General features: G+C 38.5%; 1 protein-coding gene across 3 annotated transcripts; it reads right to left on the bottom strand.

The window, feature by feature from the left end:
- Positions 1 to 17,147: 17,147 nt before the first annotated feature.
- Positions 17,148 to 81,363, bottom strand: zbbx (zinc finger, B-box domain containing). 3 transcript variants are annotated; one of them, XM_067419608.1, is made up of 19 exons: positions 81,326 to 81,363; positions 79,736 to 79,852; positions 79,357 to 79,470; positions 72,483 to 72,573; positions 72,209 to 72,260; positions 67,567 to 67,679; positions 64,866 to 64,961; positions 59,348 to 59,536; positions 58,742 to 58,895; positions 55,355 to 55,466; positions 37,628 to 37,731; positions 35,702 to 35,820; positions 35,498 to 35,559; positions 34,590 to 35,255; positions 34,366 to 34,493; positions 33,208 to 33,431; positions 29,367 to 29,526; positions 21,244 to 21,402; positions 17,149 to 17,760 (listed from the first exon to the last, which is right to left on the bottom strand). In XM_067419608.1, exons 2-19 carry the CDS (start codon positions 79,795 to 79,797, stop codon positions 17,516 to 17,518), a joined length of 2,850 nt encoding a protein of 949 aa, XP_067275709.1. In that variant the 5' UTR covers positions 79,798 to 79,852; positions 81,326 to 81,363; the 3' UTR covers positions 17,149 to 17,515. The 3 variants fall into 3 exon arrangements, with proteins under 3 accessions (XP_067275707.1, XP_067275708.1, XP_067275709.1); XM_067419606.1 differs by having other exon boundaries at positions 17,148 to 17,760; positions 34,366 to 35,255; XM_067419607.1 differs by having other exon boundaries at positions 17,148 to 17,760; positions 34,366 to 35,255; positions 79,741 to 79,852; positions 81,326 to 81,353.
- Between the last annotated feature and the right edge of the window lie 62,816 nt (positions 81,364 to 144,179).

Below are 144,179 nucleotides of genomic sequence, written 5' to 3' on the forward strand. Positions count from 1 at the left end.
TCAATGGAAAGATTTGTTGACGCATGTTTGTAGGTCCTGCATCCTGATAGACGCGATTTCGACTCATTCGTGCTAAAGAGGCGAACTGAGTGTCTTGCGAGTGATTTTATCTGGTGCTTTTTGTGCATTCACACGTTTGAAGAGAATTCGCACTTGACACCCGAGCTGAAAAATCTAAACTTTGGTGTCTGTTCGCTCCGCGTTTAACCAATCAGGAACCTGCTTGCTGCTGACATGTGGTGAAGTGATGTGATAAAAGGGGGCAGGCCCGATCGGAGTCACTCATTCAACATGGAGGAACTATTTCGCTTCAAACCGGCGCTTTATACACATGAGTTCAAAATGTTCAAGAAGTGAATTGGATGCTCAATTCGCATTCGGTGTTACAGCATAAGAGGTTTATGTTTAAGAGGTTTGGCTGACAAAGTACCTTTTAAGAATAATAAATAATGGTGGATTCAATATTTGATAAAGACATTTTATGTAGCCATTGTAAACAAAGCCCCACTGAATTCAAGCACCATCTTCTCAGCACTGACTCTTTTCTGCCTGCCTGATGTCCCTCAAAATGAGGATTCTTTTTTTCTTCTCTCTCTCTCTCTCTCTCTCATTCTCTCTCTCTCTCTCTCTCTCTCTCTCTCTCTCTCTCTCTCTCTCTCTCTCTCTCTCTCTCTCTCTCTCTCTCTCTCTCTCTCTCTCTGTCTCTCTCTCTCTCTCTCTCTCTCTCTCTCTCTTTCTCTCTCTCTCTCTCTCCTCCGGCGGGACCACTTATGTCAGTGCTAATGGCTTCCTGTCTGCTCTCAGTGACCGGTGCTGGATTCTTTCTCTGTAGGGGAAATCCCACTGCTTTCCATCCTTCATTTGCACGCTGTTGCTTTGTACATGTTCTTTCATCTTTCCTTCCTCCAGAACTCTCATGAACCCTGTCAAGCCATAAGCAGTTAATTAGAGAAGTTGAAGCAGCAATTGGATTCTAGACATTTAACAGATATTTTACCGGTGACAAAAGCAACACGCTGCGCACTTTCCCAGCCCGAGGTAAAGCGTCCAGCTCCAGGGCGCAGTGGTGATGGAGGATTCCACCAGTCTGTGAATATCTGAAAACTGCAGTTTTTATGAAATCAAACTGACTGAGCGGATCTCTCTGCAGTTCGCAAAACCTTAAAGGGAGTGTATGTAAGATTGTGGCTAAAACTGGTACTGCAATCACTTTCATATTACTGTAGAGTGGTGTACCCCCTCCTCCCCTCTCCCCCTTGCCAGATAGGCTGCAGGATCCAGGAACGTTTGTAGCTGAAGTTGTGGTAACTAGAGCAGATCTGGCAACCCGTATGCCGAAACACTACTGATAGCGTGATTGGTCGATAGGTTGAGGGTGGAGCTTCAGGCCAAAACACAACATGTCAACATCAATACCAGTTGAGGGCTGCAACAACAACTTTTAAATGACAGTATCCTGGCAGGACTACTTTTGTCAATGATATAAGTATTTGGAATTAGCATATGTCTAATGACATATCAGGGCCATTTTATGATTCACTGAAATAAATTTCGGACATACAGCTCCTTTAATCACAGAGAAAGGTAGAGTTTTGACTTTCAGGAGGGTAGAGATAGTGCTCTAATCACAGCCTGGGGATCAATCTGAGGTCATCAGAAGGCCCACAGCAAGAGCATTCTTGATGAAGATCTGCTCCTCTTCATCTGTGTGACCCTGTCAATACTCACGCCACATCAAAGAGAGAGACTTTGAGCCGCACCATGTTACGCTCCTGGCGTTTTAAGAACACGGAGCTCCCATTGAAAACAATTCGAAAAATACGCCAGCTGCGTGAAGAAACACTTTGGTGGACACGCTGCCTAATGCATGCTTTTTTATCAACATTTGAATGTGGGTACGTTGCATAAAAAAAGCTACATTTTGAACACTTTAAAAAAGCTGAGAACATCAGATTTTTATCAAAGACTTCATCCAGATCGACATCAGAATGATGATCAAAGCATTGATGGAGTAGATCAAGTCGACCAACACCCCCAAAGCTTCACAGTCCTACACCTCGTCCTGGGTTGACATTTTATTTGGTAACATTATAGGCAGTTTTAATTTGTATGCTGTTTAATGCAGATGACATATGCATGTTTGCATATGATATAGTTTGTTTCTGCTTCTGACATTTCTTTCTTGATATTTCTTCATCAGTGCATACGTGCGTGCGTGCGTGCGTGCGTGTGTGTGTGTGTGAACAAAAAGGTTCTTAGTGGCGTCCAGACGCTGGTGGCTCAAAGCCTCATCTCTCGCTTTGATGTGGCATGAGTACTGACAGGGTCACACAGATGAAGAGGAGGAGATCTCTGTCAAGAATGCTCTTGCTATAGGGCTTCCGATGAATTTATTTACAATGGCTATGTAAAATTATGTTATCAAATAAAGAATCCATATTTTTTGCCCTAATTTTTCTTTAAAAAAGGGACTTTGTCAGTCAAACCTCTTAAACACAAACAGAGGCATAACATATTTACTTTAATATTTTAACGACACATTCACATATTAATGGTTCTGTGATGGGTTTTTAATGGTCACATGACATTCATAAAACAGATCAAATATTTCATTTTTTCAACTAAGTGTTTATTTTGATGTTTTTATTTAAACTAAATATTTGGGTTGCACATATGTTAGGCTTCCTCTTCTTCTATTATTAAATTATTCACTTTCAAACGGTCAAATCCTCAAGCTTTTATTTAGTTGACTGGGAATCTACTATAGTAGCATCTACTGCTGGAAAAGAATAACTTTTACTAGCTATTATGAAGGATTTAACTATTCATCCCATGAAGCCAAGATACAAAATTAACTTTTCTAAACATGCAATCTAAATTTGGTTATATAATTCTGCAATTCTGAGGTGTGCATTTGATGGACACTTAACTATTTGTGAAGCCACAGGAGATTTTTGAATTGAAGTGAACGCAACGGACGCCGGTAGGTCACGTGACAGTAACAACATGGCGGATGTCGTACGGCTGAATTTCATTAATATATTCTATCCAACCTGCATTTTGGTTTATAGGCACTTTCATTCAAAAAGACTGAAACGAGTCATTTCAAATCATAAGAGAAATCAACTTTCTCTTCAGCTTTTGATATAAAAGGTCATGGTAATTTAAGAATATCTTGTAAGTTTCAGAGCTGAAAACGTCCTTGTTAGTCAAAGAAAAGCTTTTATAGACACCAGGCATAGAAAACGATATTGTCTCGCACTAAAAATGCAGAGGGAGATGGCAAGATATTGTTTTCAACAAATTATTACTTAGTAACTAATTCCACAATTTTTTGCAACCCGTTCTCACTCCCAAGGCGTCAAAATCCGAAGCATGGTCAAGTGCCTTCCGCGTCACAATTAAGACGCTAAAGGTGCCCCTGGGCGTCATTTTGCGACGCGCTGGGTGCTCCATTCATTACAATGATAAACCTTTGGCGTCATAAACAGACGCATTTAATTCTTTGCGTTTATAAAAGCAGACATGATTTTATTAATATTTAAAGGCTACTTTCATATTTTGGAGCAACTAACTCCACTCCTACCCTAAACCTACCCAAATCTAAACAATATAAAACACATAACAGGCAAGTAAATGTACAGTCACAGGTATTTATTGCAAAAACTGACCAAAGCAGTATAAAAGTATTAACTCATGTTGCATTCCAAGTCTTCTGAAGTCATACGATATCTTCATGTGAAGAACAGAGTCGATCTTGATGTTTTAATCGCTGAAATGATGATCCCGCTGCCCCGTGAACAAACTCATTCATATCTCATTCAAATAATTCAAAAGACTCCTGAGCATGACGCAATCGGTCACAAGACACACGAGAGCCAATGACATTTTACAATCAATGCTGACGTAATGACGCAATTGGTCACAAGACATACGAGAGCCAATGCAATTTCACTATGAAATCTCACGTAACGGGCGCCAATATTTGAAATTTGATTGTGTTTGTTGATGATCTTCTGCGGATGGAGATGCTGATCGCTTTTGGGGATTTTCTTCATACAAATCAATCGTTTGGCCTCGGAAAACTTGGATTATTTAACTTTTTTGAATAACTCGTGGATGCAGTCGTATGTTATATATCCTGTGTTTTATATCATGTTCAGACAAATGGGTAGGTTTAGGGATGGGATGGGGTTGGGTTACATGTTAAGCATGTCTAAATAGCGTAAATAAAATAAATGTAAAAAAAAATTATGCTTGCTGATTAAATTGAAAAACACACTCCAACATGTCATAATGGCAAAATTATAAACTAATACAATTTCACCATGACGATAACATACCCAGCGCGTCTGTGTATGACGCCAAAGGTTTCTCACTGAAATGAATGGAACCCAGCGCGTCGAAACATGACGCCTTGGGGCACCTTTAGCGTCTTTATTGTGACGCGAAAGGCACTTGACCATGCTTCGGTTTTTGACGCCTTGGGAGTGAGAATGGGTTGTTTTTTTATGTTCACTCAATTTTGTTCTAGAAATTGTTAGCTGAATTATTATTTTTTAATTGGCTCAAACTTGACTTCAACATTAAAATGTACGTTTGCTCAATTCTTTTTAAAGTTAATTGAATTAATAATTTTTAGTTGGCTCAAACTTGACTTTAACTTTAAAATGTACGTTTACTCAACCTGTTTTTATAATTAATTCAACTAAAACGTTTTAATTAGGGGTTTCATTTTTATATGGTTTTAATTGTTACTAGAAATTGCAGTGGAACTAGTTAGAACATGTTATAGCGAGGATAAAAACAAATGAAAACACATTGTATTATCTGCATTTGTCATACAAACAATACATTTTCAGAAGAATTCATTTCAAATTTCTTTAAATATTAAAAAAGTGACCAAAGCCCTTGTCAATTTTCTTTAATGTCTTTAATGCACCTTTAGTTTTGAAAATACACACACAGTCAAAGTAGACACAGTGGAGCATTCTTGCTACTTGTTTCAGCTGGTAAAGGGATAGTTCACCAAAAATGAGATTTCTGTCATCATTTACACACCCTCATGTTGTTCAAATCCTGTATACTTTGCTTTCTTCTGCTGAACACAAAATAAGATATTTGGAAGAATGTTTGTAACAAAGCATATAGAGCAACTGTTCACTACCATAGTATTTCCCCCCTCTACTATGGTAGTGAATGGTTCAGTTTCTCAGATAATGACCACGAGGCATAGGTACCATATATAACATTTATTGAACAATCAAAGAAACAATCAAAGTAGTCGTTTAAAATGTATTTCAATGAACCACATGACAGAGGGAGAATTCCACCGACAGCGCGCAACACCCCCGGCTGAAAAAAACAATAAACAGACATTTTCTCGATTTCATTTACTATATATCCCATTAATAATTCACTGGAATGTGCGAAGAATATATTTTTCTCCTCAAATCCGGAGGTCTCTTTCCAGGTTTGTTTTCACAGGTACATACAATTTATTATCTGTCAAAATGACGGAAATCACTTTGAAATAGTATCACACAATGCTGAAGTTAATAAACATTTTTGATTAAGGCAATATGTTACATGTATATGTATATTACTACAGTGATATTTAACTTGTCTGTTATTGCTGTGGAAAGTATTGTACTTTTGGGGTTATTCGTGGTCTGTTGAAAGTACCTTGTTGAGGCTTTTACACTTTTGAATTTCCTTTTAATGTTCTATGGTTGAAGGGTGAGTCGAATAATGTCATCTCATTGTGCAGTATAAAAAAGGTATTATTGCGTTCATAGAGCGAGCATTTCAATGATGTTTTAGAGCTTAACAGAAATTACATAATTCGTGCAAAGCATCATAGGGAGTAGGAATAAAGTGGATAGTAAATATTATATAGAGCTTTTTTTTTTTTTTAACAGTCGCAAAGTCAAATGTAGTACATACTCAAACACTACATGATTCTGACAGTCCTTGTAAATATTGAAATATTATGAGGACAAAGAAATATTTCAATCTCTGCACTCTTCCTGGGCCACTAATCCAATAATTACTGGCATTGATCATGTGACTCTTTGTACAGATGGACAGATCTTGCATTAAAGCCCAACATTCTCTTTGGATCATCTCAAATCATGCTCGAGAACATGATCATCATCGGGTTTTGATCATGTCAGCTCCAGTGTTGCTGTCCTTAAAGCAAAACAAACGCATCCTAATGTTTTCAATTCCGCTTCAAACTTGCTGTTTCTTTATGCAAAACATAATTTCTCACTTGAATTTGGAGTGAAATAACCAGGACATTTCGTCTCAGTTTTCACGAGATTCACCCACACACACATGCTCTTGCTGCCCTGACATGAAAGAAACATGAGTGAAGTGCGACATAGAATGTTCTTGTCTGTGCACATTGTTTACAGAAAGCGAGAGAGAAAATGCTAGAGGTAAGAGTAAAGATATATTGTGTGTGGCAGAGTGCATGTCAAGCTCAGAGCTCTGGTCAGTCTGAAAGAGCATTGATAGACGAGATGTTTCATACTCCTGTACACACACACACACACACACACATACTCTGTGTTTAGTAGGCCTTATAATCCCGTTACAGCACCATACAGCACACTGCGCTACAAAAGCAAAGCAGCAGTCAGCCTCCAGCAGAGATTTGTCTCTCTAATCGTACACAAATACACATATACACAACCGAGGCTCACAGATAAGGCCGTTTTGCAGGCAATTCTTGAGCCATGGCGGAAATACAAAACACTTCCCAAAAATATGCCACAGCCTTTAGACATGCTAATATTACATTACACACATAATGTTGACAGGAAAGGTAAAGCAACACTGCTGGAGGACCAATGTGTGCCATCTATACCAGCAACAAACAAACAAATAACTCTTAAATTATTGCTCAGAGCAAGCCGTCATGGTTTACAAGTAATGCTTTAATAAAAGGCTCATAGCAAGCTTGATATTTAAGAAGGAGAATGATGTTGGCAACAGAGGGGGGAGGTATTTGGTAAATCTTGCACCTAGCTTCCTACCTAGACCACATTTTAGGGTATTTTACTGAAGACTGACTTCTACCATACCTCATTTTTAGCATGGCATTAACCCTGATGCATAAGGCATCACCAGAATTATCTGCAACAGGTTTATAAAAAAATAAAAATAGTGTTTTCTGTTTGTGTTTTAAAGTCTATAAAAGTGCATCTATCTATCATAAACTGTCTAACTGTCGCATGTGCGTTCACGAGAGACTGGCATTCCAGTGTAGGACGCTCCAGTCAGAATATGCTAGTTCTTGTGAGAACCAAGTTTTGTTTTGCTCCATCCTCTGCACTTCCACGTTCGTAACTGGACACACATATATATATATATATATATATATATATATATATATATATATATATATATATATATATATATATATATATATAAAACTCTGATTGTATTCGTCTGAAAGATGATTGTCATACAGGGTGAGTAAATGATGGGCTTGGGGTGAACTATCACGAGAGCTGTGGTAAGTGCGTCCGCGGCATACATTCACAGTGCGTGTTCAGTCTGGCACGTTTTCAGCTCATGCCTTTGGAAGCTTAACTTTCATAGGAATTCATTTGAAAAGTTGAAATACTCACTTTGCCACGCACAGCTCTGTTTACATGAATGCCTGCAGCTGAGCACTCCCGTCAAGTGCGATCCCACCCACCATGGACGGGTTGAGAACATTTGGAAATAGCTCCTTCTACTGGCTGTAGTCTTTATCCCCTGGCCAAAAAATCCTCAGATGATGCAAAATGACTATATTTGCGTCATCGGGGGATTTTTTTCCAGAAATAAAATACGTAAAACGCTCGTCTCAGGCGGATATGGGAAGGGGGAAGCATGATCATTCGAATATACTCCAGGGTTCCAACTGATACAAAGCCATATGCTAATCCCTGAAGTAACCCTTTAATGTCAATATTTATTGCACAACATAATTCAGGAATTTAGTCTGATTCAAGGGGAATCATAATGATCCTGACGGGACGAGAGGAGGAGCTGGGGTGGAGGAGGTTAAAAGAGCTCTAGAAAATGCAATAGCTGCTGATAATACTGAAGCAAGCTTATTATAGACATCATATTCCTTTCCTATAGGTAGAAGTGATCAGCTGACAGTCAGTTAATGCAAGCTTGACTAATGTGACCTGCCAGAACTGGCTGGCAGGTCATTATGACTGACGTGATTTATAATGTTACAACATTTTTCTTTTTTTTTCGAACTTTTTGTACCTCAAAGAAACCTGAAATAAATGTATCACAGTTTCCATAAACATTACAGGAATAGATCACACCAAAAATAAAAATTATATTATTTTTACTTACTCTTAAATTGTTCCAAACCTTTATAAATTTCTTTGTTCTGCTGAACACAAAGGAAGTTTTTTTTTTTTTTTTTTGAAGAATGTTGCTAAACAAAAAGATCTGGGGCCACATTGACTCGAGCCCCATTGAAAAATATATGGCAGAATTTTATTTTTTGTGAACTGCCCCTTTAAGCAGGGCAACTATTTTTCAGACATCAGCAAATTATCATGTTAGAGTGATGTCATCATGTCTGAATCACTTTTCTTGTGTAGCTTTGCCTTCTAAGATTATATTTTAAAAATATATTCACATTGAAAATGTTTGTTTTAAACATTCATATTTCACATTATTACTGTTTTTACTGTATTTTTGATAAAATAAATGCAGCCTTGGTGAGCTCTTTCTTATGCCAAACTTTTGAATGGTAGTACACATTATACTAAACACTCCAATTCAACTGTTTAACCATTAAAAAAATTGGAAAAACATTAAAAACTGTTGGGTGCAGATAATTCAACTGACACAACCTCAGAAAATACAACTTTCCAAAATGATGATTATTAATATATAAATAAATATATATATATATATATATATATATATATATATATATATATATATATATATATATATATATATATATATATATATATATATATATATATATATATATATATATATATATGCAACCATTTTAAGGAAAGATGTCCACTCAAGGTTTCTTTCCTTCTGCATGTCATTAAATACACAAATATAGTCAGTAATCCTGGAAGTAGCTGGATTTACATGTGTGTGCGCGTGGGAGCTGCACCTCTGCGGTGGGTCTCGGCAGTTGGGTTTGTGTGTAAGCGTATAAGTGTGTCTGTTCACCTACGGGATGTGAATGAATGCTGAAATAAGCAAATTAATCAAGGCTGAACGCGTGTGCTGGGCTAGAGAGGGTTTTTTTAATGAGTCTGCAGACTGAACTCTAATGAGCTGACTCTAATAAGGGGATCTAATGAGCGAGTTGCCACGGTAGCAGGTACCCAGCGCATGGTGTGTGCTGTTTTGCGGACACGTGCATCTCTGAATCTCTCGTCACACAGACATAAGTGTGTGCTAGGGAAAAATCAGAACATATTAATGTCAGAGGTAACACATTAAAAGGACTATCATTAATCGTTCATTAAAGTTATCAACAAACATTCGCACTGATGCATGCACATTAAATATTTGCATTAAATGACAGTTCATTCACGTTTTTGTTTCTTTTATTGTTTTGTTTTAAATAAATGCTGGTCTTTTGAACTTTATATTCATAAAAGAATCCTGGAAATAAAAGGGAAAAAAGTATCACGGTTGCTTGAACTGCTTTCAACTTTTATAATTCAGTCAGGACCACTTTGAGAATGAAATTTATTGACAATCTTTGGATTTGGCGAAAGGCTTAGGCTCCAAGGTGCTCGAGCTGCCACATTAAACAGCTTGAAATACATATTGAGACACAAATCCCCAAGCCTTCATAATAACCAAACGCTTCTTAGCACATATTACAGAAGGAGATACAATGATAACATAAAAAGAGTTTCTACACGGAATCCAATACCCAGTTATGAAGATGCTAGGAGGTGAAGGAGGTGGAGGAGGGTATAAACGTCTGTGCGACAGACTGAGGAACATGTGTTTGAATGAGCTTAAATACTAAAGTTGATTAGGTGCTCGAGCTGCCATACTAGACATCTTGAGATACATCCTTGAGACACAAATCCCCCAAACACAATAATGCTGTCGAATTCAATGTGTCAGGTTGATTTTATAACTATTTGACAGCGTGCGTACCTCAAGAGGTTGCTAGTTAGTCTTCATTTTCTGAATCTAATCATGTGTGATCAGAGGACATATAGAAACAAGACTATACTTAATACATAGGAACTCTTAATTTATTGACAAACTAAGTGGTGGAACATTATAATTATTAAGTAGTGATCATAACAGGTTGAGTCTATAGGTTGAAGTGACTCATGGATTTCTGTGCTTGCAAAATCAAGCATCTGCGTTAGTTCAGGCAGGCCACGTAGTGAAGCTCGGCTATCAGCTGAATGGAAAAATTCTAACCCCGTCCATATCAGCTGATCCAATTCCTATGCACTCAATTGCAGGAAGGCACATGTATGGTCAAAAGAGAGAGAGGTAACTCAAATCCACAGCCCTTTATTTACAGATATAGTATTGTAATGGGAATATATGATCTTGGAGAGTTTTACCTGCTGAGTGTCGAAACCGAATGCGACGCGAGTTTGACTGCTGAACGGAGAATGATGATTGACAGCTGCAGCGGAGGGAAGACGAGTTTCCATCAACTTTAATTTAACGATGGAAATAATATTAATATAATATCCTCGTCCTGCACATTCAGCTATGGAAGTGACCTTGACAAGCTTTAGATGACCTTGTACCAGCAAATCATAATAATAATTATAATAATTCATTACATTTATATAGCGCTTTTCTAGGCACTCAAAGCGCTTTACATAGAAGGGGGAATCTCCTCAACCACCACCAATGTGCAGCATTCACTTGGATGATGCGACGGCAGCCATATTGCGCCAGAACGCTCACCACACACCAGCCGATTGGTGGAGAGGAGACAGAGTGATTAAGCCAATCAGGATATGGGGAAGATTAGGAGGCCATGATGGACAGAGGCCAGTGGGCAAATTTGGCCAGGATGCCGGGGTTACACCCCTACTCTTTATCGAAGAACATCCTCGGATTTTTAATGACCACAAAGAGTCAGGACCTCGGTTTAACGTCTCATCCGAAGGACGGTGCTCTTTGACAGTACAGTGTCCCCATCACTATGCTGGGGCGTTAGGATCCACACAGACCACAGGTTGAGCACCCCCTGCTGGCCTCACTAACACCTCTACCAGCAGCTACTTGGTTTTCCCAGTTGGTCTCCCATCCAGGTACTGACCAGGCTCAGCCCTGCTTAGCTTCAGTGGGAAACCAGTCTTAGGCTACAGGGTGATATGGCTGCTGGTAATATAAAAATAATATAAAAGTGATTGCTGCAGGATCATGTGACGATATATTTCTAATTATTTAATTATCACGACAGGCCAATTCTGAGCAATTGTCTGCCTGTCTGAGTTTTGTCGACAGCCGTCATGTAATTCTCTATGCAGGAAAAACCCTGTATAACATTATAAACCAGCAATACCTTACAGTGATCTCACCAGAACTTTGCAAGTAAGACGGGAAGGCACAGTGCCGAACTCTGATCTCTGGTGTTGGTTCCACGGCACGCTGCTTTCTAACCTACCTCCTCCTTAACTGTGTTTAACTCAATCAATCGCCAGTGTCGCGTGATTTCAGCAGTTTGGCATGCGATCCGAATCATTGATTGATTCACTGATTCATTGCCGTTTGAATCTTTATTTAAGGTTTGAACACAAACAAGGAAGAGAAGACAATGCTGAATCAAGTCATAGTTTTTGTTATTTTTGACCAAAATGTATTTTCGATGCTTCAAGAGATTCTAATTAACTAACTGATGTCAAATATGAACTACTTTAATGATGTTTTTATTCCCTTTCTGGACATGGACACTATAGTGTGTATACACTTGGATACGCTCTCAGACTAAATATAAAATATCTTAAACTGTTTTCCGAAGATGAACGGAGGTCTTACGGGCGTGGAATGACATTAGGGTGAGTCATTAATGACATCAATTTCATTTTTGGGTGAAGTAACCCTTTAACTAAGCACCTCTGCCGGCAGTTTTAATGATCGAAAAAAAGGGTGCGAATGAAATAAAGCTGTTGATACTCTTTAACTCCATTAATAGAATGAGGATAAGAAAGCTTTGTTATTAAACCTTTTTCCAGAGTATTTTCGCATTGCTTTGCCAATAAGATTAATACGAAACGTATTAAGGGACTGATCATGTAACCTTTATCTAATTACTTTGCTAATAAACTATCTACAATATTGGGACATTGCAGATTGGACAATGCTACATGTATAGATAAGGGAGGAAAAGACACTAAAACAGCAAAAAAAAAAGCCCTTCAGCAACAGATAGCTCACAAAATATTGATAGTTCCCATTTGTGTTGTTAGCAGTAGATGGCAGAGCTTCTATTGTTTCTTGAAATGACTGTTTCTTCTAGGACAAACAGAGTGACTTGTCTTTGGGTGACTGTCATCTATAATAGCTATGAACATGAATACATTTACAGTTAGATCGATTACAAACATTTTCATTATAGCGAAAACAAAGCGGTGTAAAAACTGCCGTTTTCACCACCTGATAACTTTCCCCAAAATCCGGCTTGGAAGTAGTGCCAGCTGAGATAGATAGTTTAAGACACAAGAAAGAAATTTGAGAAAATTAACCTCATAGCGAACATAAAGGGTAGAGTGACCAGTGAAGTGCCTGCTGATTAAAGCTATCTCGACAACTAACCAGTCCATTCTTTGGCTGAAACGCTGAATGGCAGCTTTGGCAAATAAAGAATTGTGATATTCTTAAAACAGCGTGCCACTATAAGCAATAGCTAGATCTGAAATGATTGCAAGGTCGGTGTCTAGTTCTTGCATTCTTTCAGGTTGAATTTTTACAAATTACTTCTCTGAACACTCCAAAAGTTAAATTCAGTCATTGTAAGGCTCTTAGAGAGTCTAGGGTCACTTTCTTTTAGTATCACAGATATTTTACCACAGTCTACAGCTCATTTTACGTTTAATTCAGAGCATAACAAGATCTTTACTAAATTATTATTTTTACCAGCCAGAATTTGAATCTTTAACTGACGCGTGATTGCTGTGGCTGGTGGGAAGAATGGCACCTGTGTCAACTGTGAGTAGATTCCTGAAGCATTCAGAATTGGAGATAAAGTGGTATGTTGCTGGTTCTCAAGCGCTTGTAGCCTTACATCCATATTAGATAAGGCATTTTGAATAGAAGATAAGGCGGTTAGGACTGGGTCGTTAGGCTGAGGACGATATGCAGAATGCTTTGTTTTTTTGGAGATATGCCCTAAAAGATGCTCAATTTACTCTTCCTTTTTTGCACCGCTTTCCGTCCGGAAGGTCGTGGAGACTTCTGAAGGTGGAAAATGCTTTTGTTCTGGTTTCTGAGAAGAGTTGGAATAGATCCTCATGCCTGGCATTTGGCATAATCTGAATATTTCAGTTATATAGTGCAGGAAGAATTTTCTTGATAGGGCAATCATTGCAGCTAATTTGGAGCTTATCTTGGAGGTGGTTGGGCTTCTATGGATATTTCATCAATGTCAAAGTGGTTGGATTGAGTTTCCTTGGACATGTCCATGGAGAGGATGGCATATTCTTCCATATCAGAGCAGGCCTTTGTCACACGAAGAAAGGTGAGGAATAAGAATTTAATTAGTCGCATGTATGCTGTGGGACTGATTGTGATCTCTAGGGTGTTACTGTCTATGCGACAGACTGATGAACGTTTTTGAATGAGCTTAAATACTATAGTTGATTAGAGTGTGTGGAGTAATAAATCAGTGAGCGTCAGTGGTCTGCCTGAAATATGCTTAAATCCCATTCGACCACTCAAGCTCTATTAATTAGAAATGTTTCTTGAGCAGCAAATCAGCATATTATAATGATTTCTGAAGAATCATGTGACACTGAAGACTGGAGTAATGATGCTGAAAATTCAGCTTTGCCATCACAGGAAAAAAATTACATTTTAAAAGTATATTCAAATAGAAAATGTATTACTGTAAGCTTTCAATGTAATGTTAATTGGTGAGCATAAGACACTTTTTTTTTTTTATTCACAAAAATTAAAAAATCTAGTATACTATACAACCCGATTCCAAAAAAGTTGGGACACTGTACTAATTGTGAATAAAAACACAATGCAATGATATGGAAATTTCAAACTTTAATATTTTATTCAGAATACAACATAGATGACATATCAAATGTTTAAATTTAGAAAATATATAATTTTAAGGGGAAAACTAAGTTGATTTTAAATGGCATCAACACATCTCAAAAAAGTTGGGACAAGGCCATGTTTACCGCTGTGTGGCATCCCCTCTACTATTTATAATAGTCTGCAAACATCTGGGGACTGAGGAGACAAGTTGCTCAAGTTTAGGAAAAGGAATGCTATCCCATTCTTGTCTAATACAGGCTTCTAATTGCTCAACTGTCTTCTTTGTCACAGCTTCATCTTTATTATGCGGCAAATGTTTTCTATGTGTGAAATATCTGGACTTGCAGGCTGGCCATTTCAGTTTCATGCCTCTTTGGGATAGAACCACGAGGCGTCGTTCACTTGCAGAATTGCAAGCTTCTGGAGTGTGTGTGAACAAGCGAGTTTAGGTACATTGATGCAGAGCCAGTGGTTACTTGGTAGGCGAGCACCAGTGCCTTGAATTTGATGCGAGTGGCCATTGGCAGCCACTGCAAACTAATAAAGAGAGGGCGTGATGTGTGCTCTCTTCGGCTCCTTAAAGACCACTCTAGCCGCTGCATTCTGGATCAGCTGCAAGGGTTTGACAGTACATGCTGGAAGGCCAGCTAGAAGAGCATTACAATAGTCCAGTCTGGAGAGAACAAGAGCTTGGACCTCCTGGGCCTGTTCTAATAGAAAGGATCTAATCTTCCTAATGTTGTACAAGGAAAATCTGCAGGACTGGGCTGTTGCAGTAATGTGGTTAGTGAAGTTTAACTGGTCATCAATGACAACTCCAAGTTTCCTGGCTGTCCTGGAAGGAGTTATGGTTAATGAACCAAGCTGAATGGAGAAATTTTGATGAAGTGCTGGGTTGGTTGAGAAAACAAGTAAATCTGTCTTTGCAAGATTAAATTGAAGGTGATGCTCCTTCATCCAGCCAGAAATGTCTGTCAGGCAGGCAGCGATACGAAAACCAACTGTAGGATGAAATGAGAAGTAGAGTTGAGTGTCATCAGCATAGCAGTGATATGAGAAGCCGTGTTTCTGAATGACAGATCCTAATGATGACATGTAGATGGAGAAGAGAAGTGGCCCAGGCACTGAGCCCTGAGGAGCGCCAGTAGCTAGATGATTTGACTTAGACACTTCACCTCTCCATGACACCCTGTAGGACCTACCTGAGAGGTAAGACTTGAACCACTGGAGAGCAGTTCCTGAGATGCCCATCTTCTTAAGAGTTGACAGGAGGATCTGGTCGTTAACTGTGTCAAAAGCAGCAGACAGATCGAGCAAGATCAATGCTGAGGATTTGGAAGATGTTTTTGCCATTCTCAGTGCTTCAGTAAATGAGAGTAATGCAGTCTCAGTCGAGTGGCTGCTTTTGAAGCTGGACTGGTTGTTGTCCAGTTGAAGAAACATAGAGAGTTAGTTGTACACAACTCGTTCAAGTGTCTTTGCAATGAAAGGCAGAAGGGATACCGGTCTGTAGTTTTCTAAAAGGGCAGGATTCAGAGAGGGTTTCTTAAGCAGTGGGGTTACCCGAGCCTGCTTAAATGCTGTGGGAAAGGTACCAGTGTGAAGAGAAGTGTTGATCATGTTAGTGAGTGCAGGAGTAATTGAAGAAGAAATGGCCTGAAGGAGGGGAGTGGGGATAGGATCAAGCGGACAGGTAGTAGGGTGATTGAAAAGGATGAGTTTAGAGATTTCTGCATAGGAGAGCAGAGAGAAGGATGGGATCATGTGTGTGTTAGTGTGTGTGTTAGTTGTTGAGGTGTGCGTATCAGTTTGTGGTGAGGAGAACTGGCTGCTGATGAAGGATGGTTTTTTTGTTAAAAAAAAAAAAAAATGCTGCAGTCATCAGCTGTAAGACTGATGAAGGAGGGGGAGGAGGACAAAGAAAAGAGGAGAATGTTTTGAAGAGTGTGCGAATTTTCCAAAAAGAACTTCAAATTTTGATTAATCTGACCACCGAACAGTTTTTCACTTTGCCACAGTCGATTTTAAATGAGCATTGGCCCAGAGAAAATGACTGCCCTTCTGGGTCATGTTTAAATACGGCTTCTTTTTTGACCTCTAGAGTTTTAGCCGGCAACGGCGAATGTATGTGATGCAGTGCTGTCTAAGGGCCCGAAGATCAGAGGCATCTGGTATGGTTTTCCGGCCTTGTCCCTTACGCACAGATTGTTCCAGATTCTCTGAATTTTTGGATGATATTATGCACTGTAGATGATGATAACTTCAAATTCTTTGCAAATTTTTCTCTGAGAAACTCCTTTCTGATATTGCTCCACTATTTTTCGCCGCAGTATTGGGGGAATTGGTGATCCTCTGCCCATCTTGACACCATTCATGCTACACGATTGCAAAGTTGACTTGTGTTATTAACAATATCATAAATCATAAATATCAACAACTACAAAAAACTCAGTTTTACCCCAGTATGTTTCTTCTGTGAGTTTATATTGCTGCTCAATTGTTTTGATTTCTCCACGAATCTCTCTCTCACAAAAAGACAGGCAGTGCGAGCCTCAACGCTCATCAATCGCTGTTTACATTGAATATAATAAAAACAACAAAAAAATCTGAATCATTCTTGCGTTTCTGGTTATTTTTATATATTATTTGTCCCATTTGTCCCAGACAAAGAATGCCAAGCCCTTGGCTTAGGCTACAGACAGCACTGTATTCTCCTGTGACCAATAGTTTGTCTGTATGTGTATTCAGAGGCAGTGAGCAACGGCCTTGAAATATAATAAATAACTATGTTAATGCGCGATAAAATAATTGTTGGCGTTAAATAATAAATGCGTTAACGCGATAATAACGAATTAACTTGCCCAGCCCTACATGTTTTTTACTCAGTACCACAACAGTAAGTTTCAGAATTCATATACAATTTTTTAAACATTTTTATTTTTGAAAATGCAGCATTGAAAGCCCTTAACAACAGTTTCCCATATAATTAAAGAAATCTTATTAATTTAACTAATATGTCTGGAGGTGTTATTCTAATAATCTGCATCAAATACTGGCTATTAATGTTAATAATATTATAGACTAACTATAGCTACAGATCTAACTTTCATATCTTCTTGTCCTTTATTTATATTACACTAAATTTATTTGAAAATTTGAAATATATTAATAACTGATGTTACATATATGCTGTATATATGAATAAAAAATTGAAATCCTTAATTTGTATAACTGCAGTCCAGACAAGTCAAAGTCACTAAGTCAAAGAGTCACCCTGATCTAATGGTGTAGTGCTCATATTTCTGAACTCTTCTTCAAGGCATTCTAGAGCCAAGCAATTCTCTTCATCCTCATCAGAGTCCTGGAGGTCGAGCTGCTCCACAGTCTGGACGTCCCTGATCTCCTGGGCGGCACGAGACAACGGGAAGTTGGATGAGTCAGGACGACGAGACTCTATGCTCGGGGGCCGAAAAGAGATGGGAGAACATCTGTGTATAGTGCCTAAAATAAATAATAAGAAATGGATGAGAAAACAAGAAGAAATGTAAGAGAAACAATAAGAAAAAGGCTGCTAACACACCCTCTGATTTGAGGAGTCATTCATGGCTGTAGCCCAACTAGGATGAGTTACGCATAAAAGTTGAATAATTACGGTTAGTAATTTGTTTGTTCAGATTTCAAACCAAAAATGAGTACAGTAAGAGTGATAGTTGTCTAGCAAATACAACTAATAATTGAGGATAGCAAGAAAAATAGAGATGATGGGAGAGAGAAAGAGAGAGATGTTAAAGCGAGTGACAGAAAAGCAGACATGCGTAGACAGCGCTGGGATGGGTGGCTTAAGTTAGTCGGGTCAGAATTATTTACTGTCACACGCTGGCCTAATCAGCTTCGATCAAACAGAGCTTTAAATGCTCTCTGATCCAGCATATCACAATAATACACTTACACACTTTTCTTTCTTCCATGTGACTTTTTCAGTATTTCCTAGCTTCTACCTACCTAGCCTACCTTTTGTCTTGTCTGATCTTTCACTTGCTGATAGTCAACTAAACTGGTTGGATGGCTGTTTTCACAGAACATTACTCAGCTAACATTATAGTAAGGGTTAGGGTCATCCTTTTGAATCAGTTCACCAAAGACATGATATGTTCATTTATTTAGTGACTCATTTCGTAGGTTGCATCATTACTCCTGTAAGTGGCAACCAGTGAGTGTTTTTTTTCTCCATAAAATGAGTCAAATGAATTAACTCATAACATTTGTTTAAAAATAGTGTTAAAGTATCATAAACATTTAATCTCGATGAATTATATGAGCAGTTGTACTATTTTGTCAGCTTCTGGGCTTGACTTTATCAAGCAATAAAAAAAGACATAATTTGGCAAAGTAAATGAATAATGAGTCATTTATCAAGTTGATATAACTCAAAAATATGGATCAGTAAATACACAAATTTTGGGGATAGTGCATAAATGTCTTTGCTGTCACTTGTGGTCAATTTAATCCATGCCAAATAAAATTATGTATTTAACCCTTATCATTCCCTCTGGTCATTTTGACCCGAAACTAATTTAAAAAAAAGTTCATCAGAGTGGTCTAAGACCCTTGTCGCACTTGAACCACGGATGCACTTTCTTTCTTTTTTACTGTATTTGAGGAGTTTTGTGGTTGAAATAAAAGTAAAAAAGGTTTCTAGAAGCTTAAAGTATAATTAAGTATAATTTTAAGACTTCAGGTCATTTTGACCCACAAGGGAAGGATTTGTTTCAAAGTACAAGGGAGGGATGAGGGTTAAATAATTTTACTCACCGTAAACAGGTAGTGTAGAAGCGAACAAGAATGATTCATTCACCTAAAATATTCATTTAAAAACAAATAAAATGCCCAGATGACATACTGTAGCAGGAGTGATTGTGTATTAGCTGATATCGCTTCCACACGATTTGGTCTCGGGAGCCGACAGCTTTGAGTGTCACCCGATGCACAAGGCTCATTCTAGCGTGCCTAACCTGACACAAGTATATGAGACAAAAAGAGAATGTAGGGAGAGAGCGAAAGAGAAAAGCAGGCAAGAGAGCATGGACGGATATCTGAAGCTTTGATTTGCACCAGCCGAAATCACAGCTGTCATGCTGTTAAACAGATTATTTTTCCCTCCTCTGCAGACCTGCAAGTGATGAGCCGAGAGACAGAGAGCAAGATATGTCGAGAGGTAGAGAAAGCAAGACTGATAAACCGAGCTAGCTAGCTGAGCTGAGCTGAGCTGAGAGATTGAGGAGCGCGCCGTTGGACGCATTCCCTGCACTCCCGCATGCGGCAACCCACGGTAATCTCTTTATGAAGCCTCAGCCGCGTGTGCTGGCGCAGAAAGCTCAGGAATCAGCTCGGCTTTAATTACGGGCGCGAGCCAATAAATCAAGCCATTGCCGAGCAATAGCGCAACTCTTCCACAGCCTTGTCATTGATGTCCCGTTGGCCATAACGCCGTGTCCGAAGGGTTGGCGGACACTCTGTAAATGATCGTTTAGTCACGGCAAAGATACGACATCAAAAAGGCTCAACATTTTTAACACAGATTTAGCTGTATAAGTCTGGATTAAGTCTGCACGCAGAAGAGAAAGGGGAGAGCTGAAGGTTTTATTTTACTCTGACTGTTTTCTAGTGTATGACAAGGGCCTACATGTGGTAAATAGACCATATGAACATATTTATATGTTTGATACCTTCCCTTGATGGATAGTTCACCAAAAAAATGTTGTCATTGTTTACACATCAGTATGTTTTTCAAACTAATTTGAGTTTAGAGCACACAAAAAAAAGAAATGGTGCTGTCCATTTAATGGAAGCAGACAGTGACCAGGGGCTTTCAAAATTAAAGTGTTAGTTTACTCAAAAATGAAATTTCTGTCATTAATTACTCGCGTTCATGTCATTCCAAACCAGTAAGACCTTCGTTCATCTTCAGAACACAAATTAAGATATTTTTGATGAAATCAGAGAGCTCTCTGACCCCTCTATATAGCAATATAATTAACATTTTAAGGCCTAGAAAGGTAGTAAAGACATTGTTAAAATAGTCCATGTGACTCCAGTGTCCAACCTTAATTTAATGAAGTGACAAGAATACTTTTTGTGAACAAAAACAAACAAAAAGAATGACTTTATTCAACAAATTTGTTCTAGCCTGTGCCAGTCTCCTGCGCAATTTATTTTGTAAGCATTGCATGCATGTGTGTGACGATGATACAGGACTTGCACTTTATTTACATTGTAAACTGCATAGGAGAATGGCACAGGCTAAAACAAAATTGTTGAATAAAGCCGCTATTTTTGTATTAATCAATCAATTAAAGTTGAACCACTGGAGTCACATTGACTATTTTAGTTTTCTACCTTTCTGGGCCTTGAAAGTGTTAATTATATTGCCGACTATGGAGGGGTCAGAGAGCTCTCGGATTTCAGGGAAAATACTTTAATTTGTGTTCCGAAGAAAAACGAAGGTCTTACAGGGGTGGAACGATATGAGGGTGAATAATTAATGACAGAATTTTCATTTTTAAGTGAACTAACCCTTTAAAACAGGATGAAAAAGCGCCATAAAAGTAGTTAAGATGACTTGTGCATTATATTATTATAAAAGATTAATTTTAAATCTCATTTGGGATTCCACTTGTTCAAACTTTGGGGTCAGTAGTTAGATTTGTATTTAAAATTTTCTAGCAAGGACTAATTAAATTGATCAAACGTGACAGTAAAGACATTTTTTTTTCAATTTTTAGATTTATATTTCAAATACATGTCGTTCTTTTGAACTTTCTATTCATCAAAGAGTCCTGAAAAAAATTTATCATGGTTTCCACAAAAAATGATTAAGTCACAGAACAAAGTTATGTTCTTTACAGCGCCTTTTTCATTCACATCTAATTAAATCTGGTGTCTATGCACATGTCTATTGTTGTACAAGAAATGAAGGGTAACCACCTGAGAAGCACAGCCTCTGTGATGACATTCTGCCATGGCGTGGTGTGAATGAACGAGGGGTGCTACTGACGGGTGCACTGTTCACCAGAGCAGTGACCAGCACTTTGTCTGCGTGATGCTGAAGACTGCTGCTAGATCTCCACGACTCCTGCCCTGCAACTACAGTACCGAGAAAAATTATCCAAGAAAACAAACAATGAGATCTCCACACAGCAAGACAACAATCATCATGTACTTTAGTCTTGAAGGTGAGTCATGGTCAGAATTAACATACAGTTTACAAGAAGGTCTATGTGTTTCTATACATCACAGCTCTACATGTTCACACTGAATGTGTAACCTTCTAACAACATCTCAAGCAGACTCAGATTAGAGATGCTCAACATCAGAAGAATTTTTGTGCCAGTAAATATAAGTTGGCCCTTCTTTTACAAAACTTACATGTCACACACAGTTTGTGTGCATGCTATGCACCAGCTATCTGACCTCGGCATCCACTTCTCTTTGTCACCGTCAACTAAGATTAAGGTAAATATTAGGGTCAACTTTATTTTTGGTAGTCTACTTTAGTACCTTTGAAACTGCATGTCAACTAACTATCATTCATTTGCAAATACTCATAACTCTCAGTTGGCAAGCACTTGCAAAGTTACTCATAGGACCATCAAAACAGAATTAACAGAAATTAAGCAGATAGTCTACCAATACTCTAATGACTCGTAATTGACATATACAGTCAAACCAAAAATGTTAAAGGTGTCTGAATACCTTTTGGTTTAACTGTAGTTGCGAAGTAGATTGTCTAAAGTGGAGACAATATTATATGGTAGTATTTGATATCATAATAAATCATTAACTTTCACAATTCGAGCTGACTGAAAATAGTCTGCATCATGTTTTTGGAACTTTTGGATGCTAAATAAAAAGAAAACTATTAGGCCATTTGTTTTATTCTTTGCATTTTAACATTATTTCCATGACATTTAAGTCTAATTTCTTTCTAAATTCTTTGATAGAATATATATATATATTTTTTTTGGCATTACAGTAATGAGAATTTTGTGGGACAATGTGGTAAATTGTTCTTTGACACAATGTTAATTATTAATGCTAGCCTAATGCAAATAGGCTTTGTTTTCTTCTAAAGTTCAAAATTCAAAAACTGTATCTATCAGCCAGTAATAGAAATGTGTCTTAAAGGGATCCCCTGGTGTTGAGACTTGTATGGCTTAATATAACATAAATGATGTCTCTTACTGAATTATGTAGTAGAAAACCCATGAAAGATCTACGTTATTTAAAAAATCGATTTTATATTTGGACCATGGGCGGCGCCATTTTGTTTGCGTTCTAGGTTGATGACGTAGAGTGGTTGAACTCCTCAATCAGCTGGCGTTACCCGTAGCTATTTTTACCACAACGCAACTCGAAAATTGTTTCAGAGTTAAACAAAACCAATGAATTGCTTTGTAATTGTACTTAAAACACACTCAAACATACATGTGCACACAAACTCACCTACACAAACAGATCGGCGGCCGGGCACACACACCTGACAGACTGCGTTGTGTCAATCGAGATGTTGGGCTGCTCAGTCTCCATGACAGGGGCTGAATCCGAAATCGACCCCCTATACCCTGAAATAGGGCATTATTTGAAGGGACGGCCATTTGTAGTGTTGTCCGACATCATAGTGGACATGTTCGAGTGCAGTCATTCAGTCTCACGTTGCACCGCAGTGTACAGCTGATTTACAACAGCTGTCCGACTTCACGCACCCAAACATACATGTGGACACAAACTCTCTCGCTCACACAGACTCACACACACCCCAACAGATCGGCGCGAACACACACACACACACACACACACACACATATGAGGCGCGAACAGATCGGCGCGAACACTGCCTAATGTATCCAGCAGAGGGAAAAATCTAGGTAGGATGATGGGATAAGTTAACGTGAGGAAGAGAGGCAGGATGTTTTGGTGATGATGCATGGGATTGGTTTGTGCATTAAAGTTTGAGCACGCTCAGTGAATTAACCTCAATCTTTAAACTTTCACTTTTAAGACACAAATTACTTTCTCTACTTTTGTTCACTAATACAACTTGAAGGAGTGAATGAAGATGATCGAGTGCGTGAAGTCGGACAGCTGTTGTGTGTAAATCTGCTGTACACTCGTTATTGCGGTGAACGTGAGACTGAATGACTGCACTCGAACATGTCCCTATGGTGTCGGACAACACTACAAATGGCCGTCCCTTCAAATAATGCCCTATTTCAAGGTATAGGGGGTCGATTTCGGATTCAGCCCCTGTCGTGGAGACTGAGCAGCCCAACATCTCGATTGAGAGAGCGCAGTCTGTCAGGTGTGTGTGCCCGGCCGCCGATCTGTTTGTGACTTGTGTAGGTGAGTTTGTGTGCACATGTATGTTTGAGTGTGTTTTAAGTACAATTACAAAGCAATTCATTGGTTTTGTTTAACTCTGAAACAATTTTCGAGTTGCGTTGTGGTAAAAATAGCTACGGGTAATGCCAGCTGATTGAGGAGTTCAACCAATCTACGTCATCAACCTAGAACGCAAACAAAATGGCGCCGCCCATGGTCCAAATATAAAATCGATTTTTTAAAATAACGTAGATCTTTCATGAGACATCATTTATGTTATATTAAGCCATACAAGTCTCAACACCAGGGGATCCCTTTAAGTTAGGTTAAAAGGGCTCACACACAATGCAAATCACACACATCAAAACACGATTAGTCAAAAGAAAACGTGCTTTTTGAATGTATCAAACAAAACTTAAAAGATCCAAAAAAAAGTCATAAAGGCATCGTAAAAATAAATAATCGAGTCCAAATCCAAGTCTTCTGAAGAGACACGAATGATGGGTTATGATGAACAGATTTACAATGACGCACATGTAGTAAACACAGACGTTTAGATGATTGTGTGATGCACGGAAACAACGGGAGTATATGAGTATGACAACAAGGATGAGGTAAACATTTACAGTTTGATAGCTGTCATGTTGATACTCTTTCTTGCATTGTTCATCTGAAATGCATGCAGTGACGGAATGGCGCTCCTCAAAGTAAAAGCTCAAACAACATTTAAAGCAGCTAGCACTTAGTGAAAGCGCAAACAGTGGGAGACGCAGGAGAAGATATAATGCCTGTATTTGGAAGCGCTAGTAATGCGTGAGGGGAAAAAAGGAAATGATACGGAGTTTCAGTGACAGTAGAGTATTATATTCTAGCCTAGAAATCTAGACACGCCCTAGCAGCAGCAAATCTAATCTGCCGCGAGTATCGTCTAGCAACTCTTAATACACATCTGAGCTGTAAAAACCAAACTCTGGTCAGGCCAATCACATTGTGTATAGAGTCGGTGGGCGGGGCTTAACATTATGATGGCAGAGTTGCGCTTGCCTGCTACTAGTAAGCACAGACGCTGGCGAATGGCGGTCTTTCGAATCAGCTTTGACTGCGAATCTGGAAGACTTGGAGTTAAGCTTTTCTCTGAGAAAAGAACGAAGAACGGCACTGAAGTCATTCTTAAAAAGGGAAGATGTGTTCAGAGTTTTGCCGACCAGATACAGCAAATATTTAATCTTCACGTTGCTCTGGTTGGTTGTATCGCTATCCTATCGCGTGCAGAGGGAGTTTGAAAGACAACCGTTTATCCTGCCCCTCGGATTGAGCCCTGTCAATGGTGAGTTTCCAGACCAAACATCTTGATGTGGGTCTGGGTTTGTGAGGCAAATTATATCCATTTTGCCGAGATACATTTATGTGCCCAAGTGTAAATTAAATTGTTCTGATAAATCATACAGTTTATTTACACACAGCGCGTGTTCTCCAGGTTGTGCTTACCAGGTTGTTTATTAAAGCAGAAATCTGGCATTTTATGTTTATCCCTCTGCCATTGTATGCTACCGTAACAAAGCACATATGTGACAAATAACATTACACATAGGGTTGGGTATCATTTGTTTTCACGATACTGGTGTCAAACCGGTACTTTTAAAACGGTACCCGTGCCTAAACGGTGCCTCAACCGATACCGCCACAAAACGACAGTTACAGCCCTAACAACAGCAAAGTAGTCTGTATTCTTGGTATTCTACAAACCAGCTTCAGTTCAACATTATTTTGCAGAAATATGACCATATTCCCTGGCTAAATATTTTGGAACGAATCACCTTATTGTTTCCATGGCAATGAGCCGTCCTCTCACATGACACACAGCAGCTGCAATAGCGCTGTATGACAGCTCAGCTGTATCAGTTTTATTTAGTTTCTTTTTTATTCAAAATTTTCACAAACTTGTTACCTATGTCATGAACTATCTGATATTCTGATTTTCAAATATGTGTAAGTGAATGTGATTTGCCATTTAAAACCCTTATAATGATCATGTTAGTTTCTAAAAATTCGGATTAAAAAAAAATATCTTAATTTGTGTTCCGAAGATGAACAAAGGTCTTGCGGGTGTCGAACGACATTAGGGTAAGTATTAAATGACAGAATTTTCATTTTTGGACAAACTAACCTTTTAAGATATTCTTTGAGAAAAGAACAAAGAACGGCACTGAAATCCTTCTTAAGAAGGGAAGATGTGTTCGGAGTTTTGCCGTCTGGATACGCGAAAGTCTAATCTATCAACATAGCTCTGCTTCACGTTGTTCTGGTTGGTTGTAGCTCTTTCCAATTGTGTGCAGAGGAAGTTTGAAAGACAACCGTTTATCCCACCCCTCGAATTGAGCCCTGTCAATGGTGAGTTCCCAGACCAAACATCTTGATGTGGGTCTGGCTTGTCAGGCTAATGGAACAGTGTTCTGAAGTGAACATCATGGTAACCCACTTGTAATTAATCAAGTGGGTTGATTCATTGCAAAACTCGCAGCGAGACCCATGCCGCAGTGAACGCACCCTCCTCGAAGAGCACCCTTCGGGATCCGCCAAGCCTTCCAGAGTCGCGGCCAAAGCTGATTCAAAAGACTGCCGTTCAACAGCTTCTGTGTTTACAAGTAGCACGCAACTCTGCTGTAATTATGTGAAGCCCGACTCTATACAAGATGTTATTGGCCTGACCAGAGTTTGTTTTTTCCAGCTCAGAAGTCTATTGAGAGTTGCTAGACTACACTCGTGGCAAATTAGATTTGCTGCCACTAGGGCATTCGGGTTACTACATCCTTCTAAAGGAATTACTAATTATTTGGAACAGTATTCAAAAGTGAAAATCATGGTAATGACTCAAGTATTACTATATCCATTAGAAGTGATTGCTATCCAAAAACCAGCCCTAAGCTTTTGCTGGAAAACCACACACCCCAGACTGCAGACAGTGATGGTTTGAAGGTTAAACATGTGTGCCTTCTATTGCCATCTTAAGCGCCCGCTGTAATTAAGCCTTTTTCCGACCGATTGGCGCTGCTCCTGTCAGTGCACATCAGGGATTGCAGATGCACAGACAGGCCGATAAAAACAAGTCAACTGTGACAGAAAAAAATTATGAGAAAAAGAAAAGACTTTGCAGGAAAATGATGAAGAGACTTATCAGCCAATGAAAACAGAGATGACAGAGACGGAACTGAAACAGGGACTTATTTGTCCTCTGTTTTCATTAACCTTGAAGCTCAATGAACCAAACATATGCTTCATTTTTAACGGTATATTAGATCAAAACTGCCTTTTGCATATTTAGATACTGCCTACTCAAATAAAGGCTTTAAATTTAGCTGTTTAAAAAGAAATATTAGTGTTTACAGTCGGGCTAATGGCCTCGCCAAGGTAGAACATTAACACTGAGGAGTTAAATGATAATTCCAGAAAATAATGAATGTATAAGAGAGAGGCATATTTTACACTCATCTTTAAGCTAGCAGCTCTCTTCAGTGACCAATCCATCTATGTATGGAATAATTAGGTATCTAAATAACACTCGCTGCAGAAAATGCACTGTTAAGAGAGATGGCTGTGGTTTTCATTAACGTGTGGTCATATATTATTGTTGGAACCATGCAAGTGCCGCATTCCAAGTGTTTTATCTCTATTATTAGAGCATAATGGATGTATTTGTATAGGTAAGGATGTAAAGAGCAGTAAATGTTTTAACTAACATCTAGAATTGCATTTGCAGTAAATGTGCATTTAGGAGGCATGATTTGGAGTGTGTACACTACTGTTCAAAAGAATATCTAGATGTAGGGAAGAAGTTGAATAAGCCCAATTTTTCTCTGCACCCAAGTAGCAGTGCTTCGCCTGTGCTTCCCCATAATATAGTCCCAAATCAATATCTGCCTAGGAAATTGCCTAGTCTTAATCTGCATCACTTTTTGTACTCGTTGTGAATACGCAGGCCACAAGAAGTAATTAGGTGGGTGTTGTTGTTTTTTTTTATCACTTTTACTCGAGACATGCTAGCTGGCAACATAAGATTCCATTCATTATGCTAAGCTAAGCTAGTGGCGGCCCTGCCAAACTAAAACAATGCATGCACTGAGACAAAAATGCATATGCCCTCATATCTAAATGTAGGAAAGAAGTTGAATAAGCCCTATTTTAAAAAATGGTGGAGTGTTCCTTTAATAAATATCCTGGCCTTCCAAGCTTTCTAATGGCAGTGAAAGGGCCCCACGGGTTTGAAGCTCAAAAAAGTGCATCCATCCATCATAAAGGTACTCCACACGGCTCTGGGGGATTAATAACACCTAGGGTGGCTTGAGGGTGAGTAAATCATGGGATAATTTTTGTTTTAAAGTGAACTAATCCTTTAAGAGTAAAGGCAACCCAACCCAACAATCTCAAGTGTAATGTGAAGTTAATAATTATACACTGTTTAATAATAGGGCAGAGAACTGGCACCCCATCTGAGCCTGGTTTCTCCCAAGGTTTATTTTTCTTCATCATGCCCTGATGGAGTTTTGGTTCCTTGCCACTGTCGCCTTTCGCTTGGCTTGCTCAGTTTGGGACACTAAAATTATGATCCAAGTTAATCAACTAAATACACAAATTAAATTTATTAATTAGGTCATATTTAATTCCATAAACTATCCAAATAAAACTAGCCAAATCAAATGTTGTTGCAATATTGTCCTGTATAAGGCGAGACACTACAGGTGAATAGAGTTTTTTTTTTATTTTTTATTACAAGATATCACTATGAGACTTTTCCAGTTGATTACTGGCATAAACATAAGAAAAAAAATGTATAACAAATTTTGTATATTTGTAATAATGTTTTAATATGCAAATGAGGCCTTGTATACTTAAATATACGCTCATTTGCATATATTTCCAAAAGCTAAATCTGGAAATTGGAAAGGACCAGGCTTTAAAGTTTTGCATTGTATAATTGCATACATTTCCCCCAACCTAAAAACAAAATATATACAGTATTCACTTAATTTATATCAGCAGTGTGTAACATTTAAAACACTTGTGAAATTAATAAATTAATAAATTATTAATAGCAAAAGCCTTAAGCTGAAGAGAAATACCTTAACAAACACACCTCATAACAGTCACAAAAACAGCAAAAAACTGTCCCTGTTTGCTGTATGTCCATCTTTAACTATTTGAATCTAATTCTGACAGGGTTTCGTCATCTAATCTCTTGTTGTTTACTTTCTTTTTATCATCTCTTGCTACTTTGTCCTTTCTGTGAACGTTTATGAGCTTATTTTGGCATTGTCTGCATTTTCTCTCAGGCGGAGAATACACAAGGAAGCGGCGGCACGTATGACGTAGTGTGAAATTCACATCGGCCAATCAGATGTGATTTTCGGCTGCAAACTTTCGCGGTTGGTTAGTTTAACAAAGGAAATGCCCATATTTGGATTAGATAGTCTCATACACAGTGCTGAGAGCTTTATAATGATACCAGGCATGACATGTTTCTTTGAATGGAGACGGCACGGGAGCTCGCGTTAGAATAACTTTTGATGATTTCGGGTAGAACTCTAAAGGCGCAAGTTGACAAAAGGTCCAAGCCGATTGACTGACTTAATATAATTTCTACTTTTAAAAGGCCTATATCTTGCCCTCTAATCCTCAGCTATATATGGCTTTGTTTTGTCAGAACAGAGCCTTAATTTTGTTTTTCTACATACTGAGAGAACTATCTGTGTGGTCCTGCTCTTCTCTAGCGATTTGAGCTGGAGCTGGACTGTGTTGCAGGACTCCAGGATACAGCCCCAGAGTGAGGAACCCTTCTAGATCTTGGTACTGCCCCGAGTGGATGTGCTGTCGCTGGGATATAGAATGGAGGGCCTGTGGGAGAAAAAAAAAAAAGTCAGAATGTAATTTTCATTAATAGGTCAATGATGCAATTCATACATTGCAACCAATGCTACATTTATGCGATCAAAAATTTAGTGAAAACAGGGTAGCAATTTATTTACAGTCTTGTTCCCCATGTAGATACTATGTACTCATTACAGTAATTGCAATAACTGGGTGACAACTAGGAACCAACGCTGAAAGTTAATTCATGAAATGTCTTCACTACTAAATATTCCACAGTCAACTGTTAGTGGTATTATAACAAAGTGGAAGTAATTGGGAACAACAGCAACTCAGCCACGAAGTGGTAGGCCATGTAAAATCAGAGCAGAGTCAGCGCATACTGAGGCACACAGTGCACAGAAGTCACCAACTTTTTGCAGAGTCAATAACTACAGACATTCCAAACTTCACATGGCCTTCAGATTAGCTCAAGAACAGTGTGTAGAGAGCTTCATACAATGGGTTTCCATGGCCGAGCAGCTGCAACCAAGTCTAACATCACCTAGTGATGCAGTGTTGTATAGCTCCATGCTAAACCCCACAGATTAAGAATAGGATGTCATTAAAGTTAATGTGCATGTAAAGGCAGGGGTCCCAAAAGGCATGGACTGGCACAAAGATGTTAGCAGCAGATCCTTCAAGTCCAGTAGGTTGCAAGGTGAAGCCATCTTGGATCTACCCATCTAATCCACCCAGACCTTAATATAGTATGTGGCCTTGTTAGGAGATGATCAGTGTTATTTGCTTCACCAGTGACTGGTCATAATGCATTGGCTCATCAGTGTGTATATATAATATTTTTTTTAAACTGAAAGAAAATGAGAAACAATTATGTTTTGATTGAGTCCCAGTTGGTGTCTTTTAAATGGAAAACGAGGTAGCGGAAAAAAGAATCGGCGGGTGGTAATTAAGAACATAAATTTTCTGATCTTCAGACAAATGAGCAGAGATAAGGCCACATTCTGATCAGACATTTAATTTCAGGTGTTTAATACAATTCATTTTCTTTTCTCTCTCGCCGTTAAACTCTTGATAGTCTATTTGCAACTGACTTGATGGCTTTGTTTCCTCTCGTCCCTCATCAACTGAGTGGATATGAGAGCAGTTGGTGCCTTTCTGCTATTACCTCTTAACACAGCTTGCAATTACATTACATATGAGTAATATCTAATTGATCGAGTCTTTGGTATCCGAGAGTTTCCTAGCAAGACGATTCAATATTAACAGTATTCTTTTTATAGTTCTCATATTCGCTCTCTCTATAAAAGGCCAAATCACACTGCACCGACAGTTCCAAGATTATAGCACGTCACTTCTCAGACATTCTAAATCCGATTCAAAATGTTAAATCGGTTAAAACAAGCTCCGACAGACGCCAAAGAGACTCCAACAGGGGTAACACACTGATCCGAAAAAACCTGACAAAGTGTCTGTTGCTGTATGTCGGCGCTGTGTGAATTGGCCTTAATCATTTCAACAGTCTGGGAAAGCTCAAGTTTTTCACTACATCAGTGTTGTTGCAATAACCCCATTAATGTCATTAATATCAGTATTTAATGTACAAAATAATTCCGGAATTTAGTCTGATTCAAGGGGAATCGGAATACCAGATCCTGACAGGATGAGAGGAGGAGCTGGGGATGGAGAAGGAGAAGGGAAAATGAGCTCTGGAGAATGTGACGTAGCTTATACAGCTCTGGAGAAAAATTAAGAGACCACTTAACACTGATAAATCCATGTTAAGTGGTCTCTTAATTTTTTCCAGAGCTGTATACTGTGATAGACATTGTATTCCTATAGATATGATCAGCTCATGACCATCAGCTATGGTCAGCTGATGCAAGCTTGACTAATGTGACCTGCCAGAACTGAACATTATCATGCCTACATCGGCTATACACTACCAAAAGTTGGGAACAGTAAGGTTGCTTTTCTTCTTTTTGTTCTTTTATTCAGTTTATCAAAATTGACTGTACAGCCAATTATAATGCTATGAATGTTTTGAATGTTGATTTTTTTTTTTTTTTTTTTTTTTTTTATCAAATAACTGCAGCGTTCATGGGCATAAGAGACTTCTTAAAAAAAAAAAAAAAAACAGATGACAACAAGCAATAATAACAGAACAAAATTATTTAAAACAAGAGCCGGAGCAAATACTTTACATTGTATCTGCAATTTTATATTGAATCTACCTGTGAAATTAGTAACACTTCCGTGGCTTAAGGGGCCTAAAGTGTACCAAGAAAACACCAGTAGCCTGAACAGTGGTAACAAGGCATGGACCATGTTCTCATTCTGTTTATGCCAAATTCTGAATATCTCAACAGAAATCGAGACTCATCAGACCAGGCATCATTTTTCCAGTCTTCAACTGTCCAATTTTGGCAAATTGAAGCATCTTTTTCCTATTTGTAGTGGAGCTAAGAATGAGCCTTGAAATCTGGACGCACCCTAGCGGCAGCAAATCTAATCTGTCCGCGAGTGTCGTCTAGCAACTCTCAATACCCTTCTGAGCTGTAATCGCCAAACTCTTGCCGGGCCAATCACATCGTGTATAGAGTCGGTGGGCAAGGCCATAATGGCGACGGCCGAGTTGCTTTTGTGTTTGGTGGTAGCGCTATCCTTTTGCGTGCAGAGGGAGTTTAAAAGACATCTTGATGTGGATCTGGCTTGTCAGGATAGAGATGAGTGGTACCCGGTGGAGTCTTCTGCTGTTGTAGCCCATCGGCCTCAATGTTGTGGATTCACAAATGCTTTGCTGCGTAACGAGTGGTTATTTCAGTCAAAGTTAGCCTGACAAGCCAGACCCACATAGAGATGTTTGGTCTGGAAACTCACCATTGACAGGGCTCAATCCGAGGGGCGGGATAAACGGTTGTCTTTCAAACTCCATCTGCATGCAATAGGATAGTGCTACAACCAACCAGAGCAACGTGAAGCAGAGCTAGTTGAAGCTAGTAAACAAGTGAAGATTAAACATTCGCTGTATCCGGTCGGCAAAACTCCGAACACATCTTCCCTTTTTAAGAATGACTTCAGTGCCTTTCTTCGTTCTTTTCTCAGAGAAAAGCTTAACTCCAAGTCTTTCAGAGTCGCGGCCAAAGCTGAATCGAAAGGCCGCTGTACGCCAGCGTCTGTGTTTACTAGTAGCACGCAAGCGCAACTCCGCCGTCATTATGTTAAGCCCCGTCCACCGACTCTATACACGATGTGATTTGCCTGACCAGAGTTTGGTTTTTACAGCTCAGAAGTGTATTGAGAGTTGCTAGATGACAATCGCGACAGATTAGATTTGCTGCCGCTAGGATGCGTCTAGATTTCTAGGCTACTGACCTCTAGCATCAACCAGGCATTTTCGCCCACAGGACTCCCGCATACTGGATGTTTTTCCCTTTTCACACCATTCTTGTAAACCCTAGGTAAACCCCCAAGAATTCACAAAAAAATGGTTATGCATGAAAATCCCAGTAACTAAGCAGATTGTGAAATACTTAGCCTGTCTGGCACCAACAACCATGCAGAGCTCAAAATTACTTAAATCACCTTTCTTTCCCATTCTGACATTCAGTTTGGAGTTCAGGAGATTGTATTGACCAGGAAATAATAGTTAATAGTTAATAATTAATAGTTTTGGAGGTTAACCTGTTACAAGTAACTAAAGTTCACCTGCGAAAATCCTGTAACCAGAAACGGTTCTGTGTTGTCGTGCTCCGACTTTAAGAGGCTTGGGAAAGTGAAATGAGGGTCTGTGGGAGGGGTCGTGGTGGGACATGGAGAGGAAACATCATCCTTTTGTTCTTCTAAATCTGTGATTCGTTTCAGTTCTTCATCAGATGAGTCTTCCTCACTGGGCACCAGGCAATCTTCACATGTCATTTCCTCTTCTGAATCTGAGCAGTGACAAATAATGAGAGAGGAGAAACCGTGAGGACAGGAGGAGAGAAAACATTGAGGCAGAGAAGCGAAGTTCCAGCAGGAGGCCGGCAGTGAGGATGCAAACATGCGCCCTTATCTAATGCTCGCAGCGAGCCGCCTGGACATGGTCTAGCAGATCTTGTGTGTTTCTCTTCCCTGCTTCCCGTCTGCTGCCTCCTGCATTAATAATGCTTATCCTCCACAGCTTGAAGTTTCCATCACTCTGCTAGTCAGCAAATACCGCAGAAACAACCACTGTGTGAATGAAGGGTGATGTCTGCACTGGTGTTTTTTCATAATCATTACTCTCTGATGCAGATGTACTGGACCCCAAGGGATGCTGGAAATCAGGTTCTTGTCATTTAGAAATAAAAATTTTATATTTATTCAATATTTGATTCGGCTTGGTCAATCATGCATTCGGCTTTCAAATATTTTGTACAAATAAGGTATCTGATTTCCTTTAAAGCTGTGCTAGTTTCATGTCTCTCTTGTCACTCTACTATCTCTTTATTCTTAGCAACAGAACTCAAGCTTTTAAGACTACTTTAAAACTTCTCACCAGGCTTTCTCATGCTAGCATCAAAGTTTTTTTTATGAACTTTTTTTATCTAGTTGCTGAATTTTAAATTATGATTTTAAATTATTTATTAAATTATTTAATATACAGTGGTGTCAATTTTTGCAATGGTTAAATGGTAAAGGCCTTTACATTCTGTCTAAAAAAAACCTGGAAAAATCAATGCAGCATGCAGATTCAAGTGGCTTATTGCTATTAAAAATATTTAAATCACTAATCATTACATAGGACAATGTATAATTACACAAGAAAACTAAATAACAAATAGACAGTTATTTTTGTTGTTCAGTTAACATTAATAAAAATCTACCAATAGAAGTTATACTAACCTGACATGTTCAGCTGTAGGGAGAGAACTGTAGCTTTGGGTGTCCTCCGTGAGCCCTTTAACCATTTCGAGGGCTGGGGTGAATTGTGCCCTTCAGTATGAGAGGATTCGACCCCTGGTGTAGAGGACCTGATGGACACATGCATAGTAGGTGTACCCCTATCTGAGACTAAACTAAACTTTACAGATTCTCTAGGTAACTGCCTTAATGAAGGAACTGCAGACCTTGAGGAAGTAATGGCACTTTCTGGAGACAGCTGAGCTAAATTTGTTTCAGCATCTGGTGTTGAATGTGCAGATCTAGATTGGATTGGATGGACTGGAGAGGATACAGGTCTAGACCTTGGAGAAGGAGAGTCTGGAGGTTTTGGATTTTGTTTAGGGATGAGGAGAAAGGCAGGAGAATGACTTTGAGAAGACCTAGCAGATGGTAAACTAGCAGGAGAGGGGCTGACACTAGAAATATGGTCCTCAAAGTCTGGAAGAGTTCTATTCAATTTGTTTTTTGTTGGTTGAAGCTCTAAGGATTTGCCCTGTTGTGCTTTAGAAAACCTTGTCTGTGGGCTTGGTTTTGGAGAGTCACTCAGTTCCACTTTCTGGCCTCCTTTTCGTGAATTCGACAGAAATTGTTCTGAGGTAGTTGAAAAGTGCTGTGATCTCTGAAGGCTCATTTGAAGTGGAGAATAGCTTTCAGATCTTGGCAATGATGATGTGAATTTTTCAGTCTCTTGTGACGGAAGCCATATTTCATGAGAAGACTTGATATTTATGTCAGAATTACTTTCCTGGAACAATCCTTTGGTCATCACGGAGAGGGACGGTGTGGAAGTCAAAACTGAATGTCCAAATTCTCCTCCTCCAGAAAAATCTTCATTTTCAGCAACCGCAAACCTTTAGGAAGAAAAAAGAGACATAGGCCTAAATAGCATCTTACTGCCTACTAAAGCCTACTGCCACTGTTTACAGCCTTATTTTAATTCCAGTTGTGAATGATACAAATGTCTACATGACACTGTATGTGTCAGTTTTGAATTTGAGAAATATATTCTTGCTTAAGGACGACACTCCTACTGTAAACTTTTCTGTTGTTTCCTTTCAAGAAAAGTTTTTCACCTTGATCTTTTGTTTCTTACATTTTGCTCGTATTTCCCTGCTTGACTCCAAAGGATCTGTACGTTTCAGCGTCTCCAACCATCTGGAAAAATTAAAGCATAAAAAAGACAGGAGAAATGGAAAAGAAGGAATGATAAGTGTATGGAAACATCATTGAGGTGTCATTCGCTGGCAATCGTCTAGCAATCCATTACAAAGACTGGGATGGTGGGGTTCATAATTACCTCATCTAACTCTACGATGCTTAAACAGGATTCTGCAGGGCTGTCCACTTTCCCAGCATCCTCAGCAAGACCGCTTGCGAAGAGAGAGTTTAAGTATTTGTGCAACTCCTTCCGCTCTGCTGCAAATCAGAGATGCAGTAAAACAGATTTATGTTTAATAAAACTAAATCAGCTCAATATTCAGAATGGCCTTATTGCAGTAAATATGTGTATTTATTCATAACACAGATCGCCAGCTAAGAGCTTTGTGAAGATTCATGAACCAGTATTCGACTGGGGAGTAGGGCAGGAGGTTTTATTCATTAGGATTTGACTGGATAGTGTAAAATAGACATTTCAAACCAGAATTCAAATATATCATTAATAATAAAAGATGTAACATTTCTGCATTATACAATGGAAAAATTGCTGCATTCAGTCCATGCCCCCCCCCCCCAATGCACCAAAAATGTAAATAAAACATTCCTCTTATTTTCTGAATAAATATCCCATCTGTGCAAATATCATATTAATTAAAGAAAAAAAAAATATTTTCATAATATTTCTTCAAAATACACTACCATTTAAAGATTTGAACATGACCTTTGAATTTGACATTCTTAAATATTTTGAAATAAAAAAAAGTTTTAATAATATTTCACAGTATTACTTACTGTCAATAAATGGTGTATACTGACATACAAATAAATGCAGCATTGATGACCATAAGAGACGGTATTGTGTTAACAGTAATGAATAATATATGTAGGAACTGTGGATGCACCAGACTGAATCTTCCAGATAATTTGTTCAAACATAATTGTGCTTATACATTTGATATCTTAAACTGCTGATATACGTTACCTAGCTGTTAAATAGAGTTTGACTATTGTGTGAATATTAATATCCACTGCAGAGTTAATAGTTACAGCCCGTTCAAATGAAAGCTGGATGATTCATTTGCTGTCTTTCAAAATTCCCTACGAATGAATGAATTAATGAATTTGACCTAAATAGACCTGTTTCCCTTATACAGAGTAAATATATATATATAAATGTATAATATATTTTTCTAGTGATGTAAACAGGGCTGTGCAAGAGGGGAAACAATTATAGAAACCAATTACTTAATCATCTTATCAAAATCTTGCCATACATTATTAACTGCATATTATGTTGCAGTGAGAAAATTTTCACATTACAGAAGTGAACTGCTTTGGAAATGCTGTTTTATGTCTTTAAATGTAGGATGAGTTAAGATAAGCTGTCAGCGGACTGAACAGGTGAACAGTTATTATAACTCAAATCAGACAAATGCTCCGAATAACGCCTTTGCATTTAAAGAAGTTATAAGTGTTTTGGGGTGTGAGCATCAGGGATGTGGGCTTTAGAAAAGATGCAACAGGCTGGTGCAGATGAAGAGAGACGGCGCTCATCATGAGGCTGCTTGGGAAAAGCTGAATGTGGTCAGTTCTTTGACAGCTGTGATCAACTGGCCTCCCAGCAGCACCTAGAAACTTCTCTCAATCAGCTGTCGGAGTGCTCTGTCAGACGATCGCCCTCCCTCCAGTGTAATAAGAGCAGTGTGATTACCCTTCAGGGACGCGGTGATGGATCCGAGCTGCCAGCTGTGAGAGGAGAGCTGCCCTCCGCACTGACTCTCACAGCTCAATTCTACAACTTTTTGAAAAGAGTGCAGTTGTATTGGTCTTTGTGAATCACACTTGCCGGCATGTACATGACCAGTCACCCACCACTATTTGCCCGAACTAGGTACGATACGACATACCAGCGACAAAATACATATATAGTTTTGCATATATAGTTATAATTTTGCACAATTAATCAACATCAAGAAAAAAATTATATATGCAAAATATGCATTTATACTATATTTGTGTGTGCGTGCGTGCATGCGTGCATGCGTGACGATGAAACAGGTCCCACCTGCCAGTTGTCGGCTCAATTCATCCGTCTCTTCAGGTGAAGGTGTGGTTGGCTCTGGCTTGGGTTGGACCACAGACCTGGGGTGAAATTCTTCAATTTGTCCTCTGAGAGAGAGAAAATAATGCTGTTCCCAGTAAATCACACTCAGAAATTTGAGGATAATTAATCAGACTCCCTTTCCTCAATGGTGCAACTATAAATAAACAGCATTTCAGCACAGCACAGCACTTTAGTAATAGCTTTAACCAACTCTGAAAAAAATGTGGGAAAATATTACCAACCAATAATGTAATAGCCTAACATGTTTCACTTCTTTTCAATTTTCATGATCACATCGATAAAATTAAGTCCTATCCTATATTATTTTAGGAATATGTAAAACTATGCATTCTGAAAAACAGCTAGTTGGTGTGCTGCCTGGTTAAGTAGTCTTTGTCAGACTGTTTTTAACACTAACCTTGTCAGTGTTAGTCAGGCTGTAAAATAGAACAGTTTTGGATAATCTTCTCCAAATACAACTCAATTTGTTAGTGAAATATTGATGCTAAACAGCCCTTCAATAGAGTAACTTATGATATACTATAATTTATTTGTATAAGAAATATTAAATCATTTTATAAAGATTTTTCTTGATTCCAGAATAAATATCTAAACATCCTAGAAACAAAATACATTTTGATAAGATGATAGATTTGAACTAACAGCATTGACTAATAATAGTTTTAATAATAATTATGATAAGAGTAAAATTACCTTTTGAGGATCTGTTGACAGAAATGCAACATAAATATGTTTTCAGTGGTGTATAAAGACCAGGGCCTGGTTCCCCAAAACATTCTTATCGCTAAGTAGTTCTTAACCTATTCCTTAACCTCTCTCTTAACCCTATGATTCCCGCAAAGTTTGTACGCTAAGTATATCTTATGTAAGTCACACTTTCGTATGGGTTGGTCTGGACCATTCATAGCGCTCTCTTAGCATTGTTTAAGCTCAAGATGCTAGTCGCCGCCACTGTGCAGCAGTCTTTAGAAATCGGCGCAGTACAGTACAAAATAAAAACAATGATTTTATGTTATGGACATTTTAAGACTAATAATAAAATATGTTTGCAATGGATACAGGCCTATTTATGAAGTTGACTTTATTTGGTATCAGAACTAATATGGTGGTAATTAGGCTATTTTGTAATGTCATTAAAGCGTTTAAATTGGCAATCACTTTAGATAATTAACATCTCAATTTGGCTCTAAATGGCTAAGATCTATAAATGGGTAAGCATGGTGGTGTCCAGTAAGAAACCAAGTATGGCAGTGATACAACGTATCCTTCTATTAAATCAAAGACGATGCCGGCCACGGAGACATTTAGTCCATGTCAATGTCTTTATTCGACAAAACTTAAGCCCTTTTGACATTTTGCCTGACATGGCTATATAAAAAAAATAATTGCCTCCCAGGTGTGTTGTCCATTTCAGTTATTTGAACTCAAAATCAACGCAAAATAACAATGTGTTAAAATGACACATGATGTGTTAAGTAGTTTAACACAATACATTGGGACAGCGGCTTTGTTAAGTCATTCTTAGAGGCAGCGTGTTAAGAAGCTTCCTAAGAGACACTTCGGGGAACATACTTAGGAACATAAACAACTTTGGTAAGATATATCTTTTCGAGTCTTCTTAGCGGGCTAAGAGTGAGCGTTATCGAGAAACCGGGCCCTGGTTTTTATTACCTTAGAATGAGCCATTTCTATCTACATACACCACAGGTCCCCTTACAGTGAAGTTTCCATTTTGCGCTGTCATGTTTCTACAGTAGCCCTAAACTTACAAACTGCTCTACAGAGCGCTAGCTACTCTCTGCTGTCTCATGACATCTTTGTACTGCGTCGGCCACCGTAGCTTCTCTATGTGTGCTTTGAATGGGAGATGTGAGCGGTGGGATGGTAGCAATTCACAACCTCACCGCTAGATGTTGCAAAAATGTACACAGTGCACTTTTAATAAATATACTCTACAGTATACACCACCATTTAAAAGTTTGGGGTAAGTAATATTTCTAAATGTATTCGAAATAAGTATTTTATGCTCACCAAAGCTGCATTTATTTGATCAAAACTATAGTAAAAAAACTATAGTGTTTTAATTTTAAATAACTGTTTTGTATTTGAATATATTTTAACATCTAATTTATTCCTTTGATGCAAAGCTGATCTTTCAGCAGCAATTACTCTAACATTTCTTGTAATTATCAATGTTGAAACTAGTTTTTGCTTTTTAATGCCAAGTTCTAGATGGCTAGAGCTGATATAACTCTATTTGTTACCGATCACATCGTTATAGCGCAGCTGGTTTGGCCAATGAGCTTGGTGCTAAATGTTTAAATACTTGGCATTGTCTGCTTTTAGCAGTCTGCAATGGGTTTTCAGAAACCCTCCACCTGTATAGATTTGCTGCAGGAGTTATTTCATGTGTGTTATATGTGTACCTGCCAAGCGGCAACCTCCCCCAGTTTCTGTTGAAGCCAATACGTAAGTAACTAGGGACAGGCTCCAGAAGGGAGAAGAATCTCATTGAGCCCTATGTTAAAATACCCAACTTTACAGCCGAAAAAAAAAAAACATATTTACAGCCTGGTACAAATTGTGTTTTGGTCTATACGGCTAATTGTGCCCTTCATGACAACTGTGAGGGGGATGATTTTTTATTTTTTTTTATAACTCATTCATTTACATTATATAAAGCCGTAAAGCTCTGCATAATTAAGGCATGGTCACTTTGATTAAAAGGTGGATAGCCATTTATCCGCTGTCTGTTAGTCGTCCCCTCAGCTCCACCCACATTCCGCCTCTTTGCCCATTTTCTGTTATCCGGGCGTGACACGATGACGCGTTGCAAAGATGCCTCTACTTTATGCTTCAAAACTGCTCTTCACAATCCTACGGGTGATGTCACCGACGCTATATATTTTTTTTACAGTCTATAGTACTTGTTCTGCAATAATCAATGTCAGCAGCAGTGTAGCAGATCTATTCCAAGACAAAAAAAAATTAACATTGCCATATCCATTACCATTGCCATTATACATTATGAAAGTTAAATGTGAATGCAACAGAGCATACAAACAATGTATGCATAAAAGGAAAGCAACATCATTTAAATCCAATGACAAATGAAAAAGGCTAAAGGAAGTTGATGACCCAGACTTTCTGTTTGTGAGAATCTCAGCTTAGCCAAATTCCCCTGACCCTCAGGTTTAGTCCTTTAAACCTTTTCTTTCCTTTTACCGGTGATTTACCATACAAACGCATTAGCAGAAAAGCCATCAGCCCCCTGTCTTCCCAAACACTTCTCTCTCTCTCTCTCTCTCTTTCGTTGTGCTCTCGTTTCCTTTCCTGAAGCCAACTCTTGCTGCCTCAGCAGCACAACCTGCTTTCCTCATTGTGTGTGTGTTTGTGAGCGTATGAAGGGATTAGACTCCCCTATCACACACTCCATTCCTCCAGAGTGTGAGCTGCAGCCCTGGGCCACACGTCTGCCCTCCTCCCACATAACCCAAACACACACATACATACACACATGCATGCTTGAAAAATCCAGCTTCCTGTTCCGTGATTCTTCACACACCAGGCCTCAAAAGAAGGCAATTTAATGGATTCACAATTAGACCCTTCTTGAATAGCCGACCTAAATACCGCCACTGCCACAGATACCATAACACTCCAGAAGCTCGAAATGCGGTTCAAAGCGCTTAGAAGGGTTTACAGATACTGTGTTTGAGTGTTTTGCACGCTTTTGTCAGGCTTTCTCATTTCGTAGGCGAGCATCAACATTTTTTTGGGGGGGCAGAACTGTTTATTGGCTCTGTTTCAAAACTTAGTGTGTGGCCTACAAAGGTAGTTGTCAGTGATGCACGGGTCAATGTAGGGCTGGGCGATATGGAGCAAAAAATATATTTTTATTTTATAATAATATTTTGCTACATCTCGATATACGATATATATCTCGATATCTTTACAGGAAAAATAACCCCCTTAAAAACTACAGCAAAAACAAATATGCCAAATATCATAAAGTCATAATATTTTTATTGAAGTGCAAAGAGGTAGTCAGTTCATGTAGGAACAATGTGCTTTTGACATAAAAAAAAACTCCCTGATTACATAAATAATAATAATTTAACTGTAAAATAAAATAAATAATAGCCTACATATAGCTTAATTCCTTTCATTTCATGCCTTCAAAACATGAATCAAAGACTCCCTTTTTTTACAGTTAAAGTAAACAGTAAGCATTTTGCAGAAAGATTGGGGCATGACTGAGATATAAATAAACTGATTTTGTCATAACAACACTTCCTGTTAAATTTGTATCAAAATTCAAACAGTAGGCTAGATGTCGCGCTCTTTAATAATATAAAGTGTGAGCGCCTCATAATGCAGATCATGTAGGCTACACGTGAGGCAAACTTCCCTTCTTTTCCAGTTACAGAACGAAATATGAACTTCAGAAGGTAGGCTATATGATACAGTACAACTTACAGAAGAGCACTGTGTCTCAGGACACCCGGGATGTCGCGTCTTTCCCTCTTGGTTAAAACATGCATAGATTCATCATACTCCCGTGAAAAAGCTGACAAAATAATAATAATTATGATATTGCAATAATTGTTTAATGTTTTTAAATAATATGCGATCATTTTGACATTTTAACCCAAAAACCATGCGATCAGTTAGACACAAATCATAAACTGACATGATTGCGACTGAGAGTTCGTCTCGCACCAATAATGTCAGTCACCTGACTGTGGGTGAAACTTGCGATTTGAACTATGATGAACATTAATATTTCTTTATGAATTTTAGCAAGCAGTTGTGTTAGAAGGAAAATCGTGGTCTCTAAACTAAGTCTTAAACAACGCACACGCTTGTCAACATGATGACTAATCCTAACCTGGTTGTGGACGCCGCCGTGTTCAATGAGACAACACGCGAGGAGAGGGGGAACAAAAGCGAGGAGGCGGGAGGCGCGCGAGCACAACACAGAGAAGGCAAACATGCAAAGTGGCGGAATCAGAATTAAATATAAACAATATATCAATATATACGATATGTCCAAATCCATATCGAGTTTAAAAAATATCTCGATATATTTAAAATATCGAGATATCGCCCACCCGTAGGTCAATGTATAAAAAACCCGCACCCGACCAATGTTTTCAGCAAACCCGCCCGCAAATCGGACCGCAAAAAAGAAAATATTGTAGCGTTTCCCGACCCGCTTCCTGGCCCACATTTTTTAAAAGTAGTAAATGCTCACTGGCATAATATCTATTAATCCAGCCTTTGGAGGAGAAATGTTTCAGGCCCTGACGTGCGCTCAGAGGTGCGACGGCGAGAGCAGCAGTTCTTGAGGCGGCCCACCATTGTCCATTTCAGCTGTCTAGATGCATATTATTGATGAACGCGATGTTTATGTTTCGACCCTGCTTGGAGAATTCATCAGCAGCTCAACTGAGAGAGAGCCCACTTTTGGAAAAGTGTGAAAGCCCTTAGGAGCGCAAAGTCCCAAACTGTTCTTTTTCTGAATGCTGTATGATATAGCCTAGTGTTGTGTAATAAAGGCTTGATTTATTCATTTATTTTGTTTCGTTTTCTTAACAACTAAGATGCTTCATGTGTTTATCCAGTATAATCGAAGTTTGCGTCTCTCCCCCGACTTTCCCAAAAAAAATCCTGATCGTTTTTGGATCAACCCACGCATCACTGGTAGCTGTCTTCAAAGTCAGCACACTAACTCTTGTGTACAAAGAATTTTGTGTAAATGACTGATCTGGAATGTTCTATACAGAATTATTTTAGTATTATTGACTTAAATTAAATAAAACATTTACATTTTCTTTATTAAAGGTGCACTATGCAGTATTTATTCAGTAAAATATCCGAAGACCACTAGGTCATTTTTATATATTTTGTTCAGTTGAGTTACATACAAGCAGCTGGCGAGCAAACGCACAGAATAATTTCATAACCATAGACTGTAAAAAAAATATGGACGTAGTGTCTGTGACGTCACCAATAGGATTCCGAAGAGCAGTTTTGAAGCGTAAAGTAGAGACGAGCTGGCCATCATCGTGCGTCACACCCGGATTACAGAAAATGGGCAGAGGCGGGACGTGGGCAGAGCTGAAGTGACGCAATGACCAACAGACAGCAGATAAATGGCTATCCACCTGTCACTCAAAGTGACCAGGACCTTAATTAAGCAAAAATGTAAGGCTTTATATAATTTAAACGAATAAGTTATAAATAAAAAAATCACCCTCCCTCACAGTTGTCATGAAGGGCAAAATTAGCCAAACAGACCAAAACCACATTTTGTACCAGGCTTGAAATCGTTTTTTTTTTTTTTTTTCTGCTGTAAAGGTGGGAATAACTAACTCAAACTAAACTTATTTTTAAAACGAACACCTGAAATGAAATCATCGTGATGATACCTGCCTTCAGTGACATAAACTAACTTTGGGGGGAAAATTTTGAAGCGTAATTTTATTATTTAGTTTGCCTCGCGTCCATTAGAAATCACAGAGGGGCGGCTATACTGGGACCGGTCACCGGGGGGCGATCGAGGCCCGAAAGCTTCAGTAAATGAGAGGGAGACTCAGGCTTGGTATCCATCAACATGTTTTTTGCCCGAGTCCTATCCCGGTTCTTTTCAACCAGTGTGAGGTGAAGATCACATGTCCAAGATCACAAATCCAAGATCACAAGATTTTGAGTGCAAACTTGGAGTCATCAAACAGCACCTTTGTTTTGAATAGGCACCCTCTAGTGGACATTTTTTTATGTTTTAAGCTTTCAAAGTTTCAAAGTTTTTAAGTAATTTGTGTGTTTTTTAACATTTCTGTTCAGCTTAATTTATTTTAATTTCAGGTTAAGTCATTTTAATACTTCAACTAAGTTTAAGTGTTATAAGCTTATGTATTTCATCTAATATTTATATTTTATTTCTGCTTTATTTAAATACAAAATACAGTAAAATTACATTTATCTCACTTAATTAATTTCTGATTATTTCATTGAGTTTGTGGCAATGCATTCTGGGACTGCATTCTCCGCTTTAGAATACCAAAATAAGGATCTTAGCATGTTGCTGCCTACCATTTGAAACAGTATTCATGTGAAGTGTGCCTATGATGCCTTAAAATGGTCACAGCTCACAAGGTTTTGGAAAAGTGTGTGTGTGTGTGTGTGTGTGTGTGTGTGTGTGTGTGTGTGTGTGTGTGTGTGTGTGTGTGTGTGTGTGTGTGTGTGTGTGTGTGTGTGTGTGTGTGTGTGTGTGTGTGTGTGTGTGTGTGTGTGTGTGTGTGTGTGTGTGTGTGTGTGTGTGTGTGTACTTGTCTACCTATCTAACAGGGGACCTTGGCGTCGTTACACACTCACCAACAGGGGACCTCTGAGCCAAGAGGGGACATTTTTCAAGTCCCCTGTTGGTCATGCATTAAATCATGTTAAAATGAAGTAAAACACTAAAGAAATGCTCTGGTGATTTTTTTAATGTTTGACCAAGTAGGGACCTACAGGTGTGTGTGTTTAAATCATGTTAAAATCAAGAAAAAACACTCTGGTGAATTTTTAAAAATTTTGACCAAGAGGGGACCTAAGAGTGTGTGAGTGTTTAAGGCCATGCTCAGCAGCTCCCCTGTAGGCTGGAGCAGGAACTGTAATAGCCCTTAAACACACGTCGTTCACACACACACACACTCCTCTATTGTTTGAATGGCCTGCTGTCCTCTGACTCTAGAGCTTCTGTTTAACAGGCTGCTTACTAAAGGAACAAACATCATATAGATTATATCTCTTTACTAAATACCCTGACTAGTTTCAAACTTTGCATTACTTACTAAAATGAAATTAAATACTACAGGATCCAAGAAAAAAAGGATTAAAAAATCTAAACAACCAGGATGTAATTAGAAATACATCTGCCATCAAAATGTGTGTGTCTTCAGTTTCTACAAATAAATATTGTAAATACCATCCATCATGGCCGTGGACAGATATACATACATATATATATATATATATATATATATATATATATATATATATATATATATATATATATATATATATATATATATATATATATAAAACATTTTAATGAGAGTAGCCTATATTTACTGAAAAATAATGCATTATTTTATTTATCAAAAAAAAAAAAAAAAGGTACGGTAAATGGGAAAAACTTTGCATCTTAAGTTCTTTTAAACAAGTGTTAACATAGACATTATTAAAAAAAATTTATGTTAGCCAAGTATTTGTAAAAATAATGTGTGACTTTTGGCCCATATAAAAGGCCCATCTTACCACCTTATACATTTATGAGTTTTTTAAACTAACCCCTTTTGATTTATTTATGATTTACAAAATGATTCAGGGTCCCCTGTTAGATAGTAAATCACGATGTCTGTGTTTGCTGTGACATTTCTTATCATCACAAACACACTGCAAAGATTTAGAGATTTAGATTTTTTACCGCAATACCTGAGTTTAAAGGGTTAAATCAAGCAGAAATATCTCTCTAATGTATTAATTGCAGGTCATTATTGAATAGTGATTACGTTAAACACACACTGACTCAAGTCCCCTGTTAGATAGTAAATCACGACGCCTGTGTGTTTGCTGTGACATTTCTTGCTGTCATAAACACAGTGCAAAGATTTAGAGTTTTTACAGCAATACCTGAGTTTGAAGGGTTAAATCAAGCAGAAATAGCTCTCTAATGTATTAATTGCAGATCATTATTGAATAGTGATTACGTTACACACACACTGACTCAGGTCCCCTGTTAGATAGTAAATCACGACGCCTGTCTGTTTGCTGTGACATTTCTTATCATCACAAACACACTGTAAAGATTTAGAGTTTTTACAGCAATAACTGAGTTTAAAGGGTTAAATCAAGCAGAAATATATCTCGAATGTATTAATTGCAGGTCACTATTGAATAGTGATTACGTTACACACACACTGACTCAGGTCCCCTGTTAGATAGTAAATCACGACGCCTGTCTGTTTGCTGTGACATTTCTTATCATCACAAACACACTGTAAAGATTTAGAGTTTTTACAGCAATAACTGAGTTTAAAGAGTTAAATCAAGCAGAAATAGCTCTCTAATGTATTAATTGCAGGTCACTATTGAATAGTGATTACGTTACACACACACTGACTCAGGTCCCCTGTTAGATAGTAAATCACGACGCCTGTGTGTTTGCTGTGACATTTCTTATCATCACAAACTCACTGTAAAGATTTAGAGTTTTTACAGCAATAACTGAGTTTAAAGAGTTAAATCAAGCAGAAATAGCTCTCTAATGTATTAATTGCAGGTCATTATTGAATAGTGATTACGTTACACACACACTGACTCAGGTCCCCTGTTAGATAGTAAATCACGACGCCTGTGTGTTTGCTGTGACATTTCTTGCTGTCATAAACACACTGTAAAGATTTAGAGTTTTTACAGCAATACCTGAGTTTAAAGAGTTAAATCAAGCAGAAATATATCTCGAATGTATTAATTGCAGGTCATTATTGAATACTGAATATGTTACACACACATTGACTCAGGTCCCCTGTTAGATAGTAAATCACGACGCCTGTGTGTTTGCTGTGACATTTCTTATCATCATAAACACAGTGCAACGATTTAGAGTTTTTACAGCAATACCTGAGTTTAAAGGGTTAAATCAAGCAGAAATAGCACTCTAATGTATTAATTGCAGGTCATTATTGAATAGTGATTACGTTACACACACACTGACTCAAGTCCCCTGTTAGATAGTAAATCACGACGCCTGTGTGTTTGCTGTGACATTTCTTGCTGTCATAAACACACTGTAAAGATTTAGAGTTTTTACAGCAATACCTGAGTTTAAAGGGTTAAATCAAGCAGAAATATCTCTCTAATGTATTAAATGCAGGTCACTATTGAATAGTGAATAGTAAACTCAAAATTTTAAGGCAACCAGGTTACTTACTTTTTTAAGTTAAACCAACAAAAAACAACCTTTTTTTTTACAGTGCATATTTAAATATTTATAGACTAAAATACTAGCTTTCGGTTTACAGTGCTACACGAATCAACTTGCGCTTAAAGGACAACTCCGGTGAGAAATGACCCTAGGGGTAATTAACAGATGGTTACCGAGTAGATCGTTCTCTGGGATGCGGTTTCATGAAAATCGAATGTAAAGAGTTTAATCTCTAAACACAGATTAGCTTATAATGTTTGTCTATGGGGCATGGAATAAGTGAAATTAAATCGCTAGCTAATACGACTAACAAGGCTCAAAATAGCCTCACACTAACACGGCAGCATGATGAGGGTCCCTACATGCAAACTGAAGCATTGAGAACTTTGTAAGAGTACAAACAGTTTAATAAGAATATACTTTATAAAGACAGTCCATTATGCGTTCACGGACAGCAGCCATCTTGGAAAACAGTCTCGATGACTAGAGCCACGAACGCTGTGCTAAGTGAGCTGGTCGATAGGAATTAAGTTTGTGAAATCTAATTACATGGAGTTTTTTTTTTCTCTCTCTCTACTGCGTTCAGTGCTTTCTTCCGGAAACAATGGCCCATATGAGATTCCAAGTCACAGTTCATCACTTAGCACAGCGTTCGTCGCTCAAATCTGTTTTTAGAGATAAAACTCTTTACATTTGATTTTCATGAAAACGCATCCCACAGAAGATCTACTCGGTAACCACCATCTGTTAATTACTCTGAGGGTCATTTCTCACCGGAGTTGTCCTTTAAAGAGTAACCCTTCTTTACCCATGAATCCTTGACGTATGTGCACTGACAAACACTGAAGAGAGAAGATAGAGCTAAACAAAACTTTTCATAATAACACTAAAACACAATTTCTTTCAATAAAAATAGTTAGCTTAGTCTATAAAGTTTAAAATATGGACATTGTTCTTACACAAACGTGCCACTTTGCTTCAGAGGGCCTTTTTTTGCTTCAGAAGGCTCTTCATTACTCACGTGCTATATTCATGAACATCTGAAGCACACGCCCAAAAGCTGTATCTCTGACAGTCCACGAATGCTAAACTGAGCTCTCTTTCAGGACTTCTTACTCTTAAGTGGACAAATTAATACAAAATTATTAAAAAAAAATAGGAAGTATCCCAGTAAACATAGTTGCTAATGTTAGGTTCAGTTAAGTGAACATACACTTTGAGAAAAAAAAAAAACACTTTTTTTTTTTTTTTTTTTTTTTTTTTTTACAGTGAGGACAATACACTGTTATATTACAACTACTGACAGGCCATCCCAAAAAGCACTGTTTATTTCATGTGGATCATATCTTTTGTATTTATTTGTGCTTTCACTTGTAATGTGTTTGGGCTAGTGGTTTAGATGTGCTCTTGAAATTGGAATAGAGAATAGTGTGTGTGTTGAGTTTGCTGCTCAACCCCCCACCAGTAATTTACATTTCAATGCATGAATACTCTCACAGGTGAGACACAGAACCTCACTACTGTTACCTATGTCCTAGACCAAATACACTGCCAAAAATAAATTGAAATTACATGATGAAATGAAATTACAATCGCTAGGACACATTTACCAATCTTTAGGAGAACTGAGTGAGGAGTTTATACATTTGCTAACCAACTTTCAGCTTCACAGCATTTAATTTTACATTTACAAATCAACTCACTCTTCCAGAGCACTGGCAGCACAGGTTTACATCAACACTAACATCAGGAACATTATAGAATTAAAATGACTTTACAAAACTAGAATGACACTGTACTGCTATAATTCACTGCATACTTACATTACAGTACAACATTATTCCTAAGTTTCCTCTTTTGAATGGATGGTAATGGCCTAACACTTGTGTTGGTGTTCAGTTTCATCAAAGTTGCTTTGATAGTGTTTGATTTTTTTAGCAGGATAAATTACATTACAGTATTACTGTATACATGTTGTAAATTGCTGTCTCATTCAGTTTTGTATTATGTTATTGTTTTGTCCATAAGTTAAACACTTTTGAAAACAGCATGTAATGATGTGCAAATTGGCCTGTAGAACAAAGTTTTGATTGTGTTTGTGTCAAAGTGAGCAAAGAATTCAGGTAAATCGAAAGATGTTGCCATTGAATGCGTTTGTGCTAAAGCAGTGTTGATCCACAGCTAAGCTGTGATATAAAATTTCCTTTTATGAAACATTTCTCAATAATAACTTTAATAGTCCCTTTTTCAAAACTCTTCACACAGCGATCACAACTTCAGTCTGTGCAAGCTAAACTGTGGATCATTGGCACTTGATTTGAGACATGAATTAAGTGTTTTGTTGTTTTTTGTGGATTTTGAATGTGAAATAACTGCTGTGAAGCAGAAAGTTGGTTTGTAGAACTGTGTGAAGGATTTTGAAAATGACCAAAGTATTGAGAAATGTGTCCTATAGCGATTGTAAAAACTGTAATTTAGTTTAATTTGACAGGTCAAATCCCAGCATCTTCTCTAGTTTATTTGAGAAGGGTTCTGCCACATTGGTATATTGAGCTCTATTGGCCTGTGGTTCACAAACTGGTTTTTCAAGTCTTCCCTTATTGAAATGTAAATTGTGAGTGGGGGGTTGAGGGGGTTGAGGAGAGAAACACACAGGCGTCGTGATTTACTATCTAACAGGGGACCTGAGTCAGTGTGTGTGTAACATATTCACTATTCAATAGTGACCTGCATTTAATACATTAGAGAGCTATTTCTGCTTGATTTAACCCTTTAAACTCAGGTATTGCTGTAAAAACTCTAAATCTTTGCAGTGTGTTTGTGATTATAAGAAATGTCACAGCAAACACACAGGCGTCGTGATTTACTATCTAACAGGGGACCTGAGTCAGTGTGTGTGTAACATAATCACTATTCAATAATGACCTGCAATGAATACATCAGAGAGCTATTTCTGCTTGATTTAACTGTTTAAACTCAGTTATTGCTGTAAAAACTCTAAATCTTTGCAGTGTGTTTGTGATGATAAGAAATGTCACAGCAAACACACAGGCGTCGTTATTTACTATCTAACAGGGGACCTGAGTCAGTGTGTGTGTAACGTAATCACTATTCAATAATGACCTGCAATTAATACATTAGAGAGCTATTTCTGCTTAATTTAACCCTTTAAACTCAGTTATTGCTGTAAAAAATCTAAATCTTTAAAGTGTGTTTTTGGTGATAAGAAATGTCACAGCAAACACACAGGCGTCGTGATTTACTATCTAACAGGGGACCTGAGTCAGTGTGTGTGTAACATAATCACTATTCAATAATGACCTGCAATGAATACATCAGAGAGCTATTTCTGCTTGATTTAACTGTTTAAACTCAGTTATTGCTGTAAAAACTCTAAATCTTTGCAGTGTGTTTGTGATGATAAGAAATGTCACAGCAAACACACAGGCGTCGTTATTTACTATCTAACAGGGGACCTGAGTCAGTGTGTGTGTAACGTAATCACTATTCAATAATGACCTGCAATTAATACATTAGAGAGCTATTTCTGCTTAATTTAACCCTTTAAACTCAGTTATTGCTGTAAAAAATCTAAATCTTTAAAGTGTGTTTTTGGTGATAAGAAATGTCACAGCAAACACACAGGCGTCGTGATTTACTATCTAACAGGGGACCTGAGTCAGTGTGTGTGTAACGTAATCACTATTCAATAATGACCTGCAATTAATACATTAGAGAGCTATTTATGCTTGATTTAACCCTTTAAACTCAGTTATTGCTGTAAAAACTCTAAATCTTTAAAGTGTGTTTTTGGTGATAAGAAATGTCACAGCAAACACACAGGCGTCGTGATTTACTATCTAACAGGGGACCTGAGTCAGTGTGTGTGTAACGTAATCACTATTCAATAATGACCTGCAATTAATACATTAGAGAGCTATTTCTGCTTGATTTAACTGTTTAAACTCAGGTATTGCTGTAAAAACTCTAAATCTTTACAGTGTGTTTGTGATAATAAGAAATGTCACAGCAAACACACAGGCGTCGTGATTTACTATCTAACAGGGGACCTGAGTCAGTGTATGTGTAACGTAATCACTATTCAATAATGACCTGCAATTAATACATTAGAGAGCTATCTCTGCTTGATTTAACCCTTTAAACTCAGTTATTGCTGTAAAAAATCTAAATATTTAAAGTGTGTTTTTGGTGATAAGAAATGTCACAGCAAACACACAGGTGTCGTTATTTACTATCTAACAGGGGACCTGAGTCAGTGTGTGTGTAACGTAATCACTATTCAATAATGACCTGCAATTAATACATTAGAGAGCTATTTCTGCTTGATTTAACCCTTCAAACTCAGGTATTGGTGTAAAAACTCTAAATCTTTACAGTGTGTTTATGACAGCAAGAAATATCACAGCAAACACACAGGCGTCGTGATTTACTATCTAACAGGGGACCTGAGTCAGTGTGTGTGTAACGTAATCACTATTCAATAATGACCTGCATTTAATACATTAGAGGGCTATTTCTGCTTGATTTAACCCTTCAAACTCAGGTATTGCTGTAAAAACTCTAAATCTTTGCAGTGTGTTTGTGATGATAAGAAATGTCACAGCAAACACACAGGCGTCGTGATTTACTATCTAACAGGGGACCTGAGTCAATGTGTGTGTAACATATTCAGTATTCAATAATGACCTGCAATTAATACATTAGAGAGCTATTTCTGCTTGATTTAACTCTTTAAACTCAGTTATTGCTGTAAAAACTCTAAATCTTTGCAGTGTGTTTGTGATGATAAGAAATGTCACAGCAAACACACAGGCGTCGTAATTTACTATCTAACAGGGGACTTGAGTCAGTGTGTGTGTAACGTAATCACTATTCAATAATGACCTGCAATTATATCATTAGAGAGCTATTTATGCTTGATTTAACCCTTTAAACTCAGGTATTGCTGTAAAAACTCTAAATCTTTACAGTGTGTTTATGACAGCAAGAAATGTCACAGCAAACACACAGGCGTCGTGATTTACTATCTAACAGGGGACCTGAGTCAGTGTGTGTGTAACGTAATCACTATTCAATAATGACCTGCATTTAATAGATTAGAGGGCTATTTCTGCTTGATTTAACCCTTCAAACTCAGGTATTGCTGTAAAATCTCTAAATCTTTGCAGTGTGTTTGTGATGATAAGAAATGTCACAGCAAACACACAGGCGTCGTGATTTACTATCTAACAGGGGACCTGAGTCAATGTGTGTGTAACATATTCAGTATTCAATAATGACCTGCAATTAATACATTAGAGAGCTATTTCTGCTTGATTTAACTCTTTAAACTCAGTTATTGCTGTAAAAACTCTAAATCTTTGCAGTGTGTTTGTGATGATAAGAAATGTCACAGCAAACACACAGGCGTCGTGATTTACTATCTAACAGGGGACCTGAGTCAATGTGTGTGTAACGTAATCACTATTCAATAATGACCTGCATTTAATACATTAGAGAGATATTTCTGCTTGATTTAACCCTTTAAACTCAGGTATTGCTGTAAAAACTCTAAATCTTTACAGTGTGTCTGTGATGATAAGAAATGTCACAGCAAACACACAGGCGTCGTGATTTACTATCTAACAGGGGACTTGAGTCAGTGTGTGTGTAACATATTCAGTATTCAATAATGACCTGCAATTAATACATTAGAGAGCTATTTCTGCTTGATTTAACTCTTTAAACTCAGTTATTGCTGTAAAAACTCTAAATCTTTGCAGTGTGTTTGTGATGATAAGAAATGTCACAGCAAACACACAGGCGTCGTGATTTACTATCTAACAGGGGACCTGAGTCAGTGTGTGTGTAACGTAATCACTATTCAATAATGACCTGCAATTAATACATTAGAGAGCTATTTATTCTTGATTTAACCCTTTAAACTCAGGTATTGCTGTAAAAACTCTAAATATTTACAGTGTGTTTGTGTTGATAAGAAATGTCACAGCAAACACACAGGCGTCGTGATTTACTATCTAACAGGGGACCTGAGTCAGTGTGTGTGTAACGTAATCACTATTCAATAATGACCTGCAATTAATACATTAGAGAGCTATTTATGCTTGATTTAACCCTTTAAACTCAGGTATTGCTGTAAAAACTCTAAATCTTTGCAGTGTGTTTGTGATGATAAGAAATGTCACAGCAAACACACAGGCGTCGTGATTTACTATCTAACAGGGGACCTTATAACCCTAAAGAACAATTTCTGCTTGTCCAGTCCTTGATTTATTTTATTTTTGTAATTGGTGCAAGAAATAAAATCTCACTCTTAAAATCTCAAGAAAAAATTATTTGGGGGGGGGGGGGGGGGTTTAGAGAGTAGAAACTATATTTGAATAGGCAGCTAATACAATCAGGCACAAATGTAAATACATTGGTGTACCTGACAATAATCTTAAATGAGAGATGTGGACTGATCATATACTGTAATTATGAAGACACAACAGAGAATGAATTTCTTAAAGAAATGACTTTCCTGTAATGTATTAGGTGTTATGTCTAAGGTATATTGTGTTATTTATGTGTGCATATTGTGATACCAGATGCCTGTGTAAACAAGTTAACTTATTTTAATGTGTTGACTAACATACGAAAGCACAAGAAGACTTGTGGACTAACTAAGTATAGTGTGTTACTTGATGTTACATCTTGTAACTTTATTGCGACTGTGTAATAAATATATTTAAAAATAAGCTTCAAAATAAATGGCATTAAAGTATATTTTAGGTTACAAATAAATACTTCTCAGTACATTCAAAAGAACACAGTTATTATAAAAAGACATATTATTACTCGACACATTATATAGTCTGTACGAAGCTTAACTGCATTTAATATAATTTAAAAAACAATGTTATTTATTTGTAAAGACATGTAATGGTGGAGATGGCATATATATATATATATATATATATATATATATATATATATATATATATATATATATATATATATATATATATATATATATATATATATATATATATATATATATATATATATATATATAATGAAGACAGACTTGACTGCCAGCTCACTTCACATTCACACACACACACACACAGCTCCACTGCAGACTAATGTAGGTCCCCTGTTGGATAGGTAGACATCGGTCACACACACACACACACAGCTCCATTAGAGTCTATGGAGGTCCCCTGTTGGATAGGTAGACATCATTCAGGTCCCCTCTTGGCATGTTTTTAAAAAAATAAAAAAAATCTCATTTGAAGTTATATTGTGAATAAGGACCTTAAAAGAAAATTTTGTATGTCATTTTTGTTTCTTCAAAATGACTAGAAACACAGGTCCCCTCTTGGATAGTGTAGAGTGATAGTCCCCTCTTGGTAATATAGACGTGTATGTGTGTGTGTGTGTGTGTGTGTGTTTGAGGATCATTTTACAAAGTAAAACAATACCACAAAACTGCTTTGGTGCTGATTAGCTCAATAAATTCCAGCGACTTAAGAACAACTTAAAGGTGAGGCTGTGTAATTAGCAACCATAAGTCATTAACTGATCTTAAATGGACCTTAATTGGGACCTGGGAAGGTAAATGAAGCTTGTAATGCTCTTATTCAATTTGTGTCTGTCCGGTTATAAAGTGTGAAGTGACAAGCACTAACCTGCGGTGTTTTTTCAGGAGGAGTTTCTCCATGTAACTCAGAGTGTCCTCCTTGAACTCTACGTGAATTGACTCATGGGATCCTCTCTCTGTTTGCGTTTCCATCACGGACACTAGAAAGAGAAAAGACACAAATCAGATCTTGATTCCGAACTGTGTGCATACAGAACAGGATAGTAGCCATATTTAGCTGAAGTATGTATAACCCGATTAAATACTACCATCCAGCAAACCACTAAAGAATTTATATTAAACACAGACACAAGAGAAAAAGCTGTCTGGTGCAGAATTCAAGCAGTACTATTGACATAATTCTGTCTTTGTTTTGAGAGTTATTTTTTCTGTATTGTGAGGATATAAAGGCCGGTTAGACTTCAGTGCATTTGAAACCCCCTTAACACAGCAGTCATTATCACAGTGAGCGCAAGCCAAGCAGCACTGCAGCGTGTGAGACTCCTGCTAGCCAAGTACAGAAAAGAAAAGCGAGAGAGGAATAAACTCAATGAGTCTGACACAAGATAAAGGAGTAACTTTAGTTTGCTGCAGTATGATCTGAACATTAAAAAGGGTTAGTTCACCCAAAAATGATAATTCTGTCATTAAATACTCATCCTCATGGCGCTCCAAACCCGTAAGGCCTTCGAACAAGTGAAAATATTTTTGATGAAATCCAAGAGCTTTCTGACCCCTTTTAGACTGTAACGTCTAAGGCCCTGTTTCAAGGCCCAGAAAGGTAGTAAAGACATTGTTAAAATAGTCCATGTGACTCCAGTGGTTCAACCTTAATGTTATGAAGTGACGAGAATACTTTGTGCGCAAACAAAATCTAAAATAATGGCTTTATTTAACATTTTCTTATCTTACGCGTCAGTCCCCTATGATGTTCAAGTTGTAAACAGTGCAGTGCCTCTGGGTTCTACGTCAGAACGCCACCGACTCCTGCATCAGCAACACACGCGTATTTCGTGGTGCTCACTTGAACAGTGACAGAGACTTGAATTTCTTCTCACTTCATTATACATGAAGGTTGAAACACTGTAGTCGCATGGATTATTTTAACAATGTCTTTACTAATTTCTGGGCCTTTAAAGGTGCCATGTGTAAAAATTGAGGTAAAAATATCAAAAAAATGACCTACACGCATTAAAAGAATGAGAAGAAATAAGGGCGATGATGTCATTAAAAAAAATGTCAAGTTATAGTGCTGCAGAGATATCAACCTGAATTAGCAGTAGCATTACTAGCCCCGGCCCGTCAGGTAATCGGCCATGGGAGGCGGTATGCGGGCAACATAACCACCAGCCAACCTGGCGTACTTGAACCTGATGTCAATCGTGTGGAAAGTACAGCCCACTACTTCATTTCAGTTCAGGGAAGAGAGCAGACGGATGCCCGAAGCCCTTGGCCCCTTGAATGTATCTGATATGATAAAAATAGCTGTTTTTACCTGACCAGAAAAAGCGGAAGTGTGTCCCGTGACCGTCCTGTCATAATAAAAGTCCCAGTACTCGCAAACCGTTTAGAATAGGCGCCGTCCAGTGGACGAAAAGTTGCATAGTGCACTTTTAAAGTGGTAATAAAGTTGCAGTCTATGGAGGGGTAAGAGAGCACTTGAATTTCTATAAAAATATCTTAAAGGAATACTCCACCGCTTTTTCATATTAAACTGTTATTCCCTTAACTAAAAAGAGTTGATACATACTACTCTCGTCTTATCTCTCTGACACGCGGTGACGATCTGATAGCATTTAGCTTAGCCCACTAAGCCCAGTTCATTCAATATGGTACCAAACAGAGATCAAGTTAGAAGCGACCAAACACTCCACATTTCCGCTATTTAAATACAGTTGCACGAATAGTTGAACCATCAAGTATGATGACATAAAATAAAACGTGGTGCTTTTCTAAGCGGATTAAAAAGGAGAACTATAATGTATGGCGGAATAGCACTTCTGAGAGTATTTCGCCGAGTCGAAATACTCTCAGAAGTGCTATTCCAACATACATTATAGTACTCCTTTTTAATTGCACTTTTAAGTGTACGCACTGAGACGAGAGAGGTATGTATCAAATTGTCTTAGTTAAGGGAATAATATAGTTTAATACGAAAAAACCTGTTCTTACAAGTTTGGAACGACATGAGGGTAAGTAATACATTTAAAAAATAAAAATAAAATAAAAATTTGGGTGAGCTAACCCTTTAAATGAATGTAAGAACAGTTGTTTAATTCAAATTTACCCCCCAACAATATGTACATAAAAGATATGTTAGGAACACCTTCCGTTAACAAACATTTTCTGACATGCTACAGAGACAGAGACACTCCACACATGTTATTGTCCCTGTCTGTGTGAAATAAAATTATTTTGATTACAAATTGTATGTGTTTAAAGCCACCTTATGATGTTTTAGTTCTCTGGTTTACTATATATTTGGCTGTTGGCAAGTTGACTGGAAATTATGTTTTTGCAAGGGTAAACATGGAAAGTGATAAGATTAGATGGCATTCATCACTGCATAAAGGACACATATTTATATATTCCTAAACCATAGGAGGCAGTAAACAGTATATACTAATCTAGTATTTGAATTCATACGGAGCTAAAAACATCAGAGGAGTAGAGTGTGTGGAAACTACACGTCTGCTTTCATTTAGCAACAAACACCTCCTCTGCATCCAGTGGTTCTTGACTAATATCCCTAACAGATTGAATTCTTGTGACCTGGCATCATCATTCAAGTTTATTCAAATAATTTCTCAAACTCATTGTGTCATAAATTTTAAAATCAGAGGCAATTCTGCAAACTCTAGACAGCACCTGGAAACACACACGCGTCGTCACAGAGCACATGTTTGTCATGCATATGTAGTTACCTGGCAACCAATCAGTGGCCCTGTCACACTTGCGGCGTGCGTTATTTCAGTCAATGCCACACATGAGAATGTTTTATGAGAGACTGTTTGTGTGTGTGTGTTCTGACAGCCTGTCACAGAATACACGTGGCAGCTCAAAAAAACCTGACGGTATGTCACTTTATTACTGTTGTTTGACTGTAGCATATCCACACAGACTCGGTGTGTGTGTGTGTGTGTGTGTGTGTGTGTGTGTGACACAAATGTGTATAATGACATGAGTATGACATAGGTATTACAAGGAGAGGGTGAAATATGAGCACATTACCCATGTCCCCATTTTTCAAAAGGCTTATAAATCATACATGATGAGTTTTTTTGAGAAAGTAAAAATGCAGAATGTTTCCTGTAATGAATAGGTTTAGGGGCAGGGGCAGTGTAAGGTGATAGAAAATGCGGTTTGTACAGTATAAAAACCCTTTCGCCTATGGAATGTCCAACATTTCACAAAAACAAACGTGTGTGTGTCTGACCTGGTCTCTGCCCTCTGTCTCTCCACTCTTTCAGAGCTTCCTGGAAAGACCTGGCTGACTGCTCTTCATCAAAGCATCCTCCCAGCAGAGAGCTGTCCTCTTCCTCATCAGCCTCCTCGTCCTCCAAGTCAACACCGTCATTCACAAACAACACCTGAGGCGAGACACAGAGAGTGAGAGGAGGAGACTAAATTAAATGGAGCACATGGTCAAGTGTCCATACTGTACAGACAGCTGAGAGCAGATTTGTATTCGAACAGCTACTTCCCTCCACCCAACAAAAACTTACCAATAAAACTGTAATGAATAATGTACACAGTTATAATACATTATAATAATTATCTATTCATTGTTACAGCTTTAGAAAGGTGCATTGAAACATATGAGACCAATTTCAGAGGGAACAAAGAATCTGCAAACAGCATAATGCTTTTTGACTTAAAAACTAATTCTGAAAAAAATATAATGCTTTTAAATGTACATTATTAATACCTATGTAATGCCTTATACATTTCTAAACGCAGAAACAAGCAAAAATCATGTAAAAGATGTATAAGTCTGATTATAAGGACTTTGACGTACAATCCAAAACAATCAGAGACTAACCTGTGTGTGGTGTATTTGGTTATCAGACATGGGCTGAAGGCTCCTAGGAGCTGATCTTTCCTCTACGGCTTCTATTTCATCAGTGGATTTGGAGGATGCACCTCGTGCAAGTTGACTCTCCTCACTGCTTACCTGCTGCTGGAGGCGACCCAACACATCCCGAGTGCTGACAGGGGTCTGGAGCTCTGCCTGGAGGATGAAACATAGATTTCAAACAGACCTTTAATTCAAAGTGCACAAATGCATCCTGTTAATGACTCGGCTAATGTACTGATGCAACCAAATGAATGCACTCTCCCTATAGGTAAAGCATTCATCCAGATCATTAAATAAATATCCTGTGTTCAAAACAAGCTTTATAGACAGCATCTGTGGAGATGAATGAAAATTTCAATGAAAGTATCAGCTATCCGTTCGTAGAAACTAGCAAAACACGTAAACAATAATGCAGTTACAATGTAATGCAGGACATGCTGGGAAATGTTTTTACACTTTTCTTTTCGAAATGACAGCCACTATTAAATAAGTCATATTACAGAAGTTAAATGGTTAGAAAAAAAGCCATTCATATCGATTTTTAGGCTTTCGGTGAGAAAAAATAGCACTTACAGCTGGCTTGGTAGGATTTATTTAAGTCCATCGTATATTGCCAACATTAACAAATATCTCTAAATGTGCAAATGAATAATAACCCAGAAAAAAAAAAAGTGTGGTTAAATCAGGTAGCCTAATTAACCCCAAAACCGATAGCCAGTCAACTAATTTCTCTTTATGACATCCTGTCCTTAAGATAACATTGTTAGCGGCCATCATGGTGGTAAGGGCTGCTGAATAATGCTTTTTCTTTCCACATCAGTTAAGACTAGAGTAAACATTAGCAAATTAATTAGTTTATCTCTGCATATCGATAGTTTATGTTTGCAGACAATAGCAAGCAATAGGAAACTATCAATAGGGAAAGAAGTGCATGCTATTTGAAAACAGAGATAAAAGAGAACGAATCAAAAGCAGAAGGGGAAAGACAGACGAAGACAAACCAAGATAGCAAAGTACAAACCCGAGGATGAAAACATTCATATTTGTTCTCTTGTCCCCCATGGAAGCAAATTAAACAGGATTAGGATGCATAAAGCTGCATTAGAGCCGGGCATAGTTAAATACAATTCTCAGTTTCTTGCCAGGAAAGAGCAAAGTTGTGACTGCTCTCTCTTTCTCAGCTTTTCTCTTTCCTTCACTTAGCTCTTACCTTCTTTGGCGGCACTGTAAGCCTGTAGCTCAATCATGGTGCTGGGATCACCAAGGTCATGGCTCACGCATGAACAGATCAAATGTGTGCCTTCAATGCAATGCAAGTCACTTTGGATAGTGTAAATTTACATAAATAACTAATTAGGTTTATGAATAAAACCTATGGATCCTTCTGTTTCTCCTCCATCTGGACGTGTTTGCTTGTGTTTGTGTATCTACTTCAACGTCTTCCAGCATGCTGCCAGCATGCTGCATGACTGGATGTAAACATGAGGACAGATGTGAAGGGCTTATGTGGGCCACTCAAGGTCACCCTCTCCCAGGAAGAGCCAATCACCACACTTTGCCAGCATACCTGCAGTATCCAATAATTGGAGAAACTCACACGCGCCAAACAACTGACACACACATGATGATAGCTATACATATTTATATGTTACGTGTGGGGTGCTTTTGGTCATGTGGTCATTGTGAGGTATATGTTTCCTGTTTGCCCTGGGGTTAGCACTTAAACTTGCAAAGGAGGCCATAATGAGCGGATTTCTCCCTGTAGACTCAACACAGTCTGAATGGCTCAGAGGTTCAAGTTAAAATGTGACTTACATGATTATTAATGGATCTTACTATATAAATGTGCAGCTAAAGATCAGATACCTACTGCTGTTTATTCGAGTGGCTGGTTTGGGAGAGTATAGTACAGTTGTTCAAAAGTGAGATTTAAAAAAAAAAATTAAAAGAAGTATTTTATGCTCACCAAGGCTTTTTATAAAAAATATAATAATATAATACAAAATATTATTACAATTTAAAATGATATATTTTAAAATATAATTAATTCCTGTGATGGAAATGCTGAATTTTCTTCAATGTCACATGATCCTTCAGATATTATTCTAATATGCTGATTTAGTGATCAATTTTGTATTATTAATATCAATGTTTTAAACCGTGATACACCATTCAAAACAATTCATCCTTTAATTTAGCCAGAACTTTTATCATTTTAGAATTATTATAAAGACATTTATGTAACAAAATATGTCTATATTGTAGTAATATTTCACAATATTACTTTATTTACTGTATTTTTGTTTCAATAAACACAGCATTGGTGAGCATAAGAAATTGTTATAAAAATGTTTTTAAATCTTAATGATTCTAAATTTTTGACCAGTATAGTGTTTGTTGGTTTTCTTTTCTTGCAAGAAATGTACTAATTACAGTTATTCATGGTTTTGTACACAGAAGTTAGTGTAATTAGTGTCAACCTTCAATTCATTACCAATTAAGTAACCGTAGTTCGGAGTGAGAATGGGTTGTACTATAATATTAAAATCACATAAAGCTTAAAGGAAAATTTAATGAGAACAGTTATTTTTACATGCACACAGTTAATTTAATGGGTACAAAGAGAAATAAAGAAAAAGAAAAACTATTATTATGATGCTTATTAGTAGTGTTTGAGCAAGGCACCTAACCCCAAATTACTCTGTGTGTGTGTGTGTGTGTGTGTGTGTGTGTGTGTGTGTGTGTGTGTGTGTGTGTGTGTGTGTGTGTGTGTGTGTGTGTGTGTGTGTGTGTGTGTGTGTGTGTGTGTGTGTGTGTGTGTGTGTGTGTGTGTGTGTGTGTTTTCACTACTCACTGCTCCTTATGTGCGCGCACTAACTTGGATAGGAATGCAGAGCACAAATTTTGAGTATGGGTTTAACCCAGCATTTTTTAGAGTGTAGTGGCTGTATTTATGATTTTTCAGCCATTTTGCCTAAAAATATCTTAATATGTCTTTAATTGCTCAATGTTGCTGTTGGTCTGATGCTCCCAGCCATGTTGACATGACTTGTCATGTATACCTTGTGGTTGTCCCCAACAATTGCAGCTTGCAGCTATATTTTACTTTTGTATTGTTATTGTATTTATATTGTATTTTATTGCAACACTAGAGGCCAGCTTCGGTTTCAATAGCAATGCACCATACACTACGATATGTGTTCTAAAATCAGCTTAAATTAGTTTTCATAACCTCCAAAAGATGTGAAATCTGTCAACTCTGACTGCCGAAATCCTCAAACTGGAGGAGATTTCAACAACTATTGTCGAATCATCCAGATAGGGCAAACATTTTAACAAAAGTCATGTATTGTATTCCAGCCTTAGGGTGCTGCTGTGTTCACACTTTTTCTTAAGCTGTTTTACATAATAATCCTATGGAGTAAACCGTGTTTTCCAAAAAATTGTGAGCACGTTTTTAAGCGCCAACATCGACATCTTTTTCTTCAGCTCAGTGCATCTTTTCAAGTTCAAAAAAGTTAAACTTTTCTGATAAAAAACATCAAGCGCCTTTTTTCCAAGCTGACCAATGACAAGCGAGTTTTTTAAGGCCTGACTCATTTCCATAACAACAGAATTCTCCATTATTTGTGAGGAAAAAAAATTCATAAAATTCACAAAAATGTGATTTTCTTGAGCTTTTTGTTCAAAATGAATATTTCTTCATGAAACGTACCCATACTCAAGCTTTGATAAAAAAGAATGCATTTTTTTGTTTGTTTAAAAGAAGAGGGTCAGCTCTTTCTTTTGATATATTGCATGCTCAGATATTAATTAAACAAAATATTCTATGGGCTATTACATTTTTGTGAAAATGGTACAAAACCCTGGTGGTGGCTGGCAACTTTTTTTTAAACACTGGCTGGGAAAGAGTTAACAGCAGTAGCAGGTCTTCAAACTGACTTTTGTTAAGTCTAAAATATGCTGCAAACCGCACATCATCTAACCAGAGCTCCTGGACTCAATTATTGTAAGCACCATACTGTTTTCTTCCCCATATAATGCTGCGCACCCACAAACGTCGTTGTGAACCAACATTCTCCCCGGTGACGTCAAAAGCCAACGCAAGAGCAAACTTTCTCTCTCTCAACATTTTGTATCTGCACCACACAGCACTCTTGTTGCTGCTGTTGTTATAACAACAAAAGATGCCCTCGGCTGCTATAGGAACTAAACCCTGACAGCTTATTTTTTGTTGTTATTTTTTTCTAAAAGAGCGCTCTTTTCAAATTGTTCTTGTCAAAAACACGTCAAGTGTGAACACAGCCTTAAGCAACCACCTAGGACACCCTAGTAACTGCATACAAACACCCTAGCAACCTCAGATGTCCTTAAAGTACCTAGCAACACCCTAGCATCCACATAGCAATACACTGCAACCACTTTAACCACCTTAGCAACTGCATAGCAATGACCTGGCAACCATTTAAAACAGCTTAAGCCCCGGGTATACTTCAATTTCCGCATCCGGTCGTGTCCCTACAGCTTTTTAAAGAATACTTAACCATGGATGGTTGCAGATGGCAGAGTAAAAAAAAATTGGTTTATACTCAACCAGTACCAGCACGGTATCAAAAACTGGGCTGCATGCGGACAGGATATGCGGACGTCCGTTAACCCTCCTGATGACGATAATTACATTATGCAGGCAGTGCGCATTAATTGAATTGGCCACAGAGGAAGTTGATTTGAAATTGGAATGACAGAAAGAGGAATTTTCTAGACTACAATTCAAAGAACTAAAAAAAGAAATAAACAAATAAATGATTCTAATCTCATTCATAAATATACAAAATGTATATACAATAGAATCTGTAAGGCATAATAAAACTCAATCCCAAAGAAGGCAGGTAAGTCAACATAAAAATGTATCTTTGACTTTTTTCTTTCTTTTTTGTTAATAAAAACACATGCTCGGGTTAAAATGAATGTTTTTGAATCTAAGAAAGGCATGTAACTGCTAAGAATGACTAAGGTTTGTGTGTGTTTTGCTAACAGGACTGCAATGGTCCCTACAACACCTCTCCTCTGGCACTGATGGTCCGATCCGGTGTAATGATGGATGTATTGACCGCCTGATTAAAGTTTCAATCAAACACCTCACCATGGGGCCGCTCAAGTCTCTAAAACAAACTCCAGCTGACGAGAGCGAGTGTGTGTGAACACACATCAGCTGTCCTTCGTGCTGTGTCTGTTTATGTGGCTGCTCTCTATCCCAGGAACAGGTGTGTGTAATCAGAGCTGGGTTACAGTGAGCAGATTGTCCACTAATGGTGACCAGAGTTCTGCGTTTCTGAGAAATGGAATGGAGGAGGAAGACGGAATCTGCTCAGTGACGGGGTTTGTGCCTAGCACTGCTGTGGGCGTGTGTAGGTGTGTGTGTGTGTGTGTGTGTGTGTGTGGTTGTGTGGGAAGGACGAAGGTTGCCAGAACACCTCCTCACCTGTACGGGAACCATGCGATGGCGCTTTAGTGCCCCCTTCTGGTGGAATCTGACAAAGCAGCCCACACAATAATCCTCTCCACATTCTGAACACATCTGAAACAGATCAAAAACAATTAAATAAACCCTGGGTACGTACGGCAAGGTATATTTACTCCAAAAACTTTATTATCAGCAAAAATATTTAAATATCTTGCACTTTTTGCTCAACAGGATACATATTAAAATGGAGAGAAGGGAGTTGCACATATCTTAAGGGAGCTCATTATTTTGTTACCGATTGTAAATGAGTGCAGAAGGCGATAAGAAAATCCTTTTGATGGACAGACGGGCAAAGAGACAGACGGCATATCGGCACATGAATTTAAAAGAAGGTCGATCAAACCCATAGCTGAAGAGCCACTTGTAAATGAATCTACCCAGCAATGCAGTCTTGATTAATTCGGTCTGAATGTCTGCATGGCCTCTCTGTATGATGATGCAGCACTTCAGCTTGAGAGATACACAATGCTTGGAAGAGTTTGAATTTATTTAGACAGAATCTGGACGTTTATATACACGCACAGTAGGCATATGTGAATATTCTAGCAGCCATATCCCCCTGTAGCCCAAGACTGGTTTCCCACTGAAGCTAAGCAAGGCTGAGCCTAGTCAGTACCTGGATGGGAGACCAACTGCAAAAACTAGGTTGTTGCTGGTAGAGGTGTTAGTGAGGCCAGCAGGGGGCACTCACCCTGTTGGTCTGTGTGGGTCCTAAAGGCCCAGTATAGTGATGGGGACACTATACTGACAAAGACCACTGTCCTTCGGATGAGACGTTAAACCGAGGTCCTGACTCTTTGTGGTCATTAAAAATCCCTGAATGCCCTTCAGAAAAAGAGTAGGGGTGTAACCCTGGCCTCCAAATTTGCCCAATCTGTCAATCATAGCCTCCTAATCACCCCCCTCTCCTGATTGGCTAAATCTCTTGCTCTCCTCTCCACCAATCAGCTGCTGTGTGGTGGGTGTTCTGGCGCAATATGGCTGCCGACGCACATTGGTGGTGGTTAAGGAGATTCCCCCTTTCCATGTAAAGCGCTTTGAGAACCCGGAAAAAGCGATATATAAATGTAACAAATTATTATTATATTCTGTATGCATTAAACACAACCTATTGTCCCACAATGCAATGTATCAAGACTTGTTTAACATAAAATTTAACATTAAACAATAAGAATGCAGCATGATATAGTCTGTTATTGTATACATAAAACTATTTGAAATCACTTTTGTTAATTAAAACAATGCTGAAATAAAATCTAATATTATTATTAAATGAAAAATGTGTTTTTGCAACTAACTGAAATAAAATAAGTTGGCATGATGTATGAAATATACTCATATATTATTTAAAAAAAAGAAGGCAGACAGTATCCAGTTTGCAGTACATAGTGCATTTCATTCTGAACAAAACAACAGATTTCAGCTCAACTTTAGTTCCTGTGGGTTCCTCTGGGGCCGTGTGAGTGAGCATGGAGGGAACCCTTAGGAAACTTTGGCTCTACACATCCATAAATACACTGATACAGACACACACCCCGGACATTCACATTAACACACTTGCTGTCTTTGACAGCCAAATGCCTCCGTGCAAATTCCATAGGTACATGTCCCCTCGAGACTTTCTGTCTCAAAGCACTGAAGTCCCCTTCACATACACACAGACAGTGCATAAAAAATACCAAATCTCCCAGAGGTGACAGGGTCCCCTTTAATACAGCCACACAAGCACGCACACAAGCACGCACACACACACACACACACACACAGAGTGAATAAAGAAAAGGGTAAATACAGTGCTGCTCTGTGAATCTACAGCTGTGCCCATTACCGGCTCTTTTAATGGCCACATAAAAAAGGTCTCATTTCAGCACGACACAGCTGAAATAAATTACAGCAGCACAGTGCTGGACAGCAGCGGCATTCTCCCCAACTGATTTTTAAGAGGGCTTCAGGACTATAGAATCTGCAGTTCATGTCTATTTTGCTAAAAAAATCATGTCGGATGAGTAGGAATATATTTGCACAGAGTACCATACAGAGTAGTAAGTGTGAACCATCCTTTGTGTCATGCACTTGGTCTTGCAGAGCCAGATGCTTAACTATCTGTATAAAGACAGGCCCCCCTTTAGTTTATTCTGGTTGAGAAGATGACCGATACATCTGAATAGGGATGGTTCACATTAAGGATACCGAACATTTTTTACAAAAAATAATAATTGAATTGGCATGGCATGTCCCCATGAAGATTTCAAAAAGCCCTGTTTCATATCTGTAGTTCAAGCATGTAGAATGATGTAGAAATACATCATTTTAGTTTCTCAAGGATATCTTGATTATTTCCTTCAAAGTAGCTCAAAGACAACTATTGAATGGCTTTTTAAAGGATTAATCTCTATGAACCTTGCAAACTTCTGCAAATCAGCATATTACAGTGATTTATGAAGGCCCGTGACACTGAAGTCTAGAGTAATGATGCTGAAAATCCAGCTTTACTATCACAGGAATAAATTACATTACTGTTTTTTACTGATTTTTTGGATAAATAAATGTAGCTTTGGTGAGAAAAAGGAACCTCTGAGACATGGTGCATGATGAATGAAATGGATGAATAGCTTGGGATTAAAAAATGGTTAACGTAACAGAAGGGATGAAAGCTCACCAGTCCGGCCAGTTGAACTTCACACTGTCCACAGACTTTTCCCCTCAGTTTAAGCTTCCTGTCAGTGCCATGTGCCTTGCTGGATGGTTCCGTTTTTACCTGCTTCTGAACTTCTGCATTTATACAAACACACACAAAGTTCAGAACTCTACACATGAGTACTCTAATAGTGCAAAACTTGTGGGTAAAATAGTTTTGCCGTACATTTTTAATTACGGTAGATGGAGCCATTTTTATCAAAACTTTGCAGTACTGAAAAAAAATAATGCATAACCGACATTGGTAACACTTTAGTATGGGAACACATATTCACTATTGACTTTTGCCTCAATAAACTCCTAATTTACTGCTTATTAATAGTTAGTTAGGTAGTTATTGTAGCATTTAAGTTTAGGTATTGGGTAGGATTAAGGGATATAGAATAAGGTCATGAAGAATAATTAATTAATATGTGCTTTATAAGTACTAATAAACAGCCAATATACTAGTAATATGCATGCTAATAAGCAACTAGTTATTAGTTAACAACTGAACCCTAAATATAGCTAAATATAGGTACTGTAGACAGCTAAATATTTTACATTATATTGTGTTAAATAGGGATATTTTTCTAACAAAAACCCAAAGATTCACTTCAGTAGGCCATTATTAACCACCTGGAGACAATATAGATTAGTTGCATAAACTTAGCCACTATGTTAAAATATGTGTTATGGCTCTTAAGCACTAATTTGTCCAACTAGCAATTAGTCCAAATGTCTGTAAAGTAGGGATGTCAACGATTAATCGATGATCGATTAATTGTCGATAAGACATTTGATCGATAAGACTTATCGATCATCGATTAAGCAGGGTCATGCCCATACGGAAATGTAATATATGTACATATATGTCCCTATATCCGAGTAGTGATGTCATATATGTTTCATATAAGGCAATACATTATTAGCGCATATATATATTCTCATGATATATGAAGATATAGGTTTATACCATGTATGAAATACCCATATAATAATTATTATATATACATATATTAAAATTATTTATATGATGATTTTTTATATGGTACTGTATGTTAATGCCATATATGTAAACAATATATGTCGAATTTATATATGTAAGTTTATTTAAACATAATATATGCAAACATTCAGTATGCTTGTATAGGAGTTTATATGGATTTATATAGTGGTGTTTGAATCCTGGCATTTCTTAATTTGGTTTTGGTTCAGGCTTCGGACATTAAAAGCTCCATGTGTGTTTTTCTCCCCGTTGTAAGTGTACAGTTTGAGCATTCACTTGGTCTCGTGTGAGCATCTAGTTTTGCTTGGGCAGTATACACTCTTTTGTCCATGTGTTTAGGGTTGTTTGTTTAGCATGCGGCTTGTGCTCATGGCGTGAACTTTCATGTTTTGTTCTGTGTAGCATGTAACGGTTACTCTGGTACATGGGTGACATTTTTCATCCTGTCCTCTAGAGGGCAACAGAGGGAGGAAGTGGTTTTAAGGTTACGAGTAGCATAGAGGAGAGGCATGGCAGTGGAGCATGGGTGAAAATGCCTGGAATCACATTGTGTTTGAGAGTTAAGTGAATTGTACATTCTAATGCTTCACAATCTTGTTCAAATGCACATTTGTATGTACCCATAAAAATGTTAATTCATAGTGTTTGGAAGTTTGCAGAGAAGCTCACAGAGGACTCTGTTATGGGGCTTGAGTGCACTGATACCTACTTCTTACCTGTGTTGGATTGTGCCAGTGCCTAATCTAGGATTTAGGATTGTATATCTTCATTGCCTGCTGGGACTGGGACTTCTACAACACTCAAGAGACTTGCATTGCAGACTGTATATCCTTTTCCCTCTACGACATTTTGAATTGTTTGGTACTGTTTTTTGTTTGTGTATCACTAGTATTTTGGGTTTGGAATTGATTTACTGTTATTAGTTTACTTATAGTGTTGAGCTTTGATATTGACAATGCTGTCTTGGATTTCCATCCATGTGCTAATTGTTACTATGTTATCTCATTCAGTGGTTAAATAGATACAATTTATTTTCACTCCCTCATTGAGAATCTTACAGTTAGTTTGAACACAAACTATTGGCAAAAGTGAATTCCCGTTTTTTTGAGGATTTCTTATTGTATAAAAAACTAAGGCAAGCCAGTTACAAGCATGAAGGGGTTTGATTGTTTCGATTGTTTATTTTTGAAGTCTAATAAAAAGCCCATTAACCTCTGCACCCTTGAGTCCTTCATCTCCTGCCTCAATAAGTAACATTATAAATATTTTATATTTTAAATGTCATTTGTTTTATACATAGTATAGATTTTAAGACTCTACGACATTTGACAGTGATAATGATTTGTCACATATATAATTTAAACATATATAATATGTGGACTAAAGATATATGTCAATATATGGAATTTCTGATGCTGTGCATATATGTGCATTTATGTTTTTACTCTATATGAGCATATTAGGATATTTCATATATGAGACCTATGTGTCAATATATGTATTATACATACATTAACATATATAATATATGGGATACATTTATATGTCAATATATGGAATTGTTCCAATTTCTAATATGTTTCATATATGTTTTTACTTTATATATCACATATATCGCATATATTGATATTTCATATATAGACATATATTACATTTCCGTATGGGCATGCGCGTGCGTGCGGCTCAAACGCGAAACGGGAGGAAAAATGAAGCGAGCGTGCCACCGGTCTACTACCAGAGTCCATTTTACTGCTGGAGTTACACCTTCATCATGACTGCAAGTTTGCATGTGCATTCGCAGCCTTTTGTTTTGTGCAAATGTAAGTTGTAACATTGTGTTTATTTTGTGCAGGCCTATCTAGCTGATTTATCTCATAATGATGCATTTGGTTAATAATTAACGTTAGAGGCGAGCGGTAGTAAAAGCGTGGCGGTGATCAGCTTCAGCGTGCAGCTCCAACAGCAATGCACAGCTAATAATGACTATGATTGGGACTGTCATATTACACAACATTAATGAGAACACTATTGTAATAAAACATTGTGATTGTTAAGTATTTGGGTTTATTTGCCGTGTGTTTCATTGCGTTGATCCAGGAGGAGCGCGTGCACAACATGAGTCACGCACTCTGACTCGCGCAGTAACTTAGTTCAAGTTCACTTGTGCATTCGCATCAGATTGTGCTGAAGTAATTTGTAATATTACATTTATTTTGTAACGTTATATATGTGATCAATCATATAGGATGCGTTTCTTTTAGCAAAATAAAACGCACTAGCAAATGGCTTCAGTCAGTGATGGCTACCGGTTTTCATGCAGTGCTTCGGCTTTAGCGCATACAGAGCAATGCATAATAACGATGATTGGGACTGTCATATTATATAACAGAAATGAGAACACTATTTTAATAAATGGATGTAAAGTCATTGGGTTTAGGTGCGTTCAGAGGGTTGTTCCTTGAGCACGTCTCCCATTCTGAATATGAATATCAGCAACTCAATTCAAGTTCACTTGTGCATTCGCATCATTTTGTGAAGATATATAATTTGTAATATTTTGTTAACTTTATATAAATCTGATTAATCTCATATAGGAAGCTTTTTGTTGAGTTAAATAATGCGCTAGCAAAGAGCTTCAGTATAGTGTTGATTCAGTGCATCCGCTTCAGCTTGCGCAGTGCAAACAGCAACGCACGACTAATAATAACTATGTTTGGGACTGTCACACTACATAACATTAATGAAAACAATATTTTAATAAATCGTTTTGAATTAATTGGGTTTAGGTGACGTTTCAGCACGTTGTTCTTGGAAGAGCGTCCACACATTCTGGAAAACCGATCTGAGGCGGCGTTCGTGTTGTATTACAGGTTATTTGGTTATTAAATAAGTCAGCATTGGACATCCTGTCGGCTATAAGCCACTGCTGTAGACGTATATTTCAGTATTATGGTTAACGATTAATCGATTAATTGATCGTTAATTTAAATGACTATCCATCATGGGAATTTGTGAAAATTGACACCCCTACTTTAAAGTAAATGTCTTACTTTTCTCATTCAAATTGAATCGATCTACCATTTTATGTAACTGATTTTAAAAAAGTCAGGACCAGTCTTAAAGAAAGAAAATGTATGACTTGCTTTTAAAACTAGTTTAAGTGGTTTATGCAACCGGCCCCTGGAGTACTTTTATAATGGATGCACTTTTTGGGGCTTCCAATTTTGGGCTGCCATTCACTGCCATTATAATGCTTGGAAGAGCCAGGAAATGTTTTAATATAACTCTGATTGTATTCATTTGAAAGAAGGAAGTTATATACACCAAGGATGGCTTGAGAGTGAGCAAATGAAGTGGAACTTTTCATTTTCGGGTGAACTATCCTTTTAAAAGCAATATTTATGCTATTGTTTGAAACAAGCTTTGTGTCATGAACTAGTTAGTTTGCTAACTAGAGTTTGGAACAGAGTTAGAGACAATTTTCTGAAATGAGTTCTCAGACAAAAAGAAGGGATATGAATCTAACACTTAACTATACTTGAGTCCAAGTGATACATTTGGGAAAAAAAGGAGTTCAAAAACAAGCTAAACACATCTCAGATTCCAGTCCACCCACCTGGCACAGACTCATCCTTCAGCACTCTAATCTTCATCTTGCCTGGAGAGAGCTGCCCGAAAAAAACATATTTCAAATACCACATTATCATTAAAACCACCAGTGAATCGTTCAAGCGGTTAATTCTAGAAAGTGCGTCCAAGGATTTGGACCATCACTGGCATGAATGAAGGTAAAGTCGCCTGATTAACAGGATCTTAAACAGATAGACAGGCTGACAGAGATTATTTGTGTGTTAGCATGAAAAGATGATGTCTGATGAGAAAAGGCTTACTCTGTGAGGTGCGTTCTCCTTGTTAGTCTTGACTCTTTGAAAAGCAGGGGCGAGAGCTTGTGCAGAACGCCAGTGAGAAGCTCCCATCTTCCTGTGTGTAATATCACAGAAAGTTGTTCAGTTCAAGACAGAACTGCATCATTTAGAGTAATTAATACTATTACATTAAGGCCTAAGTATTAAAATCCAGTGCTTCCACATCTGTGCTACGGACAGCAAAGCAAAAAATGTTTGCTTGATAGATAATAAAACATGCTAAAATTCCCACAGACAAGAAACCACATCTTGACGCCATTCTACACCATTTTACCATTGTGGCAGTGTCTTTCACACAGATAAGCACCATCTTTTCATTGGAATGTTAATATATAAATAAAAAAGAGAGAAACAACTCCGAACAAGACCACTTTCTGATTGGTAAACTTTTAATTAAGCACATATCAACTGATGAAAAACAAACACAAACAGTACATGAAAGCTTTTGCCCTACATAATTCACACAGATACACAGACGGAGGTCGACTTCATTTGTTTTCTGATTTGTTGTTTTGGTTGCCACATCAAATCAACAGTCTAAATAATTCACGACGTGATTGCGGGGGAGGCCGTTTGTTTAGGGTGGGTTGTCATGTTGGCGTAGAGCCGCAAGCCTGAGTGTGTTCAAAGGATTGAAATGTATGTTATGCGTGTCTGCTTGTACGATATAATTTTTCAAGAACTAAAGAAGAATCGTTCTCTCTCATGTTGGAGCCACTCTGAGGTTGCGAATCTGTTTGGATGGCTGCCTGAAAAATTCTGAAAAAATGAGACCGTTTCCATATCTAAATCCTGAAGAAATGTGTATTTGGTAACAGGTCATGTGACATTACCACAGAACTGCTTGAGCTCAATGTGTTTTCCCATTCTCAGAGAAAGTATCTTAAATACCTAAACCAAAGTATGAGCAATAGGAAAAGTCATGAATAGATCATGCCTAATCATGCTAAAAATATATAGCTCAGCAGCTCCACTTAAATCCATCTCATATCATAAAAGACAGAGAAAGTCAGAGACTTTGGAAGGGGCCAGCCGAGAGAGAGGACACTTCCTCTGCGTGCTGTCCACTCTCATTAAGGGCTGTTTATGTGCTGGCCTTTATCAGTCTGATGGAGACGGGCGTTTGGGATAGGGATTAACCGCGCTCAAGCCTGCCTGTCAGCATTATGGGGAAACGCACAAGCAACGTGGCAGTTGTGCTAACAACTGGCGGATTACCATCGGGCGCACACACTGAGTGCCAACCAACAAGACAAACACTTATCTCCTGTCAGGGTCACAGACATCCAACTCTTCTGCTACTCGAGTACATTGTGTGGCGGTAGTGGGACAGGTGAGAGGTTAAACTACTGCACATTTGTTAAATCAAATTAAAATGTAATTTATTCTTGTGGTGTCAAAGCTGAAATTTCAGCATTTCAGCACACAAATGATCCTTGAGAAAGCATTAATATAAATTTGCTGCTAAAGAAACATTTATTATTATCAAATGTTGATTATTTTTTTTAAGCATTTAATTTAATTGAAATCTTTTGTAATGTTATAAGCAGTCTTGGAGTAATGCATTACATTTAACTCGAGTTACATGATCAGATTACTTTTTTCAGGTAACTAGTAAAGTAATGCATTACTTTTACATTTACAAAATATCTGAGCTTCTTTTTTTCAAATAAGTAACGCAAGTTACATTGTTTTCCCATTTATTGTCTGTCAGCCCTCTTGTCCCTGTTTTGAGGAATCGGGAGTAAGGTGCTGTGTTAAAACATAATATTTCTAGACTAAATGTGGGCATGTATTTACTAATCTCATTTGCACAAAAAAAACTAAAAAGATTCAGTGTTACTCAAAATGAATAAAAACTGTGAAATGCAAATTTAGAAAATGATTAAAATGATAATTCAATAGGTTAAATAAAACAAATATTAGTATGCATTTAAGCTTACTTTATTGACCAATGTATGTGCTGCTGACCTTCGATGATTCAGTAAAACAATAAGTAAAAGTGACTTTAGATTTATTAATTTTTTTAATCAGTGATGTGAATGTTGCACTTTCTTCTCCTGCATGTTATTCTTCTGCAATCCATAATGGCAGTACAGCTATAGGTTAGTTTAAGCAGTGCCCTTTTCTGAACATGCTTACATTTTCATTTCCTTCAGCCTTATTATTTAAATGTAGGTGTGAAAAGGCCTTTACATTTGCCAAAAAAATACAACTGTTTTTTTTTTTTTTTTTTTTTAAACCCAGTCCAGGAAAGAAAAAGTAATGCAAAAGTAACGTAACACAATATTGTAATGTTGTAATTACTTTTCAAATTACCTTTCCCCAACACTGATTATATACAGTAAATTTCCCTTGGACCAATTTAACACGTACTTGTTGATAAAAAGTATCAATTTCCTAAAAAATAAATGTCTTACTGACCCCAAATATACTGATGCCCAACCTCTGAAAGGACAGAAAACAAAAAAGGATAAAAAAAGCTCATTTTGTAAGCACAGCTTACACCGAACAGAAGGCCAGAGCCTATCGGCGCTCATCTACTCTTATGAATTCACCTGTGGCCCTTTAGTCCTCTGCCTTCACTACAATAAACAGCGAGCAGGTTGAGCATGGAGGAAGATAACATCAACCATTCCCAGCATGGCACCCGCAACAGAAGTTCTGCTTTTGATTAATGGCTGCAGATAAGAGCTAATCTAAAACTGTTTTATTTAAAAACGTCCGTATGGAGGCAATCGTAATTTAGATATGGTACCGCTCACATTCCTTAATATGACAGTTCCGGTACGCAGCCAAGATCTCACAGACATCTAGTCTGTAGCTGCATTCACGCAGCATTCATTCATCTGATTATCGGAAAGTGCTGCCTTCTGTTATTGATACAGGTGCAATTGGTGCTGTCCATCCCCGTGAAGAACTCGCGGGTATAGCTTCATGCTATTGTCTCCGTTCTGCTTTCCGCCTCACTGACAAATCCGTTTTCCAGGCACAAATATGTTAAATTACAGATAGATTCATTTGTCATGCTATCTCAACATAATTAATCTTGAAATTCACTCCAGCATAATTCTTCCTGACCGACTTCATGTATATGTTTGAATATACGTTTGTTTGGTAGTATTTGTGGGAATATGATGTATTCACTGCATCTACACCATTACTGTAGTGTTTCCCTCCCCTTTTGAGTTATGAGCTTATACGTACACCTAAAACGGCCGCCACTATAAATTCATGAGGTGGACCTACACAGGTCACATTTTAGTGTTATTAATGAAGAGCTGTAGGAAAGGGGCTGGGCTGAGAAGAGAAAGAGAGAGAGACATCAAATTAATAACTACTGATGTTATTTTTTTTCCTATTCTTTTATTTTGACAGAAAACTAATTTCCTGCCTTCCCCATTTTTGGCACAGGGTCCCACTTAATCTTAATTTGTTTGGAAGAAATGGGAAGACAAGCATGGATGTGCAGCGAGAGCAGAGCTGCTGGAGCCGAGATGACTCAATTTCCTTCCACTCGATGACTATGCTGATTCCATCAAACCAGATCGCTAAGAAGTCAAACCATCACCCGAGATTGCCTTGCAGAGCAGGCCACGAGCTGCATACTCCATGTGCTGATCAGATTTTAAATTTAATGTCATCTCTGTCACTCCATTTCAACTTCTTCTCTACCGTGGCTACATATACTCACATACGTATGTACTTGCTGTTTCCTGCTCCTTGTGTTATCCTAAGTATCAAAAGGTAGCTTTTTTTTATTTTTTATGTTGCCCATATCAGATACTTGTCCTAAACAAACCCACACATGCTGATCAGTATCTGGAAGTACACTTGGAACCGGGAATGCAGGAAAACGTAATGCAGACGCTGTCTTCTCTGAGAACTTTAGGATGTCTTTGGCAACCTTCAACTATACATGTCAGAGATTTTCTGCAAGGCACTGAACTTACAGTAGTTGACCCATACCCTTGAGAAAGCATGTACTGTATGTGTTTGATGGATTGACATTTTATGACAAGTGTCAAGTTAGATTAATGAATATTAAGGGTGCGTTGACACTTGTCATGTTTGGTTTGATTAAAACGAACCCTGGTGCGATTGCTCGTTTAGTGCGGTTCATTTGAACATAAGTGAACGCTGCCATCCGAACCCTGGTGCGCACAAAACAAGCGGACCAAGGCCGCTAAAAAGATGGGTCTCGATCCGCTTCCAAACGAACTCTGGTGCGGTTCAATTGATATATGAACGCAACACGGACCAAAGACATGTAAACGGACCAAAAAACGGACGTAATGTCACAAGATGCGACGCATAGACAGCTGATTTGACGACGTGGAAAGAACGGTGTATCCAAAATGAATAATGTACGTTAGAGGGCAAACGTAGAGCAACGAGGAAGTGCCTCATCAATATTTGGTCCGACGAGCATGTTTCGAAAATGCTAGAAGCAACGCACAAAACGCATACCTGGTTCTTCTCATGAAAGGACCCGTGTTGCCCATTAGTTACAGACGACAGAACTGCACCATCTCTTTTCTGCACAACGGAGGAAATACGTCTGCTGTTTTGAATGTTTTGAACATTTTATGAGCTCTTCATGAGTTCTCAACGGGTAAAAATAATGCCATATGTACAGTACACGCATAAAATGATCGCGTTTAATCCAGCACACAGCATTGTTTTGAAAATTTTATGAACTCTTCATGAGTTCTCAGCTGGTAAAAATAATGCCATGTAGCCTATATGCATTAAATGATCTCGTTTAATCCAGCACACAGCATTTTTTTGAATGTTTTGAACATTTTATGAGCACTTCATAAGTTATCAGCTGGTAAAAATAATGCCATATGTACACGCATAAAATGATCGCGTTTAATCCAGCACACAGCATTGTTTTGAACATTTTATGAGCTCTTAATGAATTCTCAGCTAGTAAAAATAATGCCATATGTAGCCTATATGCATAAAATGATCGCGTTTAATCCAGCACACAGCATTGTTTTGAATGTTCGGTAGGCAAGCTCCTACCTCATATAAGCCGACCAATCAGGTTGTGACCGTCTCCCTATGCCTTTGGTTCGGTAACTTTAGGTTCGCTGTTAAAAATGCCAGTGTGAACGCTTAGCGGACCAGGACTATATGTTTTGTTTTTGTTTTTTGGTCCGGACCAAACAAACCAAACTAACCGAAATACAAGTGTGAACTAAGTCACAATGCATGAAATACTGACATGCATGTGCTTTATTCATGCGTATCATGCGAGGAAAGAAAATCAGATTAGGGTCATCACATTTAACTACTTCCCCTTATATTACAGTAATATTCTGAATCAAATACAGTATAAATCCGTGGTTCTCTACTAGGGAACAAGGGCCCACTAGGGGAGTCCCATTAAGTATAAAAAGCATTTAATATGCTTTGATCTTAAATATATATTTTTTATTATAATTTTATTTAATTAAATCTAGCTACTTCAATTTCATGTGTGTAGCTTTCCAATCAAATATTTGGCACATCATGGGCTCTATTTTAGCGATCTGAGTGAATGGTCTGAAGCGCATGATTTAGCTTAGGGTGTGTCCGAATTTGATTTTGCTATTTTAACAACGGAAAAAAATGTCGGCGGACCAGAAGCATGGTCTAAAAGGGTTGTACCTAGTTTCTTATTTAGTCATGGTTGTGTTTTGGGCATAACGTGCCATAAACCAATCAGACTCTCGTTTGACAAAGCCAGTTGCGCTTGCACCATGGCTGATTCCCTTAAATTTGCAACCGGAAAGACTGAGTGCTTCTCCAGAAAGGAATCCTTTTATTTGTAATATTTAAAAATCTGCTGCGTGCATCCCTGTGAGTGTAACAAGCAGAGTGTACTTGTGTTGAGCACCCGCCTATAGGCACACATTACTGGCACGTCCTTTAAATAACACAAAAAATACTGCCTTATTGACTTTATACCAGGTTTTTGTTGGCAGTCTATTTCAGTTGAGGCAAACAGATAGGCATGAGTGCATTTGCTATTTAAACAATGTGGAGCTGGACGTAAAAATGATAACTGCATCAGGCTGAAACTAGCAAAAAACACTTGTCGCGCCTGGCGTCACAATGCGCCGGGTGTATTATAGGGCCCCATGTGTCATTGGTTTTAATGTGTCTCTTAAACAAATGTGACTGATCCTAAACCTGCACAATTAGGTAGATTTACAGAAGATTTTTAGTAGTACAATTTTTATTTTGATCTGTTCATCACACAAAGTTCAAAAAGTAGAACATGGTGCTTGTAATGTCAAAGTCATGGGCTCAATTCCCAGGGAATGCATGAGCTGATAAAAAATGTATGCCTTCAATGTATGTTGCTTTGGATAAAAGTGTCTGCCAAGTGCATACAGTAAATGTAAATGTATTGCTTCAAAAGACTTATGTCATATGGACTATGGAGATTTTGTTTAATCTTATTTTTTTTATTTTTGGAATTTGACAGCCATGGTAACTGTAAACTGTCGCTCTATTGGAAATAAATCTTTTAAAACATTCAAGGTAGAAGAAAAACTACATACAAGTTTTGGGAGGGTAAAAAAACGAACAGAATATTCATTTTAGGTGAATTGTTTAGGTGAATTGTGAATAGTCTTTGACTCCACACCTAATCTCTCATTCTCTCTTTCACTTGCTATCTCTTCCTACGTTTTTCAATTTATTCATCAGCGTTTCATTGTTTACATTTTCTCTTTTATCTCAACGCTCTCTGTCACAGTCATTGTTTGGCTCGTTAATTTATTCATCTACTCATTCATTCATTAATTCAACAAGCTGTCCCTCCCCTCCCTGTTTTACTCACTCCCTCTCCTCTTTCTCCTGGTTCATTCGCTGTTTGAGCTCCTCCAGTCTGCTCTCCATCTCCTTGGCATGTTGATCAAGCTGCACTGTTTCCATATGCAGTTCCCGGAGATTCCTAGGAAAAACACACATAAAGAAATATATGATTAGATATACTATATATTTATTTGTACTAACCATCGTGACTGACTTTTTCCTGTTTTATTTGTGTCAGTCTGCTTTAGACAAATCATTTAACTGAATGCACAAAATCATGTTATTTTAAACAGACTACTCTGAATGTTTGGAGCGCCGCCATTTGCAAAAGCGACGTGTTACGTGCTAATAATGTGAAAAATCTGAAGCGTGAAAAGAAACTCAAGGGAACAGACTGTTCAAACCTGACATTTAACTTCATTGACTTGGGCTTGCTGGGAAGTACCACAAAGTTGTTTAAATTCATGGTGCTCTCTGATCAGACTGTAAGCTTCACAGGCTGTAATTTCCACTGAAGTGTCCTGAGAATAAAAGTGTTCTGAGTGAGAAACACAAAGCAGAGAATAGGACAAATTTCACTGAATTAACCTACAAAAGGCCAATGAAATGAACAGCAGCAAACCTTTCCAAAAAAAAAAAAAAAAAAAGTTAAGCACTGTACTTGGTACCATGGTGCAGGGATGGTATCATATCATGGTACTAAATGATTAGCATATTTATTTATGTAACATATGGCAAGCCATTTTGACTTTTATTCATTCACAGGATATGAATTCTTGATAACAACAATTCAGTTTTCAGTAGTTAAAATACTAATTCTTGATATCGACAACTGAATTTCTGAAATAATGTAATTGTTGATATCAATAATGTAATTGTTGACAACAGGAATTAAAACTCTAGATATCAATATAATTTCAGGTATCTGAATGGCTTTTGTTCTAACAATCTACTAACAATCACATTTATGATATCAGAAATTATTACACAGCTCTGTGGAATATTTGATTTTATTCCCAGATAACAACTACCAAAGTTGAATAACACACCACTTTTCCGTGTACTACGAGTTATCTTGACCACCCGGTACTACTTATATGCTTAATGTGTCACGCCGCTGTCTTTTGACTGTCTGGCGCCATCTTGTGACTTAAAACACTTAACCACCACGGGTTACAATGGAAGACTGGAAGAAAGTAGTTAGAAGGCAATCGCCCGGAACAACATTACTTTAAAAGTTTTAAAAAGTTTATTCTAGAATAACAACTGGCTGGATGTACATTATCCCTTAATTAACATGTGTGGTAAGTCACTAGTGGTAATTGAATTGTTGATATCAAACATGTATTACTAAATGTAATTGATGATATTAAGAATTAAATTGTTTATCAAGAATTAAATTCCTGATGTCATCAATTAAATGTTAAAGGCAGCCAATGGTGACATTTTACTAGTGAAAATGCAATTACTGATATCAAGAATTAGCATCTTTACTAGTGGAAATCAAGAATTAGCATTTTAACTAATTGTTGATATCAAAAATTATAATTTTGACTACTGAAAATGTAATTGTTGATATCAAGAATTCATATCCTGTGAATGAATAAAAGTCAAAACGGCTTGCCATAATAGCAAGGTAAACGTTACTCCAAGGTAAAGGAATAGGGTATAAACATACGTTATTGCCGTTTTGTTTTTGCAAACGTTTGACATAAAATGTCACGGTAAGGTAACGTTACTGTATTTCAAAGAATACCAGGGTATAACCATAGTGCATATCAAAAGAACCATGTTCAATTAAGATAAAACAAATTAACATTACAGCTAAAAAAAAAAAAAAAAAAAAAAGCGGATGAATACATTGCATTAGTCTTATTTCCTGCGCATTTGGGCTTTATGACTTTTTGAGAGAAAAGATACTTTAAAAGATACTTTATCAACAATACTTCAATATATCAAAATAAAGGTTATACGCAGGTTTTTAAAGCACTCACCTAACACATCACCCTCCCAAAATACCGCTTGTGAAAACTGTGTACATCTGTCGTTATAGCAACGTGTCTCGCGAGAGTAGCCTATTTGATTCAAGCAGCGGGCATGCGCAGGTGCACATGGCGATGGCGTTGGTGGCGTGCATGCATTTGAGTCCGACACGTTACTGAGTGCATATCACATTCCACCGCAATAACGAGTGTACAGCCGATTTACACACGACGGCTGTCTGAATTCGCTCACTTGTTTTCATTCACTCCTTCAAGTGAACTGTATTAGTGGACTAAAGTAGCCTAGGGAATAGTGATTGAGGGTTTAGGGGGCGATATCGGATTTAGTAGTCTTGTTACAACAATATGATTACAACAACCACATGATTACAATAACAAAGAACAAACTGAACAACGACAATAATAGAATATAGAAAAAACAATAATAATAATAGAAAAAACAATAGCCTACATGATATAATTGGGAAAATGTAATTAGCCTATAAATATAATTGTTTTATGTTCAAATGAAATGCTGAATTAGTATTGAACAATAATCCAATAAGCATAAAAAATTTGCATGTGAGTGGCTAAGAAAATTGTGTGAGAGGTTGTTAAAAAGTTTCTTGAGGGAACATAAATAGCAAAGTTTGACTGTTTTCTTTGTGTTTGGCAACTCTAATGTCTGTGCTAATGAAGTCCTGATGTACATCAAGCATCCTGTGGCTTTCTGACACAGAGGAGAGAGACCTCTGTTGCTCCTGTAATTATGGACAGCTTGATTTCCCTAATTAAAATCATTTTAGCACTAAAATCAAATTTCATGCGGCTGTTTTGATTGCAGTCATAAGAACCCTCATTAAAGTGTCAGCACCGTATGTCTCAATTAGTCTACAAAAATTAGTGTACTATTTTGTTTTCACAAGAGTTTTGTGTCAGCCATTTCTACATTTATTTTAGTTATTTAAATTCAAATCAATGCATTCATCTTTGAATAATCATATATTCTATTTAAATATATTATCATCAAGCACACAATAGCCTACGTTAATTCTTATTTCAAACAATACGCAAAGTCAGTGTAAACTAGCAAGTTTACAACTCTTTAAAGTAAAAGTCTGACTGGTTAGTATAAAAGACAAGATGTTTACATGTAAAGATTTTTTTTTTTTTTTTTTTTTTTGTCCAGACATAATTATATAAATGTACAGTAGCCTTATTGATGTTAAATAAAATGCTGAGAGCCACATACAGATATTTTGGTCCTGGATGTTTATTAAAAATTATTTTCGTTCCAAAATATTTTTGCATATTGATGCTAAACTCTATAATTGAGCATCGTCCAGGAAAATGATTTCCAACACATAGCTGCGCTAGTTTCAAGCCTCACGTATCACTCTGCGCACTCTTTCTTCCCACATAATAAACTAATTTAAAATCCAATCAATATTTCATGTCCATTTATTTATTTATTTGCAGCCGTGTAATAATCGCTCATTATTGAAAACTAAACCCCAGCGCATGGTGATCAGGACCCTGGCGTGAAGTGTGTGTGGATGTGTCCCTTAAGAGAAACTCAGCCTGCGCCTGTCACAACACAGGCCACCCTCATTCGTATTCAGCTGGAGTTCAAACTTTCAGATCTGCTATTGCAAAGGTATTCTTCCAGATCTGGTCTTGCCTCTCCGTTCCTCTTTCCTTGCTGCTTCCCTGCCTCTCTCTGTACTGAGACGAAAGAGAGAGGGAAGGCAGCATTGCCCTCCCTTTCTCAAGCCACACAGATGAAGGTTGATGGTGGATTTTGCCTTCCCCATCTGCCTCACCTTTCCTGCATGACACTGACCAAAGAGTTTGTGACCCACAGATCGTGTGATACTTGTGCAGTTAAAAAGTATAGCAGTATGAAATATGAATCTCACAAAAACAAGTCCAGTTCACTTTGCACCCCAAAAAGGTTTGCTTAAAGTTGCAAAATAGTTTTGCAAAAAGTAAATAGCTTATTTTTAGGATGATTAAGAGTTTTTTTGTATTTTCGTGATTATTTTCATGACAAAGATTTGAAATTATGAACCTGACGTGATCATACTCAATTCTAGTCAGAATATGAGTCTGAAACTGCTCCGATTATGGGGCGTGTTTCAACCGAACCAGGAAAGATCTCGTTTGGATAGACCTACAACCAATCAGAGCAACGAAGCGACGTCAACTGAGTTCAACTGCACTGTGTTGCCAAGTCCGCGTTTTTTTTTCGCGGGTTGAAGCAACTATTATGTGATATATAGACCAATGAGTGCGAATTTTAGCAGGCAACCTCGCCAAAATAACACACATTTTACCCCCAAACACCATTTTTTTCCGGAGAACCCCCCGAGAAGCTATTGTTTAGGGCTAGTAGTTGGTGGGTTTTGTTGTAAATACTTGGCAACCCTGTCTGCACGCACGCTGAAATCAGGCTGGAATAAACGATCTTTGTGTTGCGTACAACGGTACAACGTTGTACAAGGTACAACGACCAAAAGTGTTGTAAAAAAATTAAAGAATTTAATGATACACAGAGTACTTACCCAACATGATCATCATTTTTGAGAGAAATAGTGAAGATGAATGCATATAGAAACAAGCTCTCCGTTTAGGATTTGAACAAATATAATCCAAGCCCCTTTGATGACGTGCATGATACGTTACTGTTGATCATCTGTCCATCATCGTCTAAAGCCCGCCCTGATGATTTCATTGGTCCGAACAGTTTCTGTTTGGAGATAATTACTCCTCTATGGAGCGAGGCCAGACCGAACTGCCCGATCTAAAAAAAATTGTGGGCGGGGCTGAGTTCGGCTGGCATCCAGGCTAATTGCACCCCTAAATGAACAAACAAACAAATACATAACACATGGGATAACGCATTACCATTGGCGGATATAAAGTCATTATTTTGATTTTTTTTTTTTTTTGCCCACAAAACTATTTTCTTTGCATTGTAAAATGATTCTATGTAGTGGCACACTTAGCGCCTTTATGGGTCTTGTGAGTGGGAATGTACTGAATGCCAATGGAGGCCTATCTGAAGCTTCTCCGCCATCAGCTTTCAACAAAAATTTCATTTGTGTTCCGAAGATGAATGAAGGTCTTACAGGTGTCCAACGACATGAGGGTGAGTAATTAATGAAATAATTTCCGGGTGAACTAACCCTTTAAAAGGGAAAGAAAAGGGTTAACAATAACATTACTCTGTAACAAGTGTAGTTATAGCCTACATAAGCTACCATATTTTCTGCTTAACTTTTATTAGACTTTTTTTACACTGTTCACATTATCTGCGGTCTGAGCGTGATGCACTGCAAGCTCACTCTCGCTCAGGTAAATCATTAAAGGAACATAGAGATAAATATCAGATATCACGGCTCTCATCCTCACGTCCTCCGGCTGTTGAGCGATGGCAATGTGTTGCGTGATATCTCTGCGCCCAAGTAGCAGTTCTTCGCCTGTGCTTCCCCATAATATAGTCTCAAGTCAATATCTGACTGGGAAATCACCTATAGTCTTAATCTGCATCGCTATTTGTACTCGTTGTGAATACGCAAGCCACAAGAAGTAATTAGGTGGGTTTTTTTGTTTTGTTTTTATCACTTTTACTCAGGACATGCTAGCTGGCAATATAGGATTGTTTTCATTATGCTAAGCTAAGCTAAAGGCAACCCTGCCAATCTCATATCTAAATGTAGGAAAGAATTTGAATAAGCCCTATTTCTAAAAATACTAATTCTCCTTTAACACCATCACCACTTACAGTACATGTGTTTTATTGAACTAAGTACATTACAATCGGCTAAAACGAATACGCAGGTTACTTTTCTGAGCAAGAGTGCTCCTAAGTCGTGGCACAGTTCGGCACACACACACACACAAAATACCGGCAGTTCAAAAGGGAACGCGCATCTCTTAAAGGGGGCACACTATTCCAGCTCTTAAAGGGGCCACACTATATTCCTACTTGTGGAATATGGACCTCCTATGGTGTGGTGCTGGTGCGCTCACAGGTCCTCATGACAGTTTTCACATTACCAATTTTTCATACAAACTGTGCCCTGTTCTGAATTAAACTGCCAGTGTAAAAACTCCCTTTATTTCTATTCTTAAAGGGATACTTCACTGCCTTTTCATATTAAACTATGTTATTCCCTTAACTTAAACGAGTTGATACATACCTCTCTCGTCTCAGTGCGTGCACTTAATCTCTCTGACACGCAGTGACGATCTGATAGCATTTAGCTTAGCTCCCTAAGCCCAGTTCATTCACTATGGAACCAAACAGAGATCAAGTTAGAAGTAACAAACACCTCCACGATTCCCCTTTTTAAATACAGTTACACGAGTAGTTGAACGATCAAGTATGGTGACAAAATAAAACGTGGCGCGTTTCTAATCGGATTAAAAAGGAGAACTATAACGTATGGCGGAATAGCACTTCTGAGAGTACTTCGGCTCGGCGCAGTAAAAAGTCCCGGCCGAAACATCTTCCCTCACATCTCCCTATTGACAGAAATGAGAGCGTGAGGGGGAGGTGTGAGGAAAGATGTTTCGGCCGGGACTTTTTACTGCGCCGAGCCGAAGTACTCTCAGAAGTGCTAATCCGCCATACAAAATAGTTCTCCTTTTTAATCCGATTAGAGAAGTACGTCGTTTTATTTTGTCACCATACTTGATCGTTCAACTATTTGTGTAACTGTATTTAAATAGGGAAAAGATGGAGGTGTCTGGTACTTCTAACTTGATCTCTGTTTGCTTCCATAGTGAATGAACTGGGCTTAGTGGGCTAAGCTACATGCTATCAGATCAACACCGCGCGTCAGAGAGATTAAGTGCACGCACTGAGGCGAGAGAGGTATGTATCAACTCGTTTTAGTTAAGGAAATATCATGTTCATCAAGTATCAAGTATAGTATCAAACATAGTATACATGATGATCATACAATATCAAGAATAACATAGTTTAATATGAAAAAGCGGTGAAGTAACCCTTTAAAATGAGAGAAATCACTGCCTATTCAACTAATTAACTCTAAACACCTGCAAAAGATTCCTGAGGTTTTTAAAAACTCACAGCCCGGTTCATTACTCAAAACCACAATCATGGGTAAGACTGCCGACCTGACTGCTGTCCAGAAGGCCATCATTGACACCCTCAAGCGAGAGGGTAAGACACAGAAAGTAATTTCTGAACGAATAGGCTGTTCCCAGAGTGCTGTATCAAGGCACCTCAGTGGGAAGTGGGAAGGGAAAGGTGTAGCTACACAACGAGAAGAGGTGACCCGGACCCTGAGGAAGATTGTGTAGAAGGAATGATTCCAGACCTTGGGGGACCTGCGGAAGCAATGGACTGAGTCTGGAGTGGAAACATCCAGAGCCACCGTGCACAGGCGTCTGCAGGAAATGGGCTACAGGTGCCGCATTCCCTAGGTCAAGCCACTTTGGGCTACAGAGAAGCAGCACTGGACTGTTGCTCAGTAGTACAAAGTACTTTTTTCGGATGAAAGCAAATTTTGCATGTCATTCGGAAATCAAGGTGCCAGAGTCTGGAGGAAGACTGGGAAGAAGGAAATGCCAAAATGCCTGAAGTCCAGTGTCAAGTACCCACAGTCAGTGATGGTCTGGGTTGCCATGTCAGCTGCTGGTGTTGGTCCACTGTGTTTTATCAAGGGCAGGGTCAATGCAGCTAGCTATCAGGAGATTTTGGAGCACTTCATGCTTCCATCTGCTGAAAAGCTTTGAGATGAAGATTTCATTTTTCAGCACGACCTGGCACCTGCTCACAGTGCCAAAACCACTGGTAAATGGTTTACTGACCATGGTATTACTGTGCTCAATTGGCCTGCCACTCTCCTCTCCTGACCTGAACCCCATAGAGAATCTGTGGGATATTGTGAAGAGAAAGTTGAGAGACACAAGACCCAACACTCTGGATGAGCTTAAGGCCGCAATCGAAGCATCCTGGGCCTCCAGAACACCTCAGCAGTGCCACAGGCTGATCGCCTCCATGCCACACCGCATTGAAGCAGTCATTTCTAAAAAAAGGATTCCCGACCAAGTATTGAGTGCATAACTGAACATAATTATTTGAAGGTTGACTTTTTTAGTATTAAAAACGCTTTTCTTTTATTGGTCGGATGAAATATGCTAATTTTTTGAGAAATTTTGGGTTTTCATGAGCTGTATGCCAAAATCATCAGTATTAAAACAATAAAAGACCTGACATATTTCAGTTGGTGTGCAATGAATCTAAAATATATAAAAGTTTAATTTTTATCATTACATTATGGAAATATATCATATTGGTCCTAAATATATGCTCAAAATTTTATGAAATATGACCAAGAAATGTTGACAGTTTTGTGAGATTCACTCTAATATCTATTCAAATCTATCCAATGCCACAACTTTGGCTCCTGCCACCAGCAAGATACTCAGACTAGGACAGCATACAAATGAGCCGGACATTACAATCCGAGAGAGAGAGAGAGAGAGAGAGAGAGAGAGAGAGAGAGAGAGAGAGAGAGAGAGAGAGAGAGAGGAGAGAGAGAGAGAGAGAGAGAGAGAGAGAGAGAGAGAGAGAGAGAGAGAGAGAGAGAGAGAGAGATTAAAAGCACAGAGGTCATGTGGTGTAACAGTGACAGATGAGAGGTAAAATGTGGCGCATGTGTTGAAATGTCAGGGCTATTTAATACATTATGGTGCTCGATCACAGCGGCTGTTTCAAATGTCATTTGTTAACTCTGGCTTTCATACGGGACGACTGATTTTAAAATATTGTGAAATCCGCTGAACTATGACCAGGGGGCGGTTAACAATTTAAAATCATTAGTCTGACTAGGCGGGCCATTATTAACAAGACGTTCTATTTCTTAGCGTTTACACACATATCGGGTGCACGTCCCAGAAAAAATTGTTATATGTCATGTTTTAAAATGGGTTATTAAATTAAAAATGAAGTATTAAATACGGTCATGCAAGGTATGGTCTTTTTGTCAAATTCTAAGGCAGCATCACATACAATCCAAGTATGCATTAAAAGAAAAAAAAAAATATTATAAAAAAAAAAAAAAGTAGAGCCTACAGACAAATTAAAATGAAAAATGTCTGCATAGTCTGCATACTAGTTATTAAAAATAACTCATACTTAATAAACATAACAAATACAACTTAACAGAAATTGTGGTAAGTGCATTAAGAACAAATAAAAGAAGTGATTAATTATAGAAACGGTATGGGTAAAATATTAAAATATGACTATTTAAAATATATACACTATTTATATATTTGTTTATTAGAAATAAAATACAAAATTACGAATATAAACGAAATAAGTAAACTAAATTATATAAAAACGATTTAAAAATATTTGAAATTTTATTTAATTAACAAAAGTATTAAAAGACGAAAGTGACTATGTTTTCTGCATGCTATTTAAACGTTTTTTTTTTCTGAAAGTACAGAAAAAATATGGATAAAATACTAAAATATAACTATTCAACCAGTATTTGTGAACAGCATTTTTGTATTTTACTATTTATTTAGTTAGTTAATTGAAAAAGATATTTACAATATTAAATGTAGAAAACTACATTTAAAATAATTCAGATTTTAGATAATTCAAATAAAAAGTGACTTTTAACAACATCACATCATTAGCTAAGCAACATGCTAACATTGTAAGCGGAGTCTCCTATTGGACATTTTATTGTAATTTCCTAACCCCTATGTAGAGCATTCCAAATCGATTTTAGATATGATTCTGTCTTAGAAGACAGATGCCTATGGAGGATGGAGGAAGCAGACAGCGATGAGCTGATCATGGTGCTTATAAAGGAAAAAGGCATGCAGACCTTGTGATAGATGCTGTGGTCACAACATGATGGGTCAGTTTGACAAGCTAGTTCATCTTGGTCAGATTTTTCTCACCACTCAGTGACCTCCACTATGCTGCCAGTGAGGAGAGGTCACAAGGTCGCAAAAGTCCGGGGGTCAGATTGTCAGACGCGTCAATCTCGGAGCAGCCAGAGATTAACGTGATATAAGGGCAAAAACGCATGTAGCGCTGGCTGCTCTGGGGAAGATGCAGGGAAAAGTGACCTTTTCACTCGCAAAGCAGACACTCTCTTGACAGCAGGATTTCCAAAATTCACCACTGTTAGCGAGAGAGAGAGAGAGCGAGAGAGAGAGAGAGAGAGAGAGAGAGAGAGAGAGAGAGAGAAAGAGAGAGAGAGAGAGAGAGAGAGAGAGAGAGAGAGAGAGAGAGAGAGAGAGAGAGAGAGAGAGAGAGAGAGAGAGAGAGAGAGAGAGAGGGAGAGAGAGAGTATGGGAGATAAACATGGTATGAAAGACTGACTATGGCAGACTGAGAGATTATGTTGAGAAATATGAAACTGATGGAAATCAGACAGGCGTGAAAGTTCCTCTGATCAGGGTCTGGCAGCCTGTGGCCCGTTGGGCTCCACAGAGCCACGGGCCTGAGCCAAAGCAGCCGGTTGTGACAGAGTAGCGTTCTGATGGTGCTGTTTTCACTCCTCACATTAATACTGTGTCCTGTCATGACAGTCCTCTTGAAATCTGGAAAAAGTTAGAGGGCACTGATTATGAAATCAGAATTGATCCTATTTACTTTTTTAAATACAAACACAATATGGCCAAAGTTTAGGTGTGTGAACTTTAATGACATCCAATTCTTAAACCGTAGGGTTTAATATAGAGTTGGTCCACCCTTTGCATCTTATAACAGCTTAAACTCTTCTGGGAAGGGTTTCCACAAGGTTTAGGAGTGTGTTTATGGGAATTTTTGACCATTCTTTCAGAAGCGCATTTGTGAGGTCAGGGACTGATGTTGGACGAGAAAGCCTGGCTTACAGTCTCTGCATTAATTCATCCCAGAGGTGTTTTATCTGGTTGAGGTCAAGACTCTGTGTAGGGCAGTCAAGTTCCTCCACGCCAAACTCACTCATCCATGTCTTTATGTCGGAACAGGAAGGGGCCATCTCCAGACTGTTCCCACAAATTTGGGAACATGAAATTGTCCAAAATGTATTGGTATACTGAAGCATGAAGAGTTTCTTTCACTGGAACAAAGGGGCCAAGCCCAAATCATGAAAAACAACCCCACACCATAAGCCCACCTCCACCAAACTTTACACTTGGCAAAATCCAAAATACTGTTCTCCTGGCAACTGCCAAACCCAGACTTGTCCATCAGATTGCCAGGCAGAGAAGTGTGATTTGTCACTCCAGAGAAAAATTTTCACTGTTTTAGTGTCCAGTGACAGCTTTACACCACTGCATCCGACACTTTGCATTGCACTTGATGATGGAAGGCTTAGATGCAGCTGCTCGGCCATGGAAACCCATTCCATGAAGCTCTCTAAGCACTGTTCTTGAGCTAATCTGAAGGCCACACAAAGTTTGAAGGTATGTAGCTAACTTTTAACTCTGCTGAAAGTTGGCAACTTATGTGCACTGTGACCGTGGAATATAAAAGAGTTGGTGAAACACTCAGTTTCAGTCAATCTCATGTCAATCTTGAGTACCTATAGAGTAGTATTGCATCCTTCATATCTCCAAAAAGTCTTTAGTTTTATTATTTTTTATAAACGAAAGATTTAAAGAGTCTTTACGGGAAAAAAATGAGTGGCTGGAGGCGTATATCGCGTGGGCGGAGTTAAAGAATGACGAGCACGCAGCTACTGCACGAGAGCGTCAAGCGTGGAAAAGAAAACGTTACCCTAAATAAACCATGGCTATCAATCAGATTCAACTAATGCATAAACGATCCAGAATCTGATCCGGAGGCTGAAATAAATTGAACAGGAGAAGCAGCAGCAGGACGTCCGTCTCTGTGGTATGTACTGTATTTAGTGGTTTGTCAACATTTGCGTTTGTTTACTTGTTGTTGGTTTATGGACCACTGTATGCGACTAAACCTTAGCAATTGCAAGCAAAACGGTTTTGCACATCAGACTACTAGTGTTACATAGAAAAACAATGGAGTAGCGCATTTGAATGTGCTTTGTGTGAACGTCCCCTAAGTTTAACGTTATGTTTTGGTGGTTTTACAATAAACAAACAGACACCTAAAGTGGTCAGCTAAATAAATGTATTTCAACACACGCCATACCTCGCATGCTTCATTTATAAATTAACTATACGATTGTGTTGTTTACTGATGTTTACTCACGCGACGATATCCAACTACACAGACATTTGAAGCAGCTTTACTCACCGCCTGCTTCCAAAGCACGAATGTGAACCTTTATCGTCACCATTTCATCAAAAACACACTTCTTTGGTGATGTTGTTGGTTTGATGAAGTCCTGAGACAGTGGCCCCCGTTCACACTGCAGGCAAAAGTGGCCCAAATCTGATTTTTTGGGGGGTCAAGTGACCAGGTCAGACCTCTTCAGAGGTATAGTGTGAACACTCAAATCTAGTCCAGATCTGATTTTTTTCAATGCGGCCACAGTGTGAACAACCAAAGCGGATTTGATGCAGATATGATGCGTCTTTTACGTCAATCTATGTCGATATTTGTCACAATTATGCACCGGCGAGTTAGCCCTAGACACAACAGACACAGACAGTAACATTAAAAACTTGACTAGATATGGAAAACAGCGATGGAGCAAGTCAATGGAGGGAGAGTGAGGTGTTAGACCTATTTATTATAGGGGGAGATACTTCAATTCAAGCTAAACTAGAAGGATCCTACCGTAACCGCTCCGTTTTTGAAAGCACACAAAATGGAAGAACGGGGAAGGTGCCAAAGGAAGGTGACAAAAGGCCAAAATAACCAATTTTGCTCTCTTTCTTTTCGTTCTTCTCCTCTTCAGCACCTGCTCATTAATGTTATGGCTTCCATTACACAAACATGTTTAAATAAAAGCGAAAATGCTTACTTCCTCTATAACCTCCCGAACTTTAGCGCAACAGTGTGCTGCGTCTGGTGTCATTGATATTGTTCTTTTGCACATGCGGGTTAGTTTGAAACCTGAAACAGTTCACACTGGAATCAGATTTAGGCCACATTTTAAAAGGTAATGTGAACAGCCAAACAAAAAATCAGATCTGAGCAAAACAATTCAGAATTGAGCATTAGGACTTGCAGTGTGAACGGGGTCAGTGAGTGCGCGTTTATGGGCATTTGCTCTCTCGTTGACTCGCTCTGATCCGGTCGTTCTCGTACGCGCGCACCCCTCCGGGAGAAGGCACAAGGACATTCCAACCCGTTGGATACTCGAAAAAAACTCTCCAAAACTTGTGAGAAACCAGAAGAAGTATTTTTGACACAGAAATACTCCATCAAACATCCATCTTATTTTTTTGAAACTTTGTCTATGTTTAGGATGGGAATCCAAGTCTTTAACAGTGTAAAAAGCTCAGTATGCATGAAACAGCATTTCACCCCGCCCTTTAAGTAGTGAGATATCATGAATGGACTTATTACTCAGATGGCAACCTATCTTGGTACCATGGTTCACTGAGCTCCTGAGAGAGACCCATTCTTTCACAATTTTTTGTAGAAGCATCTGCATGCCTAGGTGCTTGATTTTATACACCTGTGGCCGTGGAAGTGATTGAAACACCTAACGGGTTAGTTTGCCCAAAAATTAAAATTCACCTTTACAATTACTCACCTTCATGTCGTTCGACACCCGTAAGACATTTGTTCATCTTCAAAACATAAATTAAGATATTTTTGTTGAAATCTGAAAGAAAGGACTTAATTGGCCACAATGTAATTTCCTCTGTCAAGGCACTAATAAATAAAAGGCACTAAAGATATCGTTACAAAGCCCATCTCACTATAGTGGTTCTACAATAATTTTATGAAGCAACGATAATAGTTGTTTTAGTGCACCACAAAAAAAGGAAATAACGACTTATATAGTGACGGGCCGATTTCAAAACACCGCTTCATAAAGCCTCGAAGCATTTTGATTCAGTGTTATCGATTCACGATTTGCGTGTCAAACTGCTGAAATCACATGACTTTCCCGATGCGAGCCGCTGATTTGATACACTGATTCATTAAGCTCCGAGGCTTTACAAAGCGCTTTTTTTTAAATCGGCCATCGCTATATAAGTCGTTATTTAGTTTTTGGGGGGGGTTGCGCACAAAACCTCTTCTTGTTGCTTCATAAAATGATTGTAGAGCCACTGTAGTGAGATGGAATTTGTAATGACTTACAGTCTTTAGTGCCTTGTATGGGTCTTGAGAGAGGATTTGAGATTGGGGATCAATTTTTGACTCTAATTAAGTCAAGTATTTACAAAAATAAATTGCAAAAAACATATTTAAATAGTGGACAAAATAATGCTCCTCAGGACATTTTTTTTTAAATGTGTCCAGAAAATACTTTAAAGCAGAGGTGGACAGTAACTAAGTACATTTACTTGAGTACTGTACTTAAGTACACTTTTTGAGTATCTGTACTTTACTGGAGTATATTTTTTTCTGGATACTTTTACTTTTACTTCACTACATTTGAAAGACAAATATCGTACTTTTTACTCCACTACATTTCTATCAAGGTCGAAAGTCGTTTCTACAGCAGCTCTGAAAGTCGGAGGATGATTTTTTTCCATCTTTAAAAGTTTTTTTGGTGTTGTTGTTTCAGACAGTCTGTCAGGAATCACTCTTATAGGGTCATATACATTTTCCCAACTTTTTTTGAACACTGATCAGTTCATAGCAAAATGGAAGAAAACAGTTCTGAGGTACAAGTGTGTGCACCCATAACCGTACTTTGAAATTATGTTTCAGTAATTTCAAAACAAACAAAACAAAAATCAAGATTAGTTTAGTTGGCATACACTTGGTGCATGTCTTATAAAATATTAACAATATAAACATCTAGGAGAAAGAGAAGAGGAAAGTTGGGAGAATATCAGATGTGTATCAGAGTATTGGATCCGTGCATTTGGCCTTAAAGTGACAGCAGCTTTGTAAAGAGTTTTGTAACTTTTATACAAGTATTTAAATGAGTTTAAGTTAGTCGTATGCTAGTACGTCAGATGGAGCATCGCTGAATGACTTAAACCATGATGACATAATGTGCATTTACAACAATAATAAAATAATGCATTGGCATGAAAAAAGGAAATTTACTTTGATACTTAAGTACTTTTGAAAAAAAATACTTCTTTACTTTTACTTGAGTAAAAATCTATTTTTACAACTTTCACTTGTAACGGAGTATTATTTGACCAGTAGTACTTTTACTTTTACTCAAGTAATAGAGTTGTGTACTTTGTCCACCTCTGCTTTAAAGGCTTGGTCAAAAGGTAGTTATCTTTATGTGGTGAGGACTGTGTCACATCTGTAAAGAAGAGTCTGCTAAAGGACTGACACAGGGACCTGTCAAATGTGTCAGGCCTCATCCTCATCCTGTCCTGCAGACAGACAGACATCTCTTCACCAAAGCCTCAGGACTTTGAGGACACACTTCTGCACTCCAGACAACGTCCATTTCCACCCAGTATAATCTTTTTAGGGTGTGACCAAACGACTTTGTTATGATGTTCATGAAAATTTATGACGTTCCTATTTCACCTCTGGCGAGTTTCAGGTGCTGCTCTGCGTCTGAGAAAGTAAATCATCCCACAGCCCTCGATAAAAGCACTCCGGCATGGCTTTCTCCTTCCGGGATGTTTTCTTAAGCTGCTCATTATAATCAATGAAAACAACATGATTTGACCTTAAAAAAAAACTTTCCTTTTCAAGCATTTTCAGAGCATTGAACCGGTAAGGGTTACATACAGAGCAATTCAATTACTTAGAAACAGTCAGATAAATAAACTTCACTGCTCAGATTAACTTATAATAACCACACTGCCATCTAGAGGCCACTGCTGGAACAATTTGGCCAGATTTTACCAGAATGTCTTTTTCTGCAGGATCTTTAATGTCAGTTTTGCCATTTTCCTAGCCAGAATGGTTTTTAAAAAACTCTATCCATCCCTTCATTTATAAGTCAAAGGAGATTACCATGCGTTTGATCCTGTATTATTTATTTATTTGGCCAGCAGGCTGGTTTCTCACCTTTGGTTTGATCTAAGCATGATTTTTATTTTATTTTTTTAAGCATGAAAATAAGTATGACGACCTCTTCACAGTCAGGGCTGCTGTAGGGAGATAAGAAACATGTTCCAATGTGACCAGCAGCCATGGACGTCCAACACGGGTGATACCATTCACCAGATGCTGATAGTCTAGAAGCTGGGTTTCTTTTAGGAATGGTGTGACTATATTTGTGCCCAAATATATGACGAATGAACTACCGGCTTATGAAATTTTACCATGGGTTTGTAGGGAGTGAGACTGTGTTAGACTAACTGTAGTTCTTATAGAATTTAGAGAGGAGTGTTGATGTTGGCTAACAGACATGAATGATTCCTCAAAACATCGAGCGTGGTGAGGAGAGGTGTGCTATTACTTTTCTGACCTACACACACACAAAATACAGTTACAGTTGTAACTGACCTAGACACACACACAAATACAGTTACAGTAAATCTTTTATATTAATGAAGCAAGTAAACTAAACGTGTAAGCTATTAATACATCAAGGACACGTGTTATTAACATAAGAATAAATATAAAACGCATATAAAACTTTACAGTATAATTTTATAAAATTAAAGGTTCATTCTAAGAAATAGAAGCCAACTAGCAAAACAATTTAGCAATCACCTAGCTTAAGTAACCACTAAAGACATTAATACCTGAATTGTAACAAAGCTTTCCAAACAGTAATTTGACTGAAAATAGTTTTTAATTCTTAACAAATTTTTATGTTTTGTTCTGTAATATAATAGTTAAAGTCATACATCAAAAACAAAATGTGAATATATATATTAAATACTATTTAAATAATTTAGGTTTTAGAAAAAAAAAAAAAAAAACATAAAACACACTAGAAGTAATGATAGCCACATACTTAGGGTGCTTTCACATCTCTAGTTCGGTTCATTTGGTCCCAACCAAGGGCAAACAATTATACATTGTCATTTTTCAGCTTTTTTGGTTCCTTTTCACACCACACTGATTGCTTTGGTCCGAACCAATTGTAACGAACCAAAACGCAGGCACGTGACAACATCCACATCACTCATTGGCCATGGCGTATTTCCTAAACTGCTTTTCGATTGGTCAGAATTTACGTGTGGAAAAATTCCAACAGAAGAGGCAAAGCCAGCAAACTATAATAACACAATGGAGAGACGACTGCGTGGGCTAGTTTTGTCCCTGGCCATAATCTACTACACTGTGTGTATTTACCACAGTATGCAAACAATACATTTCTATAATGAAGCGCGGATGCGACGTGAAAACAACGTTCTAATGCACTGCAGACGGCGAGTGCGCATCGCTCATAACTTCAAGCGGAGGCATGTATTAATTATTCTAAACTGACATGCTCATCTCCCCCAAAAATATTTCCAATGATCTATCAGGTAATAATGTCATGCACACAATGTCAGCACAGCTAACTACGGCAGCTGGTTTAGTCCAAAAATGATCAGTACTTTTGCAGTCGGTTCTGTTCAAGGTTGGATCATGTTCTCACCACAAACAAAGTTTGAGTTTGTACGCTTGTTTGGTCCGCTTTTGGTGCGCACCCGAGAGCGATTGCTGCTTTCAGACCTGACCAAACGAACCGCACCAAAGAGGGAAACGAACTCTAGTACGCTTCCACCGAACTAAATGAGGCAGGTGTGAAAGCACCGTTATACACCGATCGGGCATAACATTATGAAGTTAAATTATTTATAATTATTTACAAATATTATTTTTATATATGTATTATACACAGTTGAATAGACAGGTAAAGAATGATACGCACTTTATGGCGTATTATACGTACAAACCCCCCATCCCACCTCCCTAATCCTACCCAAGAGCGTGTCATATGCACGACATAAAGTGTGTATCACATGCACGCCAAAACTTTTGGCATATCCATTCCACGAGATAGCCCACTCGTACTATTTATACGTATTACTATGAGATTGTGTTATCTCTTCATCACTGCACCTGTTAGTGGGTGGGTTAGTGAGGACATTTTATCCTCAAAGTTGAAATGTTGTGTGAAAAATGGGTAAGGGTAAAGGATATGAGCGAGTTTGACAAGGGCCTCCGAAAGTGCCAACGGTGGGCACATGAGCATCAGAACTGGACCACGGGGCAATGGAAGAAGATGGCCTGGTCTGAGGAATCACGTTTTCTTTTACATTACATAGATGGCCGGGAGCACTTACATAGGGTTCAGGAATGGTTTGAGGAGCACGAGTTTGAGGTGTTCACTTGGCCTCTAAATTCCCCAGATCTCAGTCCAATCGCGCATCTGTGGGATGTGCTGAACAAACAAAACCGATCCATGGAGGACCCACCAATTTAAAGGACTTAAAGGATATGCTGCTAACATCTTGGTGCCAGATCCTGTCGCAATTTCAAATGATAGCATCACTACCACCTCACTATCAAGTAATGGTTGTTTTCTTCATAGTAACGTCACATTTTTACAGTGCAAAAACTGCAAAATAAGTACATTTTTATCTGGGTTTATCATGTTCATTCTTATAATAACAAAACTATTATCTTGTCCTACTGTTCTAGCAAAACTTTCTGAATGGGTTTAATTATATCATATTGTTTGTGCCACACTTTACCGTAGTTACAAGTGTCGAGCAGCAATTATGAGCCAAACTTACTATTAAATCAAGTTTCATGGCCCCTGGCACCTTACATTAATTAAAAATGTGTTATAAGTATCAAATGTTCAGCGAGAGAAAAATTTGTTTAGCGAGTTTGGAATTGACTATAGAAGCATGAAGGCATCTCTCTCAGAGCCGCAGGCCTGCAGCGTCCTGCATCTCAACAGCCTTTGATGGACCACTAAATGATGCTGTTTTTCTATAAGGTAATTTTTTCATAATGGATGGTTTGAAAAATGACGAAGTGCCCCTCGAAGGAAAACCTGACACACCGAGTACTTTTCTCCTGCCTCCAAGCGCAGTGATTACTATAGCAAATAAATGGCTTGCATTATTTATAATATGTAATAAAACTTTGGTGATACAATGCATCATTGTAATCTTCTTAGGATAATCTTTTAATTCCCTCATTATGAATTAGCGCAGAGTCTTACCTCAAGAGTAAGCCGGTGGAAACATTAGCTTAGCCCTGCTTTGATGTGTTACTGAGATTTAATTACCAGAGTAGGCATGAGTCAAACTCCCCCCACAAGATAAACAAAACCCACAGTGCCACGTTAGACAGCTCAACAACAGCTCCATCCCACACAGAGACTCATGAAGTTTTCGATCATTCTGATTTAAAACCATCTTCTTCCAAAAGTTGAGCTGAGTTCAAAACAACTTTATCATAAAGGCTAAAATATCATTAACAATATACACTCTTAGAAGAAAAGGTTTTATATAGAACCTTAAAAGGTTCTATCAGCGCTACGTAGTTGGAACCCCTAAAAGGTTCACTTCAAAAAATGCTTTTCTTACTTTGTATTTTTGTCTTGTTTCTAGTCCAAACATCTAAACATTCTTAAAACAAGAAGTAGTTAGTAGACAAGCAAAAGTAATTGTCTTATTTTGGGGAAAAATCTTATGAGATAAGAAATGCATTTTTATTTGCAGTGTTCGAACCTTATTTAAGTGCCAAAAGGCTTCTTTCTTGTCATTATAGAACCCTTTTTAGCATAAAAGGGTCTTTGGAGTATACTCAACTATACTTATATAACCTTTTAAGGGTTCCAAATATGTAGCGCCGATAGAACCTTTTCTTCTAAGAGTGTAACGATATGCATCCTCAACAGCAACTACTTCTGACATGTCAGTGTTTTCCCTTTAAACTTACAAAGCGTTAATGTTTAAAAGAAAAAGATATGTTGATTTAAACAATGAAGGACCATTATTATATCCAAAATTAGGAAGAGGAACAAAATAAAGTGAGATAAAATGGTGAATAAAAAGTTTACAATCTAACTTCTAAGCTGTTTTTAAGGTGTTGCTAGCTAGTGTGTTCTGGGTGGTTACTTACTAACCCAAGCAAAAGTGTCCAAGTAGGATTCTGGTATATGGATCCAGTCCCTTTTTCGTTTGTTTTCCATCCCTTTTGTCATTGACCAGGTAAAAATTGTAAATTGTATTGATTAAATAGCACACATCTGCACGAAAAGCTGTTAAAAAATAACAATAGGGAATTACCACTAAATATTTGTTATATGTTACACTTGTTACGCTACAAAAATATCTGAAGTGGCACGTACCAAAAATATACACATATCAAGCATAACATTATGATCAGTGAAGTGAATTATCTCTTCATCACGGTACCTGTTAGTCGGTGAGATATATAAGTTAGCAAGTAAACCATTTGTCCTAAAAGTCCTCAAGAAAAAAATGGCAAGCTTAAGAATTTGAGTGAGTTTGACATGGGCCAAATTGTGATGGCTAGATGACTGGGTCAGACCATTTCCAAAACTGCAGCTCTTGTGTTGTGTCCCGGCCTGCAGTGGTCAGTATCTGTCAAAAGTGGTCTAAGGAAGGAACAGTGGTGAACCGGCAACAGGCTCATGTGCGGCCAAGGCTCATTGATGAACATGGGGAATGAAGGCTGGCCCTGGTCTGATTATACAGACAAGCTACTATAGCTCAGATTGCTCAAGAAGTTAAATCTGATTCTGACAGAATGGTGTCAGAATTCACAATGCATCGCAGTTTGTTGTGTATGGGGCTGCATAGCCGCAGACCAGTAAGGGTGCCCATGTTGACCCCTGTCTACTGCTGAAAGCGTCAACAGTGGGCACGTGAGCATCAAAACTGGACCATGGAGTAATGGAAGAAGGTGGCCTGGTCTGATGAATCAGGTTTTTTTTTTACATCACGTGGATGGCCGGGTGCGTATGTGTCACTTACCTGGGAAAACATGGCACCGGGATAAACTATGGGACGAAGGCAAACCGGCGGAGGAAGTGTGATGCTTTGGAAAATGTTCTGCTGGGAAAAATGGCTCCTGCCATCCATTTTAGACACGTACAACCTACCTAAGCATTGTTGCAGACCATGTACGCATTTTAATGGAAACTGTATTCCCTGGTGGCTGTGGCCTCTTTCAGCAGAATAATGTGCCTTGCCACAAAGCAAAAAATGGTTCACAAATGGTTTGAGCATCACAACAATGAGTTTGAGGTGTTATCTTGGCCTCCAATGCATTCCAATCGAGCATCTGTGGGATGTGCTGCTGAACAAACAAGTCTGATCCATGGAGGGCCCACCTCACAACTTGCAGGACTTAAATCATATTTTCATTACATCATAATATTTACTCTTCTGGTGTTGCATGATTGCAACTGACTAGCGTCTGCACTAGGTTAAAGCGATCTGATTGGCTGACGCCTGCATTGATGCTTAAAAAAATGTCAAGTTCTGCCACATGCAACACCATTTTCTCTTGAGACCCCCATTTCAGAGCATAGTTAATGATGCTAAAGCCCACCCACACGTTGATGTGATTGGTTACAAGTTTGTGACGTAAGAAACACCAGTGATTTCAAATGCCGTTTTTGAGACCGTCTTTGATTCACTGAAGTTTTAAAGGGGTCATATAATGCCATTTTTGTACAAGTTAATATGATTATTTAGTGTCTAAATTAAAACTTTAATATACTTTAATTAAAATTCTATTTAGTATTCTAAGAAATCACTCATTTAACCTGGTGAAAAACAGCTCTGTTTTCAGCAAGCCGTTTCTGTGCATGTGTCTTTTATGCTAATGAGCTTTGCTCACCCCGCCCCTCTGTTTTGTGGGGGCTTTGAGTGTGAAGCGTTGCTTTGACAACAGGAGAAAGTTTGACAGCGCGAGTCTCTCAGGACACATCTGTGCAAGTTCAACCGTATCAATTCGATATATCAAATATATCAACGTCAAAATGGCAGCTGTGTTCATTATTACACCAGAGAACAGAACGCCACAATCGCTTAGACGCCATTCTGCTCCAACGTATCGACAATGGCGGACAAGAGCTTGAGCTCGCTCAGGGCGGGTCTGAGCTGAAGCGCAGCTGTCAACAGTCGTGGGAGGGGTGTCCGATCGCGTGACGTCACACACCGAACGGCTTGATTTCAGACAGGTGAAAACGTGTTAGGAGATTTAAAATAAAATAAAACACTAGATGGATTTTTATCATTATAGAATGGTTGTGTACAGGCACTACCAACACACATTGCTGTATAATCAACTTGTAAAAGTGCATGTACCATTATATGACCCCTTTAAGGTGAAAATACTCAGCAATGGTGTTTACTTATGAATGTGCACATGGTTTGTCTAAAAACACCACATAGACATATAAACAATATTAAAAACTTGATTTTCAACCCAGGGGGCCAGTGCACTGATCCTCGTGACAACAGTAAGGATGGTGTTACACAGACATTCAAGACATTCAAGTACCATTAACAGAAATGAAGGTCATAAAATGAATTTGGTTCTGGTAATTATTTCATAAACGGATCCGGTTCTTGATTCCCAACCAGTCACTTAAAATGAGTCCTTGCTGACAGCATCCTATTTGCTTAAGAGTGTATTATTCGGAGCTCTCCGAGCGGCTGGGTGTCTTTCCAGGGACTGCGAATCACGGTGGGGACCAGAGGAGAAAGACTAAATGTTCTGTATGCATAACCCTTCCCGTGTCCCTCTGCCCCATACCTACAGAAATTGGACAAGGAGAGATATTAGAGCTGAAGTTATATCTGTGGACATGGCCGAGGGGCTGCACTGTCACATTGCATTCTGGGTATTTTTTCTGGCAGAGCAGGTAAAAGCCATAGCTCTCCTGAATGATTTAACACACTGAAATGACACAGCACCGACAGAGTAATATCCAGGCGCTAATGCATCTCCTTAACGCTCTCATCTCGTCTGAATGGAAAATGTAGTCCGCAACATCCTCTCCACTGGCATGAGAGATATACACCAGGCAGTCTGCATTATACATTAATGTTGCTTCTGAATGTCGGAAACTTGTAGTGCAAAGAGTTCATAGGAATGTCTCGGGTTGTTTACAATTTAATGTGACCAGACAGCATCTACAACCCGCTGTCTGTTATCACAAAAAATGATTTTGACTCGTCCCTCAGTTTGTAAAAACTAATGGAAAGCATGCTTACAGTAATGCACAATGCAAGGAGGGTTTAAAAGCCAAAAGGTGCTGCTTGTATTTCTGTTAAAGCACTTACATAAAATCTTCAGTAGAAATGTTTGTTATTTGAGCTGTAAAGTGGTTTACATCATCCTTTTGAGATGTAACTAGTTTTTTTTTTCTGTTTCAAATAGATGAACTGACTCATATACACAGTTCTTTACAGAGCGTTTCATCATGTCCCATTCATTGTCATTTGTATTTAGTCTCAGCCTCAGACGTCGCACTCAAAGACCGTTGGCTGAACGTCTGATGCATGGACACACGAAATGGAAAACATGTTACGCTATATCCTAATTACCGTAAATAAAGTTCTGTATGCCTTCGATTTGCTCTTGCGGCACTTTGATGTCATAAGTATGTGGTTTCCAGCTCCATTGTTGCAGTAAACTTGCACAGCTTTCTTGAATGAATAATTTATTAGATGCACGCTGGTCTGTTATTGTAGACCGACCGTGCAAAATTAAATGTGATTGGATGCTTTACATGTCGGTTAGATGTCCTCTTGGGTGGTCCTTGGCCAATGAACACTGCAGTGGAGTCCAGACTTTCTGCCATCAGTCTGAATGTCGTGTTACACAGGACTAATTTATAGTAGGCTATCCTCCCATGAGCTGCCTCTCCACTATCGTGCTGAAAGGTTCATGTCGCAAGCCAGCCCATGTGGAGTTGGGCCAGCCATCACAATTACGGCTTCTTGTTGTCACTGTGGCACTGTGAAAACAGAATAGCGGCTATTCACACAGAATGAGTTTTTGCATTCCACTGCTCTGCTTTTCCAACAGGAAGCAAAGAGAAGACGAGAGGTTTACCTTAAAGTCACATTTTTTTGCCTTTTAGTATGGAAAATACATAATGCAAATACAATGGCAAAATTCGCATTTCACTTCCTGCAATATGGATCAATGATTTTGATGACATCAACCTGCACTTAAACCTAGCACTTAAATCACTTAAACCCACACTGTGTAACTTTTTTAGTTTATTCTTAGCTAAAAACACTTAGTTCTTTCAAAAATATATGTGCTCATTAATGTATATTTACTTCTTTCAAGTAATAAGTATTGGTAAATGGTAAATGGACTGCATTTATATAGCGCTTTTATCCAAAGCGCTTTACATTTTTGCCTCACATTCACCCTTTCATACACCGACGGCGATGTCAGCCATGTAAGGCGCCATCCAGCTCGTCGGGAGCAGCTGGGGTTAGGTGTCTTGCTCATGGACACTTCGACACTTGGTCAGGTATTCTCGTAAGTATTCTCGTAAGTTTATAATATGCCATTGAAAATACATACGGGTGAGGGGTTCGAATGCTGGTCGCCATGTTGCCCCTCCATCTTGAAACATACCCATAAATTCAAGCTTTGCCTTTCTTGTTTTAACACTCAATGGCACTCATGGACGAGGTCGAACTGTAAGCCATGTTAATCTTGGACTAAATCGGCCACCGTAGGAGTTAAAACGAAATCTGAATTGAGAGGAACAGAAACTAATATTCACTGGATGGTCCTATACCTTTTCACCGCTAGATGGGGGAAAATATCACACAGTGTAGCTTAAAGCTTCTCATCAGATTTTCTGTCCAATCAAAAGCTCTCTACAGACAGCGAAAAGGGGTGTCAAAATTGTACCTTTAGGGGTGCAACAACTTGTTCCTGGAGCAAAGGGATAGTTCACCCTGAAATGATATAGCCATCTTTTACTCACCCTGCTGTTGATTTAATGCCCTATGTCCTATGTCCTTCTATCCCTTTTTGACCTCAAAAGCAGCCATTTTAAAAAATAGTTCTGCAGGTGCTCCTTCCTATTATGGATGTGGATAGCGACCATGTTAAAACATTACAAAAAATATACAAAAGTATGACGCAATGATACAGTGAGACGCATGCCATATATGGAAAGTGTCCAGGAGGCATACTATAAGGTTTAGCGAGAAATAAACTATTATTCAGTCAAAACACAAAGCTCAGTCGTTACTCTGTGAGTTCTTATGAAACTTTAGCTCATGCGCTGTTGTCATGACAACCGGTACACAATATTCACTTCAGGAGGTTTTAATATTAGTATTGTATTATTTCTTATCATATACCTTATAGAAAAGACGAGAGTTGCATTTTTTTTTTTTTTGAGGCTGATTTCTCAAAATGTTACATGTGTTTATCTTGGGTGTCATGACAACAGTGCGTGAGCATGAGCGCTGCACATGCTGACGGTTCCTACTAGTCATTATTAGGCCGTGTGTCCACCAAAGCGTTTTTTCACGCTGCTGGCTGGCATTTTCAATTGTTTTCAATGAGAGCACCGCGTTTTTAGAACGCCTGGAGCGCAACGAGGCGCTGAGCGAGTATTTCACGCTCACGCGCTGAGCGCTCAGCGTTTTTAACTGGTCGCCGAGAGTTGAAGAATGTTCAACTTGGAGTAAAACGCAGTGCTCATCACTGTCACTTTTCACCCAGCCGTCCAATCACAGTGGAGGAGGGGCGGGACAAACACAACACAGACCAACTGCCACGTCCCTTGTCAAAAAATCCTATTGGAATTTCACTTTGTCCTATAGGATCTTATTGGATTCTTAGAATCTTATAGGACATTCTGATTTATTTTAATGGAATTTCACTTTGTCCTGTAGGATCTTATTGGATTCTTAGAATCTTATAGGACAATCTGATTTATTTTAATGGAATTTCACTTTGTCCTGTAGGATCTTCTTGGATTGTTAGAATCCTAGGACATTCTGATTTATTTTAATGGAATTTCACTTTTCAATGAAAAAACACAGAGATTGGCTTAATATTGTTATATAACCAAAGCAAAGCGTTTGCATAGAAAAACAATCACACTTTCAAATTAAATAATTAGGTTGAGTGTTCCTATAATAATACAAAATACATTCCGCGTGTCGTCATCAGATGAAAACAAGCAAATAATAACAGAATAAAATGATTTAAAACAAAAGCCAGAGCAAATACTTTACGTTGTATCTGCAATTTTCTATAGAATCAATACAGGAACAAACTACCTGTGAAATTAGAAAGACTTCCGCGGATTTTCCGTATCATAACAACAAGCAGAGTCTCAACTGAGGAGAAAAAACGCTGCCTGCCAAAATTTTGAGTTTTCAGCTGAGCGCCTAGCGTTTTCAGCTGAGCGCCTAGCGTTTTCAGCTGGCTAAAAACGCTTTGGTGGACACACGGCCTTACAGGAACGTGTGCTCATAGTAATGGCTGAGCTCAGTGTTTTGACTGAATAATAGTTTATTTCTCGCTGAAACTTATAGTATGCCTCCTGGCCTCACTTTCCATATATGGCGCGCGTCTCAAAGTATCATTGCGTCATACTTTTGTATCATTTTTGTAATGTTTTACCCTGGTCGCTATTCACTACTATAATAGGAAGGAGCGTGTGTAGAACTGTTTTTAAAAAGACTGCTTTTGAGGTCCGAAAGGGATAGAAGGATATAGGGCATTGAATCAACAGAAGTGTGAGTAAAATAGGGCTTTAATTTTATTTCAGGGTAAACTATCCCTTTAAAAGAACACGCCAACTTTTTGGACCTTTAGCTTATCCGCATACCCCAGAGTTAGATAAATCCATACATACCATTCTCATCTCTATGTGTGCCATAACTCTGTCTGACACACCCACCGCTAGCCTAGTTTAGCACAAATACTGAAGGTAAATGGCTCCATCTAGTCTACTGCTAAATAAGTGACAAAAGGCCGGTATTTTCCTATTTACATGTTATGATATGTATAGTTACATCGTGTACTAAGACAAACGGAAAATGAAAATTTGTGATTTTCTAGAACGATATGTCTAGGAACTATTCTCTCATTTCTGCATAATAATCAAGGATATTTGCTGCCGTACCATGGGTGTAGTGGCGCAATGATATTATGCAGTGCCTGAAAATATTCCCCAGCATATTTTCTGTGCAAGCAGGTTGTCACATTGGTTATGTTGAAGGAAATTAGCCTATTTTCAGGCGCTGTGTAATATCATTGCACCGCTGCACCCAGGGTACGGCAGCAAAGTTCCCAGATTATTATGCAGGAATAAAAGTATAGTTCCGAGCCATATCGGTCTAGAAAATCACAACTTTTCATTTTGCGTTGGTCTTAGTACACGACGTAAGGCGTTATGGCATGCACAGTGATGAGAATGGTATGTATGGACTTATCTAACTCTTATCTAAGTCCCACAAAGTCGGTGAGTTCCTTTAAAAGGACATATTTGTATCTTTTTACTCCTAAAATGTGCATATTAGTAACTTAGAGTACAAATATGTACCTTAAAGACTACTATGAAACTTTGTGTGGTAAAAAGGTAGAAATATGTCCTTAAGGGCACTGCTTAAGTTTCAACAGGATGGCTGCATACAGTTAAGGCTGGAATACACAGCATGAAAAATGTGAATTATAGTCGGAACAGATTTTAAAACACTATGCATCATACACTTGCCGACTTTGTAAATGGTTACAAAGAAAAACTAGGCACCATACACTAAACAATTCAACAAGAAACAAAAAGATCACACACACACTTTCATATCATTCTGAACACAACAAACTAACCCAGCCTCGTTGCTATAAGTTTGATATCCTCCGACTGGATAGATTAATAGTCTAAAGCCTAGAAACAGTGTCTGTGCCCATCAATCACAAGGATTTATTTATTTATTTATTTTGCGCAATCTGTCAACCTTGACTGTCAAAAAACTGCAGACTAGCTCTGACTTTTCAGCTTTAGTTAGCCCTGCTGGGAACAGTTTGCGAATGTTTCATGCTGAGTCATGCTCAAGTTGAATAGCAACTAGAACTTCTCTATCACGCTCAGAATGGTTCATGTGTAAAAGTGTTTTTGGTACCACTAAAGAGTATGTAGAAAATTAAACACATCCACCAAAACTCACAAACTCTTTTATTTGCTCAATTGCATTTCATGCATTCCTCACAGCTCTGTTTAATACATTTTATCATATGCAAATTCTACCCAATTTCCAATCTTTTATGTGCCAATGCCATTGTTTTGTCTCAAGATGCACACCAGTAAGTTTTATTTTATTTTTGTATCTAAGGAAAGTTTATAAAAGCTACCTGAATGTCCTAGTTGAACTAAAACCTAATCCTGGTTTAATCTAAGCCCTGTCTGTGAAACCAGGGTGTGATGTTTAATTGTTGCATATACCTTTGGTAACACTTTGTAATAAATTTAAACATTAATAAAACTATAAAAAGATATCAAATGACTTAACTTAATTTTAAAGCAACAGGTTTCCTCACTTTTTTAAGTAATAAACTTAATGTGTAATTGAAAAAAAAAAAGTTATGTGTACTTAATTCCACATTCCGGTTACTTATGTTTTAAGGCAACAGGTTTACTCGTTTTTTTTAAGTTAATTCAACTGATCACAGTGCTAAAGGACTGTCAAAATTATAATAATGATCCAGAAGAGGAACTTGTAGATTAAGCTTGTTTCACAAAACCTCCAGACTACCTTTATTAATGCAGTAAATGCAGCAGTCTTTCCATCTTTTATTGAGATAACAGATTTTTTTTTTGTTTAAATGACACCACCTATAAAAGGGATAGTGCACCCACAAATTAAAACTCAGTCATTTACTCACCCTGATGTCATTTTAAACCCATATGATATTGTGTAACACAAAAGATGAGATCATTTAATGAATATCCGGTTGGGTGAATTCAATTCAGCTGATAGTTAAATGTGCAGATCTGTCTTATGAAGAACATTAAAAAAAATGGTTAGCCATGAATCAATGACCTTGAAGATGGCGGCAATAGTGGCTCCCTATGAATAAACCCATGAGCCCATACACACACACACACACACACACACACACACACACACACACACACACACACACACACACACACACACACACACACACACTCACACACACACACACACACACACACACACATCTATCAATCTCAGTTCACGATTGGTTGGCATAATCATCTGTCACTGTCCTAATAGCCCTCTCCCTCAAGTCAAGATGATGAAAATGCTGGGTAGACGAGGGATAGCTGGGGAAAAGTCTGTGTGAGGCTTCGGCTCAGTTTTCCCCTTCTCATTAACCTCAGTGAGGTCTGACAGACAGCTGTCGAGATGAGCTGTTGACTAGTATCTGTAGAAGATGAAGGGCTGGGTGGAAGAATGTCAAAAAAGAGATCGAGAGAAAGAGGGGGGAAAGAGCAATGAGAGACACAGCAGATGAAATCAGTCAGTGAAAGATTGAATAAGCTAGATACTGACATGCCATTAGCTTCACAAAGAGATCTAGATTAAAAGTTCAGGTCAAATTCAACCGACTAATCCCAGAGGTTGTTCTTTCATAACTCAATAACCTAATAGAGTTCTCAATCAAGATTCATTCAAGTATCAAACATCTCATAATGTTCCCTAAAGGAAAAATCCAATAAAGCTAGATTTTCTTTTTACATATTTTCTGAAGAACATGTGAGCGTTCTGCGTGAGTTGTAGGATGCCAGAGTTTTTATTAGGCTTGTTCTACTTCCTGCAGCGATGCGCAGACCATTTGGTGGCTGACTTTAAGTAATGCATGCAGGTTAGAAATTTTGCCAGACTTGAGACAGCGCCGACGCCACGTCACTGGCTGCGTCTGAAAACCTAGGCAGCTGGCTCGTTGCCTCGCTGCCTTATAACACAATGGCTTGTAAGGCAGCGTTTTGTGCATGAAGGCACCTCACGAAACTGATTTTGGACAGACTTCTAAGGCAGTGTAACATTTATCTACAGCAAAATAGAGAGAGCTTTGGTGAGAACTAAACAAACATTTAATTACTACATTAATAATTAATTTCTTACTAGAAATGACATCAGAAGTGGAAAATATTGGTTAAAAAAAACAACAACATACATTTACACGCAAACTGACCAGCAAACTCTTTCGGGCGCCATCTTTTTCCCCAGCTCAATGGAAATCACATGATTGTGGGATATCAAAGGCAGCGAAGGATACATGTATGCTGCCTTCAAAAATCCATCAGATGAAGGTATATCGAGCCTGATCCAACACGATCTCATGCTGCGTATCAATAGTACGAGTGTGAAATCTCGTGGAATGGATATGCCAAAATGAGTTTTGGCATGCAAATGCTACGCAGTTTTTCACGTGCATATGATACGCACTTTAGGGGTAGGATTATGGCGGTGGGGTGGGGGGTTCCTATGTATAATATGCCATAAAGTGTGTATCACATGTACGTGAAAAACCGAAAAACCAGACTTGTCTTTTCATGTGATCACAATGTTATATTGTTTCATATTCATCAAAATAAAATTGATAGTAAAACAAAGCTCAATTCATTGGTATTTGAATATGGCTTATGTTGAACCGTATAACATATATAGTATATGTTCATAAAATAATGTCACTTAAAACTCACTAAATCCCAGCCTCAGCACATTCAGAAGAACCAGTACTTCATTCAGAAACCTATACATGGGAGCCTGACAAAAATGCTTATTTTAAAGAAAAACGTCAGACTTAGAGGCTTTTGCATCTGAACTCTTCAAATATTCTCAACATTTTATATGCCTTTGTAATTTACAAATTCATATGCACCTTCTATACCACCTCTGCAGCGCAAAGATGAATTGTGTTGTTAATGATTTAATTTGATTGGTAACGGCTCTATGTAGTGTTTTATTCTAATTATATTTATTGATTAAGAATAAGTCATTTCTCAGGCGGTGATGTGGAGCTTTATGAATCTGATGAATGCTGGTCTGGTCTTGGTGTTGTCTTGTTCTCAACACACATCTGGTTTTGGTCTCGGTTTAGGTGGTCTTGACTACAACACATCCAGCTATAGGCGATGTCAAACACACCTCTTGTGTTGTTATGCGGTTGTAATGGTATTGCTGAGCAGTGTTGGGAGTAACGCGTTACAAAAGTAATGCATTACAGTAACATATTACTTTTTGTTGTAACGCAGTAGTGTAAGGCATTACTAATCGATTTTCAGTAATATTTTACTCGGTACATGTTCAGTAACGCATGCGTTACAACACTAAATGGGTGTCTAAACTCTAGACTTTAGTCTAGGTTGTCATTTTGTCTAATTACAGCTTCTGATCAATTGCATATTAGCGATTTAATTCATTGATCTCCCTCTTGCTTGTGTTCCATTTTTTTATTATGTGACACTCCAGTGAAGGCGTGTTTAGGGCGGGTTTTACAGGAGAGCTGCGACCCGCGAGGCTTGAAGATGGCGGCAGAAGTCGACTGCACATTTGCGAGATGGGCGTATGCGCATTACTTCGATTTTGTTAAAGAAAAGGACAAAAAGAACGTAATTGTTAAATGCAACCTTTGTCTTAACCCGAGAGAACTCTCAACGTCACGAAATAGCACTAGTAATTTAAAAAAACATCTCGAACGTTGCCATGCGACCACTCCACTTACTGAGAAGAGAAAAAAAACAGAGGACGAGAGTGATAAATCAAAGCAGCAGAAATTATGTTTCTCTCGATCTGCCATCATGCCACTTGAACCTCGAGAAGTCAGAAGACTTGTGGCAGAGTATGTCGTCGAAGAAATGTTGCCATTGTCAACGGTGGAATCTCCTGCTTTCAACAAGCTAGTTGGCAAGATCCCTGTGACCAACAATGACAAGGTAAGCTAATGTTTCCATGATGACTAGTTAGAATTGTATATAATCTAGTACAGCGTTTCCCAACCAGGGTGCCGTCTGACGTGAGCGGGGGTGCCGTGTAAAAGGTGCCATGAAAATAATGCTTTTATGTATGTTTCTGTCGATGGATACACGTGCAGGCTCCTCAGTGATAGGCTACACTACAACAGCGATAATAAAAGAAAAACTGGCAAAACGGTTTCTCTTTGTAAACTGTGTTCAATGCATGCGAGTGCTGCAGTATGACCAGTCATTTTCGCCATCATCACCCAGTATATTGGCCAGAAGACGCGAATGAGAGCGCGCGCGTGTGAAGATGTCTGCACTCATCCGAGAGCGCGCACACGTCTCACTCACAGCGCGCAAATATTGAGTTCTCTTTCAAGTCTTGCTTGAACGGACAAACTCACACAAAAAGTATGTAACATGTCCACCTTGATGAGTATCCAAGCAGACATAGTCTGTATGCCTTAAGTGAACTTTATACAGTCGAGAAAGACGAGCATATCCCTGTATTAGGCCTTAAAGGGGCAGGAACCTTTAATGTCAAAGAAGACATTACTCACTGCTCTTGATTGAATAGCTTTTGTAAGTTTAATAAGGATTAATCTTTAATTTAAACAGTTAAATATGCAGTTATTTTACATTTGATTATTTATTCAATTTCTCTACCTAAAATTAATGTTAGACCTACCTGAAAAACATGAAATGCATTGTTCATTTTATCAGTATCTTTGCTCAATAGTATTTATTTGTGCTTGTATTTAAGTTATTTGTTCTTATTTTTATTAGTACTTTATTCTCTGAACATAGCTAATACCGAACCGTAAACCATGAAACCATGAACCTAAAACGTTATACAAACTGACCTGTGAGCAATCTGTACCGTTACACCCCTAGCGTAACGTATGCAAGGGGGTGCCACAAAATGTTAAAAAAATTTCGAAGGGTGCCATGACTGAAAAAAAGGTTGGGAAACACTGATCTAGTTCATATAGATTCTAGGTCACTGGGTCAAAATGTAGTCAAAATGTTATAGCCATCAACAGACCTAAACTGAAAGAAGAAAAAAAGTTGCCAACCCCTGCCAGGGTTGTTATGGCCCATACACTGTAAAAAAAAATGTGTTGGTTTTTGTTGGTTTAACTTAAAAAGGTAAGTAACCTGGTTGCCTTAAAATTTGGAGTTAATTGAAATTAAACATTTGAGTTGATACAATGAAGGAACTTTGTTTAATAAATAGAAACTCAAAATATTATTGTATCTGAACCACATAAAAAATTGATAAATCATGAAAATAGCACTATTTGGCATGTTTCACAGCGTCATCAGAAATACAACACACACAATTACCCAATATGCTTACAAAATCTTTTAATAATATTTTAATAAAGGTTGTCGAATCTCTAAAATTTTTCATTGTATTAACTCAAAATTTTAATTTCAATGAACTCAGAATTTTAAGGCAACCAGGTAACTTTTTTTCTAAATAATTTTTTACAGTGTAGAGTATTTTGTGAATATCTGAGTATGCAAAGAGCAGACCCTCTGCTTTAAATTTTTTTAATTTTATTTTAGCTTCATGCTTTCCTTCTTATCAACATTTGAATATGGGTAAGTTTTTTAATTTGAAAAAAAGGGGAAAAAAGCAACATTTACACGGAGAGATTGAGTCCATGATTATGAGCTCATTCAGAAGATGCGTAATTGCGGAGCATGCATCCAACAGTGAAAACACGGAAAATGCCGTTTTTGGCAGAAGTGTATTCTCACAAATAATATACAATTCTGTGTTTGGTGGGGGAATAGTAAAAATTAAATGTAGCTCAAATAAATTAATTGCAACCACTTACCGTTAAAAAAAAGTAAATTCAATGAAACTTTTATTTTATTTTATACAGGAGCATAATGTGAATGTGGGTTATGTATGTAATGTGCATCCCAGTGGAACAGACAATGAATTTGCAAATGGTTGATTTAGCATATAGCATTACCATGAATTGGAGTTTTAATATCTGTGTATTTTACTTATTTTTCAGCATGTACTGCCATGCAGAACAACGTTCGCCAAAGAACTGGATAGGACCTACAGTGTCATGGAAAAAGAGCTAAAGAAAACAATTGATGAGCAGCAGTATGTGTCAACAACTGCAGACATATGGACTGCCTACAACAGGAGTTTTTTGGGGGTGACGGTCCATTGGATCGATTCAGAGACGTTGCAACGGAAGAAGGCTGCAATCGCTTGTCGTAGGTTCAGAGGTAGACACACTTATGATGCAATTGCATCTGAGCTTGAGGATATTTTTTCCCAGTATGGATTAACTACTGAAAAAGTGACTGCATGTGTGACAGACAATGGCAGCAACTTTGTTAAAGCTTTTAAGGAATACCAACAAGTTGAATCTGAGGACGAAGAAGAGGAGGTGGAGGAAGATGATGGGAAAGTGGCCTTCATCGACCTCCACAGCGTTCTCACTGGAGGAGATGACGAGGATGCACAGCAAGGTCTGTGTGTGCTGCCTGCACATTATAGATGTGCAGCTCACACGCTCAACCTCATTGCCAACAATGAGATACATAAATGGTTGGCATCAAACCCAGAATCCAGGGGTGTTTACCGCAGTTCCACAGCTAAGTGTTCAGCACTATGGACCAAAGCTAGCCGGTCCACAGTTGCATCTGAGTGCCTAGAAGGGATCAGTGAAAGGAAGTTGATTGTGCCCTCAGTAACCCGGTGGAACTCTTTTTATGATGCCTATGTTCGGATCATAGAAATGCCACTAACTGACATTAACAATCTATGCACACAGATTCAGATCAAATGTATGAATGACAGGGAATACCAGTTTCTCAAGGAATATTGCTCCATTATGAAGCCTTTCAGCGTGGCACTGGACATCCTACAGGGTGAGGAAACTTGTTTTTATGGGACACTTCAACCAACACTTGAAGTTCTAATGGCTAAAACTTTAGCAATGCAAACTGGCCTTTCACAAATGATCACTGGGTTGCCTGAAATAATTGTTGGAGCAATTAAAACTCGCTTTGCCACAACAATCGACTCCAAGGATGCCCTACTGGCTGCCGTCTCACTGCCAAAGTTTAAACTGCGCTGGGTAAAAGAGGAAACCAGAAGAGATCACATCAAATACCTTCTCACCACTGAGTGCCGTGCCCTAACAGTAGAAGAGCCTGCCACCCCAATGAGTAATGCTCCTCAACCTGCCGCAGTCACCTCCCGTGAGGATGACTTCTTTTCATTTGATGAAAAGCCCAATGCCATGGCAGATGCACCTATGTCAGTGGAAACAGAGGTAACCTCTTATTTCAATTCCGATCCAGTGATGGAAAGCCTGCATCAGTTTCCAAGAATTAAACAAATTGCACTACGCTATAATGCACCAACACCATCCAGTGCACCAGTTGAAAGACTTTTCAGTCTTGGGAGTCTGGTACTCACCCCAAAACGCAACCGTCTTGGTGATGAACGCTTTCAACGCCTTATTCTGTTGCGCTTCAACAGATATCTTAGTCAAGTGGGTATAATGAAATAGGCTAGCCCCCACCATAGCCACAAGCAAAGCTTCAATTTCCATTTACTTTCATTTTTCCATGTTCAGCTGCATGCTAACTCTGTTTTATATTTAGCAGGAAACAGAACTTTTTTTTATCTAATTTTCCTGTTGGAAATGTCTGACCATTACTGAAGTTTCTGATTTGTAACCATATTTGCTGTGAAGCCTTGTGGGCCAAAACACCTTTATTTCAGTTTTGTATTTCTAAAAGTTTTTATTTCCATTTTTTTTTCTCATAAGACTTCCCTTATAACTGAACTTTTTTTTTGAGTTCGACTTAAAATGACTGAGCCGTATTTCCTGGTAGTTTCCTGGTAGGCGCAAGCACTTTAATTTCATTTTTGTATTCTCGAAAAGTGTCTAATTCTATAGTTCCAACAATTTGCAATTGCAATCTTGTAAAAAGTCTTATTGTAGCCTAATTTAATTTATTTTAACCTGCCTTTTTCTGGTAGCCTGTTTTGTTTTAGTCATTTTAGAGGCATATAGGCCTAAGGGTCTCTATTTGTTCTGTGTTTTCTTTAAGTAATTAGGCGATGTTTAGCCGATATGTTAATTTCTATGAATTTAAAATGACTGAGGCTGAGAGTTGGCCCTCCAATTGCACTTTATACTTCCCGAGAAAGAATAAGCTATGTTCATCATGCGCACTTTGTGCATGAGAGTTTTGTGTTGTGAACCTCTTGAATTTAAAAAGAATAAAATGCAACAATACGAAAAGAACAAATGTGCATCTTGTCGTGGCATTGGATTTTACATACAGTTCTTTTGTGTCTAATATGAATAGACCAAAGCTATTCCCATATGTTGACACACAATCACATTTTATTTTTACCATACTTTTATCAGACTTGGATCATTTGTGATTATGTCTTGCATTGTCTTGAGCCTTTATTTTGCCAATTATATGCTATATTGTTGGTAGGCTGGATAGCCCATAGTCAGTATGCTACATCATATTGCCTTATACTGGATGTAAAATGCTTCGTAGTAGCCTACATTTTGTCATTTTAGAATTAAGTTCTATTTCTGTAGTTATTTTGGTGAAAGTAACTCAAAAGTAATACAGAAGTAATGTAACGCATTACAATTCTGAGACAGTAATATTGTAAGGTAATGAATTACTTTTAAATAACAGTAATAAGTAATATATAATGTATTACAGTTTGGAAGTAACTTGCACAACACTGTTGCTGAGTAGCTGCTATATGGTTGTTTACTGTCAAAAGAATGCACCTGAAAGATATTCTAGAAGTGTGATCAAGAAAATTTCTGAAAAGTTATGAAATGAATATGAAATATTTTAAATTGTGCATTATTTGAATGGGATTCTGGTAGCTTAAACAAGTCAGATGGATTCTCAGGGATGGCCCCTTTGTGGCCGTTATGCGCACTACACCTCAATGTGCACTTCAGTTGAGATCATTTTGAGGTCTTTACACGGCAGTCAAAGTGCCATTTTGTCACTAAAGTGCAGATTCAGAGGAAGAACATGAGGGTTTAGGGTGCCATTTGGGATCCATCCAATATGCGTTCTCAACACGATCTCATGGTAATGCGTATCAATAGTACGAGTGCAATCTCGTTGAATGGATACGCCAAAATGAGTTTTAGCGTGCATATGCTACGCAGTTTTTCACGTGCATATGATATGCACTTTATGGCGTGCATATGACACGTTCTTGGTTGTCATAGCCATTACGCCATGAAGTGCGTATCATATGCACGTCAAAATACATTCCACGAGATTCCATTTTCGTGAGATCGGGCTCGCATTCTTGTCTGGTCATGTGAAATGTCATCAGTCACTGCCCTAATACTGTTCCAATTCAAAGTTCACATCTAGCCAAGTAGGCCTAAAGTTCAAATCCCTGGATGTGTCCTTGATCCGCCCTTTTGATCGATGATGCATCGAGAGGTGACTTGTGCAGACTTGAGACAGCCAGGCATCCCAGAATGCATCGCGCACCAACCAAAAAGGGTCGATAGCGGATGAGCAACCCACATAAGTAAAAAATACTACAAAAAAAAAATCAGGCAAGAATGTACTTGTTTAAAGCTCAAATCTGTGGTTTATTTATAAAGGGGTAAGATGTGAGATCCATCACCGGGATTTCAGCGCTCATTTCAGCGCTCATTAATCCGCAGAGAGCAGCCTTTACTCAGCTAGTCCTTCGGACGTTTGCCGCTGGCTCTGATGTCTCTGTAGTGGTTAAAGATGCAAAAAAATCAAATACAACTAACTTTACAACCATGCATAATTATGCATAATTAGTATAGCAAAATAAACATCAACTTTAAAAGCGAGGACAAAATGCTTTCATGTCTTTTATCCAATAAAACCCATTATTTTTGCACAAATTCATATGTATACATGTAATGATTTCATTTAGTTTAGTGAAACTGTTAACAATGAACTCAAATGTGTTTTCTCTTCCCTGTGGGCCAGTCCACTTATAGTTCGAGTGAGTTTCACTGCACATGGTTTCAGACATCTAAGCCAAAGTCCTAATCACTCTGAAGTGTGTGTAAGTAAGTGGGCATGCGTGGGCACGGGTGGGCTGTGACAGTCTGGCCACCCTGCGGTAATGAGAGTCAGGAAGAGGGTGATCAGAGACGAGGAATCACATCATTAGGACCACATTCCCTTGCAGTCAAGAGCGGGAGAGAGAAAGAGACCAAGCAGTCAGTCACTCTGCTGAACAGATCAAACTCTAATGAGCCTGTCTCTTTGTTCTGCACCCAGGCCTCTGTTGTACTCCTGCTACACGCACACACACACACACACACACACACACAGAGACACACACACACACACAGTGACACCAAAGGCAGGAAGACAAATACTCAAATAACTGTCTATACATAAAGAGACTCTCTGTGCATCTTTATTTTTTGACACTTTGAGATATGGCAGATTGCATATGAAGAATATCCCTCTGTTCCAAAACCTACTGAGATGCCTTTCTAGGCAGCATTTAGCATTATAAGCGTGATTCTGAGTCAAACTTTGTTCTGAAAGGTTGGCATTGAGATCAGAATCAGGCTAAGAAAGAAGCATGTGAGGACCATCCGTCTGCCCAATGACAGAATCCAAAGGCGTGGATGGGCAAGGTATAACACTTGTCTATTACTAGTGCTGCTGTGAAGTTCCCTTAATTTATTAGAATTTATTTTCAGATTTACTCCATGCTTGACTCCAATTTCAAATAATTATTTACAATTACTGGCAGAACATTATCAGGATATTGTCTATTCATTTTACTGTTAACCCAAAAACACAATGCATCCATCTATCCATCATCTTCCGATTACCCGGGGCCGGGTCCCGGGGGCAACAGTCTAAGCAGAGACGCCCAGACTTCCTTCCTTTGGGTCAAGAACGCTCCACCAACCTGAAGTGAGCAAGCCACTCTTTTCCGACTGAGAACCATGGCCTTGGACTTGGAGGTGCTGATTCTATTCCCAGCCGCTTCACATTTGGCTGCAAACCGTCCCAGTGCATGCTGATGGTCCTGGTCTGAGAAGGCCAACACAACAACATCATCTGCGAAGAGCAGCGACGAAATCGTGTGGTCCCCAAACCGGACACTCTCCGGCCCTTGGCTGCGTCTAGAAATTCTGTCCATAAAAATTGGTGACAAAGGGCAGCCCTGCCGGAACTGAGAAACTAAAACTGAGAAACACAATGCAATGAAGTTTAAAATTTAGGTGAAACCTGTAAAAAAAATACGGAAAATTCCGTCTATAACAGTCACCAGCTCACTCACCCACATTACTACACTTCCCATAATCGTCTTTGCTCACCACCTGAACACAATCCACCATCACTCACACATGCCAGCAGGCCCTGTCCCAAATGGCGGACTTCTTCTCAACAGTAATATATCATTATATCATGAAAGTGCGGACTCGTAGGAAGACCGTGAGGGTTTAGGGTGCCATTTTGGACAGGGCTGCAGTCACCTTCCACCACACAAGTGTCTAGTCTTATCTTAGACACCTGATGTTAACATGGACTGGTACTTACCTGTCTACTTACCTAATGTTTATCTCCTCACCCCGGTCTCCAGGTCTGTGTGTTCGCTCTACAAAGAAAATGTACTTAGTATAACACCTGATTACTTCCAATAACATTGGATGGTATAGCACCTGATTACTTCCAATATAACTATTGGATTACTTAGTATAACACCTGATTACTTCCAATAACAACGTGGCTTTAGAATGTTGTGGTCGATAGTGTCGAATGCAGCGCTAAGATTGAGTAACACTATTAGAGATAACAATGATCAGATGAGTAAATCATTTGTAACTCTGATGAGAGCAGCCTCAGTACTATTATACGGTCTAAATCCTGACTGGAAATCCTCACAGATACCGTTTTTTTCTAAAACGGAACATAATTGTGAAGACACAGAGTCAATTTATGTTATGCCCAATATGGTTGTGCACAGGTATTGAGCCAGGCAATCTCTCAGCATGGCAGACTGGGTATTTGTTAGTGGGTATTCGCTCCGGTCGTTGACTAATGAAAGTTTGTTGGCACACGTACTTCAGACACTGGTCACGCTGATGGCATTCCCCATAACACTGATCCAGATGCAGTCTAGTTCCACTTCTCATGGAAACATGGTTCTATCTAGCCTAAATACAGTCCTATCCAGAGACGTTTTTGAAAATAGTCTCTTATGTACACAAGTCCATATTTATTTGTTCAAGAATACAGTAAAAAAATTATTTAAAAAAAATATTTTAATATTCTGATTTACTGTTCAAGAAACATCTTTTATTATATTATATTATCAATGTTGAAAACCGTTGCTGCCAGGGCCGGCTCTAGCTGTTTGGTTGCCCTAGGCGAGATGGAGTTTTGCGCCCCCCACCCCACTCCACTCCACTCCACTCACTTTTATCGTCTCTAATTCAGCACATGTCTGTTTTCCTAGGCCTACCCCTAACCGAGAAGCACTTATTATTAAACCCGTTCGACGCTTTATTTCCACTTTTCAAACATTTTCTCACTTTTTATTAAAAATATATGCCTTTCCAATTTGATATGTGATGGGAAAAGGGAATAGAGCGAGTGTGGCAAAAGGAAGGATCGAACCACTAATCGATCTGCATCAAATCTTGATGCCGTGCGTCTTACCACTACACTACAGCCACTGTGAAGAATCAGGTGAACACAACATATTTGTGGTTAATGTAAATAATATGGCATCTGTCATTAGGCTGCTCCAGTAAAAAAAAAAAAAAAAAACGAGAGGCCGTATTTATTTCCTTCCGACGCCCACGTAGAGAGCGTTTGTACTTTTCATAAATAACATGCACGTTATCCATATTCATAACGAACTGGACTTTTGATATTTAAATGACATCCATGTAGGTTATTGTAGATTATTGTCAGTGAAGTTATGTTTGCAATACGTATAGTAATTATGTAGAAAACTAGCAAGTGATAGCTTAGTGACAATATTGGTATTTATAAAATAAATATTAGTTGATAAGATTGATACTAATTTATTTTATTTTGTTTGACAACTTATTGGCTGAGATAAGAAGACTAACCTCTATACTGGGCTTTCTTTCAATTTTCTTCCTTTCTTTTTTTCTCTTTTTCCGTCCCTGTGCATCCGCGGGGTTTAGACGCCTCATTTTTGATGAACGCGCAAGATGAGCACTTGCCTGACCTAACGCCTGAACTAATAATCAATAATCACCATCAATTCAATCTAATAATCAGGTTGATAAGTAATAAAACGTGTGGCTGAGGGGGCGCCCTATGATGATCATGTTTCATGAACATTATGTTGTATTTCGCTTGTTCTGATTATATGCTTAATGGGTAGTAATGCGCGGCACTAGAGTGCGCTCGCGCCCCTAACACAATTGTCGCCCTAGGCGACCGCCTAGCTCGCCTATACGACAATTCACCATGACGTCACAACAGTAATAAACGTTCTTCCGGGTGGCAAAAGCCGAAGCGTTCCTATGGCAACGCTAGTATTCAGACATAGTTAACATGATTATTGAGGGACCGATTAATTAATTCAGGAGACAGCAATACATGAAATGCCTAACCTTGGTCTAGTAGATGTAGTGCTAGTCTAATACCACAATTTTTAAATGAGCTTCAGCCTACCATTGAGTAGTTATTTTAGTGACTGTTGCTGTTTGAATTACAATATGTTAGGCTATCGTAGATAGTCTATTTCCCTGTTCTCTGCTTTTCAACAAATCCTTTGCACACATTTTGTCTTTATTTTTTGTATCTGAAGCTATAGCAGCAACATTGAAAGTTCCGGTGTCTGTGTTTAACACGAAACCTTGTGTGATTGCGGCCGACTCGCGGTGCAGTCATGCTGTTTCCCAGCTGATTTGATGCAATGATCCACTTTAATGACTCGTGGCATCTGCAATATCTCACAAACTCCCGATGTTAAAATATGTTATATTTATAATTTTATATGGAACTAATCACTACACCTGTTAGCAGTCATGTAAACATCCATTATTGATATAAAATAGCCGAAATCACATGAACAATCACACAAAAACCTTATTCCATAGTTATCGTGTGTTTATTAGCTTCTTAGTTCACGCGTAGAAATTTAGAATAGGCCCGTTCGAGCCAGAATGAGGAAATGTCCGAGACAGTAGGAGAGAGGTCTGCGCATGTTTTAACTCTTTTATATCGAATAATTCCGTGAGAAATGAATAGAAATGGTATTCTGTATGACGAAATATTTTGCAAACGTGATATGTCAATATTTCTCCAAATATGAGGACTTTTAAACTAAGAGCTAAACTGAAAGCTGTTCTTTGCGATCTCTGTGAACACAAATGAGCCAGTGAAGACGAGAGAATAAAGTGCGTCTGATAATCTATTCAAAATATCGTTCAAAACGGATCGATAATAATGCACTCCTGACATAAATTAAGAATTGAATGTCACTGCAACCCAGTTTTATAAACAGTGTTCAAATATCAAAGCTGGAGTCTTTAATCTTTCTGATGATACTGAGTTTGTCCAGATAATGTGTGATGAGCAGTGAATGTTGAACAATAGTAATCTGAGGCCGTATGATCTTTGAATCGTAAGGGGTTAAAAGAGATCTAAAGTTTACTAATATTAGTCTCGAAATTCCCCAGCTGAAGATAATTATGCTCTGCTATGATTTTGTAGATGGACCATTTTGAGAATACTTCTCTGTAGCGCCACTTTTGACGACGTCCACTCGCTTTAGCCTCCTCACCCACAGGTTTTGCTGCATATATTTACTTCTTTCTGAATGAAATCGATAAAATCCTACACCTTTTCCTGTATATCTGATGGCGCAACCCCAAACACAACACGTTTTCGTCATAGTTTCAACTTTAAACAACAGCAATGTTCTTAACTATGTTACTATTTACAGTAGCCGGCTGATCTCTTCAGTTTGTCAGTAGAAGCCGCTCGCGTTCTGCCACCCGGAAGTATCTTGAGGCGATTGTTTACAAACATTCTGAAATGGTCTATAGCAAACGCCGGCCCTGGTTGCTGCTCAATATTTTTGTGGACATTGTGATACACTTTTTAGGATTCTTTGAAATGGAAACCCTTGTAACATAAATCTCTTCTCTGTCACTTTTGATACATTTATACTTAAAATACTTAAAAATAAATCTTACAACCAACTTCCACAGACTTTTGAAAGGTAGTGTATGCATTTATTTAAGTTGCATTCATCGTGCACATTTTATCTTCATGCATTACCTCACAATTGAAGAATGACTCAACTTTTCAATCCGAATACTAGCAACACTGAGATATGTCGCTAATATTCAGCTTGAAAAGTTCAGTAACTTTGGGTTAAAAAAAAACACTAAAATGTCCTACCTGTCATCTCTAAACATTCACCCACAGGGTCAAACATCCCTCTGACATTCTGGAAAAGCACAGCTTTCTGATGCACCTGAAAAGCGGGAAAATAAATGTCAGCTTTAAACATTTTCATCTGGCAGATGCACTTATCCAAAGCGACTTACAATTCAATGTATATATTTGATCTGTGTCTGTATTTCAAGAGAAGCATCATGCTTTATAAACTGAGCAGCAGATCTGTACTCATTGCTATAAAAAGGAAAAGTCAGAATCAAGAACACTACTTTGTCCAGACTTCATCAGTGTGCAGCTCACCGCTTGTACAGCGCATTTCCCTTTATGTGCTTATAGTTGCGCTTCTCCTTGAGAGTGTGTTTTGTTCTTATTACCAGTAAAGGCCACCCTTTCATTTCTGCCTCTCATCTGCCTGAGACATGAAGAGGCACTTTTGACACCTCTTCCCCATCTGTACTCCCACACAAAAGCCTCCTGAACAAGTTCTCTTCAGATTCCATTTACTCTCAGCCTGTTTATCTCCTCGATCGTCCGCCGTCCAGGGGAAACCCCACTCTTATCTGAGCAAAGAGACAGACCAAAAAAAAATTGCACTTTGAGAGAAAGAAACAGAGAAGGAAAAGCAGTCTCAGATCTCGTTACTTCTACGCAGAAGTGAGGAAGACAAGCGGCTGAAAAATATATCTCTTGACGTCTCACTAATGGACTCCCTCCCTCCTCTTTTGTTTCACTGCTATCATTCAGCTTAGCTCTGTGGGCCAGAAGTTTGACAGTATTCACAGATTTTTTTTTTAAATCCCTGCTAATAGTTTACTGTGAAATCGAAATTGCTGCACGTATTATACCTGGGCTGGTTATCTTCTACAACTTGTAACCCTTCACAGTCTGGGATTTCACCACATACAGGCCACATACAGTAGGCTGAAACATTCCAGAATAGGAGACCTGAAAGTTTGAAAAATGGTGACATTTTTTGTTTGAGCCACAGTGTTTCAAAGCATAGAGTCAATGAAAGCAAATTAACACACTTTTTGTGTTTGCATTCTAGCAAATCTTTGTTTTTGGCTACAGATCACGCATTGTGGACTGCAGTGCTTACGTCTTTAAAGTTCGTCTGTAAAAATCGAACAAATGTTTTCAGTGAGTGTACAGACACCGGGCGGCGGCATTCGGTGGCTGTCCACAGCGACTCAGGAAGTTGTTTAGAATCCTCCCACGTCACAGAGCTCTATTTCAAGGTTTTATATTAAATTTATATTATATTTCCCTCAAATCGGCGATGTACATACTGATTTCACCCTGTGCTACAAGATACACCTCTTCTTTTATATTTGTGTGATGTTCTGTATTTCGATCGCGGCTTTAAAATGTTATGAAAAAAATGTTTTACGAATGTCTAAGCACCACATTACCTTTTATTTAACCTGAATAAGAAAGACATTGTCAGTTTGTCTGTAAGTTGGCTGGCAGTTGTGGTCGCTTTATTAAAAGTTACTGTGTGGAGTGTGTAAAGGAAAATAAAATTAGTTTTACCTTCCTGCTGACTAGTGTCGTGCCCTCCCAACCCATACACACACACACACACACACACACACACACACACACACACACACACACAGATGATTCGACTATCAGTTGGCTATAGAAAGATTTGACAATTCTTCAAATGTGTAAATCGGGGACACCCCTAATTACTATCATTTTTGACCACTGCAGAACACTGTATGGTTGTGCTTTGTTGTCATTTGGATGCATTTTAAAGATCTAGACTTTTATTATTGAAATGCTGGCAAGTAGCCTATTTATAAAAGCAATATATATTCCATCACCGGTCAAAAAATTAAAATTAGGGCACATAAACATTTGAAATGGGCTGTATATATCTTCATTTTTTTTAACAGATTTAAATATTTAAATAATAATTGGGATATTATTTTCTTATTATGTATTAAATAAAATATGCATTTATTCTTATTTATTCTTATTATACCATTTACAGCATACGTTCATGTTATTGACCACGTGAGCAGCGCGTTCCCAGGTGTGCAGCATTAAAACATTCGCTCCTCCCCAGTGAATATATAAATCTCAATCTCGCATGCAAATGTATTTCATGGACTTCAGTGTGAGAAACAATTTACGCCGGACTAGGGCTTATGTCAGAGAATCTTTATGAAAGAGAAATATTTTAGATACCCATTCACAAACAAAACCTAATTGGCAGAAAAACCTGAGAAGGCCATTCTATACATGCCAAAATTATCTAAAAATCCATTAGCAGCTGCAGTGCAGAAAAGGTTATGTTTACTGGCAATCAAACAGCAAATAAAAATGTGAACCAACAAACCAATGCTAATGACTTAATGAAGAGTCGTAAGTGGTGTCTGCATTCATTTACATAAAAAGGGGCAAATGAGGACTGCTTAAATGGTCCAATCATATTATATTTACACTTCTAGCTATATCCCTTAGACTAGCAGACTTACAAACCACCTCTGTCAATTTACACAGTTCACCATCCTTTTAGTTTATATACAGATAGGGAAGAGATGTCAAAAGTGCCTTTTCACTACTCTGTGCCAACAGAGGCAGATGAGATTTCATTTGATGCAGAAATACTTTAAGAGGTAGAACTTACTGTAGCTCCATGTAAGTAACTTCTCTTATTGCTTGTTGCATTGTGCTAAAATTACATCATGAACTGAAATATTTTACTTTTCAAGTTGCTTTTCATTGCAGTTTTGAGTACTTCAAACCTTGACTTACTTCTTTTTTTTCCTTGTTTTACTTACCCTGCTTCCCAATGTGCATACTATCTTTCTAAAATGTATGTGAGATTACAATAAGTGTGTCCCAAAGCATGGTATGTTGAGAAGACAATGCCAAAGGTCCTTGGATGATCTACTATTTCCGGAAGATTTTCAATTCAGTTCAGAACTACAATTCGGAGGATTCATTTCAGAACTACAAACAAAAAATTGTTTAAACAAAAACAAACATGTTGGATGCGCGTGACAAACAGTTAAATGGACAACTCCAGTAAAAAAAACGAACCTAGAGGTAATTAACACATGGTTACCATGGTTGATCCTTCTCTAGGATGCGTTTTCAAGAAAATCGAATGTAAATAGTTTTATCTCTAAAAAGAGATGCGCTTGTAATGCTAGTAATGGGGAATGGAATACGTAAAATGAAATCGCTAGTTAATACCACTAACAAGGCTCAAAATAGCCTTACGCAAACCGAAGCATTGAGAACTTTGTAAGTGTGTGTAAGGCCGCCCAAATCGTCCCAATGGAGGCTAACGATCGGCGGGTGAAGGTCGCTGCACCTTCGGTCTTTTCAGCGGGGCAAAAAGGATTTTATTCCAATTTCTCTTTATCTGACTCCATTTAATTATAATTTAGAGTTTAGGTTAGAATGCCAATTGGTTATTTGGTCATTATATTTAATAGTTTAAATACACATTTAATTATTCCATTTAACCCTTTGTTGAAATTATGTCCAACCTGAATAATTCCAGAGCAAGTCAGAATCAATCAAAGTGTAACAATTTATTAACAGTCAGGTAAATGTATAATGCCAATTACATAATCAATTCAAAGGTAATTTATATAACATCAAATACTCTGAAGTAAAGAATGAAATATATACCTGACTTCTGAAAATTACATAATGCTGGCTATCTTGAGACATCCAACATTACGGGCTGACCGGTTTAAAGTGTCAAGCCCTGAGCTCTTTGCAACATTCCCTTAAATACCCACAAACAAATGCACAAACTCTTTGAAGTGCAAACACGAGTTCACAATGGGAATATGATTTGATCAAGACTTGTATTGATGTAAAGGCCAAATGGCTGAATGCCACACCCACCATACTAAGACAATATATCTCTAAACTCTTAAAACATTGATTATCTTTTGGTTAACTTCTGTGGGGATGAGATCTTTGTACCAGTCGCACTGAGACATTTCAAACGATATCAAACACATATAATACTGTATCGTGTGGATTGACATTGTAATATAGAGATTCTGTGTGTATTTTCAGTGATCTCAGCATGAGAGAGGGAAGGAATTGGGGGAGAGGGAGTCAAAAGAGAAAGATGTAGATTAGCGATACTGAGGCGAGACTTTCGTCTCCAGTGGTGTGTGAGGGACAGTTCAGATGTTAATTTCCTTTATTTTCTCAGAGAGTCCTTGTTCCTCATTCAGACATTTTGGCATATACTATTTTTTTCAGTCTTACATGTGCAAACAGTTTAATAAGAAGATACTTTATAAAGACAGTACATTACGTGTTTACAGACAGCAGCCATCTTGGAAATCAGTCTCGACAAGTCGGGCCATGAACGCTGTGCTAAGTGAGCTGGTCGATAGGAATTAAGTTTGTGAAATCTAATTACATGGACATGCATGAATTATATCTGTTTATTAAATATATATGGTTGACTAACTACATGGGAAGAAGGTGTCCCATTTGAGATTCCAAGTCACAGTTAATTAGACTTGTTGAGACTGGTCTGGCTACTGTCTGTATACACGTAACGGACTGTCTTTATAAAGTATCTTCTTATTAAACTGTTTGTACACTTACAAAGTTAGCAAGTAGCAAGGGCATAAGAATAAGCACTGTTGCCTCCGCGACGGTATTTATTTACTCGGATACTCGCTCCACATAAACCAACCCCCTCCCTTTGCCAAGAACTAGCGCACCATCATGTGGATGGATGTTTGACTAAATGCAAGTATTTAAATTGCCGTTAAGGCAGGCCTTTCAATCAATAAAAAAAAAGTAAAATGCGTTGACAGTTAAATGCGTTGACTGTGTAGCGACTCAGGCGAATCAAACACACAATCGCCAGTTACATTTAACAAATATGTTTTGAATGCTTTGTGCTTAGTAACAGACCTTCCCCCAACACAACAGAGAAAGATTCTCCGTTACCCTGGAAACCATCTGATAAGACTGTTTTACGGCCCAAAAGAATTTGGCCACATGAAAAGTCTCATACACAGAGAGTTAAACCTTATAAAATACACGCTTTTACCTCAAATTATAGACAAACCATCTATAAATGAACATGCACCCCAGGACATTATATGTAAACACATAACTGTCTTGTAAAATGTTTCTTCTGTATGGTATTTTGCATCTTTTTGTCTTTGTCTTAACAAATTACTATCTCCTATCAAATTAATGCTCACTTCACGACTTACACTTCCATGTATATCACTTATTTAGAAAATGCAGTGTGTGTTTGTTGCATTAATTAGAATATGAATGGTCAGAGACCCACTGATTCAAGTTTTGAAACAAAGAGCCATAAAATCTCCGGAGTAATTTCCCGCCTGGAAATCCCAACAATCTCATTGGTTAAGTCTAACCCTGGAGGGTGGGGCTACGCCCAGACCTTAAAAGGAGGCGCTCGGATGCCCTCCTCTTACTTCTCTTACTCTTCTGAAACGCTCTTGTCTTCTCTCCCTGGCTGAACCAACACGTCCCCCCAAGCAGGGAGGGGCTCCAGACACAGAGCCATGTGCTGTGTGGGACCAGAAACCGAGGCCCACCACACTATGGGGCCAACAGGCCTCAGCTCTTCCAAAAACCTTCTCTTCTACAATCCGATCTTCAATCCTTTTCTCCTCGCTTCATCAACTTACTAGCCCCAAGGGCATTCTTCAGAAGGAGGACACGGAGCGTCTCTAGAAAGCAACCAGCCGCTCCCTCTCGACCTCGGAAAGAACCGCCGGACACGCAGGGCATTTGAATTCGGAACACACGCACACACACGAGAAGCCATAACTAGAGCAAGTATTCTTATCTTCCAAATTCAAACTGCTGTTAAGAGGGTGTGTTATTTTCCCGTTGGGACAAGTTAACTCCGTGAAGGTTGTATTTGATGAACTGAAGGAAAGCTGCTTCTTATCCCTAATTCTTTGTCCCATCTCTCTCTCTCTTTTATCTCTCTCTAATTTCAGTCTATTCATTATTCTCTTTTATGTATTCTTTCGTTACTATCTATATTTCTACTCTCTTGATGCATATTTAGTGTGTACTTTCTGTGTGAATCGTAGTGTTATTTTTAGTCTGTGTTTATTAAACCTCCAAAAGACATTTAATGAGTTGAGTCTGTTATTCTGCCACATAAACAAAGTCAATGAAACTTACGATCTAACGTTACCTAACTGCTTATGCTACTATGTTAGTAAAGTAAACTGAATGACCATTTGAAATATTGAACTTGTCCTGATCAGTAAAGTTAATGATTCTTATGCGCTCGTAAAGCAGTAATCCCTTATTGAGAATTGATTTGAAAAGTCTATAACTAATTTGCAGGACAAACTTAGTAGGATAATTTCAAGCAATTCCATAAAGGGTTACTTGTATTTAATTAAACCATTTTCCCTATCGGAAAATTTTAATACGTAATGAACGACTAGCAAATTATATTCATAAATTCATGAATATTGAATATTAAATCCCTTTTGAGTTAATTATTCCCCGAGACATTAAACTCATAAGTCATTGTCGTTACAACTGCAATACCATATTAAGATTTGATTCAGCTAAAACTGGAACGTCCCATTTGCTGAAGCACCAGAGATCATGTCGGCACACAAAAAACGATGCAAAGCTCATTCGTTTGTGAGGAAGAGCAGTGGGGTACCTGCCCAGTATAAAAAGACAATACTTGAAAACTGCATTCGAGTCTGTGCCAAAGATCTCAGACCATACAGAATGTTTGAAACAAGCTAATTTTGTCAGTTAGCACAGAGCTTGATCAAGATTGGAGCTACGCACGGACACTGTGATGTCAGAGATATTCTTCCCTCGGGAGTCACTGTTTCCTGTGCCACTTTGGAGAGGTGCCTTGCCTTGAAACAAGTTCTTTAACCTAAAGTCAAGAAGGCTATTGCTAAGGCATTTGCTTTTGGAGCATCCACTGACATGTGGACGGATGATTTTAGAAAGGTCAGCTACACATGCATCCCTCTCCACTTCATAGATGAAGACTGGATGTTTCAGAGCCAGGTAATATGCACCAGTGCTTTCCCATTTGACTCAAAAACGGCCACAAACATAAAAACGGAACTGTTGCAACAGTTGCATGACTTCGGACTATCACAGGCTGAAATAGACAAACTTGTGTTTGTTAGCGATCAAGGCACTAATATAAAGGCTGCTCTCACCAGCTGAAAACACAGAAGGTGTAATGTGCACGTTCTCAACACTCTGCTGAAACACACTTTCAAGAAGGGAATTGATGAGGAGGGATAAGATTCGTTACAGCCCATGAGAGAATGTAATAAGTCACTGACGACATATTTTCAGCATTCTGGTTTGCAGCTCCACCTGACACGCACCCTCAAACAGGAATGTGAGCCTTGCTGGAACACTAAGCTTGCAATGGTTGAATCAGTACTCGGTTCTTCCAATGATGTGCAAAGACTTCTTATGACAAGAGGGGAAATACACAAAATGAGTCACATCTCAAAAGATGTTCTCCAAATTATTTTTTTGACCCCTTTCAAAACGGCAAGCGATGAACTGAGCGCACCGAACTATCCTACAATCCATCTGCTGGCTTTATGGAAATCGACACTACTTAAACACTGCGTGGTTACACCGACCGACCCTAAAGCACTGGAGATTTTGAAACGCAGAGCCAAAGACCTTCTGTGTGAACGAATACTACCCGACCAATGCTTTTATGACCTAAGTTTAAGTAGCTACGCATGTTCACAAACGAGGAGAGAGACGAAATATACCAAAGTGCCCGGAGCGAGTTGGAGAGCCCAACAGACACGGACCCTCCAGTGCCAAATATTACTATCACAGCCACAGTACGTGCTTCAGTTGCTGGTCCGTCAGCGAAGTTCAGCCAGTGGGAGGATGTGGATGACCGAGACATTGCAGTGGATGAGTTGAATGCCTACTTGAAAAAAGACATTTTAGGTATATGGAAAAACACAGAACACCTCTTCCCAAAGATGGCAACTCTTGCATGGAAGATTTTGTGTGTTCCAGCCTCCAGCATTAGTTGCGATAGTGTGCTTTCAGTGTGTCTGGCCTCGCTTTAGAGAACCGACCTTCCTGTACCTTGTGTCTTGGTACAGCAAGTGTCAATGCTTTGCTCTTCCTGAACAGCAACGACAAGTAGGCTGAGATGAGTACTGTACACTGTAACATTTAACTGACTTCATTTTCGAAACCTATATAGGATAAACCAGCATAAATAGGGTTATCTCTGTTCTGTTCTGCGGTAATCTGCCTGTAAATCAAGGCAATATTTATTTTTGTAAGTTATAAACATAACAGTTAGCCTAATAGTTAGGCTTCTGATTGTTATTTTAAAATGTTCTGGCCAATTTATTACTCTGCGATGAAATGTATATAGTGTGACCGTAGGTTTATGATGTAAAAAAAAATAAGAAAAAAATAGAAAGATTTTTGGAAGATGCATGTCTGATTTGCATGCATTGTGGTGTAGACTATTTGTTTGCATTATATGATGATCACAAAGATTTTGTGTTGACATAAATTTGGCTTCATAATATTATCATCAAATGTTTCAAGTTATTTATTGATTTATTAAAGTAAATTACCCCTGTTCATTCTAAGATGAAATAATAAACTAATGATTGATGTATAATCAGGGTATCTTCCATCCATTCCAAATCCGTTTTCAATTAAAAAAACTGGAAAAAAAAAGAAAAAAAAATATAATGCTTCCAATGCATTTTGTAATAATAAAGCAAGTTTTTATAATTTGCCATATTTGCCAGAAAAGTCAGACAGAGTGTAATTCACATGACATCGGGTCAGGTTGAGAGAGAAACACGCGAACACCTCTTGTGTTGTAGTAAAATCTGCATTTTATTATTAGCCTTCTTTTAGAAGTAGGCTAGCTAATGTAAAACACTGGTAAATAAAATACAACATTAACAATATTAACATGTAGGTTATGCAAATTGTACTTCACCTCACTGTATGATATCCTTAAATTAGTGGTTTGAGTGTATTCAGTGTATTTGAGGGTATAAATACGGAAGTGTTTAGGAACTGGACTAGTAACTAGACCCTGTAGTGATGGTACACCAACCGTGGTGACGGGAAGTTTGTCTCCGTTCCCTCCTTCAAGGAACAAGGGTTACATATGTAACGAGGCGTTCACTTTCAGTCGGTCTCGTTTGATGTACGTCGGACGGCACTGATGAATTGGGATCCCTAGGTATAATACCATGGCTGTTGCCACTTTTGGTATTGCAAAACGCTGAGAAACCGTACCCAGACGGCCACTGCGGAGTCCACATCCTGCCTGTAGGGAGGAAGGTAGACATATGGACTGGCCATCTGGGCAGTGCAACATATGGAATGTCTTTGGGGTGGCCCCAGCCGATTTTAGGAGGGAGACTACACCGGGAAAAGATGGCAGAGCGGGTTTTGCAGAGGGAAAGACAGCAAGCAGCACTGTGGAAAAAAGCACATATGGAACCGCTGTAGGGGTCAAAACATATAGCACCTAGCTCAGCAGAGGGACAGCACTGGGGTGCGCTTTAGGAATGGCGCTGCAAGCTGACACAAGAACGGGCACTTCCGGGTTACTGGCTGGTTGAAGCAAGCGCATGGAAAGATACTGGCTCATAGAGGCTATAGAATCTAGCGAATGTGTTGGGTGTTGCCCAGCTCGCAGCTTTACATATATCTGTCAGCGATGCACCGTATTTCAGCGCCCCGGATGAGGCAACGCTCCTAGTGGGGTGGGCCCTTAACCCAAGCGGGCAAGGCACACCTTGGGTTTGGTATGCCAAGGCGATGGTATCCACTATGCAGTGGTCTATTCTCTGCTTGGAGACAGCCTTTCCCTTCTGCTGGCCTCCTTAACAGATGAAGAGCTGTTCTGAGGTCATAAAGCATAACGTTCTGTCCACGTTTGAACACAGAGCGTGGACGGGGCAGAGAAAAGCCAGGGCTGGGTCTGCCTCCTCCGGGGGCAGTGCTTGCAGGTTCATGCTTGGAGGCCAGGGTCTCAATGACGTGAGAGTTAGCTGGCCTAATTTCCAGCCACAATTTGTCGACCAAAAATGCCTGCAGGTCCCCTGCCCTCTTGATAAAAGTCAATGCAGTCAGGAAACAAGATCTTTAACTCGCTGAATGCAGGCACTGGTGAAAAACCAACCTAATATTGGTTGCTCTCTGCAGTGCGGTTTGCACCATACGTAGATAAGTCCCAAGAGGGTATAGAGTGGTGGAGTTATTCACATGTTGACACATGTTGTGATTTGCAGTGATAGCGGCAACATACACTTTGAGGGTGGAGGGAGACAGCCTTTGCTCTAACCCTTCTTGCAGGAAGGAAAGCACTGAACTGATTGAACATCTTCGGGGGTCTTCACGGCAAGAAGAAACCCACACGACGGATAGAACATTTTCGTATTTTCAAAATGTTAGTATGAAAAATGTTTACACCTGCTCCCTACAATGTGTGAATGGTTGGACAAATACTACACTGACCAACCATCCTACTTATACAACAAATGAACAACAATGAAGAAGGTAATTGTCATGCCCTCACAGCCATCCGACACTGCCACACCCACTCGTTCCCCATCACCGGCATTCAGATCACCTGTGCACCATGACCAGCAACACTACATAAGCACTCGTCACCTTCACACTCACTGTCTGGTCTTGCACCGATCCACCCGTGACTACCTGTCCTTCTTCAAAGCCCTCACCTGTACCTTCTTTATCTTCGTCATCATCGTCCTCCTCATCATCTTCGTCTTCACCATCATCATCGTCTCCACCTTCATCGTCCTTCGTTTGAGTGTCACCATCCACATAAGTATAACCTGTGTCCATAACCTCTGTTAATAAACTTTGCACTTGCACTAATCCATCTGTGTCCTCATCTGTGTCTGACAGTAATACTGCTAGTAATTGCATTTTTATATTCAGTAATATTCTTCAAAATGAGAGAACTGGCATATTCGGTATTTTAGCAACCAAAGCGTCTAGCTGGAAAAACACTGCACCATCACAAGTTCTTAAGTGTCAACAGCTGGCTGTTTTCAGAAGCTGGTTCAAAATGTTTTGTGGACACACTTTGATTAAATATTTATTGTTAGGCATATGACCAATTATTCTCTTTAGGATTTATCTAATAAACTGAAGCAAAACATAAGAAGGGAGTCCAGAATGTTCCACATCATTCCTGGACATGTAATTTACATAGTTGTAATTCATGTGCTATCAAAACTATCAAATCAGATGTTTCCGAAGTGTTTGTAAATCCAGTGTTTATAAAGTGTTTATAAGAAGTTTAATGAATGAGGCTGTGTGTGTGTGTGTGTGTGTGTGTGTGTGTGTGTGTGTGTGTGTGTGTGTGTGTGTGTGTGTGTGTGTGTGTGTGTGTGTGTGTGTGTGTGTGTGTGTGTGTGTGTGTGTCAAGAAGTAGCCTACATCAATTTCAGCCCCCTCAGCATTGCACTTGATTTGAAAAAAAAGATTAATTAAAGTATTTTTTTCACTCTCTTATATAAAATTGCTTAATTACAAACAACAATAATGGGATCATATCAGTGAGTGCTGGGAGGAAGGGCAGTGGGCATTAAAACACCATCTTTGTTGGCTCGTTAATGTTATGATAGTGTAAAGGATCGTTAGGCTCTACAGTAGGTGGAGGAGATCTTCCTAACATTTATTAATCACACAGGACCTGACATTTTATTTGCTCAAATTAACCACTTCTGTAACGGGTGTCAGGGGAGACTATTACAGAACCAGTGAATTAATATTTTTTTGTGGCTTTTAGTCCAAATCTGTCATCTTTGAGGGCAATCTATCTGCTTTAATGCATCCTAAAAGTTGATAAATGTAATATTTAGAACATGCATAGATCAGGCACAACATTAAGACCATTCCTAATATTGTGTTGGTCCCCTTTTGCTGCCAAAACAGCCCTGACCTGTCGAGGCATGGTCTCCACTAGACCCCTGAAAGTGGTCTGTGGTATCTGGCACCAAGATGTTAGCAGCAAGTATTTTAAGTGCTTTAAGTTGCGAGGTGGGGTCTCCATATTTTACTTGTTTGTTCAGAACATCCCACAGATGCTCGACTGGATTGAGATCTGGGGAATTAGGAGGCCAAGTCAACACCTCACACTCGTTGTCCTTTAACCATTCCTAAATTTTTGCTTTGTGGCAGGGCTCATTATCCTGCCAAAAGAGGCCACAGCCACCAGGGAATACCATTTCCAAGAAAGGGGTGTACATGGTCTGCAACAATGCTAATAGGTAGATGGGTACGTGTCAAAGTAATGGATCCACATGGATGGCAGGACCCAAGGTTTCCTAGCAGAACATTGCCCAAAGCGTCACGCAGCCTACACCGTCTTGCCTTCTTCCCATAGTGCATCATGGTGCCATGTGTTTCCCAGGTAAACAATGCACACTTTGGCTATCCACGTAATGAAAAATAAAAGTGATTCATCAGACTAGGCCACCTTCTTTTACTGCTCCATGGTCCAATTCTGATTCTCATGTGCCCACTGTTGTCGCTTTCAGCAGTGGAAAGGAGTCAGCATGGGCACCCTGACTGGTCTGTGGCTATGCAGCCCCATACTCAACAAACTATGATGTACTGTGTATTCTGATACCTTTTTTTGAGAACCAGCATTAACTTCTTGAGCAATTTGAGCTACATTAGCTCATCTGCTTGATCAGACCACACAGGCAGCCACAGTTGCCGTGATAAAGAGATGATCAGTGTTATTCACATCACCTGGCATAATGTTATGCCTGATTGCTGTATACACAATGTATAATAATTACATCAGTATTACAAAATACTGATGGCTCACCTTGCACTTGCTCTCAGGTGTATCTAATGTCTATTGGCTATTATGAAATGGGATGAGCCCTATACTTCCTATTTCAGATCAACACAGCAAAGAAAACTGCCTGCCAAATGATTCCATGCGGTCTTTAACGATCTATTTGAGTGCCATGGTTTGTTTGTTTCATGGTTGCTGAGATCATTTAACTCAACCCGACCCGACCATTACATTTACATGTTAACCCTGAACCGAGGTTTCTCACAGCAAATACCATTTTTGCAATATGTTGTATTTTTAAAGATTGCTTACAACAGTAAACAAATACATGTACAAACACTGGGACAGTTTTGACCGAAATAGCACTTGCGTATATTACAGTATAGTGTGTGTGTGTGTGTGTGTGTGTGTGTGGGGGGGGGGGGGGGGGGGGGGGGGGGGGGGGGTAGATGGTATCCCTACATTACCCCCACAAAGATGGCAATATCTGAAATCCTTGTCCTTGTGGGGATAGTTTTTTGTCCGAATGAGGAAAACATCTTATAAATCATACAGAATGAGTTTTTTTGAGAAAGTAAAAATGCAGAATGTTTCCTGTAAGGGTGTAGGGGTAGAGGTAGTGTAGGGGGATAGAAAATACGGTTTGTACAGTATAAAATCCATTATGCCTATCGAAAGTCAGCATAAAACATGGAAGCACTACGTGTGTGTGTGTGTGTGTGTGTGTGTGTGTGTGTGTGTGTGTGTGTGTGTGTGTGTGTGTGTGTGTATGTGTATTAATGATGTATTAGTGATGTATTACTCGGCACATGTGCTTTCTCTCTCGCGCGGTCACAACACAGCAAGGAGACAAAGCACATATGGCATGCAAACCAAGGCCAATTTAGTTTTTCTTAGTTACAATACCAAACCCCCCAAACCCGAGGCTGTTCACTGAAACCTGCACATTTTTTGGGACCGGTTCAGGTAGCCGACCTCTAGCATCAGCTTAGTTTGAGGACAGATAAATGTTAAATGTGTAATATGTACAGTACTCATTCAGCAAGTGCTGTTATGCACTGTAAACAAATAATTAATTAACAGAAATTCAATTCAGCTAACTGAAAAAATTAGATATGATCAGTCACTAGAAAATGTTCAATTGGATACCTCAAATTGTAAAGTTCAAAAAAAAAAGTTTTACCAACGTATTCGGGTTTACAGTGTGGTATTCAAATTAAGTGGAAAACCTTTAAAAACTAGAGAACAAAAACATGATATTACTATGTGCTAATACCATGGTACTTACACCTTTTTGTAAGTGCTCAAACAAATACTGCAGTAAAAACAGCCCAACTGCACTTTTAGACATGCAAGATAAACAACGGTGGTCTCTTGAAAAGAACACCAGGAGCAACTCCATTGCTTGTTTAAGCACATAACTCACTTTAAAATGCTAATACTGGCATGAGCTAACACACATGACTATGAAATTCCCTTTCAGCAATTACTGCTTTTGTATTTCGCCGAAAGCTGTCTGCAGCACATATATTATACGCTGTGGATAAAATTAATTGAGAATTTGGGTCTCAAATAATTCTTCCAGAGCGAATTTGAATTTCAGATGAGTACAGTGGCGTATTTTCCCCCTTCATGAACATGCTTCTTCAGGCAGCTTGAGGAAGCTCAGAGTTTGCAAAGGAGTGATGCGAGAATGATAATGAGTTTTGCAGCATTCATCCAGCATGCATTGCTAAGATCATTTTAGCAGATTGGTTAAAGTGAAACCGCAGCACCCAACAGTCCATCTTAACGGTGGCAAAATGGGGCCAAATGCTACTGAGTGAGAACAGCATACGTAATGAGATCGAGAAACCTTACACAATTCCTAGAAGAGCCAGAGATGGAAAAAATCTCTGCATTTTAAGTATGTAAAATTATTTCAATGTCCAAAACAAATAGATAGGATATGATGTCAAGCTACAAGGCGTTTTGAATAAATAATTATAAATTCAGAATGTTAAAATATGCCATCTACATAAGTTTCCCACAAATGCAAAGTACAGCATCTCTTCTTAATTGAAGTTTGCATTCTTTTTAACTTGCATTGTCAGAATCTCATTCTCCGTGAGGAGTCAATCTGTGGAGTTAACATCGCGTCCTGCACTAATGTCTTTTCGTTATGCAAATTTGCAGCAAAACTTGCATATGAATGTGACATAAAGTCTAGTGTGATCGTCCATTTAACATGGTTTTTGCTGCCCAAGCAACCTTTAATGGTTTCCACACATTTCATGATGTGAAGATGCAATTAGACAGTCAAGAAATGGTCCTCTTCAAGGGACATTGACTGTACATACACTACCGCTCAAACGTTTGGAATAATTATGATTTTTTTAGAGAAGTCTCATGTGCTGAAAATGCAGTAAAAAAACTAAATATTATTATTATATAATAAAACAAATTGTATTGTAATATATTTTAAAATGTGATTTATTCCTGTGATGCACAGCTGAATTTTCTTTACTTCAGTCATCAGTGTAACATGATCGTTCCAATATGCTTATTTCATTATAATATTTTAAAGGGACATCAATTGAGAAATCATTTTTCCCTTAGGATTTTGATATATAAAATATCATCGTACTATAAAAATACCTTGTTAGTTTCAGAGCAGAAAACGTCTTTGTTTGTCAAAGAAAAGCTTTTATCGACAGCTGGCTCTGCAAACGATCGATCTGCGAATGTGCTTACCTGTAACATCAGAGTTCAGTGAAACACTGCCCGAAGAAGACAAGCGCCTAATTCTGTAGCTCCGCCCTCGAACTCGTGCATGTCTTGACATGCCTACGTGGAGCTAAACTGGATCAAACTTAAAGGAGTACTTTAGCGCTGGGAAGAATAATCTGTATTTAAACTGGGTTGTTAATGTAGTAGAAATGTGAAATTATTTTTTAATTTGGTGCTTTCTAGACTGAGAAAAGACAGAAAATGTATTTTTGTCTCATGGGGATGAAAGACAACAATTCCCAGAATGCTTCGCTGGCCTACGAGGCCACTCTAAAAGCCACCGCTACTAGATATAAGTGGGGGATCACTTTCACTTTCCCATCACAACCGTGTTCATTTTCATAAAATCAGTTAAGTTAGAGAAGAGACACTGCAATTAAAAACTGAACGTGTCTGTTCAATATAATATGATTTAGCCGCTGGGGAAGTGTCAGCACAAACGCAGCAGGAGTCAAATTACATACATTGGTGATGAGCTGAACGAGCTCTCGTCATGAGAGCTGAGGTAAACGCGACTGCACTAGAAACGCGGCATAGATTCACAGCGTGTGTTCAGTCTGGCACATTTTCAGTTCATGCCTTTGGAAGCTTAACTTTCATAGGAATTCATTTGAGAAGTTTAAAACACTTAGTTTGCTCTGCCGGCCGCCGTTTACACGAATGCCTGTAGCTGCGAGCTGAGCTGTGAGTGTGATCTCCCATCCCCCATGCTCGGGTTGAAAACATGTGGAAATGGCTCCCTCTGCTGGCTGTAGTCTTTAGCCTCTAGCCAAGAATTTTTTCCAGAAATAAAATGCATTAATATCTTGTCTTAGGGGGGATATGAGGAGGGGGAGCACAATCATTTGAAAATAATCCAGGGTTTCTAATGATACAAAGCCATATGCTAATCGCTGAAGTAACCCTTTAAAGCATAAACTTGAAGCATAAGCTTCCTTCAGATTCCAATTTTAGGAATGCATGGATTAACTATTTTTACTGAAGATCCAGCTCACGTGGGGAAGACATTGCATTTGTTTTTCTTAATTTCACTGTGGATTTGTTTGTAAACAAGAGACTGGATTTGCAGACAGGATGAGAATAAAAAAACTTTGCTTTGCCTTCTGGATCTGACAAGAATGATACAACAATGCAAAAAAATTGTTTTATATGTGATAATATTGAATTGTTTACACTTGATATCGACTGCATATGTACGTGTCTAACTAAACATAACTTACCTCACTGTTGCAGGCTGGAGTATCCCTTGTATTTGAGGTGTTGCTGGTTCATTGTGCTGTGATACAAAAAAAGTACAATGGCTGAAGTTTTGAACATGCTGATTTGTCTGAGGTGAAGTTTTGCTGTTGCACGTAGCACTTGGCTTTTGGGTGGTTGCGTGTGTGTTTGTTATGCACGGTTTACGATTATATCCACCAATTAGCCAAGTAATAAAAAAATTATGTTCCAATTAATTTGCGGGTCGATAAGAGATAAAACATTATGTTTGTTTGATAAAGACGTTTTGCAAGCCCTGTGGACGAATAATTCCAGTTGCCGTTTCTCCACATTGGAAGTTTTCAAAACAATTCCTCACATGTAAGGGAGCCAAATCACATTATAATTTGCAAAACTGTTATCCAATCACAGCAGTGGGCGTTTACTTCCAAGTCTTCAATGCAGGACGCCCATAAAAACCGAGCATTCTATGGGCTAGGCTCAGACAGCAGTATACAGCTGTTGATGTTCGACTGATCAAGATTATTCCAATATCTAAATAAGCTCTCCTTTTATTCCACTGTCCTCATTTTCTTTCCTTGATGCATTCCCTCGCATTCCTATGGGAGGTCCGGAGGAAAGGAAACAAGGATGCAAAAATTAGGCCCTGTCCCAAGTGGCACCGTAAACCTCATAATCTTCCTCTGAGTCCGCACTTTCGCGACATAATGCCACTTTGATTGCCAGGTAGAAGTCCTCTGCATAGCTTGCGAACTTACATCGAGGGTGCATAGCAGCCGCAAAGGGGGTTTACACCAATGCCATAGAAGAACCATTTTTGGTTTCCCAAAGAACCTTTCAGTAAACAGTTTTCCAAAAAAAAAAAAAATCTTAATGTGAAGAACATTTTAAAAATCTAAAGAAATTTTTTCCACTTTAATAATCTTTTGTTTAAGGGAAAGGTTTCATAGATTATAAATTAAGTTTATGTAATGCCTGGCTCACACTACAGGAGTTTTAGGCCGATTTATGCCCGATTTTCCCCTCCGGAGAATCGGAGAAAAAATCTTTTCCAGGAACTCGATCGGTTCCGATGTTCGGCGCAGATTAGCTGGTAATGTGAGGCGTTCATAGATCAAATCTTGCAACTCCCGATCTGCTCTCACGCAAATCGGGGTCGCCCCGATCATATCAAACACGTTTAATATTTATCGGGATTAGCAAGATTGTAATAACATCAGTACTGTCACAATGGCCAATAGGAAACAACTACGGCGATACGGACATTTCGAAATGGCGACCAAGAGTTGAGTTGCTGTAGTTTGTTGTAGCTCTCAGAGAGAGAGAGAGAGAGAGAGAGAGAGAGAGAAGAGAGAGAGAGAGAGAGAGAGAGAGAGAGAGAGAGAGAGAGAGAGAGAGAGAGAGAGAGAGAGAGAGAGAGAGAGAGAGAGAGAGAGAGAGAGAGAATGTATATCAGCATTTCTCGCTTTTCATTTGACAGCACAAATCTATTACACTGCAACAGGTGACGATCGCTTTTGAACAAGGCAGCGGTAAACATTATAACGGTAAACATTCTAGCCCACTAGTGTGACATAGCGCCCGTGCAAGGTTCGCCTAAAATACTTCGAAATAAGAAAACAATAAATGACAGTCGTCTGAACATTCCTTTACTTTATTCTCGGTCACACACAAAATAACCAGCCTGAAAAACTCGCTACACTCCAGTACAAAAAGTGCGCGTGCACCACCTTTATACGGCAAGCCCCGAGGGGAAAAATACATTGCACACACACACAGCTATACACAACGAGCGCCAGAACGACAGGATCAAATCAGGTCAATAAAATTACCTCCATTTCTCGCTGAAGAACTTACAATCCATGCCTGTCTCCCTGACAATTGTCTAATCCACACTGGTTTATTCTTATGCTTTTGGTTTTTCTCACAACAATGATTGATACAGCAAGTTTTCATGCTACAGTAGGTCTATTCATTTTGTTTTCCCGCTTACGAGCACTTGGGGATTTCCGTATCTGTTCATCATTGCCTGTTACTGTGAGGCTTTCACCTAAAGTCACTGCCGATGATAGCGAGGTATTCACCCATAGTTATAGTTATTTGCTTGCTGTGTCTGTCGACCTTCCTCTGTGCATCACGGGCATGGCTTACGGCCAACAGACCACGTTCCACGACTGGCATAATGCTGAACTATTCAGTCATTGAACTTAAGAAATTCAACAACTATACGACTCCCTTGTGTACATCATCAGGGCGCTATCACTCCTAGGACTAGTAGCGCTGGAGTTTCCATGACAACGCTAAGCACTGACTTAGATGGAAAACGGAGAAAACATGGAGTGGATCTCAGTTTACTACAGCCAATACAGAGACACACTGCTGCATCGAATATCAAGATTGACTTTTTTTTGCACAATCCATCACAAACAAATCTTTCCTTCCTAGATGACATATTCTAGAAAAGTGTTTAGATATGATGTGTCTTAAAGAAACCTGGCATCAGACAGATGTTTATTCTGTTTTAAATGAGATCTGTCCCCCTTATTACTGCTACTTACAGAAATCCTGCAGTACAGGGCTTGGCGGTGGTCTGGCTGTAGTCCACCGAATTGATCTGATCTTGCCCCTTATAACCCAGCCCTAGCTGTCTTCGTTTGAATGACTAGCATTTAAAAGTAAGCACCCTTTTTCCACTACGATGCTTCTTATTTACTGTCCACCCAAACCAAACTCATCATTCATCCCAGAGATGTCCAAACTTCTTTCAACTTTCTGTACAATGTCTGCTAATATCATTGTACTTGGAGATATGAATATTCATGTCAACTCTTCAACCTGCCATTTTGCAGTAGAATTCCTCAAATTCCTCAACTGTTTTAATCTGACACAACAACACACTCATACCAGAGGCCACACTCCTGATCTAGTCATTACAAGCTCATTTCATTTTATTTCAGTAATCTTCTGGTGTATGATCTGGGAGTTTCTGATCATAAGGCCATCTCTATGAAGATGTCTTCACTCTCCAGTCTCATCAAGCCCAAACGGCCAATCCTGCTTCAGAAATCTGAAAAACATTAATCTAGAGACTATGGCATCTGATACCCAGCATTACCTTTCTGTAAACGTCTACCACCCAGTGGACTATTATAATAACACCCTCAGAAGCATTCTGGATCTTCATGCCCCAGTCAAAACCAAAACAGTCACTTTCACCCTAGCCCCCTGGTATACCGGTGAACTACGGAAAATGAAGGCAGCTAGGCATGACATTTAAAGGAGATTCAAAGCCACAGGTCTCACTGTGCACAAGCTAGCTTTTCGGAAAAACCAAAGGACTACTCAAAGTCACTTATAGAGGCATGGTCAAATTTCTTAGTAGTAAAATTTAGCAATGGGTATCTGTACTTTTACTCGACCCTTTTCCTACAGCTCTAGAGAAAGTAAATACCGCTGTCCTAAGACCTCTGATTACCACTATAATAAACCACTCCTTCCAGTCTAGCAATGTTCCATCTGCCCTAAAAACTGCCATAATCAGACCACTTCTCAAAAAACCAACCCTTGACCCAGAAGTGCTTGCAAATTACAGGCCAATTTCCAATCTCCCAATAATCTCCAAAGTACTGGAAAAAGTTGTAGCTTCCCACCTCCAGGATCATCTCAAATACAACAATCTTTTCAAAACATTTCAGTCTGGTTTCTGTTCTGCACACAGTACGGAAACAGCCCTTGTTAGAGTTACAAATGACCTAGGAATGACAGCTGATGCAGGTTCACCATCATGCCTCATATTCCTCGATCTGTCAGCTGCTTTCGATACAGTGGATCATGGCATACTCCTTAACCAGCTGCATCAAACCACTGGACTCACTGACACTGCTCTAAACTGGTTTAAATCACACCTCCCTTACAGAACAGAGTACATTTCACTTGGAAGTGCAAGGTCCCGGCAACACACAGTTACCTGCGAGGTCCCTCAGGGGTCAGTCCTTGTCCCCATTCTCTTCATCTTTTAGTACATCATTCCCCTCGGCCATGTCATTAGCCTCTATGGAGTATCACTTCACTGCTATGCCGATGACACACAACTGTACATGAAATCAGAAAAACGCACCTCTGCAATTTCACCATTATCATCCTCTTCTTCAACACTCAATGCCTGTCTGGAGGAGATAAAGGTGTGGATGAAGCACAACTTCCTCCAGTTAAACAGCTCTAAAACTGAGACAATCCTTGTTGGCACACCACATCAAACACAGTCTTCCTCCATAACTGGTATAACTATCTCTGGTCAAGACATTCCCCTCTCCACAACTATCACCAATCTTGGTGTAAGATTTGACCCACAACTCAGCTTTGAAGCCCATATCAAAAACCTCTGCAAGACATCTGTCTATCATCTCAGAAATATTGCAAAACCCCGTCCATGCTGAAAAACTGGTCCACACCTTTGTCTCCTCCAGACTGGGTTACTGTAACGCACTTCTCATCGGGATCCCTAACAAAAGCTTGCAGAGACTGCAGTGTGTTCAGAATAGTGCAGCAAGGATCTTGTTGAGAGTTTGAAAATACGATCACATCACACCCATTCTCCATTTACTTCAATGGCTTTCTGTTTCCACTA

The sequence above is a fragment of the Pseudorasbora parva genome, chromosome 16, assembly GCF_024679245.1.
Source record: "Pseudorasbora parva isolate DD20220531a chromosome 16, ASM2467924v1, whole genome shotgun sequence".
Classification (NCBI taxonomy): domain Eukaryota; kingdom Metazoa; phylum Chordata; class Actinopteri; order Cypriniformes; family Gobionidae; genus Pseudorasbora; species Pseudorasbora parva.

Bases quoted from the DNA above. Each gene is read 5' to 3' on its own strand.
- zbbx (XM_067419606.1), bottom strand. From the start codon at position 79,797: ATGAATTTAAACAACTTTGTGGTACTTCCCAGCAAGCCCAAGTCAATG. The intron at 79,471-79,735 runs GTTTGAACAGTC...TGTTTTTCCTAG, and splicing joins TCAATGAAGTTAAATGTCAG to GAATCTCCGGGAACTGCATA. The intron at 72,261-72,482 runs GTAAGCCTTTTC...TTTTTCGGGCAG, and splicing joins AGGAGAACGCACCTCACAGA to CTCTCTCCAGGCAAGATGAA.